Raw genomic sequence first — 138609 nt, forward strand, 5'->3', positions numbered from 1 at the left:
TCCAATGAAAAGCAGGGTTTCACCACCACATCTCCCAGCTAAAATCCCCGAAATCAAGGAACAAGTCCTTTTTTAAAACTATCACTACAGAGAATGAGAGAGAGCAAAGATCAGCTTAAATCCAACTCACCTGGAGGTGCAGGAGAAGTCAGAAGATGGTTTGAGGAGACTCCTGAGAGGTTCCTGCTTTTATACATCTTTGGAGGCAGCTCCTGGGGTATGAAACATCCCATAAAATCTCTCAGCCTTACCAAATTCTGATTTTTTTCCTCCGTGTGACTCCTCTAACGCCTGTAATTATTTTCATAGTTCCCAATTAGCAAATCAACCCTCGACATATACAATCTGACTCTCATATCATAAATTTGGCTTTTTCATTGTGTGAGAATTTTACAGCCCCGGTTCCTGTGCAACATCCCAGGGATGACTGGATTTACAATGGAACCTGACCCCTGCCTGTTATTTTTCGTTAATGATTTAAGTGAGGCCTGGACAAGATCAACCCTGCAAGTCTGCACTAAGGAGCGGCTTGGGTTGATGATGAGATAATTTTGAAGGTCAAACCCATTTGGGAAGAGCTTCAGGAGGAATTTCCTCATGGAAAGGGCTTTGGAAGGGGCTGACCAGGGGGGTTTGGAGTCCCCATTCCTGGAGGTGTCCGAGGAACCAACTGGACATTGGTGTGGGTGACCAGGTGGTGATGGCTCAAATGTTGGACTCGACGACCTTGGAGGGCTTTTCCAACCAAGGTTCCAAGTTTGGGATCCACCTTGGAGCACAAAGGCTCGGTGACCTTGGGCCGTGCCCTTACAGTGGCACTGGTGACATCCTGGTGACAGCACTGAGCTCAGCATCCCCAAAAATGAGTTTTGATTAAAATTACTCAGAGGTTTCAGGGCTTAGAGGACCTTGCACGTCACTTCAATGCCTTTGAAGTGAGTTTTGGTGTCTCATCCCCTCAATCTGTGGGCGCGCGAAGGGTTGCAAAGAGCCCTGACCCCCATCCGAGGTCGGATGATTCCATTTGGGAGGGATTTCACCCAAATCTGAGGATTACACCCCAGTTGTGTGAGTGACATGAGGGGAGCCACCTTCCTGCGAGTCACTGGGGGAAAATAAACACAGAGATCAGCTCCTGTTTCTTTTGGAACGAGAATGATGCCGAAAGGATTTTCCTCCATGGAGTCTGAGACAAAAGGAGACTTTTGGGTGTTGGGTTTGTGTCACTCAAAGCAGGGCTGGAAATGATCAGCAATTATGAGATGAAGTGAAAACAATGGCGAGGCTTAAGAGGATCTTTTTCTTTGTAAGTGATAAGAATTTAGTAAATCATGGGTGACATCACGTCCTCCTCATTGTCTGAAAATGGAATAAAAGGGGAGAGACTTGAGGCATCTCCCATCCTCGCAGCTCCACTGATTTATTCCCTCCAAGACAACGAGGTGAGTCGGACTTCATTGCCCTCCTCAATACTTTGAATTTTCTCCTTTTTTTATCTTGCAAAATTACGGGAGTTTTAGAAAAGCTGAGGGAGAGAAGAGCGGATTTAGAATAGCTGGGGGAAAGGGAAGGACAGAGCAAGGAACATTTTCCTTGGGGACTTTCTGAAGGCAAATCTTCCCGTGGATCTGCTTGAAAAGGGAACTAATGGGACGATTTTCTTTGGGGACTTTCTGAAGGCAAATCTTCCCCTAGATCTGCTTGAAAAGGGAATTAATGGGACGATTTTCCTTGGGGACTTTCTGAAGGCAAATCTTCCTGTAGATCTGCTTGAAAAGGGAATTATTCTGGGCAAGGAATTTTTTAAGGATCAACAGTTCAGCCCCAGAGAAAAGGGGAAGATTTTTTTTTTCATTTGAGAGATTCAGAAGGAAAAGAGTTGTGGTGGTAGGAAAGGAAGAACTGAGAAGCCTCAAACAGGTCAGGAAGGAAGGAAATAGCAGGAAAAATGGGAATCTGTGAGGGAGGATTGAACTGGGAGCAGCTGGAGAAGGACAAAGTACAGCTGGTTCATACTGGGAACCCGTGGCCTGGCTGTGCTGCTTCCTTGACCTCACACTTCCTCTCCCAGCGTGATCCCAAATCCCAAGAGATGATGTCCAACGTCAGCTCCGAGTGCCTGCCGGGCTGCGAGGTGGCCTGCACCCAGCCCTGTGCCTACAGCAGGAGCCTGGAGCCCTGCATCGCCTCCTGTGGGGACTCCAAAGCCGTGGTGTTCCCTCCTCCCGTGGTCCTCACCTTCCCGGGCCCCACCATGAGCACCTGCTCCCAGGAGAGCGTGGTGGGAGCGTCCCAACCCATGGTTTTGGGCGCTCCCATCGCGAGCATCTCCGATGAGCCCTACGGGGTGGGCAGCTCCTTTGGGGCCGGGGGCATGGCGGGGGCGGGACCCTCCTTCGGATCCGGGGGCTCCTTTGGCTACGGGGGCTCCTCGGGGATGGGGGGTCCCGTGGGATATGGGGGTTCCTTTGGTTATGGAATGCAGAGCTCCCGTGGGTCCTGTGGCTACGGGGGTGTGCTGGGGGCCAGGGGTTCCTTTGGGTCTGGGGGTGCCTGCGGCTACGGAGGCTCCCTGGGAATGGGGGGCTCCTCGTACAGCCGGAGGTTCCGCAGCGTCCGCGGCGGGTCCTGCCTGGGGAGCTGGGGCTCATCCTAAGGCCGAACAACCCAGAGGATGAAAACCCAGGATCCAGATCCACTTCCAGGCCTGGAATTCCGAGGCTGATCCCTGAAAACCAGGCCCACATCCCCTCCTGCTGCGCCTCATCTCCAATCAAGCCCCGCTCCGTGGGACGGCGTCTCTCCCGGAACTCTTTAATTAATCTTGTTCCTGTGTCCTTTCTGGTGGGGTGGGAATGCTTCAGAATTCCATGTGGGGCTTGCTGTAAAGGCCCCAGCTTCACCTTGTGGAGTGGCTGTTGTCACCCACAGGGGTGGCCTGGCTGCCCTGGCACCAGCCATGAATTGCTCTGTTTTGTTCTATTTCATTTACTTCACCCTAATAAAAACCCTTCCGAATTGCATTGGCAGCTTCCCGGTTTTCCTTTCCGCAGAATCCCAGGATCATTTAGGCTGGAAAAGACCTCCAAGGTCATCAAGTCCAACCTTTGATGCTCTCAAAATGAGGCCACCCCTAAGCATCCCAATCCCCCATTACCCTGGCTCCAAGGGTAAACTGGTTTTAACTGGCAGCTGCACCAGTCCACCCCAGAGGTTTTTCCAACCTATTGGAAATTATTCTATTCCAATTATTTATTGGATAGTGTGGAATAGATCAGAAAGGGAAAATAGTTTATTGAGGAATTTCAGACTAATTATATTTGCATTAAAGCAGAATTAATTCCCCTCTGATGAGAGTTAATTGCTGCACAAGGATTCCCTTCTTTCAGGCCAGTTTGTAACTGAAACTGTGGTGAAATAAAAGGCAGAACCCGGGGTTGTGATGCAACAGGGCTTTAATACAAACAAAAAGTGGGATGAGGCAGTGCAGAGACAAAGAACGGAATCTCCGTGTCAGCATTCCCATTTCAGCATTCCCATGTCAGCATTCCCATTTCAGCATTCCCATTTCAGCATTCCCATGGCAGCCTGGACTCCAGTCCAGCAGTCATTCCAAGACATTCTTTTTCCAGCCGGACACTTTCACAGACAAGTCCCGTGACTGGTTTGACTCTTTGGGTTCAGGGAGTACAAAACACAACAGGTGCGAGGGACAAAGGGAGAGAACATCGGGATCCTAAGCCTTGGATAAAGCACAAACAAGATCCAAACAACCCCGGCTCCGACTGGACCAGCTGGAGCAGAGACTGCTTGGAATTCCTAGCTCTCAACTAACTACCCTGCATCCTATTTTTCCTTTGGACATTCCTCAGCTTTAAAGGGTTAAAAAGGCCCGTAATTCCCGTAGTTCCCGTAGCGATACCTGTAGTACCCTCGGGAATAATAGGGATAATAATTCCTACCATAGCCTGAGAAATAGGAGCCGCGGTAGAGGCTCCCCAGCCGTGACATCCCACCCCCGCAGGAGGAGCCCCCTCCCATTCCCCCTCCGCAGGTGGAGCCCCCTCCCATTCCCCCTCCGCAGGTGGAGCCCATTCCTCCCCCTCCGGATCCCATTCCTCCCCCTCCAGAGCCCCATCCCGATCCCATCCCACCTCCTCCAGACCCCATCCCTCCTCCAGACCCCATCCCACCACCTCCAGATCCCATCCCTCCTCCAGACCCCATCCCTCCACCTCCAGACCCCATCCCACCACCTCCAGACCCCATCCCACCCCCTCCAGACCCCATTCCCCCGCCGATTTCAGGGATGGACGAGCCAACGATGCTCTCGGTGGGGCAGGAGCTGATGATGGGCCCCGGGAATGTCACGACCACGGGCGGGGCGTAGACGATGGCTCGGGAGTCTCCGCAGGCGGCCACGCAAGGCTCGCTGCAGGCGTCGACGTAGGGCTGGGCGCACGTGACCTCGCAGGGCGAAGCACAGCGGGCGCTGAGCAGTTGGCCATAGGAAGACATCGTTCCAGATGCAACCTGGAAGGATGAGAAGGTCCCGGCGCAATGAAGGCACAGCCTGGGAAGGATGGATTGGAAGGATGGGGAAGAATTCCTCAGTTCTGGGGTTATTTGTGTGTTTAATTATTTAAGCGCTGCCTTTTGGAGGTAAAAAAATGTCCCCGGGCTTCTCGATGAGAAAGGGAATCCAGGTGAAGAAAATGTGTCTTGTGTCTTGTCCCTAAATTCTGAGGGATGAGGCTGAGATATCCAGCAGGAAACAGGAGGCGAATGGGGGATTATTGCCTTTGGAATTTGCTGGCTTCCAAAGGGAGCTGGGAATGGGGATTTGCTGGATGGTGTTTGGATGGAGAGGTGCAGATGTGTGGGATTAAATCATCTGAATAAATGAGTTCGGTGTTAAAAAAATTAAAATGATAATTAAAAAAAAAAAAGAATCATCATTTCTAAGGCGCAATCTGCTTTTCCATAAATTGCACCAATTAAAGGAAATGAATTGTGGGGAAACGTTTCTGATTCTGCTCCCATCCCTCTCTAGTGCTCCATGGAATCACGGAATGGACCTTGAAAATCCAGTTCCAAGCTCTGGCATGGGCAGAGACACTTTCCATAGACCCCAAACCCTATCCAACCTGGCCTTGGGCAGTTCCAGGGATGGGGCTGCCATGGCTTTCCTGGGAATTCCATTCCAGAGCCTCCCCATGCTCACAGGAGAGGATTTATCCCTAAAATCCCATCCAAACCTCCGGTCCATCAGTGTGAACCCATTGCCCCTTTTCCTGGCACCCCATCCCTTGGAAATTGTCTCTCCCCATGTTCCTTTTGGCTCCTTCAGGTCCTGGAAGGCCACAATTGGGTCACCCCGAAGCTTTTCTGTATTTTTGTCCTGTCTCTATTCCCAAAATGAATTCTGGGAGGAACCTCCCTGTCCTTTTCCCACTTCATTCCCTTTCCTTCTCCCACTTCATTCCCTTTCCTGCTCCTTTTGGGAATCAATCCCACCCTGATCACAAGTTTGGAGTGACCCTACTCCATAAATAAATGCTCAAATCCTAAAAATTCCTCCCATCAACATTTTTAAAACTCCCATTCCTCTCCCCGCTTTTATCCACCTTAATCCCAAGCCCCACTTCCCACGCAAGAACGGGCTTGGAGAATAAACTCTACCCTTGATTTAGGATAGGATATAAAACCTCAGTTCAAAGCTCCCCATAAACCAAATTACCTCTAATTAGGAGCTGATTCAGTTAAATCTGACTTACCCAGTCAGCAAGGAGAACGAGTCAGCAGAGGCAGCTCCAGGGCCACCAGTCAGGAGCACTTTTATATCCTGTCATGGAGAAGGGAAACTGGGAGCCACCTTGACGCAACCCCTTGTGAAATGGAATGTTTTCCCTGCTCCTGCCTCCCCTTGTCGCAACTGTTTTGATAACGCCTTAGGATTAGGAGATAATTCCCAGTCCCACACAGGTGCTTCACCCTTCCTGGGCCTTTGCTGGAAATCTCTCCATCCTGGGCGATGGAGGGGGAAATTCTCCCTAAAAACTGAGGGGGATTGTCCCCAGAATACTAATTTTGTGTGTGATTGGTCACTTCGTGTTCATGCCATGGGGTTTTTTATGGAATTTCTGGCTTCTAAATTCCCAGGCCCATACAGGGATGTGGGATAATCCCCAGGCCTACAAGTGCTTCACCCTTCCAGGGCCTTTGTTGGGAATCCCACCATCCTCTGAGGGGGATTTTCCCTAAAATATTCACTTTGTGTTCACCCCATGTGTTTTTATGGAATTTCTGTCCTGGGACATAAATTCCCAGCCCCACAAGGGGATGTGGGGTGATCCCCAGGCCTACACAGGGCGCTGCAGGTGCTTCACCCTTCTGGGGCCTTTGTTGGGAATCCCACCGACCTCTGAGGGGGATTCTCCCTAAAATATTAATTTTGTGTGTCCGTGGTCACTTTGTGTTCACCCCATGGGTTTTTATGGAATTTCTGACTTGGAACATGAATTCCCAGGCCCACACAGGCCCAGTCCTACAGGTGCTTCACCCTTCCAGGACCTTTGTTGGGAATCCCTCCATCCACTGAGGGGGATTTGCCCTAAAACAGGGGAATTTTCCCTAAAATATTCACTCTGTGTGTGTGTGGTCACTTTGTGTTCACCCCATGGGTTTTTATGGAATTTCTGTCCCTGGAGCTGTCCTTTGAACAGAGAATTTCCTTTTCACATTCCAAGTAGGAAATTTGAGGTGCCAAAGCAATTCCTGGACAAGAATTCCATCAGAAATTCAGCTAAAAAAGGGCACCTGCCCCGGATTTTATATTTTATATGCAATTCCTCATCTCAGGGGTTATCCCCTTCAGAATTAACACCTAAAAATACTAAAAACCAGGAAAAAAATGAATTTTCCTTTGGGGATCTGTTTTTTAGAGGCCAAGATGAGAGGAGGAATTTAGTTCAGTATTAGAGGACTCAGAGCAAACATTACCTGAAGTCCAGGCCCACAAACTCAGCTCAAAAAAAATCCCCAGGACCTGGAAAATGCTGATAATGTGATTTCCGTGGTCATATTTACATTAAAAAAAAAACCAAACCCTCTTCCTTTTCAGTTGTGGTGAATTATTAAAACGAAAGGAAAACACAAAAACAAAGCCCCAAATAAATTATTTTATTTACATTTCATGGCTCTGGAATCAATCTAATGAGCAGAGGAGACACATGAGCAGCACAGAACAGTCTGACTCACTTAATTTGTGGCAATTAAAAGCACCTATTAATTACAGTGATTGAAAGCTGAGGCAATTCCAGGAGTTACCAAACCCAATATTTGAAAAAAGTCCATAAGAACCTCATTCCATTGTCTTGGAGGAGAGAAAATTGGTTTAAAACACAAAACTGCCAAAAAAAAAAATCCCTGGGGTTTGGTTTATGGAACTGGGGATTTTCCCAGGAAGCTTTAATGGGATCCTTTCCTTGGTGGAATTTCACAGCTCTGATATTCCACGGGAGATCCTTCCAAAAAAATTCAGCTCCCAAATGCAAACCCCTGGCACAGGCCCAAAGCTCCTTTCACAAGCCCTGAACCTGCCTCAGATCAAAGAGCTCCTTAAGAGATAAGAGAAGGAGATAAACTCCCTTCCCAGCTGGAAGAGAAATCCTTCTGGAAATATAAATTAAATTTTTTAAAAATCTGGAATTTTGGCCTTTATTTGCAAAGGATTTTCAGGGAAAAAAAAAAGCACCCAACAAAACAACATATTTCATACATTAAAAAAACAAACTTTAAAGAGCAGCACTTTGTGCCGAGGAGCTCCAGACTCACCTCAAACAAACCAGCTCCAGAGATTTTACCTGGGAGATTCCTCATCCTGTTATTTCCTGGCACGCTGATGTTGTTGTTGTTGTTGTTGTTGTTGTTGTTGTTGATGTTGTTGTTGTTGTTGTCGTGGCCCGTAAATTGATTTTCTGGCTTCAGGAATTCCAGGGCTCCGCTCTGATCCTTCCCGGCTGCTTTGCATACGGAGATGAAATCAGAGGAAGCTGCTGCAGCTGCTTTGCTCTTCCCTATAATTTTCCAAATTGGGCTCCGAGGCCGCTTGGCAGAGAGGAAATCATCGGTGTCATCATCCCAGATGGGGGCAGAACACCATCCTCAACCCTCATTTTCCCTCAGATTTTATCGGGGCAGTTCCAGGCTTGGAAGGGAGCAGTCGACAACACCCAGCAGGAAAATAAACAGGCTGAAATTTGGGAATCATTGCCTGAAGCTGAGGCTGGTTCGGATCCTGGAACCTCAGTTTTGGGGCAGTTTCTGGGCTCCCACCTGGAATCCAATTTCCCATTAAAAGGATGATATTTTGGGGTGGTTTTTTCATTGGATAATTGTGAGATTGAAGGGGAAATATGGGATTAAATGAAATCACCACCAACTGCTCATTAATTATTTGTTTTATTGCTCAGACCAGAGCAGGATCTCAGTTCTGTTCATTTCTGTCCATTTATGGTAATTTATGTCCATTTATGTCCATTTATGTCAAATTTCTGTCCATTTCCGCCCATTTCTGATGTGATTCCCCCTGATGTGATTATTGATCCTATTAAAAAAAAATCAATTTTTGGCAGCCTCCCATTTCCTTCTGGACATCTCAACCTCATCCCTAAGAATTAAAGGACAAAACGCATTTCCACTTGGATTTCCTCTCTCATGGAGAGGTTTGGGAACATTTTTTACCTCCAGCACCACCAAAGGTGGTGATTAAAGAATTAAACACACAAAATAACGCCGGAACTGCGGAATTCTTCCCCACCGCCCGACGAGATTTTGCTGGGAGCTCGGCAACAATGACAGCACCCCAATTTCCCGGGAATCTTTCATCTTGGAAACAAAACCCAGCTAATGCTCAGTAATTCCCCGGATAAAACTCGAGGCAAGGTGGAATTGCAGCCCCGGAGGGGGAAGCCTGGAGTGCCTGGGTGTGATTCGGGTCTGCCTGAAAGCTGGGCCGGGTGTCCCTCTGGGGCCACCACCCAAACGCCTTCTCCAGGTTCAGGGTCACCTCCAGGACTTCCCAGGATCTTGGAATATCCCAAGGTGGAAGGGAACCCCGAGGATCAGGCAAAGAACCACCCCCAAAAGTCCCCAGAGTCTCACCTGGGTTTTTTTTGAGTCCTGGAGCCCCCAGGATTGGGTGGAGGAGCCCTGATATGGCTCAGCCCAACCCCAAACCCCCAGAAGATTGAGGAGAAGGAGATTTTGACCTTCACTGAGGAACTGGAGCACGGCCAGGGATGGGAACGGGGCTGGGGCAGCTGGAAAAGGGAATGGAAAATCCTGAGGGAACTTGGGCAGCTCAGCCTGGAGTAAAGGGGGATCCAGGGGGGATTTGGGATCTGCCAGGGGGGATCTGGGATCTGATCCCAGGGAACGGGGACAGGACAAGAGGGAACGGCCTCGAGCTGTGCCAGGGAAGGCTCAGGGTGGGAAATTTGGGAAAATCCCTCCTGGAAAAGGGAAAAGGCCTTGGAAGGGGCTGCCCAGGGAGGTTTGGAGTTCTAAAGGTGTCCGAGGAATTCCTGGAATTCTGGGTGTCCAGGTGGGATCAGACACAGCTTGGACTCAACAATTTTGGAATTCTTTCCCAGCCTCTGGGGTCCTGGGATTCTAAAGAGCTGCAGGATCTGCTCCTCGGGAGGGTGGGAGCTCATGGGAGAAGTTTGGGGTTATTTGGGGCATCTTAGAAGTCCCGCCCTTGCAAATAATTAATTTTACTATTTCATTAGTGCCTGTGGAATGAGCCAACGCCAGGGAGTGAATTCCCATTCCTGTATCGCCCCATGGCTCACCCAGGCGTGGCGCTAAGATCCAATTTAATCATCCATTAACGAGAAAGATATTAATTAAATCTTCATTTGCCTTCATTGCCTCATTAAAGCTGCTCGTCTCAGCAAGAAAATCTGGCAGCTTCCTCTGAGCTCCTTCAAGGATTAAACCCGGAGCTGGTGGCACAAAATGCTGTAAAATGAATTTATAGTTGGATTTAAGGAAGGAAAAGGAAATTTTCCCAGGGAAAAAAAGTGCAGAGTTTTGTTATCTAGAGGAAATACTGGAATTTTTTCCGGCTGCAATCATTTGTACAGCACCGATTAGTCCAGCTCAACAAGGCCAAAGGTTCAGCTGGAATAAAAATCCGTCAGAAATTCCAGGGCTCTCCATGCTGCTGGAATTCACCAGGAATTGTGGTTATGGGAAAAGGGGGATAGGTTCAAGCTGAAAAAGTGGAAATTCAGGTTGGGTTTAGGGAAGAAATGGTTCCCTGTGAGGGTTCTCTGGAATGGATTTCCCAGAGAAGCTGTGGCCACCCCATCCCTGGAATTACCCAAGGCCAGGTTGGAGCATCCTGGGAAAACAGAAAGTTGGAATAAGATGATTTTTAAGGACATTGCCAACCCAAACCACTCCGGGTTGTTTGATTCTTGGGCCTGAAAAGGGATTTAAGGAGGAAAAGCAGCCCTAAGGACCGTCCCAACCCAAACCATTCCAGGTTTTTACGATTCTTGGTCCTGAAAAGGGATTTAAGGAGGAAAAGCAGCCCTAAGGACCCTCCCAACCCCAACCATTCCAGGTTTTTATGATTCTTGGTCCTGAAAAGGGATTTAAGGAGGAAAAGCAGCCCTAAGGACCCTCCCAACCCCAACCATTCCAGGTTTTTACGATTCTTGGTCCTGAAAAGGGATTTAAGGAGGAAAAGCAGCCCTAAGGACCCTCCCAACCCAAACCATTCCAGGTTTTTACGATTCTTGGTCCTGAAAAGGGATTTAAGGAGGAAAAGCAGCCCCGTCCCTTCCCCTGGGCCAAGCCTTGATCTCCCTGACCTCATCCCAGATTTTGCTGCCATGCAATATTGGGAATATAATGAGAGGTTATCAGGAATAACCCCATTAATAGCGGGGTGTGCCCCAGCCTCAGATCCACCCTCGGCACGGAGAATCCTTGGGCAGGTTGGGTCACTTTTGGGCATCAGATTGCCCCCAATAAATGAGTATTTTACTGGGCCAGGAGAGGGGAAAGGGAAAGGCCTGGAGGAAGGAGGAGTTGTGGGATGGGATATGGGAAAGGGAATGAGGGATCTGGATCATCCTGGAGGTCCTTTCCATGCCAAACCACCTGGGATTCTGTGAAGATCAGAGGAGGAGGAGGAGGAACAGCCGAGCTCCCCGTGCAAGGCCGTGAAAACGATGGGAGCACTGGGAGAGAAACAGGTGGGATGGGTTTGTGGGAGGTGGGAAAAGGGGGGAAAAGCAGGGGGAAAAAGCCAAATTGGCGGAAAAATCCAGGGTTTCCTGATGCACCCTTGTTTTTCCAGGCTGCAAATAACAATAATAATAATAATAATAATAATAATAATAATAATAATAATAATAATAATAATAATAATAATAATAATAATAATAATAGGCAGATGAGTGGAAAATGCTGAGGGCTGTTTGAAATACTGATGGGGAAAAAAACCCCATGGAATGGACTCAAACAAAAAATTTGGATCAATTGGATCCAAAAGGGATCAGCTTGATCCAAAAGGGGATCAGATTTATCCAAAGGGGAACAGATTGATCCAAAGGGATCCAGATCTGAGTTCTTGTTGGAAAAGCTGGTGGTTTTCCCCCAAAAATCCTCAGTGAGGAGACTCCAGGGGGGAATTCCAGGCTCTTCCAGGGGGGATTTGGGATCTGATCCCAGGGAACAGGGACAGGACAAGGGGGAACAGCCTTGAGCTGTGCCAGGGGAGGCTCAGGGTGGGAAATTTGGGAAAACCCCTCCTGGAAGGGGCTGCCCAGGGAGGTTTGGAGTGGCCACCCCTGGAGGTGTCCGAGGAATTGCTGGACATTGGTCTGGGATCGGGCACAGCCTGGACTCAACCTTGGAGATCTTTTCCAACCTCAACAACTCTGGGATGTTCCTTTAAGGAAAAAAAAAAAAAAAACAAAAACAAAAAAACCTAAAAAAGGAATAATTCCCATTCCTCCTCCTCCTCCTCCTCCCCCCGAGCCCCGCGTGGAACTGGAGATTGTCCAACCCCTGGAGCTGGATGGGGTGGAGCCGCTGGGGCCGATGAGACAACGCCAAGGTCTTGGGGTCCGCCCTGCCCGTGACCTCATTGCCGGAGTTTTCCCAACCTTTTCCCCAAGAGCCAAACACGAAATGTGGGATCTGTGGGCTGCCCAGGGGCCGATCCTCCCAGATATTGGGATCGTTACATCAGCGTCGGGATCAGGAACGGCAGCGGGACGGGGAAAGCGGGGCACACACAAATGGGGTAAACGCGGGGATTTATGGCAGCTCCTGAAGTGGGGATTCCTGAAAATAAAGGGAAAATAAAGGGGAAAATTCATATTTTAAATGTGGATGGGCGGGGAATATTTGAGGGGATTGTTTCAGCAGGTTCGGGGGGGATTTGGGAGCACGGAAAAAATTCCTGTTTTCCACCTGGACGCCCAGCTGAGGAGGGTGGGCACAGAGAAAGTGAAATCCAGCGAAAACGTGGAAAAAGCCTCCTCAGAGGTTGGGATTCTTCCTTCTGCCTGTTTAGGAGCTGTTTTAATGTCCCTGATAAATTTTCCACAATCCCTTTTCCCTCTGAAGGGAATCCCTGGATTGGGACTGGTCCCAGAAGGAGGAGCCCACCCTGAAGCTGGCGAGGAATTCCAAAATTCCAGTTGTTCAAGGGCAGCTCTCAAACCTCCCCAGTCCCAAAAAAAAACCTCGGCGGTTTGGAATTTATCCAGATTTCCCAATTAGGAGAATTTCCCTGGAAAAGAAAACCAGGAAACCACTGAGATAATGCAGAATAATTTTAATGGGAAGGGAAAGAACAATAATAAAATAAAAAATAACATAAAATATAAAATAAAATAAAATAAAATAAAATAAAATAAAATAAAATAAAATAAAATAAAATAAAATAAAATAAAATAAAATAAAATAAAATAAAATAATAAAATAAAATATGGGGTAAAGGACACAGGTCCAGGTGAAGATTCTTTACTTTTATCCTGGAATTTTGGAATGGTTTGGGTGGGATCATCCAGATCCATGGGCAAGGGACACTCCCACTATCCCAGGTTATTCCAAGCCAATCCAACCTGGCTTTGGACACTTCCATGGTGAAAAATCCACATTTTTGTGGCCAAACTTTCCTGATGAGTTAATTTTTATATCAAAAAATTAATTTACACAAATATTTTTTTCCTTTTTATTAAAACTAAATATAAGGAGATTGGTTTATTCCCTTTCCCGACTTTCCTGCAGTGAAAGTGAAACCTGGGAAGTGGTGATGGGATCGTGTTCGTATTTATCCCAATAAAAAGGGAATTTCCTGATGAGTCATTCCCATAAAAGCTAAGCCAGGCTCAATTAGGCCTGGCAGGCAAAGGCTTTGTCAGATCTGACCACATTTGGGGTGTTCCCCAATCTTGATTGTTCTGGAAAACCACAGAAGAACAACGAATCGCTCCCCCGGACCAGATTCCGAGTGTCAGGTTATCCCAAAATTTGAAATTGTTATTTAATGGCTTTATTCTACTGCTTGGGAATGCCTGAGGGGGGAAAAATAAAACCCAACCTCAAAAAAAATCCCAACCTCAAAAAAAAAACCCCAACTTAAGCTGAACTCAAATTCCCAAATCTGCTTTGGAGGAGCCTCCAGAGCCTTTGGATCAGGCTCGGATCCGCCTCACACTTCCAAGACCTCTTCCTCCTCCTTTGCTGCCTCCACGTTTTCCATTCCCGGCTTTTCCGGATCTGGAATTTGCTCCTGGCTCCTGTTCCCAGCTGGCTCCCGGTTCCCAAAGCTGCTCCTCCGGCAGGGATGGATCCAGCGGGAAGTGAAAATGTAGGAGCAGCGCGAGCCTCGCCGGGAGCCCGGCTTTGGGACAAAACCCCCGGAACGCGGGACTGGCGCTCCGTGGGAGCTCAGGGAGTTTCGGGACGTTCCTGCTCCCACTTCCAGCACTCCCGAGGATCCCAGCAGGGTCTCATCCATGACGATGATGGGCCTGGAGGTGGATTTCGGGATGAGAGCTCCGGAACGCGGGACTGGCGCTCCGTGGGAGCTCAGGGAGGTTCCTGAGGATCCCAGCGCCATTCCCGCGGATCCCTCCGGCATTCCCGAGGATCCCAGCACGGTCTCCTGCGGGCAGGTGCTGAGGATGGGCCCCGGGAATGTCACGAGCACAGGAGGAGGGAAGATGATGACGCGGGAAGCGCCGCAGGAAACCACGCAGGGCTGGCTGGAGCCGGAGGCCGCCGGGCCCGGACACGGCCCCTGGAATTCCGAGCGCATCTGGGAGGAACCAGGGAGAACCTGCAGCCGGAACAGCGAAAATATCCAGGAATTAGAACGCTGATTCCTGTTTGTTTGTAAATCCCGGTGGGGAAAAAAAACCTTGCTCCACTTAATGTTTTAGTTTTATTTTATTCAGTTTAATACAATTTTTAATCATATTTTTAATTAAGTATTTCTCTTTTTAAAATTATTTAATTCTTTAATTTTATTTTTCAAATTCTGAAAATATTCAGGAATTAGAACATTGATTCCTCTTTATCTGAAAATCCCGGTGGGAAAAACCTTGCTCTACTTAATGTTTATTTTAGTTTTATTTTATTCAATTTAATCCAATTTTTAATTGTATTTTAATTAAATATTTCTTTTCTTAATTATTATTTCATTCTTTAATTTTATTTTTCAAGTTCTATTTCATTTCCATTGTATTTTTTAAATCTAGTTTCCATTGTTTAAAATTGTACTTAATTTTCGTGGTAATTTTAAAATTTCACTCAGTTTTTAAATCTCAGTTTTTAAATTTATTTTTAATTTTTGCCGTATTTTTTAAATCCGGGTTTTTAATCGTAGTTTTCAAAAAAATCACTGAACTTTGTAAATGTTACTTTGAAACTGAACTCCCAGCTCAGTTTCCCCTTTTCCCCACCCACCTCAACCTTCCCAAAAAAACCCCACCCTGGCTTTTTCCAGGCCGGGATTCCAGGATTTTCCATCCTTCCCAGGTGATTTGTTTATCTCAGCCTGCCCATCCCTCCCTGGGATAATTACCCAGAGCAGATTCCAGAGCCTGGGATCGTTCCCGGATCCGCGTCCGGAGCCCTGACAGCTCCAAAATCCCTGGGATTCTGGAGAAATCCTTCCTCCGCACCAATTCCAGAGGGCCCAGAACTCCGCGGGGAATTTTGGTGCCCAAGTTTTTTTTTTTTTTTTTTTTCCGCCCCTGGAGCCTGAATCCACATTCTCGTGGAATTAATTCCAGAATTTCTCCCGGGATTTACATGTCAGGGTTCAAAGCTCTGGGATGTGGAGAATCCTTGGAATTTTTGTCCCTGGAGGAATCCGGGCTCTTCCAGAGGCTCCTTCAGAGGTAGGTGATGGCTTAAACTCCACAAATTCATCAAATTCCTGGTTTTCCTACAAAGATTCTTCTGGAAAAGTCCAGGGGATTCCCATTATTTATCTGACGGGGATTTCCATGGAGATCAAATGTTTTTGGTTTTTTTTTCAGAAAATTCCCAAAGTTTTTGGGTGGGAAAACAGAATTGGAGTTTCTTCTTCCCCAGAGTGCTACAAAAATGGGGGTTTTGCACCAAAGAAATTCCATGGCTGGTTGGAAACCGGGAGAAACAACTTTTTAGGGAAAATGGGCTCAGTTTGGATCATTCTGGTGGGAAAATAAGGAGGAAAAAAGATTTTCCCCCCTTTTTATCCCATAGAAAACAAATTAGATTTATGAATGATAAAATTTTGGGGGATAAAAAAAGAGAAAATCCCAGGTTTTCTCTGGTTTTTAATGGAAAAATAGGGATAACATATTGCTGAGCATCCTGAGCTTTAAAATCCCTTTCCATCCCAAAACACTCCATGATTTTATGACAAATCCCACCAGAATTAAAATTAAAATCCCAGAATTAAAATTAAAGTGACTTTTATTGTTATTGACAGTTAATTGATAATAACAACATTCCAGCAGAATTTTATATTTCATTTTTTATTTTAACAAGAATTTCTAAGCATTGACTCGCCCCAAATACCCAACAAAATAATTCCCAGCAGGGAATCTCCCTTTGGGATTGTCTGAGCCACAAAATCCACATGGAAACCCCCGATTATTTATTTCGTTTTCCAATTATTTATTTTGATTTCCCAATTACTAATTTCAATTCCCATTTTCCCCAAATTATGGGATGGAAGGGAGAGAGGGAGAGACTTACCAATATTCCAGGAAGGAATTGCTGGGAGTGTCCGGGGGAGCCCCAAATCCCGGGAGTTTTATAAGAACTCCCGAACTTCCAGGAAGCTGAGGCAGCCTTTGGGCGCGAGGCTTTAATTGCCCTCCCCTCATGTGTAATAATCTTAATTACTGGTAATTATTTTGGGGCTGTTTACCCGCATGATTCCCTTTTCCATGGGGATTTTTGGAGTGGAACGGGAATGGGAATTTTTGTTGCATCCCCCATATTCCCACTGGGGTTTTTTTTTGCAAAAAGAAGTGAATTTTGGAGGGGATTTTAACATTTCTGCCTGGATTTTCAACCCTGGGATGGTTTGGGTGGGAAGGGGATTCAATCTCATCCTGTTCCAACACTTTTCCAGGGACAGGGATGCTCCCTCACTCGAAGCCCCATCCCAATTTTTCCTTGGGTTAAAAATGCCTCAAGGCATTAAATATTAAACCTTAAAAAACATTTTTAAATTTAAAAAAAATAATTTAAAAGTTTAATTTAAAAATTTAATTTAAAAGTTTAAAAAGTTTATGATAAATAAAAAAGTTCAATTAAAAAATTAAACGTTAAAGACTTAAATATGAGGGGAAAAAATTTAATCCTGCGGGAGCTGGAAAAATTTGATGAATTTGATGGAGTTTTGCTGATTTTCTGAGGATTTGGGTGAATCCCTGGAGCTGAGAGAATCCCAGAATTCCAGAATTGGTGTTTCATGGAACTAATTGGGAATTTTATGGAATTCCTTGGGTAATTTGGGAATTCTTCAGGCGGGAAGGGATCCTGCTCAAACCTGGCCCGGGATTTTCAGGTTATCTCTGGAATATCCCCACTGAGGGAGATCCCAAAATCCCCTGGACAATTCGTTCCAGTAGAAATTCCTGGGGATCCATTCCTGCCCCTGGAAATTCCCCCAGCCTGAGCCGGAGCCAATTTTGAGGTGATTTTTTTTTTTTTTTTTGAGGAGAAATCGATTGTTTTCCTTCATGAATATGCAAAACACCCGGAGTTAGGCTGGAGAGCAACATCCTGTTTGTTTGTGGGATTTATTCCATGCAGGGGGGAATATCCCAGAGCTGCTCCGAGCCCCCAGGGGTTTTCCTGGGATCATTTGTTATTTATATCACCGGGAGAAAACACTTTGCATGCATAAATCACTCGCTAACAATCCCGAGGTGTTTTGTTGTGTGGGAACCTCGCTGTCGGGATTATTTCCCTCATCCCGTCTCAAAGGACAATCCCACAGAGTCTCTCCTCTCTCTTCTCACAGAGTTTTCAAAAAAAAAAAAAAAAAATTCAGGGTTTGAATCCCTCCTTCCAAATAGAGGCCGATCCCAGGGAGATTTCTTATCGGGATTATGATTTCAGATTGGAATAGGATTATTTATGATTATAATTTGCAGATTTTGGGGAATATATGATGCCAGTTTGCCTCCTGCAAACCGACATCAGGAACCTGGGGTGGGAGTTTGGATTCCCTTTGATTTCTGGAAGTGAGAACTCCTTTGGGAATCAGGAATGGGATTTTCTGGAATTAGAGAATGGGATTTTTTGGGATGAGGATGGGATTTTTCGGGATTTAGGAATTGGAGTTTTTGGGACTCGGGATGGAGTTTCCGGCGCAGTTCGCCCCTGTGGCCACCAGGTGGCAGCACCGCCCCGCGGCGCTGTTGGGTCCCCGTCGCCTTTTCCCGGTCTCGTGACTTTTCCAAGGGCAAATCCCGCCCGGAAAACCTCGGGACGAGGGCGGGACAGGGGAGCGAGAGAGCCCGAGCATCATCCTCGTGTGGAGACTTCGGAATTACGGCAAAATTTCGCTGCTTTGAGACACCGGGTTTTATTTTGTCACCTCAACACAGCGCCGTTATCAGCAGCAAATCCACGGAATCAGGAGCTCAGATTTTTACAATTTAATTTTCCTGCTGATCCATCCCCTCTTCCCCATTTGTTTTCCCTCCTGCTGGGAGGAAAGGCTGAGGGGATTGGGAATATTCAGCCTGGAGAAGCTTTGGGGCGACACCACTGCGGCCTTAAAGAGGCTGCAGGGAAATTGGGGAGAGATTTTATTTTTATTTTTTTTTCCAAGGGTCTGGAGTGCCAGGAAAAGGGGAATGGGTTCAGCTCGATGGGAGGAAGTTGAGGTTGGATACTGGGAAGGAATTCCTGAGGAACATCATCCCTCCACCCAGTAAATCCATGGTAGCAAACCCAGCCCTAAAATCGTGATTATTTCCCTTATTTTACACAAAGGGAGCAGGGTAACAACAGGGAAATGGGTTTTTTTCCCAGCATTAAGAATTAGAAGCTGTTAAAAAAAAAGATGGAAAATAATTCAGGCAGAGAGCAGGAATCAGCTGTAACCTGAGTTTATTGTGAGTGGAATTGATCCCACAACATAAAAACAGGGTGCAGACGTTGTCACGAAGGTGTTGGGGTGAGGCTCCAAGTGGCTCAGAGCCCCTCAGCCTCTCCCCAGCACCTTCCTGGTGCTGGAAAATCCAAATCTGGGGTCGAATAAAATGGGGGATTCGCTCTGTGAGCTGAACACGGGAACAATATGGGGGACAACCAGGCTTGGGGGGCAGGACTGGGAAAGGAGGGGGGATCACCCCAAACCAAACTCGGGCTCCAAGGAGGGGAAATCACCCCAAACCTGGGCTCCATGGAGAGGGGGGATCACCCCAAACCAAACCTGGGCTCCAGCAAGTGGGGATCACCCCAACCTAGGCCCAAGGGGGGAATCACCCCATGGGAATCACCCCAAACCTGGGCTCCACGGAGGGAGGATCACCCCAAAACAAACCTGGGCTCCAAGGAGGGGAATCACCCCAACCCTGGGCCCAAGGGGGGGATCACCCCATGGGCATCACCCCAAACCCTGGTCTCCAAAAAGTGGGGGGATCACCTCAGCCCTGGGCTCCAACGAGAGGGGATCACCCCAAACCAAACCGGGGCTCCATGGAGGGGGTTACCCCAAACCTGGGTTCCAAGGGCAGGGAGGAATCACCCCAAACCTGGGCTCCAAGGAGGGGAAATCACCCCATGGGTATCACTCCAAATTTGGTCTCCCAGGAGGGGAAATCACCCCAAATTTGGGCTCCAAGGAGGGGAAATCACCCCATGGGGAATCACCCAACCTTGCACCCCAAGGGGGGTATCACCCCATGGGCATCACCCCAAATTTGGGCTCCAAGGAGGGGGAATCACCCCATGGGCATCACCCCAAATTTGGGCTCCAGGGAGGGGAAATCACCCCAAATTTGGGCTCCAAGGAGGGGGCATCACCCCATGTCGATCCCCCCACCCCTGGGCTCCATTCCCGGCTTTTCCGCACCCCTCCCTCACCAGAGCCACTTGGAAGCGCTGCGGCTTTTCTTGGAGTGCCCGGAGCGCTTGGCCCCGGCCGGGACCAGCCGGGAGGGTCTCGGGGTGCCCCGGGCGTGGTGGTGGTGGTGGTGGTGACCGCAGCGGGACTTGCTCAGGTGCTGCGCCGAGCAGCTCCTGCCCTTGCTCCCCTCAAGCTGCGGCGAGCCCTTGGCCACCGCCCGCAGCGGGGGACACTCCTCGGTGACCTTGGTGACCCTCAGCTGCTGCTCCGCATAGCAGCCCGTGCCGAATTCCTGCGTGGGGTACCCCTTGGAGCAGCGGTGCGGGGCCACCCCGGCCAGCTGCTCCCGCAGGAAGGAGCGGGGCACGCTCTGCTGCGGGGGACACTCGGTGCCACCTCGGAGGGGCAGCGAGTAGCAGCCGCTGAGCTCGGCGCAGCGCGGGGCACACGCGGCCGCCTTGCGCGGGCGGCACTCGGCGCGGCAGGAGGCGGAGGAGCCGCGGATGCCGCACGGGGGGAAGCGCAGCCGGCGGGGCTCGGGGCAGCGCGGCGCGCACGGGGGGAGGCTCCGGGCCGCGCGTTTCTGGTCGCTCCGCGGCGCCGCGGGGGTCTGGGGGACAGCGCAGCCCCTGGGGCTGGGCAGCAGCCGGGTGGTCTCGCAGGGCTCGGGGTAGAGCAGGAGGCATTTCTGCACCAGCGGCTGGCACGGCAGCAGCGACACGGCGGCGGCGGCCGCGGCTTGGGGACAGCTCTGCCCCCAGCGCGGCGCGGGGCCCTTGGTGATGCTCAGGGGGTGGCAGGTGTTGGCGAAGGGCTCGGGGTGAGCCTGGCACGGAGGGAGGAATTCGGGGAGGAATTTGGGGCCCGGCAGGCAGCGCTCGCCGGGGTAGTGCATGGTGGAGCGGGGCTCAGAGCTGCGGGAGAGAGAAAAAACGGAGGTTTTGGGTTAAATCTTTGGGCCATGAGACAGAGCTGAAATTCTCCAGAGTATAAATTCTCCAGAGCAGAAATTCTCCAGAGCAGAAATCCACTTCGATTTAGGTGAAATGCACATCTTTGAGTTGAGTCCGTGGTTAGAAAACAGAGCTATTTAGCCGGGCTGCAAAAGCCGGGGCTCAGAGAAGCTGCTTCAATGAAAGACAGAGATAAGGGGCAGGGGGACACAGAGGGACACAGAGAGAGACAGAGGCTGCTGCGAGAGCAGCTCAGCCTGACCTAGGAACTCTTTCTGACAAAGAAGAACCAGCGGCAAACGTCACGCGAAATTCGTTAACAATGAATATGTGCGAACCTATTGTGAAATTGTGTGCATGTGTGTCTGAGAGGGGCATAAAAAAGGGACCCGAAGTTCCCAAAAGTGCGCACGTCATTTCAGGGGAACGATTCTCACACGCTGTCACAAACACACCGGCTTTACAACTTTCACAGAGCTGCGGAGCGCTTGGTTATCTCCCCAAAACAGCGATTCAGCACCAAAACTCGCCCCGCTCTCCCCGCTCGCGGCCCGTGACTCAAAGCGGGGCGTGTTTGGGAGGGGAGAGAAAAAAGAAAAAACAATCCCGTCCTTGGTTCTGCTCTCTCAAAAGCCTGAAAAAAAAATCCGGATTTTCAGCCAGGCCGGTTCGTGCCGCCCTCCAAACCGCGGCGCTTCCCCTCCCGAGCTTCTTGGGCGACTCCCGAGCACCTCGGGGCCCTCCCTGGGTCGCCCTTTCAGGTTGAGCTGCCTTGAGATGAAAGAGGAGCCAAAATTCCGGGTGTGGCCGCTCGGTAAGAGCCGGGTGCGGCCACAAAGCCACGCCGAGGCTCGGGAGAGGTTTGGGGCTCTCTGGAGCTCCGATCCCACGGGGATTTGGGGTCTGGGACGGGGCAGGGGCAGCCCTGGCTCCATCTCAGGGCAAATCCTATTTCTTTAGGGAATACGGCAAAATATTGGGTGGAGGAAAGGGAAAAATCAAGGTAAAACCCCCAGGTGGATAAAAGGGTTAAATACCCCAGATTTGGGGTTGGAGGGGACACGGAGAAGGTGATGCAGGGCTGGGAATGGCTGGGAATTCTCCCATGATTTTTGGGAGAATTACACCCAATAAATCAGCCCCCGCTGCTGCGCCAGTTTTCTCCTCTGAAAAGTTTCCCTTTTTCCTTGGAAATCGCAGGAAAAAAAAAAAACAAACCAAAAAAAAACCAACATCCCGCTCCAGAAAAACTCCGGTTTTAGGGAGCTTTCCCGGGTTTAAACAGGATTATTTTGACCAAAAATGGTTTCATTCCAATATTTTTTGGAGAGTAAAGCATTAAAAAAAATCAACATTGTAAATAATAAAAAAAAAAAAAAAATTTTAAAAAAATTAAATTCTACATTTTCTTGGCACCCCAAATTCCCGTCATTCCAGGATTTAAGGTTTCACCTTCCCGAATCCTAAACCAGGACGGAGTCACGTGCCCGGCTCATTCGGAAATCTCGTTATCATCACAATCAAAACCAATCATTGTCCAATAAAAACAACGCCGGGAAAACAAAGGCAGCAATTACCACAACACCAGAACAAAAGGCCTCTTAATTAGGGGGATTGTTCGCACCTCCCACTCGTTTTTAGGGGGTTTAGCCGGGAATTTTTAGGAACTGGGGGTTTTTCCCGTCTGGAATTCCGTCAGTTCCTTGCTCTGGTCGGGGAAAAAAAAAAAAATAAAAATTCGTTTGTTTAAAATTCCATAAAAGCATCAGGGAATTCCTCTGGTTCTTTTGGAGGAGCTGCCTCGGCTCTTCCCATCCCACACCCGATTCCTGCTGGGATCCAGATTTACGGAGCCAAATCCTACGGGGGAAAAAAAAGCAGGAAAACCCCTCCCCAAAAAAATCCCATTCCCTCTGGAATTTCTTCCCCATTTTTCCTCAGCGCAGCTCCCGCCTGAAAAGCCACACATCCCCAAAAAGGTGGAGAAGGATTCGGGGATGAAAAGGAGAATTTTGGGAATTCCAGGACTTACCCAGCTCATGAGGGGCAAGAAGAGCCGGAGAGCAGCGCCCGGGAAAGGCCGGGGCCGGCCGGGTTTTTATGGAGCCCGGGAATGCCCCAGGGAATTTTTGGGAGGTTGGGTTTGGCTTTAATTGCACCCCAAACCCGGCCACGTGCGGCTCCGGCTCCCAGGGATGTCCTGGATCCCCGGGAGCGGAGAGGCTGGGCCAGGAAAAACAGGGAAAAAAAAAAAAAAAAGGAAAATCAGAGATCCTCACGGGTGCCAGATTTTCCCAAAATCACAGCCAAAACAGCCCTTTTCACCCCCCCCAAAAAAAAAACCTAAACCCCCCCCCCAAAAAAAAACAAACAACAAACAAAAAATCTGAAGAATCAAGGATTCTCAGGGGTGCCAAGTTTTCCTGGAATTCCAGCCAAAACAGCCCTTCCCATCCCCAAAAAAACCACGGAAAACCAAGGATTCTCAAGGATGTCAAATCTTCCCAAAATTCCAGCTGAAACAGCCCTTTCCATCCCCCCCCCCAAAAAAACCCCAAAAAAACCCCACAGTAAACCAAGGATTCTCAGGGGTGCCAAATTTTCCCCAAATTGCAGCCAAAACAGCCCTTTCTATTCCCCCCCAAAAAACCCCCAAAAACCTCGGAAAACCTCGGATTCTCAGGGATGTCAAATCTTCCCAAAATTCCAGCCAAAACTGCCCATTCTATTCCCCCCCCCCCCAAAAAAAAAAAAAAATTACAAAAGTCCCAGTGGAGCCCAGCCAAGGGAAAAGAAGGAATTCCTCATTCCCAGGGGAGCTGCGGGCAGGAATCCCTTTGAAAATCCATCCAGGAAGGACTCGGGGCATCCCATAATTAGTGGGGCACTCGGATTCCTTCCCAGGGATCCAGGAGGGATCATCGGGACGGCTCCCAAAAATTCCCGGTCACAAAGGGGGGAAGGGAGAGGCCTCATCCCAAAAAAACCCCAAAAATTCCCATTTCCTGCTCTTTTGTTCCCTGTTTGTCCCACAAAAAAAAAACCCAAAAAAACAAACAGGGAAAATGAGCAGGATTGGGAATGCCAACTTTGGGAGTCACTTCTGCACCAGGGGAGGGCCTGGAATTTGGGGTTTTGGGGGTTTTTTGGGGCTTTTTTTGGTCCCTTTTATATGAATCCGACACTTTTGAATTGATTCAGGTGGAGTGCCTGGAAAAAAAAGGGAATTATCATGGAAAGTCCTCCTTGGAAGGGATCAAATCCAGCTCTGGGCCCTGCTCAGAATTCCTAAAGTTCCCAAAACTGGGAAAACGCTCCTGGAGCCCTGGGAATGTGACCATGACTGGAATACTGGAATATTTAAATATTGGAATATTTGGAGTATTTGAATATTGGAATACATGGATATTGCAATATTGGGATATTGGAATATTTGGATATTGGAATATTGACATTTTGGAATATTGGAATTTTTGAATATTGACATTTTAGAATATTGGGATACTTGGATATTGTAATAATTGAATACTGGAGTTTTGGAATATTGGGACATTTGGATATTGGAATATCGGATTATTTGAATATTGGAATAATTGAATACTGGAGTTTTGGAATGTTGGAGTATTGGAATATTCGAATATTTAAACATTTGAATATTGGAGTATTTGAATATTGGAGTATTTGAATATTAGATTGTTTGAATATTAGATTATTTGAATATTGGAGTATTTGAACAGCGGAATTTCAGAATTTCGGAATATTTGGAACATCAGGCTCCAAATGATGACCCACGACCTAAATCTCCCGTTTTAGTTCTTGCTTTCCCAGGAGCCTGGAGGCAGCCCCGCGATTTCCCTTTAATTTCCCGGCCGCACAGGAAATCCCAGGGGCGCTGGCGCCGCTTTTCCAGGCGGATCCCAACATTCCGAGGGCTCAAGGGAGGAACCCGAAGGCAAATCCCGGCCCCAGCCCGGATTCCTCTCACTTTTATGGATTCTCCCTGCCCTGAACAACAACAACAACAACAGCACTGAACTTTTTAGTGCTGGATTCCCTGACCTGGAATTTTGGGAATAAACAGGCGTCGGGGCATGGCTTAGGCCGGGTTTTATGGGAATTCCTCGGGAAGCTCGGGATCAAGGAGAGCTCCTAATTCCTGGTTGTGTGTGTGCCCAGCGCAGGGAGCGGGGCATTAACGTGGCGACCTGGCATTAAAAATGTCCTTAATTAACACCCCAATGTCCTTAATTAACATTTGCGAGGCCCTTTCATCTCCCAGAGGCTCCTGGGAATTTGGGAATGGGGGGGGGGGGGGGGTCATTATTCCCAATTAAACGCTGGGGAAACTGAGGCACGGCTGAGTCAGGGCCAACCCCGTCCAAAACATCCCCAAATCCCGGCGGCCCCAAAAATCCGGGATCCACTCACCAGAGGAGGATTTTCTGGAAGGTTCCGTGGGAAAAGCCACAAGGCCAGCCCGAGATGGGACAGCCCTTCCTTCCAAAGGTCATGGAGGAGCTGGGAATATGGGAATGTTGGGAATGTTGGGAATGTTGAGACCCCAGAGCCCCTCCAGGATCTGCAGGGACAGGACACGGGGAATGGGGTCAGGGGGACAGAGGGGGAATTTGGGGGGGATTTTGGGAAGGAATTTTTTTTTTCCTGTGAGGGGTCCAGGTTTTTCCATGGATTTCCCACCCCTGGAAGCACTTGGGATAGGGGAAGGTCCCTGCCCATGGAACTGGGGTGGGATTTTTTGGGATTTAAGGTTCTTTTCCATGCCAAACGGTTCCAGGATTCCCTGGGCCAGTTTGGATGGGATTTTATGGATAAATCCTTCCCTGGCTCAGGTGATTCCATGGATTCTCCATCCCTCAGAATGTCCAGGGCTGGATTAGAGCCATCTGGGATAGGGGGATGTCCCTGCCCATGGAATGGGATGATTTTGATGTCCCTGCAACTCAAACCATTCCAGGATTTTGTCCCGATTTTAATCAGATCCAACAGGTCCCTGAAACCCAAACCATTCCAGGATTTTATCCCGATTTTAATCAGATCCAACAGGTCCCTGAAACCCAAACCATTCCAGGATTTTATCCCGATTTTAATCAGATCCAACAGGTCCCTGAAACCCAAACCATTCCAGGATTTTATCCCGATTTTAATCAGACCCAACAGGTCCCTGAAACCCAAACCATTCCAGGATTTTATCCCGATTTTAATCAGATCCAACAGGTCCCTGAAACCCAAAACATTCCAGGATTTTATCCCGATTTTAATCAGATCCAACAGGTCCCTGAAACCCAAACCATTCCAGGATTTTATCCCGATTTTAATCAGACCCAACAGGTCCCTGAAACCCAAACCATTCCAGGATTTTATCCCGATTTTAATCAGACCCAACAGGTCCCTGAAACCCAAACCATTCCAGGATTTTATCCCGATTTTAATCAGACCCAACAGGTCCCTGAAACCCAAAACATTCCAGGATTTTATCCCGATTTTAATCAGACCCAACAGGTCCCTGAAACCCAAACCATTCCAGGATTTTATCCCGATTTTAATCAGATCCAACAGGTCCCTGAAACCCAAAACATTCCAGGATTTTATCCCGATTTTAATCAGACCCAACAGGTCCCTGAAACCCAAACCATTCCAGGATTTTATCCCGATTTTAATCAGACCCAACAGGTCCCTGAAACCCAAACCATTCCAGGATTTTATCCCGATTTTAATCAGACCCAACAGGTCCCTGAAACCCAAACCACTCCAGGATTTTGTCCCGATTTTAATCAGACCCAACAGGTCCCTGAAACCCAAACCATTCCAGGATTTTATCCCGATTTTAATCAGACCCAACAGGTCCCTGAAACCCAAACCACTCCAGGATTTTGTCCCGATTTTAATCAGACCCAACAGGTCCCTGAAACCCAAACCATTCCAGGATTTTATCCCGATTTTAATCAGATCCAACAGGTCCCTGAAACCCAAACCATTCCAGGATTTTATCCCGATTTTAATCAGATCCAACAGGTCCCTGAAACCCAAACCATTCCAGGATTTTATCCCGATTTTAATCAGACCCAACAGGTCCCTGAAACCCAAACCATTCCAGGATTTTATCCCGATTTTAATCAGATCCAACAGGTCCCTGAAACCCAAAACATTCCAGGATTTTATCCCGATTTTAATCAGATCCAACAGGTCCCTGAAACCCAAACCATTCCAGGATTTTATCCCGATTTTAATCAGACCCAACAGGTCCCTGAAACCCAAACCATTCCAGGATTTTATCCCGATTTTAATCAGACCCAACAGGTCCCTGAAACCCAAACCATTCCAGGATTTTATCCCGATTTTAATCAGACCCAACAGGTCCCTGAAACCCAAAACATTCCAGGATTTTATCCCGATTTTAATCAGACCCAACAGGTCCCTGAAACCCAAACCATTCCAGGATTTTATCCCGATTTTAATCAGATCCAACAGGTCCCTGAAACCCAAAACATTCCAGGATTTTATCCCGATTTTAATCAGACCCAACAGGTCCCTGAAACCCAAACCATTCCAGGATTTTATCCCGATTTTAATCAGACCCAACAGGTCCCTGAAACCCAAACCATTCCAGGATTTTATCCCGATTTTAATCAGACCCAACAGGTCCCTGAAACCCAAACCATTCCAGGATTTTATCCCGATTTTAATCAGACCCAACAGGTCCCTGAAACCCAAACCATTCCAGGATTTTATCCCGATTTTAATCAGACCCAACAGGTCCCTGAAACCCAAACCACTCCAGGATTTTGTCCCGATTTTAATCAGACCCAACAGGTCCCTGAAACCCAAACCATTCCAGGATTTTATCCCGATTTTAATCAGACCCAACAGGTCCCTGAAACCCAAACCACTCCAGGATTTTGTCCCGATTTTAATCAGACCCAACAGGTCCCTGAAACCCAAACCATTCCAGGATTTTGCCCCTCAGTGTTTGGGGCATCCGGAGGGTTGGATTGTGGGACCGACCAGATTTCCCACATTCCCTGCTGGAAAAAAAAAAAAAAGCCCCAAACTCCAAGGAAAAGGCGGCAGCGGGAGCTCCCAACACTCCCAGGAGCTCTTGGACAACTCCAGGTGGCACCGGGAGGTCACCAAGGCAGGGAGGGGCAGGACAAGATGCGGGACAGCGTCCCCAGCCCGGCCACACCCTCCTGTCCCCTCCGGCCACCGCGTGAGCTCCTGCTCATTTTCCTGATGACGGGGCTCAGCCAGGGCTTTACCCAGCCTGGATTTTTAATAAATAAATAGCTTGTATTTAATAAATACTTAATATTTAATTATTATTTGATATTGAACAAATATTTGTTATTAAATAAATATTTAATATTGAACAAATATTTAGTATTAAATGTTTCCATTAAATATTTTTTCTATTAAATAAATGTCTGTGAAATATATATTTCACATTAAATAAAGATGTCATGTTAAATAAATATAATAATATTAAATATTTATAATGTTAATTTAAAATAATCGTAATAATATTAAATAAATATTTCTTTAATTAAATAAAAAAACACCAAGAGGCAGAAACCCAAGATTTTAATCCGAGGTCAGGCAACAACGTTTATTTAAGTTTATATATACATGTATATGTAAAATATTCATATATTTCTGTAAATAAACTTTGTTTTCAGTGCACATCTTCAGCATAAAGAATTTAATTACCTTTTTAATGAAGCATTTATAAAATAACCTTGCAATAAATTTCATTATTTCGAAGAGGTTTTATTTCAAGTTGTGGTTTTTATCTTAACCAAAGAATAAAAACTTCACGAGGGACATTTTGGGGAATTGCTGTTTGGGGGACTCAGCGGGAGTCAGGGGGTTAAAAAAAAAATGGGAATCGTGGGCACATTCCCAGGGATTGTCCTCGTCACACGCCCTGGGGGTCACCAGGGCCACTTGGGGGCCGAGCAGTATTTCTTGGAGTGGCTGGAGATCTTCACTCCACCGGACTGCTGGGGGACACACTGGGTGACACTCTGCTGGGGGACACAAACTGTCCCATGTCGCTGGGGGACACATTTGGTGGCACTTTGCTGAGGGACACACTTGGTGGCACTTTGCTGGGGGACACAAACTGTCCCATATTGCTGGGGGACACATTTGGTGGCACTTTGCTGAGGGACACATTTGGTCACACACTGCTGGGGGACACCAATTGTCCCGTATTGTTGAGGGACACATTTGGTGGCACTCTGCTGGGGGACACACTTGGTGACACTCTGCTGGGGGACACAAACTGTCCCATATTGCTGGGGGACACATTTGGTGGCACTTTGCTGGGGGATACACTTGGTGGCACTTTGTTGAGGGACACATTTGGTGGCACTTTGCTGGGGGACACATTTGGTCACACACTGCTGGGGGGCAAGAATTGTCCCATATTGCTGGGGGACACATTTGGTGGCACTTTGCTGGGGGACACAAACTGTCCCATATTGCTGGGGGACACACTTGGTGGCACTCTGTTGAGTGACACTCTTGGTCACACACTGCTGGGGGACACATTTGGTGGCCCTTTGCTGGGGGACACAGATTGTCCCGTATTGCTGGGGGACACACTTGGTGGCACTTTGCTGAGGGACACACTTGGTTACGCTCTGCTGAGGGACACAAACTGTGCCACACTGCTGAGGGACACACTTGACACCTTGCTGGGGGACACACTTGGTGGCACTTTGCTGGGGGACACAAACTGTGCCATACTTCTGGGTGACACCTTTGGTGGCGCTTTGCTGGGGGACGCACTTGGCCATGCCTTGCTGGGGGACACATTTGGTCACACTCTGCTGGGGGACACACTTGGTGGCGCTCTGTTGAGTGACACTCTTGGTCACACTTTGCTGGGGGACACCGATTGTCCCGTATTGCTGGGGGACACACTTGGTGGCACTTTGCTGGGGGACACATTTGGTGGCACTTTGCTGTGGGACACAGATTGTCCCATAGTGCTGGGGGACACATTTGGTGGCACTTTGCTGTGGGACACATTTGGTGGCACTTTGCTGTGGGACACATTTGGTGGCGCTTTGCAGGGGGACACCCTTGGTGGCACTTTGCTGTGGGACACAAGTTGTCCCACTCTGCTGCTGCTGCTGCTGCTGCTGCGGGACACAAATGCTGGCCCCGCCGGTGTCACACTGCTGCGGGACACACTTGGTGACACACCGGCCGTGCCACTGCTGGGGGACACCGGCGGTGACACTCTGCCACTGCTGGGGGACGGGCGCCGTCACCCACCGGTAGGAGACGCCCCGGGCCGCGCGCTGCTGGGGGACACAGGTGGTGACACACGTGGGGACGCCCTGCTGGGGACAGACGCTGGTCACACACTGCTGGGGGACGCACCTGGTGGCACTCTGCTGCGGCAGGACGCCCTTGGCGGCAAACAGCGGCCGCGGCACGCAGGTGGTGACGCACCTGGGGACAATCTGCTGCTGCTGGGGGACGCACGGGGGCGGTGGCACCCGCAGCTGCTGCGGCACGCACTGGGTGACGCCGGTGACGCCCGCGCCGCCCGCCAGGCGCTGCTGCGGCACGCAGGTGGTGACACACCTGGGGACAATCTGCTGCTGCTGGGGGACGGGCGGGCAGTGCTGCGGCACCCGCAGCTGCTGCGGCACGCACTGGGTCACCCCCGCCTGGTGTGGCACGCACTGGGTCACCCCCGCCTGGTGTGGCACGCAGCGGGTGACACCCAGGCCGCCGGTCGCGCTCTGCTGAGGTGGCGCGCACGCTGTCACCCGCCTGGGGACAATCTGCTGCTGCAGGAGGCGCTGGGGCACGCAGGGGGATCCGTGGAGCTGGAGGGGTGGCACGGCCTGGGTGACGCTCTGCTGGTGGCACACGCTGGAGGACGCGGCCCGCTGCAGGGGCACAGCCTGGCCCGGCACAGCCTGGGGGATGCAGGTGGTGGAGTGCCACCGCTGAGGCGGGAAGGGGACGCCAGGGGACAGCGCCACGGGGTCCTGGTGGAGCGGAGGGAGGTGCTGGTGCAGGTGGCAGGACATCCTGGGGACACGTGGCAGGACTGGAAGGACACGGATGGGGTTGGAGTCAGGTGAGGTTTGAGGTCCCTCCCACCCCAACCCACCTGTGGGAGCCTCTGGTCCCCAAACCTCGGGGACATGTCCCAGCTGTGTCACAGTCCCAGCTGCTGGAGGCCTCAGGGACATCTTGGGGACACGTGAGGGACACGGTGGCGTTGGAATGAGGTGAATTTTAGGGTCCCTCCCCACCCGTTTGGTGACACCCAAGGACACCTGGACAGGTGAGGTGCCCACACCTTGGGGACACGTCCCAGCTGTGCCACTGTCCCATCGTGGCCCCAGCAGCACCTGAGGGACCCAACCCCTCGTTTTTAACTCTGCACCACGACCTGAAACCAAGTTGGGGACATTTGTGGACACTCAGCACTGAATGTCATGCAAAAAAAACCCAATTAATTCATTTAATTAATTCATTAATTAAAACTTCCCTTACTCCCAAACTCCCCTTTTTCAGGGGCAAATCTGGGATTCAGGCACTCAGCAGTGAACCCCAAGAATCGTCTCCCACTCCAGCACAGAAATTCCAACCAATCCGTTTTAAAGTCCTCTCCCAGATTGCATTTTTCATATGGGAAAATCAGGAATAATTCTGAATTTCGTAATCCCAGAATTGCAGAGTGCTTTGGGTTGGAAAGGACAACAAAGATCAACTCAACCCCTGCCATGGGACACCTTCCACTATCCCAGGTCACTCCAGCCTGGCCTGGGACATTTCCAGGGATGGGAAATCCATGGAACATCCCGTGCCGGGCTCTCCTCACTCTCACAGGGAACAATTCCTTCCCAAACACAACCTAAATTCCTTCCCTTTCACTTTTACCCCATTCCCCCTTTTCCTGTCGCTCCAGCTCCTGATGGAAAGTCCCTCCCACCACCTTTTCATGCAGGGGATGCTCTCCCTGGAATCCCACCCCAAAACGAGCTGGTATTTTTCCTAAAACCACCCCAGATCTGTCCCTGGAATCCACCAATCCCACCCCAAACTGAGGTGTTATTTTTTTCTAAAACCACTCTGGATCTCTGCTTGGAATCGACTAATCCCACCCCAAAACAAGCTGGTATTTTTCCTAAAAAACACCCCAGATCTCTCCCTGGAAAACACCAATCCCACCCCAAAACCACCTGGTATTTTTCCAAACCCACTCTGGATCTCTCCCTGGAAAACACCAAACCCACCCCAAACTGAGGTGTTATTTTTCCTAAAACCACCCCAGATCCCTCCCAGGAATCTGGAAATCCCACCCCAAAATGAGCTGGTATTTTTTCCAAAGCCACCCTAGATCTCTGCTTGGAATCCACCAAGCCCACCCCAAAATGAGATGGTATTTTTCCTAAAACCACCCCAGATCTTTCCCTGGAATCCACCAATCCCGCCCCAAACTGAGGTGTTATTTTTCCTAAAACCACCCCAGATCCCTCCCTGGAAATCTGGAAATCCCACCCCAAAACGAGCTGGCGTTTCCCAAACCCACCCCAGACCTCCCCAAACCCAATCCCCAACCCCAAACCCCGCCCAGCCCGGCTTTGGAAACCTCTTGTGATGGGGAATCCTCTCCGAGCCGCCCCACCCGGCCCACCCCCGCTCTGGCAATCACCAAAATTCCCCCCTGGGATTCCTCCAGAGGCTCGGGAACCGGACTCACCCAACAGCTCCCGGGGACGGGAAGAGCTTCCAGAGGCGACCGGAGCGTCCCGGCTCCGCCGGAGCTTTTATGGGGCCGCCGGAGGAGCCGCCGGGTCCCGCCGGCCCCGTGGCCCTCGCGGAGTGAGTCGGAGCCGCCGACTCATCCCGGACAATGAGTGGTTCCATGTCAGCTTCCCAGAGCAATTACCTGGGGATAATTAATCCTCCCGTGGCATGCGGAGCAGCAGCCCCAGCCCCGGGGCTGTTTGTGGGGATGGAAGCGCTGGATGTGTAGGAATGGGTTTTCCAGGGGGCGGTTTCCCATCCCTGGGGGGCTCACGGGGGCGGTCATTAAAAACCTGGATTTGGGACAGGTTTTCCACGGGATTTGGGACAGGGTTTCCACGGGATTTGGGACAGGTTTTCCATGGCATTTGGGACAGGTTTTCCACGGGATTTGGGACAGGTTTTCCATGGCATTTGGGACAGGTTTTCCATGGCATTTGGGACAGGGTTTCCATGGCATTTGGGACAGGTTTTCCATGGCATTTGGGACAGGTTTTCCATGGGATTTGGGACAGGTTTTCCACGGCATTTGGGACAGGTTTTCCATGGCATTTGGGACAGGTTTTCCATGGGATTTGGGACAGGTTTTCCATGGGATTCTCCAGCTCTGGGGTTTCATCTCATCCACCCCGCAGCGCCCGGATTTTTGGGGTTGTTTGGCCAAGGTTTGGGTGTGGATTTCGATCCGCTGAGAGAAAACAGGAAAACAAATTCCCCCTTGTGGTGGGTGCAGCTCATTATCCATCAGAACATTCATTTTTTTTAATTAAAAACTCCCAGTTCTCACCCCGCCCTGTGGTCCTGGCTCAGTGTTGGTGTCACCAGGGCTGGGCATGGCTTTGTCCTGGTCCCTCTCAGCTCTCCTCGGGATCACCAGGGAGAAATTGTCCCTCAGCTCCGAGCAGGAAGGGCCTGGACTCGTTCCTGGATTCATTCCCGATGGAGAATTCCATAATTAAAGGAGGATTTCGCCCTCTCTTCTTCCTCCCCCATGTGGGGCACAATTACCCAAGAGCTCCCAAACTTCCTGATTCATTTTCGTGTCCAAAACATTCGGGGCCCTTTCTCCCGACCACAAAAACCACCTGGGTGGGGCCGTTTCTCCGAGTTCACAAGAAACCCCAATTTTTAATAAAAAAAAATTAAAATATTCAGGCCCTGACCCCTCCCTGTGGGTTTGAGCTCCGTGTTGGTGTCACCAAGGCTGGGCTTTATTGTGTCCTGATCCCTGTGAGCTCTGCTGGAGCCAGCAGGGCCAAATTGGCCTTTTTGGGTTTTTTTTTGTGTCACAATGAACCCATAAAAACACTGAGCAGATCTTTAATCACTTAAAAAATATTCTTCTGGGTTTTGGGGTTTTTTGTGTCACTATGAACCCCTAAAAGCACTGAGCTGATTTTTAATGACTTAAGAAAATCCACCTTCTGTTTTTGGCGGTATTTTGTGTCACAATGAACCCCTAAAAGCGCTGAGCAGATCTTTAATCACTTAAAAAATATTCTTCTGGGTTTTGGGGTTTTTTTGTGTCACTATGAACCCCTAAAAGCGCTGAGCCGATTTTTAATGACTTTAAAAAATCCACCTTCTGTTTTTTGGGGTTGTGTCACAATGAACCCCTAAAAGCGCTGAGCAGATCTTTAATGACTTAAAAAAATCCACCTTCTGTTTTTGGGGGTTTTTTGTGTCACTATGAACCCCTAAAAGCGCTGAGCAGATCTTCATTGACCTAAAAAAAAAAGGGAATTCCTGGTTTTAGGAGTTTTTTAACCTCTGGGAGAGACAAGGAGGTGAATGCCTGGGGAGGGCGCACGGGGCTGCAGGAAGTTTGTCAGCTCCTGGAGCTTTTGGTCACCCCTGGCTCCGGGTGTCCCCGCGCGGGTCCCGGGGCTGTCACCTGTCCCCAGAGCAGCGGGAATGTGGCCCTGGTGACTCTCAGGTGACCGGGGCAGGTGAGGCACAGCCCTTGCACAACCGGCCGGGCTGCCACCCAAAAAGAAAACTTCCTCCAAAAATCACGTGCGACTTTCTCACTGGTTCGGCTCCTTACCTCACACAGACCGAAAAAAAAAAAAAAAAATCCTCGTAAAACCGGGAGATTAATTTTTTTTAAAGTCATTAAAAATCTGCTCAGCACTTTCACGGATTCATAGAGACACATACACAAAAAAAAAAAAAAAAAAAAAAAAAAAAAAAAAAAAGAAAAAGAGAGAGAAGATGGATTTTTTTAATCATTAAAAATCTGAAAAATCTGCTCAGTGCTTTTAGAGGTTCGTTGTGACACAAAAAAAAAAAAAACCAAAAAAAACCAGAAGATGGATTTTTAAAGTCATTATAAATCTGCTTATCGCTTTTAGAGGTTTATAGTGACACAAAATAACCCCAAAAAATGGAAGATGGATTTTTTAAGTCATTAAAAATCTGCTCAGTGTTTTTATGGGTTCATTGTGACACAAAAAAACCCCCAAAAAGGCCAATTTGGCCCTGCTGGCTCCAGCAGAGCTCAGAGGGAACAGGACACAATAAAGCCCAGCCCTGGTGACACCAACACGGAGCTCAAACCCACAGGGAGGGGTCAGGGCCTGAATATTTTAATTTTTTTTATTAAAAATTGGGGTTTCTTGTGAACTCGGAGAAACGGCCCCACCCAGGTGGTTTTTGTGGTCGGGAGAAAGGGCCCCGAATGTTTTGGACACGAAAACGAATCAGGAAGTTTGGGAGCTCTTGGGTAATTGTGCCCCACATGGGGGAGGAAGCAGAGAGGGCGAAATCCTCCCTTTTTTTCCGGGAATTCTCCATCAGGAACGCATCCAGATTTTCCTGGTCAGCTCTGGGCGTCCGGCTCCACCTGGACCACGAGGACGTGGCTTTGTTGTGGTTTCTCTCCGGCAGGAATCCTTCCTTTGATCTGGAGCCACAATTCCTCTGCGGTTTTCAGCTCCCATTTTCGGAGTTTGGAACCTCCCTTTGACCAAAGCGAGCAGTTCACATCCACAGAAATATAAACCATAAACAGATCCCATTGATTTAAATTTCTATCGATTTCTCCAGGTCTGGATGGCGGCAGGTGGGGCACCAGCAGGAATTTCCACCTGGAAAAGAAAGGTGGCCGGGCATTGGAAGGCGCTTCCCAGGTGGGAATTCCTGGAGCGGGGCTGATTTTCCATCTCCTGAGGTTTCAACCCAACGCATCGAAAATTCACCTTTTTTTTTTTTTTTTTTTTTTTCTTTTTTTTTTTTTCCCTCTCCCTTCTCTCTCCTTTTGTTCTTCTGCCAGAGTTTCTATTTCTGGAGCAGGGAGGGAGCTCTGCATTCCTGGAGCCTCACCCTCCAAACCCGCGTTCCTGACTTATTAAAGGTGGGGTGGAGAATCCCCGAGGTCCCACCGGGCTCCTCCTCCCTCCTCCAACCCCTCCCTGCTTTAACTCCTTTCCTCCACCTTCACCTGGTGGGCTGAAAAGGCCGGAATTCCAAAATCCCTGAAAAGAACTCCAAGATTGTCAAGTCCAAGCTCGGTCCCCACCTGGACATCCAGAAAAACGTCCAGGAATTCCTCGGACACCTTCAGGGACGGCCACTCCAACCCTCCCCGAGCCCCTTCCAAAGCCTTTTCCATTTTCCAGGAGGAGTTTTCCCAAATTTCCCACCCTGGCACGGCTCGAGGCCGTTCCCTCTTGTCCTGCCCCATTCCCTGGGATCAGATCCCAAATCCCCCCTGGCAGATCCCAAATTCCCCCCGGTTCCCCCTTTTCTCCAGGCTGAGCCCACCCCGATCCCTCAGGATTTTCCAGAACCTTCTCCAGCTGCTCCAGCCCCGTTCCCACGTCCCTTTTCCACCAGGGGACAGAGGTCCGAGCGTCACCCGAGTGTCACCCGAGTGTCCCCAGCCACCAGAGCGCAGCATTGGCCCGCGCAGGCGGCTCCTGGAAAATCCCTTGGGATCCTCCCTCCCTCCCTCTGTGTCTCCAGGAAAAGTTTTAATTTCGGGTTTGGCTCAGCCCAGCCCCTCCTCGCCACTGGATCTGGGAGGCCGCGAAGTGGATCCAGGCTGGGAATGCTGGGAATGTTGGGAATGCTGGGACCCCAGAGCCCCTCCAGGATCTGCAGGGGAGCTGGAGAGGGATTTCTCCTCAGGAACTGCAGGGACAGGACACAGGGAATGGGGTCAGGGGGAATTTGGGGGGGATTTTGGGGAGGAATTGTTGCCTGTGAGGGTCCCAGGTAATTCCATGGATTTCCCATCCCTGGGAGTGTCCAAGGCCAGGCTGGACAGGGCTTGGAGCAGCTTGGGTCCCTGCCCCTGGGTTGGAACTGGATGAGATTTAAGGTCCCTTCCCACCCAAACCATTCCACCACTCCAAGCCATTCCATCATTCCAAAACCATTCCATGATTCCAAACCATTCCAAACCATTCCAAAAGCATTTCATGATTTCAAACCATTCTACCATTCCAAAACCATTCCAAAACCATTCCATGATTCCAAAGCATTCCAAACCATTCCACAATTTCAAAACCATTCTACCATTCCAAACCATTCCAAACCATTCCACAATTCCAAAACCATTCCATGTTTCCAAACCATTCCAAACCATTCCAAACCATTCCATCATTCCAAACCATTCCAAACCATTCCATGATTCCAAACCATTCCAAACCATTCCAGGCACGGGGCAGAGAGGGAAGGGCAGGGAGCAAAGGAAACGTGAGGGGACGGGCAGCGATTGTGCTCAGAGTAATTTTGTTAATTTAATTAATTTGTAATTAAAGAGCTGCACAGGAGCTGCAGACAAGAAAACTTCTCTCATGATGAGTAAATTCCCAATTTGGGCGATTTAACAGCACTCAGGGCAAAATGAGAATGAAACTCCTCACCTGAGTCCCTCTTGCTTCACCCTAAAAGGGTTTTATTACTTAATTAACTCTTGGTTTCTCTAATTAGGAGTTCTTTGTTCTGGGACAGGCTCGGGGGAGGTTAAGCCTGGCTTTAGGGTCAGAATAACCCCGGTGACTTCTGAAAGCTCAGCTTTTTTGGGGTTTCAGCACCAATTTTTCTCTTCCCTCAGCGACTCCATCCATCGGCTCCATCCCCGTGCTGGGATTCCACGGGGAATAAAACCCTGGGATTTGGGATTTGCCTCGTGCTGCGATGGAGCAAATGGCGAGCCCAGGGTTGAAATTTTAATTATTTTAGTGATTAACTCAGCCCAGCTCATGGAACCCATGGAAAGGACAAAATCCAAGATAAATCCTTTTGGTTTTTTTGGCTCAAAAGCCAATAATTGCCTTTCCCAGTGGCACCAGGAGCACCACAGAGCTGATATTCCAGGGGGAAAAAAAAAAAAAAAGGGATTTTATTTTTTCCAAGAGGTCAGGGAGGCTGAAACCAGGCTCTGTATCCCAATTCCTCCTTGGCTGACGCCAAGGCTGCTCCACTTTCCAGCAGGTCCTGGAAAAAGCTGGGAAAGGCTGAACTCCAGCGAGTTCATCCCCAGCGAGCTCCGGAGGGGGAATGAAGCAATCGGGATTTGGGTTCTTTGATGGGACGGCTGCTGGAAGAGTTGTGGGGTTTCAGTGAGGCAATCAGAGCCCTGCGGGGGAAATCAGGGACAAATTTAGGCTGGGAATTAGCAGCAGGGTTTCAAGCAGAGAAGAAATTAGGGATTAATTTAGGCTGCGAATTAAGAGGAGGTTTTCAAGCAGAGAAGAAATTAGGGATTAATTTAGGCTGGGAATTAAGAGGAGGTTTTCAAGAAGAGAAGAAAATTAGGGATGAATTTATTAGGCCGGGAATTAGCCGGAGGTTTTCAGGGAGCAGCCCAGGAGGACTTAGGAACAGGCTGGGAAGTCCAAAAATGGGACTCAAAAGCTTTGGGCTGGGGCTTAGGGGATTTATGGGGAGGTTTTACAGGAGACTTGAGTCCCTGAGTCAGCTGGGAAACTCGGTTTTATGGGAATTGTCTGGGTCCTGGGAAGTTCAGGAATCATGGAATTGTGGAATGGTTTGTGTTGGAAGGGATCTTAAAAATCATCTCATTCCAGCCTCTGCCATGGGACACCTTCTGCTGTCCCTGGTGGCTCCAGGCTGGAATTGGGCACTTCCAGGGATGGGAAATCCATGGGATAACCTGGGACCCTCACAGGGAACAATTCCAACCCAAAATCCCACCCCAATCCCCCCTCTGTCCCCCTGACCCATTCCCTGTGTCCTGTCCCCGCAGTTCCTGAGGAAAAATCCCTCTCCAGCTTCCCTGGAGCCCCTGCAGATCCTGGAGGTCTCCACAGGCTCAACATTCCCAACATTCCCAACCTGTCAGAAAAAAAACGTCCAGGAAAGGACCACGGACACCCCAGATCCAGTCCTTGGATCCTGCAGCACTTGGGGGTGTCCCGGTTTTTTGGGACCTTAAATCCCAGGGCAATTCCCACCCTCCCAGGTGGCTCCGAGCCCATCCAGCCTGGCCTTGGACACTTCCAGGGGAACCACAAAAGTCCCGGGAGTTTGGGACAGGAGCTGCTCCAGGCTCCAGACCGATACCGGGAGATGTTGCAGGTGTTAATTAAGCCATCCAGCAGGTGCTAATTAAGCCTTTGTTTGATGAGTTCACCGCCATGTCCAGCCCGGAGCTGGACACAACAACGAGATGGGAGGAGCCGAACCCTGCGGGAGCCCCGGGCCAGGCCGGGCCGGTTCGGCAGCTCCTGACTCACGGCTGAAATCCGGCGGGGCAAAAGTTCCCGAGGATCCTCCCCTCTGTGCACAAAGGTCCTGAATCCTCGGGAGAAAATCAGGGGCAATCCACGAAACCACGGGGGAAGGATCCTCGCTTCCCCAAAAAAAAAATCTGATCCCTGGACGAAAACCCCCAAATCCTGCAGGGGAAAAATCAGGGGGTGTCTGTGGAGTCTTGAGGGAGAGCTCCTCACTTCCCCCCAAAAAAATATGATCCTTTCCCCAAATCCTGGGTGGAAAAAAGGTGAGGGAGCCTCCACAGAGTCCCGAGGGAGGGGTCCTCCCTTCCCAAAAAAAATCTGATCCCTGCATAAAAACCCCAAAATCCTGGGTGGCAAAAAGGTCGGGGAGCATCTATGAGGAGCCCAAGCCCAGATTCTCTGCAGGGCTCCCCACTTCCAAAAAATCTGATCCCAGCACAAAAATCCCAAAATCCTGGGTGGCAAAAAGGTCAGGGGGCCTCCAAAGAGTCCTGAGGGAAGGGTCCTCACTTCCCAAATAAACCTGATCCTTTCCCCAAATCCTGGATGGAAAAAAAGGTCAAGGAGCACCTGCAGAGTCCTGACTGAGGGGTTCTCACTTCCCAAAAACATCTGGGAATTGCATGAAAATCCCCAAATCTGAGGTAGCGAAAAAGGTCAAGGGAGCATCCATGGGATCTTGGGTGAGGGGTCCTCGCTCCCCAAAATTCAGATCCATTTTTTTGGCCGAGTGAAGCGAAGGAGCTCCAGGACCCTTGGGGACACTGAGACGCCTCCGGGACATCCCAGACAGAGCCACCAGCTCCCGTTTGGATCTCCTGGAAAAACTCCTGGGAATTCCCTGCTCAGCGCCTGGGAGGTCCCTGGCAAATTCTGGATTTGTGGGATCTGGAGCAGCAAATCCTGGAAAAACTCCTGGGAAAACTCCTGGGAATTCCCTGCTCAGCGCCTGGGAGGTCCCTGGCAAATTCTGGATTTGTGGGATCTGGAGGAGCAAATCCCACCCGGGAATGCCGGGGCTGGGAATTCCCAACCCCGCGGTGTCGCGATCCCTGGAATTCGTGGAATATTTGGGACGGACAGGGAGCTCCACGTTCCCTCCATTCCCTCACGTTTCTCCCGTCATTTTCCCAAAGGTTTGGCTAAAAATAGATTTTTGTGCAATTCCCGGGGCTGGGAAAAGCAATTCCACCTCTCCTCCAGGAAAAAAACGTTCCCTCCCTTTCCAGGGAGCCTCTTTGGGCAATATCCACAATTTTTGTGCTGAGGTTGCTGCCCAGTGACCTCCGGAGCATTTCCAGACTGGATCCAAACCAGTTTAAGGTCAGGCCACATCTCCTGATCTCCAGACAGGGTTTAGGATTAGGTTTAGGATTAGGTTTGGGTTCAGGTCTCTCCCTCCCAAGCCATGGGAAGTGTTTGACTTTAATCCCTGGGCGTTGCACGTTCCGAGTTTAAATTTGGCACCGAAATATTCCAGAAATTCTTTATTTATTGCTTAAATAAAAATGTCCCGAGCAGGTGGAGGTGCCCTGTCCCTCTCTGGGGCTCTGAGGGACGGACAGCACCGACCTGAGGAGGAGAATTCCCTCGGGAATATTGCACAAAAATTCGGGTGGAAGGTTGGAGGTGGTGAAATTCCCCGTCCGCTCTCAAACTCGGCTGCTCCGGCCTCGGCGGGGCAAAAACCAGGATCGGGGAATGATGAAATCGTGGAATAACAGAATCAGGGAATCATGGAGTATCAGAGGGTCACGAAACCATGGAGTTAGGGAATAATGGAATCAGAGAATAATGGAATTATAGAATCAGAGAATCATGGAATCATGAAACCATAAAATCATGGAATCAGAGGATCGTGGAATCATAAAATCACAAAATGGTGGAATTAGAGGATCACAGAATCACAAAATCATGGAATAATAGAGTCAGAGGATCAGAAAATCATGGAGTAAGAGAATCAGAGAATCACGGAATAACAGAAGCGTGAAATAATGGAAAAATAAAATCAGAGAATCCGAGAAAATCAGAGGATCATGGAATGGTTTGGGTTGGGAAGGAACCTTCAGGATCATCCCGTTCCAAGCCCCTGCCATGGCCAGGGACAATTCCAACTGTCCCAGGTCTCTCCAAGCCCCATCCAACCTTTCCTCGGACACCTCCAGGAACGGGGCAGTGCCGAACCCCAAGGTTCTGAGGACTCTGATCTCCTTCCCTGCATCTCCCCATGGGAAGGGCACAATTCCAGGAGCTTATCTCGGTCCCGAGCCCTGCCAGCCGCCAGGCTGCCTCGAAAGCAGCCGGGCAGGTCTGGGAAGTGCCCTAATTCCAGCCTGGAATCGGCACCAGCACCAGCAAGGCCTGAGTCAGGCTTTGGGCTTGGGCTGGGGTATTCCCAAAGCTGGAGACTAAAACCGAGCCTATCCCAGAGGGAACAGCAAGGCAGGACCCAGGGGGAAAGCGGGAATTTTATGGATGGGAGAAAATTCCAGAATTTTCTGGCCTTGAGCTGCCGAAGGGTTGTTGAGGGAGAAAGGTGCAGCCGCTTCCAGGTGTTGCCCAGGAATTCCGGGAGGTGAGGTGGGACCAGCTCAGCCTGTTGGAAGTGATCGTGTCGGGATCTCGATCCGATAAAAGCCCCAGAAAAGCCGCGGAGATGAGCCCGGAATGACCAAAGGTGACGAAATTCCCGTCTGGGTGGGACACGGCGTCTCCAGGAGCCGTGTCCCGATGGATCCCGGAGATTTGGGGGATTGGGATTGCATTTCAGAGGCTTTTCCCACTCCATAAATGTCTGTTTTTCGTTCCACCTGGACTAATCCTCAGGGAATGCAGAATTCCCTTTATTTCACGCCTAGGCTGAAACACCTTTTTAAATTCCCATCTGGAATTCCGTGGGGCCTCTTCCTCATATTCCATTCGGGTAGGGAAAATCTTGGATATTGTTAAAAATCCGCGGAGGTGAACTCAGCTCCCTGCTCCATCACGTTTGGATGGATGAGAGCTGCATCTCCGTGGAAAATGAGATTTATCCAGAGAATTCTGGGATTACTGAGGTTGGAAAAGCCCTCCAAGGCTATTGAGTCCATCTTTAGATGCATCAACTCCTTTCCAGGAATTCCCTGGACACTTCCAGGAGTGACAACTCCAAACCTCACTGGGCAGGCTCTGACCACCCCTTCCAGGAGGAAATTCCTGGAATTTCCAGGAAATCCCTCCTGGTGATGCCAGACTGAAATGAAAGTTGAGGGAAATCCGTGAAGTTCTTCCCAAGGAAAATTCAGGGGAGGTTTAGCTGTGGAATGGCCCCTGGATGGGTTGAGGTGGGAATTCCCAATAAAATCCCAGGAATTTCAGATATTGGGGGTCTTTTAGCTGTGGAATGGCCCCTGGATGGGTTGAGGTGGGAATTCCCAATAAAATCCCAGGAATTTCAGATATTGGGGGTCTTTTAGCTGTGGAATGGCCCCTGGATGGGTTGAGGTGGGAATTCCCAGTAAATCCCAGGAATTTCAGACATCAGAGGGTGTTTTAGCTGTGGAATGGCCCCTGGATGGGTTGAGGTGGGAATTCCCAGTAAATCCCAGGAATTTCAGACATCAGGGGGTGTTTTAGCTGTGGAATGGCCCCTGGATGGGTTGAGGTGGCACCAAACCCCACCAAGCCCCCAAACCTCAACGGGGTCTCCCACAACTCCACCATCCCAAGGCTCTGACCTTTACCCAGGGAGAAATCCCACAGCTGAGCGGGATTAGTCAGGGGAACGAACTCAGAATCCTCTCTGGAAAGTGCCTACGTGTAAAACCCGGCCGGGCAAGGTTCTTGTGAAAGAATGAGCTCATCAGCCAGGAGGACTCATTCCCAGAAGGCAGGGCTTCCAAACCCTATAAAAGATCCCAAATCTCCCCTCTCCAGCATCCACTCCGCTCCCGCTGCTCCCTCGGCACCGGCTGGGTGAGTCCCGGAATCCCGAGGGGTCCTCGGGGAATTTTGGGATTGGGGATCCCGAGGTTCCTCCTTGGGGAGGTTTGGGATTGGGGATCCCAAGGTTCCTCAGGGAGGTTTGGGATTCAGAATTCTGAGATTTTTTAGGGAGGTTTGGGATTGAGAATATCGAGGTTTTGGGGGGGGAATATTTGGGATTGAGAATCCTGGGATTTTTGGGGAGGTTTGGGTTTTTAGAATTCTGAGGTTTTGGAGGGGATGTTTGGGATTCAGAATCCCAATATTTTAGGGCGATGTTTGGGATTGAGAATCTGAATGTTTTGGGGTGATGTTTGGGATGGAGAATCTCGATTTTTGGGGGGATATCTGGGTTTCCGACTTTCAGAAAAGGTTGGATTTTGTGCCTTGGGATATGCAGAGGGTTCCTGGAAAGGAGGGAATTTGTGGGCGTTGGGGCAGCCTGGAAATGGCACTGGAAGGCAAATTAAGACCGAGCCTAAATCTGAGGGTAATTAAGCCCTAAATTAGACCCTTCCTGAGGCAGGGATCAGATGGAATTCCGTTGGTTCAAGGGCGAATCTCCTCCCTCCAAGGAAGGACACCAAACCCTCTCCGGCCAAACTGATTTTCCCATTTGATTTTATAACCAAAACGCTTTTAAAACTTCCATTTCACCCAGGAATTCCTTGGAAAGAGGCAAATTTGGGAGCACGAGGGCGCTGCAGGGCAAGGAGTGAAAATATTCCCCAAGCGCCGCCTCATCCATGTCACGAACAAGATCTTAATTAATTAATCAATTAATTAATCAAGGTCTTATCAGATGTTTAAAAAAAAAAAAAAAAAAGAAAGAGAGAAGAGAGGAGGGAATCGGCTGTGAGAGGAGCTGGGAACACCCCGGGGAAGGGAGGAGGAATTTCCCCTCTCTCTGCCTTGGGGAGTTCAAATCCCTTTTGGAATTCTCACCTTCCTCTCCCTGGATCTTACAAAGCGGCAGCACAGGAATTCCCGAGGTCCGGGCGAGCCCTTCAGCGGCCACAAAATTGTCCCCAAATTGTCCCCGAATTGTCGGGGAGGAGAAATCCGCGCTGCGCGCTCTGACTCAGGAGGGGGCAGCGGTGACAGTCCCGGACCTCGGGGACGCTTTATCCCAGAGAATTCCCTTCCCAGGGCCCTTCCAGGGTCACCCAAACCCTCGGCACTGTCACCGGAGCTGGGTGAGACCGGAACGGGAGGAGGAGCTGCCTCCTGGGAATTTAACCCTCAGCTCGCCGGAGCCTCGAGAAACCTCCAAATTCCAAGGAAAAGCTGAAAATCGAGGGGGGGGGGGGAAAGCAGGAATTATTTCGGGTTTACCAGTCCAAAACACCCCTTGGCCCCACATTTATATTCTTCTTTTTTTTTTTTTTTTTTTCTTTCTGGCACGACAAACGTCCTGAAATGTTTGGGAGGACAAGGGCGGAGGAGGAAAATTCGGCTTTTTAAAATTCTAACACATTTTTCAGAACTGTGTCACCCTCGTCCCGGTAACGCAAGAAATTCCCGCTTTTTTTTTTTTCTCCAGGTGATCCCGTTTTCCCGCAGAGATGTCTCTGAACCAGATGCAAATCAAGCAGGAGCTGCAGCTCCCCCCCGGTTTGGGTAAAACCACCCCAAAACAGAGCCCGGAGCATCCCCAAATCCCGGTGCCCGAGCCGCTCCCGGCAGCGGCGCAATTCCCGGAAAAGGCGATCCCAGAACCGGGAAAAGGGGAAACTGCCCTGCCCCAGGAGCAGCAAACCCAGATCCCGGAGGGATTCCCGAATCCCGGACCTGCTCCGCGCCTGGAAGAGAAATCCTGCCCGGAACCGACCCTGGAGAAGCAGGAGGTCAAGGAGATCCCGATTCCCGTTGCCGTTCCCTGCGCCCAGGAGAAGCAGCAGTGCCAGGAAATCCCGGTGTCCATCCCAGAAAAACAGGAGTGCAAGGAAATCCCAGTGTCCATCCCAGAAAAGCAGGAGTGCAAAGAAATCCCGGTGTCCATCCCTGACCCTGTCCCGTGTTCCCAGGAGAAGCAGCAGTGCCAGGAAATCCCAGTGTCCATCCCCGACCCTGTCCCGTGTGCCCAGGAAAAGCAGGAATGCAAGGAAATCCCGGTGTCCATCCCGGAAAAACAGGAAAAGCAGGAATGCAAAGAAATCCCGGTGTCGATCCCAGAAAAACAGGAATGCAAGGACACCCCTGTCCCCACCCCAGTTTCAATCCCTGAACCCACCCCGTGTGCCCAGGAAAAGCAGGAATGCAAGGAAATCCCGGTGTCTATCCCAGAAAAACAGGAATGCAAGGAGATCCCGGTGTCCATCCCGGAAAAACAGGAAAAGCAGGAATGCAAGGAAATCCCGGTGTCCATCCCAGAAAAGCAGGAATGCAAGGAGATCCCGGTGTCCATCCCAGAAAAGCAGGAATGCAAGGAGATCCCGGTGTCCATCCCGGAAAAGCAGGAATGCAAGGACACCCCTGTCCCCATCCCAGTCCCAGACCCCGCCCCGTCTTCCCAAGAAAAGCAGGAATTCCAGGAGATCTCAGACCCCACCCCCTCTTCCCAGGAAAAGCAGGAATTGCAGGAGATCCCGGTGCCCGTCCCGGAGCAGCGCTCCCTTCCCGAGAAATTCCCTCCCCTGGAGCAGCAGCTGGAGCAGCCCGGCCCGTGGCAGAAATAGAGGGAAAACCTCGATCCCGGGGGTTTTCTCCCCGAATCCAGAGGTTTTTCCAAGCCTTTTTTTGGTTTATTTTTTTTTGTTTGGTTGGTTTTTTTTTTTAACCCCTGCAGAGCTTTTGTCAGGAATTCCTTCCAGCCGCCCCTCCCGCTAACGCCTTGTCCTTTACTAACAGCAGGGAATTCCCGTCGGGAATGCTTTTCCAAGCAGGGTTGTAGCTCCGCTTCCCAAATTCCTGCCCTTTTCTTCCCCCAATCCCGCGGCTTTGGAATGCCCAAAAAGCCCCCCCCCCCCAAAAAAAAATTATCATGGAGCAAGGGGGGGTTTGTGAAGTTAAAAGCCCCAAATCCAGGGAAGAGCTCATCCCCTTTTTTCCTGCCTTTCCCCCCTGGGTTCCAGCTCCCACCTGGAATTTGGGAAGTTTTTCCCTAAAAATAATCAGATTTTGTGCGGGATCTGCCGCCAAAACGCTCGAAACTTCCCAAACCGGGAATTAGTGCTGAATAAAAAAAATAATCCTTTGGGACTGAGGGAAGAAAAAGAAGATTTTTAGGATAGATCCGACTTTGGTGGAATTGAAAACAATCCTTTGGAATTGAGGGGTGGGGGGGAAAGGAAGAATTTCAGGATAAATCCGAGCTCGCTCTCCCCTCGAATTTCCTCGGAGGTGTCAAAGAACAGGTCAGGCCGTGAATATTCCCTAATTACCCAAATTTATGGATAATTAACTCCACTCCAGACATGTTTGGGAAGGGATTAACCCCGGGCGTGGCGCGGACCGGGATAAAGGAGGAATTCCAGCCGGGAATGTTTCGCCACCCGTCGGTGTTTGGGACTTGGTCTCGCGATTGTTTTCGGCTGCTGTTGGATCCAGGATTTATTTCACTGTGAAAATTCCGCAATAAAAGCGACTTTCAGTACCGAGTTTTGGGAATTTTTGTTCCTGGTCGTAGGGGGGGGTTATACCAGGTTGTGTTAGTGTTTTTTGGGTTTGTTTTTTTTTTTTTATGAAATTGTGGGGATTTTCGTACCAAATTTTGGGGATTTTTGTGCCAAATTTTGGGGGTTTTTATACCAAGTTTTGGGGATTTTTTAATCAAGCTTTGGGAAGTTTTATACTGAGTTTTGGGGGGGGGTTCATATCAAGTTTTGGGGATTTTTTATTCAAATTTTGGGAAGCTTTCTACCAAGTTTTGGGGGGGCTTTATATCAAGTTCTGGGGATTTTTTTTTATCAAATTGTGGGAATTCTTATACCAAGTTTTGGGAATTTTTGTACCAAATTGCTGGAATTTTTTTAAATCAAGTTTTGGGGATTTTTATTCCAGGTTTTGGGGATTTTCAATGGCTTCTCCTGAAAAAGATGGAGAGGAGGCTCAGCTTGCAAAAGCCGGGTTTTGTGTGTGCTTAAAGTTGATATTTCAGGGGAAAATAAAAGAGAAGGAGAAGGGAAAACGGGAGAAAAGCACCAACAAAAACACCAGGAAGCAACCGCGAGGTCATTCCATCATTTTATTGCACCACATCCCAAATTAAACTCGGAATTAAAACCATCCCCCGCCGTTCATCTATCATCTTTTCTAAACCTAATTAAGCGCATCTCGTTGTGAGGTAATTTCTGGCAAGCGGAGCGGGTGGCTGCAGGTCTGGAGGCGTTCCCGGGAGCCAGGAGAGGTGGGAAACGCAGGATTTGGGATTTGGGATGGCTCCTACTTCTGCTTGGAGCACTGCTGCTGCTGCTGCTGCTGGGGCAGGCTCTTCACGGCCGCCTGGGCCTGGCCTTTGGAGGCCTGGCTTTGCTGGACCCCCTTGGGAAGGGCCCCGCATTTCTGCTGGCACTGGGCCGGGATCTGCTGCGGCTGCTTCTGCTGCTGCTGGGACATCCTGGCCGGGCCTGCAATTCAAAACCAGGGAGAGAGCCGAGCAAATTTTAGGCTTAAATTCGCCTTTTTGGGTAATTTTAAAGGTGAATTTTTGGGTAATTTTAGAGGTGAATAAATTCGCCTTTTTGGGGTGTTGGGGTTCCGGGCGCTGCCTCAGCTTTGAGGTCGACCCCGCGGATTTCAACTCAATCCCAGTCCCGAACCAGGATTAGATCCCTGAACTCTGAATTTTGGGGAGTTGCTTCCCGCCCTTTGTTGGGGTTTTTTTTTGGATCCCATCCCGTTCCCTGCGGGATCGGTCGCCCCGCTGAGGGATCGGGGGGTAGCTGTGCCTAAAACGAGGATCAGAGGCAAAGCCCAGCCTAACAAAGCCAGGGAAAGGCTGCAGAGCTGGAGAGGAGACAAACGGCACCGGGGGTTTTCCTTCCTTCCCCCTGCTCATTTTTTTTCTGGGAATCTCGACTTTCAGGGGAAAAAAAGTGGATTTGGAGGAAAGCTGAACTCAAGGAGAAGCTCCAAGAAAAGCAGCAAAAGAGGAGCTGAAAACTGGGGAAATCTCAGGATTGGGAGTTTTGGCAGGGAAAAAATCCTTTGGTAACAATCCCAGTATTGGATACCAATCCCAGTATTAGATAATATTCCCAGTATTTGATAATATTCCAATTATTTGTTAATATTCCAATTATTTGTTAATATTCCCAGTATTTCATAATATTCCCAGTATTTGATACCAATCCCAATATTTGATACCAATTTTTGGAACCACCATGTCTCTTCCCAGCTCCTTGAGACCCCCCAGAGCAGGAGCCACACCCAAGGGCCATGAAATTCAGGTGGATTGAGGATTTTATCCAAGAAAACGGAACCAGGATCCCCGGGAATCCGGGAAGCTGTTCCACCATCATGCCCATGGATGCCGGCCTTTGGTTATCCACGGGATTCTTATCAATCCCAGAAAAATCATCACAGAGTTCCGACCCAAAGAGTCCCAAACCACTGGATGGAGACTCAAAACACCCAAAATTCTATGACACAGTTTTCCACCCGTTGCAGGCGGAATTTTTGGGGGGAGGCACGACCCCAGCTTGGGGCAGAAAACAGCGAAAAATCCCAATTTTTGTGGAAGACACAACCCCAGTTTGGGGCAGAAAACAGCGAAAAAAATCCCAATTTTTGGGGGAGACACAACCCCAGTTTGGGGCAGAAAACAGCGAAAAAAATCCCAATTTTTGGGGGAGACGACCCCAGTTTGGGGCAGAAAACAGCGAAAAATCCCAATTTTTGGGGGAGACAACCCCAGATGGGGCAGAAAACAGCGAAAAATCCCATTTTTCCCACCCTGGGGCACCAAACCCCCCGTCTGGGCAGCGAGAGGGGCAGGGAGGGACTCACCTGGCGCGTCCTGCTGGAGGAGGGAGCTCAGGAGGAGCCGCTGCGGGTGCGGAGCCTCCCCCGAGGAGCAGCTTTTATATCCCTCAGGATGGCTCCGGATTAAACTCGGTGACCAGAATCTTTCACAACCGGAACCGGCTCCGCTCCCACCTCCTGGACCTCGGTCAAAGCCCGGCAGGGATTCCCTCCTCTCCCAGCTGCTGCGGGGGACTGGGTGTTCTTCAGCCAGGGCACGCCCAGGGCTGCTCATCGCGGGGTGATTTGTTAATAATTCGTTAATGATTTCTTAATAATTCACAGCACCCCCGTCCCGAGCAAAGAACCGGCAGCCGGGACAACCCACGTCCACTCGGGAATGAGTTTTAGGGATAATTTTGGCTGGGGAGCACCTGGAGACGTCTGAGTGGGGTTGGGAGTCTGTGCTGTCTCCTAGGGAAGGCTCCAGATCCCAGTTTGGAACCTGGAAAAGCACCAGATCCCAGTTTGGGACCTGGAAAAGCACCAGATCCCAATTTAGTTCTGGATTTTGCTGTTTCCCTCCTCTATTTCCCATCCCAAAAACAAGAATGAAACTTTATTTTTATTTTATTTCCCCCCCCCCCCCGCAATAAATCAGGAAGGTTTTCCAGGCTCCTGCACCTGATGAAATATCCCTAATTTATTGCAAATATCCCAGGAATTCCAGCAATTCCCAACACTGACCACAGCCGGTGCGTCAGGGCTTGGCCACAGGAAATGTGGGGAGCACAGCAGGTCCCTCCAGGATTTTCCAGGTGCTCCCTGTTCCCAGATAAAATGGAAAAAAAAAAAAATCCATTTTCAGGCAGAGGTGATGGATTGGGATGGAGATGGTCCAAAATCGGGTGATTCACAGGGTTGGAACTCCACGTGATTCCTGATTTAAACCTTTTCCATGATTCATGGTTTAAACCTTTTCCAGGCCTCCAAGAGCTTGGATCCCCAAAAGTCTGGAGGAATTTGAGGCGCAAATTCCTCACTTCCCCATCAGTTTTCCTGGGAATGCCCAGTCCAGGTGTGTTCAGGTGCAGGGGTTGGTTTTTTTTTTTTTTTCCATGATTCCTGACTTTTCCTTTTCCACGCCCCAAAGATGCCACAGAAGTGGCACCTCCAGGGGCAGAGCTTGGATCCTCAAAGATTTGGGTTCCTCGGGCGGAGTTTGAGGTGCAGAGCCCTCATTCCCCCACCCATTTTCCTGGGAGTTTCTGGCCCAGGTGTGGGGTTGTTCGCCCCCATCCCTAAAACCTTTTCCATGTCCCCAGGGTGCCACAAAAGTGTCACCTCCAAGTTGCTCCTGAGGGCAGATCCTCAAATTCCACGGAGGAATTCCAGGTGCTGATTCCTCACTTCCCCATCCATTTTTTTTTTTTTGGGGGGGGGAATTTCTGCTCCTGCTTTGCCCCTCGGGTGTGCTCAGGTGTTTGCCCTCCCCAGCTGTGGGGTTTTTTTTGCCTGCCACCATCCCCACCTGCGGGTGTCACCTCCTGGTGTCACCTCCTGGTGTCGGCAGCGAGGGACACAAAGAGGAACCTGCTCCTCGCCTCCCCACCCGCACATTAAAGAGGAGATTTGGAAACAGCGTCGGCACGCCCCCGGAATATTAATATCTCTCTTTTCTTCTCCAGATTAGATGTTCCCCACCCTTCCCGTAATGAGGGGGTAGGTGGGGAGCGATTTCAGCATTCCCAGACGGGGCCGGAGGTGAAGAAAGCCAAAGGCACAACCCAGGACACAGTGGGAGCTTTATCTCCAAAATTTGGGGGTTTTTTAATGGGTTTAACTCCCTCCAGTTAACAACTTTTATGGGTTTAACACCCTCCAGATGGCCACGGGGTCAAATTCAGCTTCTAACTTATCCGGAATAAAGGTGGAGGAGCCTTAATTATTAAAATTATTTAGAATTTATTTATTTATTAAAATATTTATTTGTTCAATTGTTAAAGTGCAATCATTTAAATTTACTTAAAACTGTGCCTTCCAGGTGCCCAATTCCTTTATTAATTTAAGGCTTTCTTCCACTTAAATTCGCCTTTTAACGGTTTCTAGGATTTACTTCCAAAATCCCAAGCTGTGAAGACCGAAACTCTGTCTGAAAGTCAAATTTCTATCAATAATTTCAGGCATCTCTCAGAAAAGAATTGACCAGACGACGATTTCTTTGTCGAATTAGAAGGAATTTCTCTGTATTAAACGGTTTTTTACTTCAGGCATAAAACCCTCCCCAACCACTTCTGAAAACTGAAATTAAAGATATTTTGGGGCCTGAAGTCATGGAAATGGGGAGAAAAAAGACAAAAGACAGATGGTGCCATCGATGGTCATTTTTTATTGCTGCACAGAGAATGCACAAGACTGAGAAGAGGCAAGAGGAGAAGGGAAGGGGAAAAGCATCGACATCTTCCACCACCAGCTGCTGACAGCGTTTCCCGGGAATCCCAGCGCTAAAATATTGGGAATATCCACGGAAAAACGCTAGCACGGCAGGAGCAGAAGTGAAAACACAGGGAACGCTCAGGGAGGAAACGTTTTCCAAGACAAAGACAGCGTGGGACGATCAGAGCAGGACGTTGCGTTGCTGACGGGTCTGCGCCGTGTTTTCCATCCAGAGCCCGCGATTTTGGCTCCTCACCGGTGACCGGAGCCTCCCCGCAGGGCCAGGCCCGCGTCAGGGTCAGCAGGGGCGGGAGCAGGGCTCCAGGCACACGGCCTCGCACGACTCCACGCACTTGGTGCTGCAAACCTCGGCCTGGCACTGCTCCACGCACTTGGTGACACAGGGCTCGGGGCACTGGGCGGGGCACGGGGTGGCACAGACGTCCACGCACTGCGGGGCACAGCTGGTGGCGCACTGGGTGGCACAGACATCCACACACTGCGGGGCACAGCTGGTGGCACAGACATCCACGCACTGCGGGGCACAGCTGGTGGCGCACTGGGTGGCACAAACATCCACACACTGCGGGGCACAGCTGGTGGCGCACTGGGTGGCGCAGGGCTCCACGCACTGGGTGACACAGCTGGTGGCACAGGGGGCCTGGCAGACCTCGACGCACTGGGTGGCGCAGGGCTCCACGCACTGGGTGACACAGCTGGTGGCACAGGGGGCCTGGCAGACCTCGACGCACTGGGTGGCGCAGGGCTCCGGGCACTTGGCGCACTTCTGCAGGCAGGGAGGGGGCAGGCAGGGCTGCTTGCACTGCTCGTAGTAGTAGGACATCCTGGGGAGGTGCTGGGAGAGCAGGAAAGAGCTGGGAAAGAGCTGGGAAAGAGACAAAAAGAAAAAAGGTCAGGATATCGGTGCGTGCTGATCGAGGCGCGATTGGCGGTGAGCGGTCGCGGTGGGTTCGTGTTCGGCTGAGGAAAGAATGTTGGGAAAAGATCCTGCGTCCAGGATTCCTGGGTTCTGGAGTTGGAAGAGACCCCTCAAGGATCTCATCAAGTCCGGCTTTTCAGGGAATGGCCCCTGCAGGGATCAAATCCGTGAGCTTGGCGCTGTGGGCCAATCCCAGGGTTTTTATGGAATTAACGCTGCCAGAGAACCCCTTCCTTCACTGGGAACCTGCTAGGAAGCCTAGAGCCATGAATCCTGAATTTTATGGGATTGCAAACTCTGTAGAAGCCATAACACAAAAATACTCCAGTTCCTCCTATTCCCAGTTCCATCAGCAGACGTTCCAGGCCTCGTCTCCTCCTTATCAGATCCTCACGCCCACCTGGGCTGGGAATTCCCAACCACAAAGCCCAGAGGCCACAAATCCCCACCATTATCCCATGGAATCGCGGGATGGTTTGGGTTGGGAGGGATCTCAAAGATCATCTCGTTCCAGCCCAGACCAAGTTGCTGCAAGACCTGTCCAACCTGGCCTTGGACACTTCCAGGGATGAGGAATCCATGGGATAACCTGGGCCAGGGCCTCACGGTTTCTCCCCAATATCCAACCTAAATTTCTTCCCAATATCCAACCTAAATTTCAGTGTAAACCCATTGCCTGTGTCCTGTCCCCGCAGCTCCTGAGGAAAAGTCCCTCTCCAGCTCCCCTGGAGCCCCTGCAGATCCCGGACCTGAGCTCTCCAGAGGCTGAACATTCCCAGCTCTCCCATCCTGATGATCCTCCAGATCCTGAGACATCACTGGAGTTTTTTTGGTGGATTAATGGGGCTCGCAAGGGAAGGGTTGGCCCAGAGGCTGCAGCTCCAATTTCCAGCTCATTTCCTCCTCTTGGCTTCTCCCAGAGGTCTCCCCCGGCTTTGCCTGCAGGAATTCTGCAGCTCCCTCCTTCCAGATAGAGCGTCTTCCCACCCATCCCGTTTGAAGTCCCAGGAGCTGCTCCACAGCATCCATTAATTTATTTAATTCCCAGCCTTAACGAGGCAGGAACAAATTAACCAGGATGGAACAGGAGGGAGGAGGAGGAGAAGCAGCCGCAGTTCTGCACGAGGCGACTTCTCCAAGCTCCTCCAGGCAGAGCAAACCCTCAATAAAATCCCCAATCCCAGGACAAATCCCAGAAGAGAAGCACAGGAGCGAAGCTCTGCCGGAACCAGGAGTGAACTCTCTTTTTCCACGAGACATCCTGATAGAAATTCCCTGATAAAGCCAAGGAGGACTTACCGGGTCACCGGTCCTGGCGAGCGACGGAGAAGCCAAAGGAACTGGCGGGAGCCTCGGAACCCAAACCTTTTATACGGCCGGAGTGGCGTCAGCTCCGGAAACGCGGGAGCCCAGGGGGATGGACAGCTGACCACAAACTGCCCCGGCAGGCTCCTCCTCCACATGCTTTGCATGTTTGTTTGCATCCTAATTTTTGGTGGAAGGCCTCTTCCAGGAAAGCAGGTGATGCTGAGGCAGCCGCGCTCCCATCCCGGTCATGCGGTTCCCAATGGGAATGGCGGAGTCATTAAAAAAAAAAAACCAAAACAGCAGCGGGTGATGAATTAATTGGTTTTCAGAAAGGATTTAATGGATTTAATGCGCTGGGACATTTCCGTGGCCTTATTTCCATAAATGTTGGGTTTTGATACCTGGAGTTTTTCCAACATGGGATGGCTGTTATTAGGGAAGATGGGTAATTAATTGGATTTACTATGAGAAATAGCCTGTCGTAATTCTCATGGAAAGGCACAGCCAGTCCTCCAGCGCTCCCACATAACCTTGAGGACCCCATTTTCCTGATAAATTAAATTATTTCATTCATCCGACCCATTCTTTTCCATGGATTAACACCATGTGTGCTTGGAAATTCCAGTGGGGACACAACTCCAGGTTTTTTGAGGAACACTTCAAGACATTCAAGGCAGGATAATCCTCATTTTAAAAATGTTTTTCCCTCACAGAAAAGTACAAAATGCTCCAGTTTAAATGGGATTTAAGCCCAGGGTGATACTAATAATAATAATAATTTTTATTAAAGTTTTGCCCGTAATGGAAAATCAACATTTCTCTCAGATATTCCAATCACAGAGATGGGAAGGCGACCATCACAAAAATGCTGAATAGGGGAGAAAAAACCACCCTGAAACAAACCAACCCAGCATGAGCAGCACGTCCTGTTTACGCCCCAAACCCGGAGTCCCCGGGAGAATTCCAGGCGTCAGCGCCGGTTCCTTCCCAGTGCTTGTACTGGAATTCCACCCGGAGCTGACGGATCTCCACGGGGTTTTTTGTCACCTCAGCTTTTCCACAGACTCAGCTCCCCACGTGCAGCTTCTCCCCTTCCCCGGAGGCTCCGGTGCCCCCAGGGCTTTTCCGGGGATAAACTGGGACTGGCAGAGTGTGGTTTGCTCATCTTAAACACCTCCTTTGCCACGGGAGGAGAAACTGCACCCAGCAGAGCTCGGATCTGGGAGCTGAATTTTTAGGCAGATGAATCCCTCCTCATTTTCTCCTCCTCGAGCTGCTGGGTGTGGAAATTTTCCCCCAGAGCAGCTTCCAAGTCTTATCTTCCCAAGGAATATAACATATTCCGGTTGGAACGGCTCCTCATTATCTCCTCAGGCTCCAGGCTCACCTCAAAACCATCTCTGAGGACCGGTCCTGCGCCTCCCTTTCTACCCCGAGTTGTTTCACACCCTGTAGTTAACCTTGATTAGCAAGAAATTGGGGCCTTCCAAAAGTGGATTGTTTCGGGAGACGTAAAGGGACCCGCGTCCCGACACGTGGGAACGTCACGGGGCCGGGTTGTTATCCCTAATTGGCACTCATTTGGGAATCTCCATTACGTTCATGGACAGCTGGAGTCATTGGAGTTGTCACGTTGGTGTCGTGAGTCAGGACCCCACAGCGACGTCCTTCGGTGGCTCCGGTGACTCCTCCGCGGCAGGCCGGGCGTTCCGGAGGGAATTCCACGAGGGAATTCCATGAGGGCAGCAGCCCCAGCTCCAAGGGTCTTGTGCTGGAGGGCCAAAGATTTTCCAGGGTCCCAAAATCCCTGAGATTGGGGAAGATCTCCCAGAACATCAAGTCCAAGATGTGTCCGAGCCCGCCTTGGTCACCCCGAGGAATCTCCAGGAATTCCTCAGACACCTCCAGGGGTGGCCAATCCAAACCCCCCTGAGCCCCTTCCAAGGCCTCCCCACCCTTTCCAGGAGGGATTTGCACAAATTTCCCACCCTGGGCCTCCCCTGGCACAGCTCGAGGTTGTTCCCTCTTGTCCGGTTCCCTTCCCTGAGATCAGATCCCAAATTCCCCCTGGATCCTCCTTTTCTCCCGGCTGAGGCCCCCCCCCCATCTCCCTCAGGATTTTCCAGACCCTTCCCCAGCCCCATTCCCACCCCTGGACAGGCTCCAGCCCCTCCATGTCCCTCTTTCCATGATTTTCCAGACCTGGACACAGAATCGAGGTCCAACCCCTCCACCCCAAAATTCCCATTTTCCCGAGCAAGAAAAGGAATTTTTTCTGCGTGTTTCGGTCAATTTTCACGGAAATCAGGGATTCTCCCCATTTTCCTGCCCAAACCCTCCACAACCGGTTGCAATTAACCCTCCTGGGCCTTCATCAGACCCAACTTTCCCCTCTCCTCATTCCCACACGGGCCGGGGCGAGGTGGGAGGGTCTGACCCAGCTCCAGGGCAGTGTCCAGGCGGCTCTGGGAACCCTGGAATTTTTGGGATGCCAGGAGGATGAGAGGAGAGGACGCTCAGCCTCACACGGGCGCGAGCGGCTCCTCCAGTCCATGCCCGAGGGACACTTTGGATCCAGCCATGACAGGAACCCAAATCCCACCATTCCGGCCTCTTTTCCTGTTTACTGCGGAAGGTGAGCGCGCAGGGAAGAATGACAATTAGCACCTGAGTAATTAAACCTGGGAAGGAGGAACCGGCTGTGGTTACGAAAAAAAAAAAAAAAGAAAAACATTCCTCACCTCTTTTATCTCTTTGCCTTCTCTGCTTTGATTTGCTCCGTTTTTTAAGGAAAAATCTCTGGATTTCCCTCCAGACTTTTTTTTTTTTACTTTGGTGGATAAAATTGCTTTGATCTCCATGGAAATTTTAGAGCTCACCTGGTGGAGGAACCAGGGGGATTCCTACAACATTTCCTTGCAATGAGCAGCAATTTTCTGCCTATTTTAATTTCACAGGTATGGAATAAACATCCAGGTGTTCATGCAGGAAGAATTCCCGTTTGTTTGGTTGGTTGGTTTTCTGGAAATGGGGGCTCCGAGATGATTTAAATCTGAATTTTATGGACACGTGATTAGATACCCTACCGGCACCACACCAGAAGGGAAAAATTAATCCAAAAGCCCATTTTTTTTTCCCTCACCTACATTTTATTTCCCAGGAAACCGAAGGATTTGGGAGCAGGAGCAAAGGACATCATTGCCTGCGCAGAATTTTAAGGAATTTTAGAGGCGTTTTGGGGTCCGGTGAAACCCCACGGGGAGGATTTGTGCCCCGGCCCGCCGGGATCGGAGGAGCTCCGGGGGAGGAGCTCGCAGGTTGTCACCAACCCCGGGCCTTGGGGCATCTTTGGAGGAGCCGGTGGCGGCTCCCAGACGGTCGCGCCCCGTCTGCCGCCGCCCCCGCTCCTCCCGCCCGCATTCCGAGCGGGATTTGCTGCGCCAAACCCTCCCCAAACCCTCCCCGGGCCCGGCTCCCAGCCGAGCTCAGCCTGGGGAACCTCCCGGGATGGTCCCGGATCCCCGTTTGGGGGGTTTGGGATCGAGTGATGGAGGAGTGCTTGGAAAATTTCACCTTTTTTTGGTGGGTTTTCAGGTGTTTTTCCAGGCTGGAAATCCCATCTGAGCTGGGATTTCAGATGTTGGTCTGGGTTATCAGATGTTGATCTGGGTTATCAGATATTGATCTGGGATATCAGGCATTGATCTGGGATTTCAGACCTTGATCTGGGATTTCAGGCATTGATCTGGGATTTCAGACATTAATCTGGGATTTCAGACATTAATCTGGGATTTCACACATTGATTTGGGATTTCAGACATTGATCTGGGATATCAGGCATTGATCTGGGATTTCAGACATTGATTTGGGATTTCAGACATTAATCTGGGGTTTCAGACATTGATTTGGGATTTCACACGTTGATCTGGGATATCAGGCTTTGATCTGGGATTTCAGACATTGATTTGGGATATCACAGATGTCAGGACTGAGGGAAGGGCTGGAGATGTGCTTTTGAGATGACCTGGGCCGGGCCAGCAGTTGGATTTGATGATCCCTGCGCGCCCCTTCCATCTCAGGGCATTCCGCAATCCCAGGGAGACCTTCCCAAGCATTTTTTATTGCAAAAATTTGGGATTTTAGGAAAGGAATTAAAAGGAGGCAAAGGAAACGCGCGAGGCCGATGCCAAGATCGTTTCTTTTATTGCTTCAAGGAAAAAGATCAGGAGGAAGGACAGAACAAAGAGGGGAATTCCTCCATCACACTCCTGGTGCGAGGGGGAACTGCGGATTCTTTCTCCCAGGGAACCATCCCGGGGGCACAAAATCACTTGGTGACGTCCTGTGAGGAACGGCGCTTTCTTGGGGTGAAAAACAGCAGGAACGGGGCAGAACGTGAGGAAAATGAGGATTTACTCTTCCTCTGGAGATCCCGTGGGGATCGCACCCCGGAGCCCCTCAGCGAGCCCGGAATTTCGGGCAGCCCGAGACGGAGCAGCGCTGGCCGCACACGGGGCAGGTCTGGGTGACGCAGGTGGTGGGGCAGGAGTCGGCGCACCTGGTGACAACCTGGACACCTCCACGGCACTGAGAGGTGGCACGGCTGGGGACACAGCACGGGGCTGGGCACGGGGTGGGCACTCCCTGGCAGCAGGGGTCCTGGCAGGTGGTGGTGCAGGTGGTCACTCCCTGGCTGCAAGAACTTCGGCAGGTGGTCACTCCCTGGCTGCAGGGGTCCTGGCAGGTGGTCACTCCCTGGCAACAGGAACTTCGGCAAGTGGTCACTCCCTGGCAGCAGGGGTCCTGGCAGGTCGTGGTGCATGTGGTCACTCCCTGGCTGCAGGAACCTTGGCAGGTGGTCACTCCCTGGCTGCAGGGGTCCTGGCAGCTGGTGGCACATGTGGTCACTCCCTGGCAGCAGGAACCTTGGCAGGTGGTCATTCCCTGGCTACAGGGGTCCTGGCAGGTGGTGGTGCATGTGGTCACTCCCTGGCTGCAAGAACTTCGGCAGGTGGTCACTCCCTGGCTGCAGGGATTTTGGCATGAGGTCACTCCCTGGCAGCAGGGGTCCACACACCTGGTGGCACATCTGGTGACACAACAAGGATCTTGGCACCTGGCCACCCCCTGGCAGCACGGGTCCACGCACCTGGTGGCACATGTGGTCACTCCCTGGCAGCAGGGGTCCTGACAGGTGGTGGTGCAGGTGGTCACTCCCTGGCAGCACGGGTCCACGCACCTGGTGGCACATGTGGTGACACAGCAGGGATCCTGGCACGTGGTGACGCACTTGGTGACCTCCTGGCAGCACGGGTCAACGCATCTGGTGGTTGTGCACTTGGTGACCTCCTTACAACACGGATCTTGGCACGTGATGACACATTTGGTGACCTCCTGGCAGCAGGGATCGGCACACCTGGTGGCACATCTGGTCACACAACAGGGATCTTGGCACGTGGTGACACACTTGGTGACCTCCTGACAACATGGATCAACACATCTGGTTCTGCACTTGGTGACCTCCTGGCAGCAGGGATCCACACATCTGGTGACACACTTGGCGACCTCCTTGCCGCAGGGGTCTTGGCACGTGGTGACGCACTTGGTGACCTCCTGGCAGCAGGGATCCACACACCTGGTTCTGCACTTGGTGACCTCCTGGCAGCAGGGATCCACACACCTGGGCTCACACCTGGTCACACAGCAGGGATCTTGGCACGGGGTGGAGCACTTGGACACCTTCTTGTAGCACGGATCCACACATCTGGAGCTGGACTTGCTCCCCTTCTTGGAGCAGGGATCTCCACATCTGGTGCTGGACTTGGCGCCTTTCTTGCACCACGGAATCACCCACGGGCTGCTCCACTTGGTCACCTTCTTGCAGCAGGGCTCGTAACACGGCGTGAGGCCCCTGGGGGCTTTCTTGCCACACGGGTCCACATACGTGGTGACACACTTGGTGACCTCCTGGCAGCAGGGATCCACACGTGTGGTGACACACTTGGTGACCTCCTGACGGCATGGGTCCACACACCTGGTGACACACTTGGAGACCTCCTGGCAGCACGGATCCACACACGTGGTCACTTCCTTGCAACACGGATCTTGGCACGTGGTGACACACTTGGTGACCTCCTGACAACGGGGATCCACACATGTGGTGGTGCATGTGGTCACCTCCTTGCAGCAGGGATCCTGGCACGTGGTGACACACTTGGTGACCTCCTGGCAGCAGGGGTCCACACACGTGGTGACACGCTTGGTGACCTCCTTATAACACGGATCCTGACATGTTGTGACACACTTGGTGACCTCCTGACAGCACGGGTCCACACACCTGGTGACACGCTTGGAGATCTGACAACACGGGTCCACACATGTGGTCACTTCCTTGCAACAGGGATCTTGGCACGTGGTGACACATTTGGTGACCTCCTTACAACAAGGATCCTGGCACGTGGTGACACATTTGGTGACCTCCTGGCAGCAGGGGTCCACACACGTGGTGGTGCACTTGGTGACCTCCTTACATGTGGTGGTGCATGTGGTCACCTCCTTGCAGCAAGGATCCTGGCACGCGGTGACACACTTGGTGACCTCCTTACAACAGGGATCCACACACCTGGTGACACACTTGGTGACCTCCTTACAACACGGATCCTGGCACGTTGTTGTGCATGTGGTGACCTCCTTACAACACGGATCTTGACACGTGGTGACACACTTGGTGACCTCCTTACAACAGGGATCCTGGCACGTTGTTGTGCATGTGGTGACCTCCTTATAACACGGATCTTGACACGTGGTGACACACTTGGTGACCTCCTTACAACAGGGATCCACACACCTGGTGACACACTTGGTGACCTCCTTACAACACGGATCCTGGCACGTTGTGGTGACACACTTGGTGACCTCCTGACAGCACGGATCTTGACATGTGGTGGTGCACGTGGTGACCGCCTTATAACACGGATCTTGGCACGTTGTGACACACTTGGTGACCTCCTGACGACACGGATCTTGACACGTGGTGACACACTTGGTGACCTCCTTACAACACGGATCCTGGCACGTTGTTGTGCACTTGGTGACCTCCCTATAACACGGATCTTGACACGTTGTGACACACTTGGTGACCTCCTGACAGCACGGATCCTGGCACGTTGTGACACACTTGGTGACCTCCCTATAACACGGATCCTGACACGTGGTGACACACTTGGTGACCTCCTGACGACACGGATCTTGACACGTGGTTGCACACTTGGTGACCTCCTGACGACACGGATCTTGACAAGTGGTGACACACTTGGTGACCTCCTGACGACACGGATCTTGACACGTGGTGGTGCACGTGGTGACCTCCTTATAACACGGATCCTGGCACGTGGTTTCACACTTGTTGACCTCCTTATAACACGGATCCTGGCACGTGGTTTCACACTTGGTGACCTCCTGGCAGCAGTCCTGGCTCCTGCTGCAGCTCTCGGTCACCCGGCAGCAGCAGCAGCAGCAGGGGTTCCTGCACCTCGTGGAGCTCCTGGCCACGTCCTGGTAGCTCGGGGGCACGCACGTGGTGGCCACGAGGCTGCAGGGCTTGGTGGCCTGGGCCAGGCTGCCCAGGCTGCCCAGGCTGATGTAGGTGGTGGTGCCGGGGTAGCAGCAGGGGCTCCGGCAGGGAGGGAGGCACCGGGAGCCGCCGGTGGTGCCGCAGGGATCCAGGCTGGGTCTCACCGGGAAGCTCCGCACCAGCACGGCGGGAGGGGGGATGCAGATCTGGCTCAGCGGGCAGCCGGTGGCGCGACGCATTCTTGGGGGGAACGGGGGGAGGCTGGAAGCGGGAGAGGGATAAAATTTAAAATTTAAAAGGTGTGAAAACGTTCCAGGCTGTTCCATACACTGGATTAATTCTTCCTTTTCCCATTGAATCCCGAACTGGGAAAACAGCCGTGAGGCGAGGAAGTGACTCCACATGAAAGTGTTTTAGACAAATTTGTAGCTGTTTTCAGGCAGCTTCCTCTCAAAACAGGAAGCAAAAATTGTTTGGGCCCCTTTAGGTTTTCTGCAAGGTCTGAAGCCTCCACCTGCTCACGCCTCCCCTTGCTTCAGGACGAATTTTTCCCATTTCCTCCCTGATTTCACCCAAAAAGGCTTCAGAACACCCTGCCCTCATCCAGAGGCCGCCAGTGGCAGCTCCGTGCTGGGAAACCTCCCCAAGGAAAGGCTCTGCCACGGCTGCGTTTCCCACAAAATCTGCCTGGATCTTCCCACCCCGAGTTTTCCTCCCAGGCACCGCGGCCTCCCCTGGCAGCCTGAGAGTCTCCACTCCTTATCACCCCTCCCACTCCTCCCCTTTGAAGTCCCAGCCTGGCCTTTTGATCTCTCCCAGCACCAACAATTCCCTGGGTGAAACACGGCACAAGGTCGGTGAGGGCAGAGAGAGAATTTCGTCCTCCTCGTGGAAAAAGAGCGAAACCCACAGCAAATAAACCCCAGAGAAGACAGAATTAAAATCTGGGGGAATCCCAACCCCAATATCCCCACGCAGAAACACTTTTAAGTCTTTTAATTTGTTTCTGCACGGCTCCAAAATGAAAACAAAAAAAAACCCAACCACGAGGTGACTTCCCAGGAAACCGAGCCGGACTCACCCAATTCTCCACCAGCGAGCACCAAATGAAACCAAAAATGGCTTGAGGAACAGGACAATAGGAATCCTTTTATAGGATTTTGGTGTCCGTGGCTCCGGAAGTGAGACACCTCAGGGGTATGGAAATCAAATATTTAATAATCCAGACCTGCTCTGCTCCAATCCTTCAATTACTTCGCTCGACGTTATAATTTTTAATGTCGCCGGGGTGGGATGTGAGACTCTTGTGACTGCCAGGAATTCCCCATCCAAGAATTTCCTACGGACTGGGAAATGCAGATGAGACAGCCTGGAAACAATCCCCCTCGGGATTAAACTCTGGAAAAAAAAGCTGTTTTGGAGCACTTGGGGAATGGAGGTGGGATGGGACTCTGGATGGGACCTGGTTCTCTCACAATATTCCTTCTGCTGGGAATTTTATCCCTGATAACCTGCTCAGCTTTCCCTCGATCCCTCAGTTGGAAGAGCCTCTCCATGAATATTTTGGGTGGCTCAAAGAGGCCCCAGGATCGTCCCCAAATCTTCAGTGTCTCCCAGCCTACCTTTTCCTCAAGGTCCCTGGAACATCTGGGTGGCCTTGGCTGGTCTCGGGCCGTGGGACCCAAATCGGACACAGCTCCAGATGTGGTCCAGGAATTCCTCAGACACCTCCAGGGGTGGCCACTCCAACACCCCCCTGAGCCCCTTCCAAAGCCTTTTCCCTTTTCCAGGAGGAATTTCCCCAAATTTCCCACCCTGAGCCTCCCCTGGCACAGCTCGAGGCCGTTCCCTCTTGTCCTGCCCCATTCCCTGGGATCAGATCCCAGATTCCCCCTGGAAGAGCCCGAAATTCCCCCTGGATCCCCCTTTTCTCCAGGCTGAGCCCCCTCAGCTCCCTCAGGATTTTCCAGCTCCATTCCCGTCCCTGTCCCTCTTTCCATGGTTTTCCAGAACTGGACACAACACTGGACATTCCCCTCCCCAGCGGACAATCCCTGCCCCGGTCATTTTTGCCACAATCCTTTGATTTTCTTTTTAACACAAATTCGATTTCTTTGATTTGCCGGGATTTTGGCCGTCGGCCTCCAGGGAAATCTTCACATTTCCAGGATCTCCGGGACCTTCCAGGACCTCTCCCGCGTGTCCCAGCTCCACCAGGTGATGCCCAGGGCCACGAGGGGTGAACTCCCTGATCTCAGTGGCCTTTGGGCTGATTTTTGTGCCCGTTTTTGGTGCCAGGAGGTCACACCCAGCCCGGGAAGGTGACAAACTTCACGCGGCAGTCGCAGCTCGGAGCCGCCGCTTTCTCCCCGCGGAAAAGCCGTCCCTGCCTGGAAAAGAAGGAAGAGAGACCCAACCAGTTCCCCTGAGACATCAAAGGCTCTGGGATTCTCCTCTGCTCGCTGCCACCCAGCCCGAAGTCACCCGGTGACACAGCCAGGGACAGGAGTGACTCGCACCAGAGGCGAGGCCGTTTTCCACCAGGACACCAAAGGGGGTTCTGCCTCTTCTCCCTCCAAATTTGGGTGTCCAGTGTGGTGGGTTTTGGTTATTTCCTAGAAAAAAAAAAAAATTTGGGATTCGTGACCCCTTGGGTTGGGAGTTGGCTGCTGACTGCAGGAAAAATTTCCTCTTTTTTTTTTTTTGTTTTTTTTTTTTTTGTTCAAACTCTCCCTTTGAGATTTTCTTGCTCAAATCTGTTCTCAGCTGAACAATTCTGATGATTTCCCAATGTTCTTTTGGGAGGGAAGGGAACACATTTGATTCACACTTTTGGGTTTATGGATTTCCACCTGGGTGGAATTTAGCAGGTTTGGGGTAAAATGAAGGGAAAAGGGTGGTGGTCACTCCTCCGGTCACCTGCCTGCTCATGCCACGCAAGGACAACGCCACCATCACGACAACGGGGACGGGATTTGAGTCAGAACTTCGGGAGCCGACGGAAAACATCACGGGACGAGCGGTGAGCGAAGAGTTTCCAGCAGCTCCGTGGAAAAACAGGACAGAAAAAGGTCAGAAGACGTGGCTAAAAATAAAAGAATCCCCCGAATCCCACATCCCATCCTGTCCCTAATGGTCCTCACGAGGTGTTGGGCTGGAGGCTGTTGGAGCGTCCGAAAACCTGCCCCGTCACCGGGTGATTATTGGCCAGCCGGCCGGGAATCCACTCATTTCCCAAATTCCTCCCTGGCGTCTGCGGGGCCACGTGAATTCCCGAGCTCCAGGTCCGGCTCCAGCCACGGAAATAGGTGTTTTCCATTAAAAATAATTAGGCAAATCATCCCTGGCAGGGCAGAGGCGGAGCGAGGCCGTGGGGAGCTCCGGGTGCCTGGGGCTCCGTGGCTCCGGAGGCCGGGAACACAAAAGGAACATCCCGGGATAACGTGGCCGTGTCTGCCCTGCCGATCCCGACCCAAGGTGAGTCTCCTTGGGATCCTGCAGATCCCAGGGGTCGTTCTCCAGGATAGATTCCCTGGAAAGCTGAGAAAATGGGGATTTGTGGCGTTCAGTTTCCTGGGGGGGTAAAGGTTTAGGAGGGTAAAATCCTTCCCTTGCGCTGGCTTGGCTGTAATTCTGGAATTCCTCAGGGATGTTCTGGAAAATTCCTGTTGTTCCAGCACTGGATTTAATGGGATTAAAACCCCATCCTGCCAGGACGTCCAGGATCCATTCCAAACTACTGGAAAAGGGAAAAACCACTGGAGGAAGGAAAAACAACTGGAGAAGGAAAAAAAAAACTGAGGAAGGGAAGGGAGTCACTTAAAAATTATAAATCTGAAAATGTGAATCAAATCCATTGTTATCCCCCCCAAAAAAAAAGCTGGCAAATTGTTGGAATTGTTTGGCTGAGAGCAGATTTTAATGAGAAAAGCTGATTTGGGGAGCTTGAAGAGAAAAAGCAAAAAATTGAGGGCTTTTGTCCCACATTTTTCGTGGAATTGGGTGTGAAATTGTTCCTTTTTCTTGCAGCTCTCAGTCACAGGGAGATGAGTTCCTATTCCTGCCTGGAAGAGGCTGCCCAGAGCCATCCCTGTGCCATGGTGGCCCCGGAGCAGAATTCCCCGGCGGATCCCTGCCCGTGCCAGGACGTTTGTCCCTCCTGTCCCCGTGACCCCCCTCAGGTCCCCCTCGGGGTCACCTCCCCGTCCCTCCCCGCGGATTCCGAGCCCTGCGCGGATCCCGTGAAAATCCCGAGCTCTGGAGAGGAGCCCTTCACCTTCGAGACCCCCGGGATGTGCGTGATGACGTTCCCGCTGCAGAAATCCATCCTGACCGTGGAGCTCTGTCCCCCTGACTCGGCCGAGATCTTCCCGCTGCCCCAGGAGGAGCTCGGGGTCTCCAAAGCCACCGGGACCTGCCTGGACAACCTGGAGAAGCTCCGGCAGGAGCTCCCGGCCGCGGATCCCTGCACCCTCGAGGTGGTGGAGCTGGGCACGGATGAGCCCTGCCAGGCCGAGGGCACGATCCTGGGGGATCCCTGTGCGTCCCAAACCGGGATTTCCACGGATGCCTGCGTGTCCCAAACCGGGATTTCCACGGATCCCTGCGCGTCCCAATCCCAGGCACTTGGGGACGCTGGAGATGCCAAGGACAGCAAATCCCCAACGTCCCCACGGAGCCCGTTCCGCCTCAACTCCTGCACTTCCAGCATCGTGGAGCGCTGCCTTTCCCGCTGCCAGAGCTGGTTCCAGGGCAAGAAATAGGATTGGGATCAGTGGGATGAAGGAAAGGGGTCCCTGCCCGGCTCGGGTGAGTCTGAGCTTCCCACGAGTTACAAAAAGAGAGGAAAGACAGGAAATTGCTTCACGTGAGATTAAAAAAAAAAAAAAAAAAAAAAAAAAAAAAAGCTGCTTTTCAATCATCTCTTAATTACCGCGTCAGTTTGATTGCCCAATGAAAAGCGCAATAAATAATGGGAAAATGATCCCAGTGGGAATTGCAGCCGGGGTCCTGTTTCGTCACCCGCCGCCTTTTCGCTTCCCACGGATGAACGAGGAGGTTCAGAGTCCGCCTCAATTCATCCATGGTTTTGCCTTTGCATTTTTAATCCTCCTCCTTAATGGTTTTCCCCATTAAAATTGTGGGAATATTGAGGAAAGCAAATTTTCCTCGGCAATAAAACTCGAGGAGCTCCTTCCCCCACGGATGAGAATTATTTTTAGGGAATTCTGGGCTGGATCTGAGTTTGGGGACCACCAGCAGCCCCCCAGGGCTGGGGCTGCTCCCAGATTTATTTTGAGGAGCTGGAATCCAGCCTGGAATCCACATTTTCCTGGGATGAGTCCCCCCACCCCCAGAGGCTCTTCCAGGCACGGAGAATTCCAGTTAAACCAGCAGCTCCCAGTTTGCCGGAGGCTCGGAACCCCTCAGGACCCCCAGGGGAGGTGGATTTTTGCCTGGAGGCTTCGTTTGGGAGCTCCAAAATCCAGACGGGACGGAGAAGGAACTCCTGGGAATGCCTGGGAAGCGCCAGAGCCTGTCCCAGCTCCCACCCCGGTGTCGCCAGCCAGAAATGGCCCTGGGAACCCCGGGCAGGCCACTGGGAGAACTGGTTGGGCTGGGATTCCAGCGGCCCCGGTGTCCAGCAGGGGGGAAGCGCTCCCTCCTCCCTGCCCCGGCAGCTTCGTCCAGGCCCATCCCGATTTGCACGGAACTCGGAGAGGTTCCAGCTTTTTCCGAACCGCTGTGACACACCCGCTTCCAAGTTAAAAAATAATCATCAGGATTTAATAGCGAGAGAGCGGGGCCCTTAATATTTGGCAGATTCGGGCTAAAGATGGAAGGAATTCCAGCTGGGGAATTGGGTGAAAACATCTTGAAAAATAGATTGAAACATCCCAAGGAATGGGATGAAAATATCCTGAAAAATGAGATTAGGCATGCCAAGGAATTTTGGGTGTAAACATCCCAAAAATGGAATTTAAATATCCCAAGGAATGAGATGAAAATATCCTGAAAAATGAGATTAAGACATGCCAAGGAATTGGGTGTAAACATCCCAAAAATGGAATTTAAACATCCCAAGGAATGGGATGAAAATATCCTGAAGAATGAGATTAAAACGTCCTGAGGAGCTGGGTGAAAACATCCCAAAAATGGGATTAAAACATTCCAAGGAATGGGATGAAAATAACCCGAGGAATTGGGTGAAAACACCCCAAGGAACTGGATTAAAACATTCCAAGGAATTGGATGAAAACATCCCAAAAAAAATGGGATTAAAACATCCCGAGGAATGGGAAAATGAGCAAAAGGGGGCATGGAAAAATCCCTCCCTCCCCAGGAGGATCAGGAAAGGGAACAGGAAAATCCGAAATGTTTGTGAGTTTGGGGCTCGGAAGGCACAGAAAGGGTTTAATTAATTCCTCCTTAATTATCATTAATGATGGTTGGATTTATTAAAAGCGTCTCAAAGCAAGGGGAGGATCCGGGATGTGAATCCCTGATTTGAATTGTGGGATTATTCAAATCCGGAGAATTCGGGGGGAGCCCTGGAATCCAATTATTGAAATAGCCTCATTAACATGGAAAAAAAAAATGGGATTAGGGAAATTTCTGACACCTCTGAACGTCAGAGGGGATTAGGGACAGCGGGAAGAGCTCGGGAAAAAAAGGACGGATTTGATTCCAATTATTTAATCACAGGATTTGATTCCAATTATTTAATCACGGAGATGTGGGGGTGGAAAGCCCTGTGGAATGGGGAGGTTTAGGAATCTGCTCGGGGACGAGGCAAAAATGGGAAAAAAGGCCGAAATTTGGGGCGAATTCCCGCAGCTCTCAGCAGGGGAGGAGGGAAGGAAACGAGGAGAAACGGCAAAGGAATGATGGGAAGGGGATAACGTGGAAAAAAGCTGGAAAAAGATGGATAAAGCCAGTAATAATATGGATAAAACCTTCAAAAAGGGGGGTAAAAGCTGCAGTAATAAATGAAATACAAAATAAAATAGAATAAAATAAAATAAAACAAAACAAAACATATTTTAATATAAAATACATAAAATATAAAAATATATATAATATATCAATATATTATATATTTGTATTATATAAAAATATTCTATATAAAAACATATATATTATATATATATATATAAAAATATATATATAATATAAATATATTAATTTTATATATATATAAAATATATAAATATATAAAGTCGACCTTCCTGAGCCATTTAAGGGGCTCCCAGTCCTCCCAGTGGCTCCCAGTCCGGCACTGGGAGCAGCGCGAGCAGTTCCAGCCCCTTTCCCTCCGCGTGCCTCAGTTTCCCCGCGTGTCCCCGTCCCATTCCCGGGGATCCCAGCCCCGCTCCCGGAGCCACTTGGGGGCACTGTGGGAGAAGAATTCGCCGCTCGCTGCCGGCTCCAGGAGAATTCCAGGATCATCCAGGAACGTCCAGGGAAAGAGCTCCAGGATCACCGAGTCCAAGCTGGGATCGATCCCCCCTTGGTCATCCCCAGGAATATCCAGGAATTCCTTGGAGACTTTCAGGGGTGGCCACTCCAACCCTCCCTGGGCCCCTTCCAAGGAAAGTAAAAATAAAAATAAAAATAAATAAAATAAAAAATAATAAAATAAAATAATTAAAATAAAATAAAATATATAAAAGAAAAAAGAAAAGAAAAAAGAAATGAAAAGAAAAGAAAAGAAAAGAAAAGAAAAGAAAAGAAAAGAAAAGAAAAGAAAAGAAAAGAAAAGAAAAGAAAAGAAAAAAGAAAAGAGGAAAATAAAAAATAAAACAAAATAAAATAAAATAAAATAAAATAAAATAAAATAAAATAAAATAAAATAAAATAAAATAAAATAAAATAAAATAAAATAAAATAAAACAAAACAAATAAAATAAATAATTTTCCAAGAATTTTCCCAAATTTCCCACCCTGAGCCTCCCCTGGCATAGATCGAGGCTGTTCCCTCTCGTCCTGGCCCCATTCCCTGGGATCAGATCCCAAATCCCCCCTGGCAGATCCCAAATCCCCCTGGATCTCCCTTTTCTCTGGGATCAGATCCCATATTCCCCCCTGGATCCCCCTTTTCTCCGGGATCGCCCCCTCAGCTCCCTCAGGATTCTCCGTTCCCGTTTCCAGCCCCGTTCCCAGCCCTGGCCCCGCTCCAGCCCCCGGCCCAGCCCCGGTTCCCATCCCAACATCCTCATTCCTCTCCCTTTGTTTCCCCTCCCTCCCCACCCCTCTCACCAAACCCGTTCTGAGCCCCGGGCGCGGCTCTGGCACCACCTGAACCCCAACCCTGGCGGGGTAAAAATAACCAAAATCCCCAAATTAACCAAAATAACCTTTCCTGCCCAGTTCCTGCCCAATTCCTGCCCAATTCCTGCCCAATTCCTGCCCAATTCCTGCACAATTCCTGCCCAGTTCCTTCCCAATTCCTGTCCAGTTCCTGCCCAATTCCTGCCCAATTCCTGCCCAATTCCTGCCCAGTTTCTGCCCAGTTCCTGCCCAATTCCTGCCCAGTTCCTGCCCAGTTCCTCCCCAATTCCTGCCCAATTCCTTCCCAATTCCTGCCCAATTCCTGCCCAGTTCCTGCCCAATTCCTTCCCAATTCCTTCCCAATTCCTGCCCAGTTCCTGCCCAATTCCTGCCGAGTTCCTTCCCAATTCCTTCCCAATTCCTTCCCAGTTCCTTCCCAACTCCTTCCCAATTCCTGCCCAATTCCTTCCCAGTTCCTTCCCAGTTCCTGCCCAGTTCCTGCCCAGTTCCTGCCGGGGGTGCCCATGGGAGGGGCCAGCAATTAATTTTGGAGAAAATCCTCATTAATGAGAAAAAAGCGAATGAAGGTGGGGGAATTGGGCGAGGGGCGTTTCAGGGGTGTCTCCCCTGGCATTCCCAGGCTGGAATCCCAATCCTATAAAAGCTGGATTTGGGTGGGATATCCAGAATTCCCAACCCTGCCCCGTGCTGCTCTGGGTGGGATAGTTGGAATTCCCAACCCTCCCTCGGAGTGTGCACAGCTCAACCCCCCCCCCCCACCCCGCCAAGGACTCATCCCAAAATTCCACAAATCCGTGCCCGATCCGGGGAATTCCGGGGGAATCTTGGGCAGATTCCCAGGAATCTGGCAGGGGGGCGGTTTCTGGTCTGGGATTTCTGATTCAGAGCTGAGGCCGCTGTGGGATTCGGGGCCGTCTCGGGGGTGACGTCGGAGGTGGCACCCGGGGCTCCGTGTCCTGCGTGTCACCGACCTCAGACGAGGCGTGGGGACCTCGGCCGGGCCCCGATGGCGCAGATTGGGGGCAGGTGACAGCCGGGGACAAACAGGATGAGTGGGGCGAGGAGTCCTGGTGCCCCAGCCCGGAATGAGCCCCGCTGACCTCATCCCACTGCTCGTCCACATCCCGGCTGGAAAAGCGTCCCAGCACCCGGGCGGGACAAATTCCACCATCCCAGGTGGGTCCGGCCTGGCCTTGGGCACTTCCAGGGATGGGGAATCCATGGAATCACCTGGGCCAGGGAAGGACTGATCCCTAAAATCCCATCTAAACAAGCCCAGGGAATCCTGGAAGGGTTTGGGATGGAAAGGAACCTGAAATCCCAAAAACTCCCACCCCAGTTCTATGGGCAGGGACCTTCCCCTATCCCAGGTGGGTCCAGCCTGGCCTTGGGCACTTCCAGGGATGGGGAATCCATGGAATAACCTGGGGCAGGAAAGGATTGATCCCTAAAATCCCATCTAAACCGGCCAAGGGAATTCTGGAATGGTTTGAGATGGAAAGGAACCTGAAATCCCAAAAAATCCCACCCCAGTTCCATAAGCACTGCCAGGACACGCCTGGAGCCTCGGGAAAAGCATTTTTGGGGCAAGCCCAGCAGGAAAAGGGGTTCAGCACCACCAGGACGTGCCTGGAGCCTCAGGAGAAGCATTTTTGGGGCAAATCCAGCAGGAAAAGGGGTTCAGCACCACCAGGACGTGCCTGGAGCCTCGTTGCCTCATCCTGGGAATGTCACCAAATCCCAGGAAAGCGCTCCTGAGGCCAGGAACCTTTTCCAAGGCGGATTTCTGAGGCCCCAGCCCCTGGGGTGGGGATTCCAGACAGTTACAGGCCACCAAACCCCCCCTCATTTGCATAATCACCCAAAAAATCCACCCCAAAATTACAGCGTCCCAAGGGTGTCATTATGGCCCAGGCGGGGCCTAATTTGCACCAGGGTAATTTAATCCAGGTTCAAAAAAAAAAAAAAAAAAAACCAAAAATGAACGTTGGGGACAAATCCCTGGGCTGAGTGTCCCCGAGGTTATTAATTAGCCAGCGTTAATTAATTGGGCTCCTACACCCAGGGTGAGCCGCGGGCGAGGCTGCGGGACGAGTTCCTGCTCTGAGGTGGCCCCCGTGATGTCCCCGTCACCCTGTCCCCCCTCCAAACCCCAAATCCAGGCTCTGGAATTTTCCAGATTTCCTCTACGAGTTCCTGGGGAATAAAGGAAGAGTTAATTAATTTGCCGTTCGAAGATTAAATTAAAAAATAGGGAGATTGCGAGGTAATTACGGCCCGAGGGCAGCCGGAGGAAATTCAGCATTAATCGGCCTCTCAGCAGAGGTTTCTGCTTTTATTTTTAATTAAAACCCAGCCAAGTTGAAATTAAGATGGTCCAATTAATATTAGAAGTTTCATCGTGATTTTTCTCAATGAAAAGTCATCAATTGATTACAATTTCCTTGTTCAAAAATCCATTTAAAAATCCATTTAATAGTTTAAAAATGGTTGGGGTTGGTTTATTTTTTATATTGGATAATGTGGCCAAATACTCATTAATGAGAAGTAAAAATAAGAATAAAACTCTATAGGGGTGTCCCACGAACCAAAAGCAGGAGGATTTGGGGAATCTCACCCAGATTTTAGGGCTGAAATCTTCTTCCCTTTGCCTGATCCAAAGCTCAGTGACCTCGGGCTTGAAGTTCCAAAGGAAATGCACAAAAAAGAGACAAAAATCCCCTTTGGAATTGTGGGACGAATTACGTGGGTCATAAAGATCTTGATTGTCCCTGATCTGCTCATCCTGAGCCCTGCTGCCATCAGCACTTAAATTTTCTTTTTAATTAATTTAATTAATTTAATTAATTTAATTAATTTAATTTAAATATTAATCCCTATTTTCATGTGGTTTTGCAGATGTTAAAGACATAAACCCCCACCCATAACACAAATATTTACACTGAAATCCACCCTCCTCCATTTACGCTCTGGAGTCCTTCCAGATTCCCCCCAAAAAAATCCGAAACTCGACCATAAAAGGATTTTACAGCCAGGATTTTCCAGGATTAGGCGGAACCGGCCTGGAGAGCCGCTGCTATTTCGGGGCGAAAATGATAGGGAAGGGTTGATAAAGCCAAATAACCCGTTTGGGACTGGGCTTGGCCCAGGATGAATCAGGACAACGTCCACGAAGGGTGGCTCCTCTCCAACCCCAACGGGGACCCTATAAAAGCAGCCCCGTCCTCGCCTGGCTCCGCACGGCTTCCCAGGAATCCCACTCGCTCCCGACGGTGACTTGGGTGAGTGGCTCCCTTGGGAATGTTCCCTCTGCCGGGAATTTTCCCCTTGGTTGGGAATTTTGGTGTTTCCCCGGGATTCACGGTGGACGGGAGAGTCGTTCCCGGCGTTTTTTGGGAATATCCAAGGGTTTCTCCCTGTTGGGGTTGTTGGGTTGGGTTGTCGCTGAGGGAAGGGAATAGGGGAGAAGTCTGGGGGCTTCCTTGGGTGTGGGGTCAGCTCCCGGCCGGAGCAGTGGCCCCTTCTCTGTGGAAATTCCGGCGTTCCCATGGGGCAGGGAGTGCTCGTGTGCCCGGGCACGTTCCGGAGGCGGGAATCGGGCACGGCGCAGCTCCCCGGGATCAGATCGGGCACGGAGGTTCCCCATGGGCGGCTTGGGGATGCCACAAGGGAGGAAGGAGGGAAGGAGGAGGCTTTGGAGGTTTCCAGACGCAGCTCTTGAGGTCTCTGCCCCAGATCTTGTCTTGGGTTGGGTTAAAGCTGCTCTCACCAGGATCACAGGGACGGATCTTGGAAACACCAGGAAGTCCTGGAATGAGGCCATGGAGATGCTCCAAGGGCTGGGGGAAGGTTGGGAGAGCTGGAGGTGTTCACCTGGAGAGGAGAAGCTCTGTGGAGACCTCCCTGGACAGCAGAGGGTTGGACTGGTTCCATTTAGTGCCCATTCCAAGGAAATATTCCATGGGATAACCCCACGGGGCAGGATCTGGGGGCACCTCCCGAGTCAGCACCGCCGGGTCCCTCCCCGTCACCGCATCCCCGTCACCATGCCCGCTCCGACGTCACCCAAACGCGTCCGTGGCGAGGCCAGAGGCCACTCCCCATCCCACTGAAACCCCGGAATGTGTTCCCAGGGGGGAACACGGAGCCGGGAATTCTCCTCCCTCCTCCCAAGGGGATCCCCCAGCCCCTGATCTGCTCCTGTCCCTCGCAGGCTCGCTCGGATCTGCAGGATGTCCCCGTTCTTGGACAGCATCGCCACCATCGTCGGCGTCTTCCAGCAGCACGCCCGGGGAGATGGGGACGGCTCCGGGCTCAGCCGGAGGAGGATGAGGGAGCTGATCCAGAGGGAGTTCGCAGATTCCCTGGTGGTGAGCGCTGCGGGAAGGGCCGGGATGTGGGAATGGCAAAATCCTCCCTGGAAAGGGAACGGGGAGGGTTCCACCAAAGGCTGGGTTCCCCCAAAGGTTGGGTTCCACCAAAGGCTGGGTTCCTTTGTGCCGGGAAGGGAATGGAGAATTCCTGAGGGAGCTGGGGGGCTCAGCCTGGAGAAAAGGGGGATCCAGGGGGGATTTTGGGGAATGAATTCCCACAGCTGGTGCTGAGCCCTAAAAGTGAAATTATGAGAGATGGAAGGACAATTCCTGTGACTCTTCCCATTGTTGCAATCGATGTCCCCCAAGGAGGAGGAAGACAAAAATTCCCCTTTTTCCCCTCCCATTGTTGCATTTCTCCCCCAAGGAGCAGGAAGACAAAAATTCCCCTTTTTCCCCCCACCCCGTGTTTTTTCCCTGCAGAAGCCTCACGACCCTCAGACCATCGAGAAGATCCTGCAGTTCCTGGAGTGGGATGGGGACGGGGACATCGATTTCAACGAGTTCCTCCTCCTGGTGTTCCGGGTGGCCAAGTGCTGCTTCTGGTTCCAGCCGAGGGCCCCGTTCCTGGTGCAGAGGACAAAGCTCCCAACCGGAGGAAAATCCCTGCGGGAGCCGGAATTCAGGAGCAGAGGGAGCCGCCGGCAGCCCCAGGAGGAGGAGGAGGAGGAGGAGGAGGAACAACAAACCTGGGAGAGGATTCGTGAGGCTGAGCTGCAAGGAGACCTCAGGGTCAGGGAGGTGGAAATCTCAGAGGAAACAAGGAGGGATCAGCAGGAACGTCGCACGCGGAGTGGGAAGGAACCGCGTGGGGAGCTGATCCCTCAGGAATACCAGGAACGGAGCCAGGAGCCGAGCGAGCAGCGGGAGAGCCGGAGAAGGCGGCAGCCCCCGGAGCAGGACAGACGAGAAGGAGACAGGAGAGACCAGGAGGAAGAAGTGGCAGACGTGAGGACGGGCAAGCAACGCCGAGAACCCCAACCACGGCCAGACCAGTGGAGCCGCCAGGAGCCAGGGCGTGATGAAAGAGCCCAGCGGCCACGAGGAGCAGATGGAGAAGGTGACAATCGGCCACAGGAACCCGAATTGCTCCAGGAAGAGAGGAGCCGCCACCGCCGGCGTGAGCTGGGACAAAGAGAGCTGGAAGGGAGAAGCGGCCGGGCGGCTGAGCTGGAATGTGCGGAGTCCAGGCGGCCACACCAGTCGTACCTGGAGGAACCATTAGAGATCGACCTCGGGGAATGTGGGAGAGCAGAGCCAGAGGAACGGGGCTACAGACAGAGAACAAAGCGGGAACGGGAGCTGGAATCTGCAGAAAGGGAGAGGGAGATCCGGGAGAAGCAGGAGAGGGAAGAAAGAGATGATCCCAGAAGAAAAGGGAGAAGGAGAGAGAGAAGGGTGGATGAGGAACAGGAGATGGAGGTGGAGGTGTCTGAGCGCAGAACACGGGAAAGGGAGGAAGAAGTGGCTGCCATTGGCCAGAGAGAGACACGGGACAGACGAGAGCGAGACATCCGTGAGACTGAAGCTGATGGGAGGAGACAGAGAGAAACCCTGAGGTACGAGAGGGACAGAGAGATCTCAGTGGCAGCAGCTGAAGCCGATGTCAAAGTGCGCCGTGAGATCCGGGAACGGGAACCACGAGAGGAGCTGAGGAGGAGAGAGCGTCCCTGTGAGCGTGAGCAGGAAGCAGAGCCAGAGAGGAGAATCTCCCGGGTCAGAGAGAGGGAAGCAGACCTGAGAGAGAGGAGAATTGACCAGGAGCTGGATGTGGAGGTGTCTGAGCGCCGGACACGGGAAAGGGAGGAAGAAGTGACCAGAGTTGGCCAGAGAGAGACACGGGACAGACGTGAGCGAGACATCCGTGAGATTGAAGCTGATGGGAGGAGGCAAAGAGAAACCCTGAGGTACGAGAGGGACAGAGAGATCTCAGTGGCAGCAGCTGAAGCCGATGTCAAAGTGCGCCGTGAGATCCGGGAACGAGGTGAGGAGCTGAGGAGGAGAGAGCGTCCCTGTGAGCGTGAGGAGGAAGCAGAGCCAGAGAGGAGAATCTCCCGGGTCAGAGAGAGGGAAGAGGCCCTGAGGGAGAGGAGAATTGACCAGGAGCTGGATGTGGAGGTGGAGGTGTCTGAGCGCCGGACACGGGAAAGGAGTGAAGAAGTGGCCAGAGGCAGCCGGAGAGAGACACGGGACAGACGTGAAATTCGTGAGATCCGTGAACTTGAGGCTGATGCAAGAAGACAGAGAGAATCACTGAGGTATGAGAGGGACAGAGAGATCTCAGTGGCAGCAGCTGAAGCCGATGTCAAAGTGCGCCGTGAGATCCGGGAACCACGAGAGGAGCTGAGAAGGAGAGAGCGTCCCTGTGAGCGTGGAGAAGACAGAAGAATTTGCCCCAGAAGAGAAAGAGAGGAGACCCTGAGGGAGAGGAGAATCGACCAGGAACGGGAGCTGGAGCTGGAGGGCTCTGAGCGCCGGGCAAGGGAAAGGAGGGAAGAAGTGGCCAGAGGCAGCCGGAGAGAGACACGGGACAGACAAGAGCGAGACATCCGTGAGATTGAAGATGATGGAAGGAGGCAAAGAGAAACCCTGAGGTATGAGAGGGACAGAGAGATCTCAGTGGCAGCAGCTGAAGCCGATGTCAAAGTGCGCCGTGAGATCCGGGAACGGGAACCACGAGAGGAGCTGAGGAGGAGAGAGCGTCCCTGTGAGCGTGAGGAGGAAGCAGAACCAGAGAGGAGAATCTCCCGGGTCAGAGAGAGTGAAGCAGACCTGAGAGAGAGGAGAATTGACCAGGAACGGGAGCTGGAGGTGTCTGAGTGCAGAACACGGGAAAGGGTGGATGAAGAGGCCACAATTGGCCAGAGAGACACACGGGACAGACGTGAAATTCGTGAGATCCGTGAACTTGAAGCTGATGGGAGGAGACAGAGAGAATCAGTGAGGTACGAGAGGGACAGAGAGATCTCAGTGGCAGCAGCTGAAGCCGATGTCAAAGTGCGCTGTGAGATCCGGGAACCACGAGAGGAGCTGAGGAGGAGAGAGCGTCCCTGTGAGCGTGAGCAGGAAGCAGAACCAGAGAGGAGAATCTCCCGGGTCAGAGAGAGCAAAGCAGACCTGAGAGAGAGGAGAATCGACCAGGAACGGGAGCTGGAGGTGTCTGAGCGCCGGACACGGGAAAGGGAAGAAGTGGCTGCCATTGGCCAGAGAGAGACACGGGACAGACGTGAAATTCGTGACATTTGTGAGATTGAAGGTGATGGGAGGAGACAGAGAGAAACCCTGAGGTACGAGAGGGACAGAGAGATCTCAGTGGCAGCAGCTGAAGCCGATGTCAAAGTGCGCCGTGAGATCCGGGAACGAGGTGAGGAGCTGAGAAGGAGAGAGCGTCCCTGTGAGCGTGAGCAGGAAGCAGAGCCAGAGAGGAGAATCTCCCGGGTCAGAGAGAGGGAAGAGGCCCTGAGGGAGAGGAGAATCGACCAGGAACGGGAGCTGGAGGTGAAGGGCTCTGAGCGCTGGACACAGGAAAGGAGTGAAGAAGTGACCAGAGTTGGCCGGAGAGAGACACGGGACAGACGAGAGCGAGACATCCGTGAGATTGAAGCTGATGGAAGGAGACAGAGAGAAACCCTGAGGTACGAAAGGGACAGAGAGATCTCAGTGGCAGCAGCTGAAGCCGATGTCAAAGTGCGCCGTGAGATCCGGGAACGGGAACCACGAGAGGAGCTGAGAAGGAGAGAGCGTCCCTGTGAGCGTGAGGAGGAAGCAGAACCAGAGAGGAGAATCGCCTGGGTCAGAGAGAGGGAAGCAGACCTGAGAGAGAGGAGAATTGACCAGGAACGGGAGCTGGAGCTGGAGGGCTCTGAGCGCTGGGCAAGGGAAAGGGAGGAAGAAGTGACCAGAGTTGGCCGGAGAGAGACACGGGACAGACGAGAGCGAGACATCCGTGAGATTCAAGATGATGGAAGGAGACAGAGAGAAACCCTGAGGTACGAGAGGGACAGAGAGATCTCAGTGGCAGCAGCTGAAGCCGATGTCAAAGTGCGCCGTGAGATCCGGGAACCACGAGAGGAGCTGAGGAGGAGAGAGCGTCCCTGTGAGCGTGAGGAGGAAGCAGAGCCAGAGAGGAGAATCTCCCGGGTCAGAGAGAGGGAAGAGGCCCTGAGAGAGAGGAGAATTGACCAGGAGCTGGATGTGGAGGTGGAGGTGTCTGAGCGCCGGACACGGGAAAGGAGTGAAGAAGTGGCCAGAGGCAGCCGGAGAGAGACACAGGACAGACGTGAAATTCGTGAGATCCGTGAACTTGAGGCTGATGCAAGAAGACAGAGAGAATCAGTGAGGTACGAGAGGGACAGAGAGATCTCAGTGGCAGCAGCTGAAGCCGACATTAAAGTGCGCCGTGAGATCCGGGAACGAGGTGAGGAGCTGAGAAGGAGAGAGCGTCCCTGTGAGCGTGGAGAAGACAGAAGAATTTGCCCCAGAAGAGAAAGAGAGGAGACCCTGAGGGAGAGGAGAATCGACCAGGAACGGGAGCTGGAGCTGGAGGGCTCTGAGCGCCGGGCAAGGGAAAGGAGGGAAGAAGTGGCCAGAGGCAGCCGGAGAGAGACACGGGACAGACAAGAGCGAGACATCCGTGAGATTGAAGATGATGGAAGGAGGCAAAGAGAAACCCTGAGGTACGAGAGGGACAGAGAGATCTCAGTGGCAGCAGCTGAAGCCGATGTCAAAGTGCGCCGTGAGATCCGGGAACGGGAACCACGAGAGGAGCTGAGAAGGAGAGAGCGTCCCTGTGAGCGTGAGGAGGAAGCAGAACCAGAGAGGAGAATCTCCCGGGTCAGAGAGAGTGAAGCAGACCTGAGAGAGAGGAGAATCGACCAGGAACGGGAGCTGGAGGTGGAGGTGTCTGAGTGCAGAACACGGGAAAGGGTGGATGAAGAGGCCACAATTGGCCAGAGAGACACACGGGACAGACGTGAAATTCGTGAGATCCGTGAACTTGAAGCTGATGGGAGGAGACAGAGAGAATCAGTGAGGTACGAGAGGGACAGAGAGATCTCAGTGGCAGCAGCTGAAGCCGATGTCAAAGTGCGCTGTGAGATCCGGGAACCACGAGAGGAGCTGAGGAGGAGAGAGCGTCCCTGTGAGCGTGAGCAGGAAGCAGAACCAGAGAGGAGAATCTCCCGGGTCAGAGAGAGGGAAGCAGACCTGAGAGAGAGGAGAATCGACCAGGAACGGGAGCTGGAGGTGTCTGAGCGCCGGACAGGGGAAAGGGAAGAAGTGGCTGCCATTGGCCAGAGAGAGACACGGGACAGACGTGAAATTCGTGACATTTGTGAGATTGAAGGTGATGGGAGGAGACAGAGAGAAACCCTGAGGTACGAGAGGGACAGAGAGATCTCAGTGGCAGCAGCTGAAGCCGACGTCAAAGTGCGCCGTGAGATCCGGGAACGAGGTGAGGAGCTGAGGAGGAGAGATGGTCCCCGTGAGCGTGGAGAAGACAGAAGAATTTGCCCCAGAAGAGAAAGAGAGGAGATCCTGAGGGAGAGGAGAATCGACCAGGAACGGGAGCTGGAGCTGGAGGGCTCTGAGCGCTGGGCAAGGGAAAGGGAGGAAGAAGTGACCAGAGTTGGCCGGAGAGAGACACGGGACAGACGTGAGCGAGACATCCGTGAGATTGAAGATGATGGAAGGAGACAGAGAGAAACCCTGAGGTACGAGTGGGACAGAGAGATCTCAGTGGCAGCAGCTGAAGCCGATGTCAAAGTGCGCCGTGAGATCCGGGAACGAGGTGAGGAGCTGAGGAGGAGAGAGCGTCCCTGTGAGCGTGGAGAAGACAGAAGAATTTGCCCCAGAAGAGAAAGAGAGGAGACCCTGAGGGAGAGGAGAATCGACCAGGAACGGGAGCTGGAGGTGTCTGAGCGCCGCAGCCGCCGAGCACAGGACAGGGAGGCAGAAGTGACCATCGCTGACCAGAGGGAGGAGATCAGGCTGGAGGTCGTGGAGGAAGAAGATGAGGAGGAGGAGCTGGAGCCGGGCCGGTGCCGGTACCAGACCCTGGACGTGGACACCGTTGATCTCTGCCCCCCGGGACAGGAGGCGCCCGTCAGTGACCTCAGGGTCCGGTACCGCCCCGCTGACCCCGATGTCCGGCCCGAGGTGCAGCTGCTCCCCGAGCCCCTGGAGCCCCAGACCGTGGCCTACTTGGTGCACGTCATCCAGAACCTGCAGGACCCCGAGGCCGCCACCTACGAGATCGTGTGCCGCCAGCCCGGCCAGCGGGGCCGGCCCGTGCGCGTCCGGACCTGCCCCGCGTCCCCGCGGCCACCGAGTGACCCCCTCAGGGGCCACCCCGAGGTGCCACCATCCCAATGCCCCCAGGAAAAGCCCGACGAGGGTCTGGATGAGCCCCGGGAAAGATCCGGAAAAGAGGCGAAGGACGGAGCCCCGCGGGATTCCGGCGCCCCGCGGGATTCCGGCGCCCCGCGGGATTCCGGCGCCCCGCGGGATTCCGGCGAGCCGGAGGCCGTGAAGGGCGAGCGGGTGAAATCCAAGGAGCTCCGGAGGCGCCCCGAGGTCCCTGAGGTGGAGCAGGGTCAGCCCCAGGGCGAGGGGCCCCAGAAGGCCCCGCGGGAGCCCGGATCCGGCTGCCCCCGGAGAGAGCGCGAGGACGGCGAGGCCAAGGGCTGCATCCCCCCGGAACGCCGGGATGCGGAGAGGAGAGAGCCCGGAGAGACCCTCAGGGAGGGAACCCAGGAGGGCAAGGAGGCTCCTGAGGAGGAACCCAGCAAGAGGAGCCCCCGGGAACCCGAAAATTCCCGGGTTTCTCGGGAAGGTGGCACCAAGCAGGGCCAGGAGCCCCCACAGGAGGCCCCGAGCCGCCCCAGGGATGAATCCAAGACGTCCTGAGGGGGATCTGCCTCTCCCCGGAGCCTCTCCAGGTCCTTTTGAGGATCACTTCTGCCCCTCAGGATGTGGTGGCCCAGCAGTGATGGACTCAAAAGGATCCTGGGGTGTCCAGTGGGGTCTGGGGGCTTTTCCCTGGAATGAATTCTCAGCAGGAAGTGAGATCCGCCTGGATCCGGAGTTTCTGCTTCCCTGCTGGGTGTGTCCCGCGATATTTAATCACTTTTTCTGCTCTAATTGGAGTCCTTGGGTGCCTCTGTCCTCTTTTGCACCCTGGGGTGTCACTTCAGGTTCCCCTCAGCCCTGGGGCTGGGGCTGCTCTTGGCTTCTGCCGTTAAACTCCAAAAAAATTCCTGATTTTGGGGCCTGGATATCCTCAAGGCTGGGGGAAAAAAAAAATCACCTTTTTAGCCTTGATTCCAGCAGAATTCCAGCTCCAGGCCCAGGGGTTTGGAGCCACAGGGTGCTGGTGGTGGGTGGGGGATTCTCCTTCTTCTCCTTTTCCTTTTCCTTCCTTTTTATCGCATGGAAAATGGGAATAAACGGCTGATTCCTGCAGAGGCTCCGAGCGTCACCTTCCAGAGGGCTGGGAGGGCTGGGAGGGCTGGGATCCGGCATTCCCAGTTTGGATCAGGCATTCCCAGTTTGGGTCAGGCAGACATTCCCAGTTCAGTCCCCAAACTCCTCCTGACCCCAAATCCCACCCAATCCCCAATCCCCAATTCCCATTCCCATGTCCCACTCCAGGCTGGAGCCAGGGGCTCTCCCAAGGCTCCGTCCCTGCACTGACCCTGAGTGATGGGGACAGGGACAGGAACAGTCACAGGAACAGGAACGGTGACACTGGCAGGGCTCGGCGACAATGCCAGGGGCAGGGACAGTGACAGGAACAGGAACAGTGACATTGGCAGGGCTCGGCGACAATGCCAGGGGCGGTGACACAGCTGCCAGCACTTGGTGACAATGCCAGGGGCAGGGACAGGAACAGTGACACTGGCAGGGCTCAGTGACAATGCCACGGGCAGGGACACAGCTGCCAGCCCTTGGTGGCAGTGCCAGGGACAGGAACAGTGACACTGGCAGAGCTCAGTGATGGGGACAGGGACAGGGACACAGCTGGGTGACAATGCCAGGGACAGTGCCAGGGACAGTGACAGTGGCAGGACTGGGTGACAGTGCCAGGGACAGTGCCAGGGACAGTGGCAGGACTGGGTGACAGTGCCAGGGACAGTGCCAGGGACAGTGACAGGGACAGTGGCAGGACTGGGTGACAGTGCCAGGGACAGTGACACAACTCGGTGACAGTGCCAGGGACAGTGACACAGCTGTCAGCCCTTGGTGGCAGTGCCAGGGACAGTGACACAGCTCGGTGACAGTGCCAGGGGCAGTGCCAGGGACAGGGACAGTGACATGGCTTGGTGACAATGCCGGGGCAGTGGCACAGCTGTCAGCCCTTGGTGACAATGCCAGGGACAGTGACACAGCTTGATGGCAGTGCCAGGGACAGTGACACAGCTCGGTGACAGTGCCAGGGACAGTGACAGTGGCAGGGCTCGGTGACAGTGCCAGGGACAGTGACACAGCTCGGTGGCAATGGCAGGGACAGTGACACAGCTCGGTGGCAGTGCCAGGGACAGTGACACAGCTCGGTGGCAATGCCAGGGACAGTGACAGTGGCAGGGCTCGGTGGCAATGCCAGGGACAGTGTCACAGCTGTCAGCCCTTGGTGACAGTGCCAGGGACAGTGACACAGCTGTCAGCCCTTGGTGGCAATGCCAGGGACAGTGCCACAGCTTGGTGACAGTGCCAGAGATAGTGACAGTGGCAGGGCTGGGTGACAGTGCCAGGGACAGTGACACAGCTCAGTGGCAGTGCCAGGGACAGTGTCACGGCCATGTGGCCGCACAGATGGCGGCGTCTCCCTCCCGCAGCCTCCGGGACCGGAATGTCCCAGATGCCCGGGATTGGCCCTGGCACAGGGAAATGTCACCTCCCCTTCCCCCCGCGATGTCACCGGGGGGTTCTGAGCGGGAGGGAAAACCCAAAGGGAGATCCCAGCTCGGGAAAATTCCCTTTGGGAGAGGCGGGTTGGGGGAAAACCCCAAAATTCGGGAAAAAATGGGAGTTCGGGGGCAGGAAATTGAGGGGAAAGGGAAAATCTCCCGAGTCCCAGATCAGAATTCCCGGGATCCCAAAACTCATCCTGATCCCTGGTTTTTAACGCCTCTCTGCTCCAGGCTCCCCCCAGAAGATTTTTGGGAATTTTTCCCTTTTTCTTTTTCCAGCCTCCCCCTGAATATTTTGGGATTTTCCCTTTTCCTGCTCCAGGCTCACCCAGAAGATTTTAGGGAGTTTTTCCCTTTTTCCTTCTCCAGCCTCCCCCTGAATATTTTGGGATTTTCCCTTTTCCAGTCTCTCCCGGAAGATTTTTAAGGAAATTTCCCCCCTTTTCCCCCAACCTCCCCGTTAAGATCTTTAGGATTTTCCCCCCGCTCCCATGCCCGAGGACGACTCCAGGGATATCCCAAGGAGCAAACGGGGATGGAGCCGGATTCGGGAATGCCCGCAAAGCCCCGGACCGGGCCGGGCACATTCCAGGGGCGCGGGAGGAGCCGCGGTTGCGCTGGAAACGGGAATTGCCCAACGCGTCCGGGGCTGACTCAGCCCGGGCGGGGCTCCCGAACTTTCCCCGAGCTTTTTCTCCCCATCCTGCGACTCCAAACCGGAGCGGAGCCGCCGCCTGTCCCAGCCATGGTGAGGGATTCCCGGGAATTTGGGGGGCAGATGGATCCCGAGCGGCGGAAAATGGAGATTTTCCGGCAAAACGCCCCAAAATCGGAGTGGGAGGGGATAGGGCGTGGTCCCAAGGGGAGGAAGGAATAGGGGGAAGAAACGGAAAAATGGGGGGAAAACAGGGGGAGAACAGGGGGGTGAAACAGGTAAAAAACGGGTGGAAAATGGGGGAAAAACGGGGGAAAAGGGGAAAATCAGGGTGGGAGAAACAGGTAAAAAACGGGTGGAAAATGGGGGGAAAACCAGGGCAGAAACCGGAAGGAAAATGAGAAAAAGTAGAGAAAAACAGGAAAAAACTGGGGGAAAACAGGGGGAAAACAGAGAAAAACAGAAAAAGGGATAAAACCCGGGGGAAATGGGTAAAACCCGGGGGAATTGGGTGAAAAACAAGGAAAACTCGGGGTGGGGTGGGGAGAAATGGGGGGGAAACGGGGAAAGAGCGGATCCAGCCCGGCCCTTCGCACGGATCCGCCGCCTCCCCAGGGCATTTTCCAGGAGCCGCTCCCGGCCCGTCCCGCTGCGCCAGGGAGCGAAATCCAGGGAAAAATGCGGCGGGACGGGTCCGGCTGAGCCCTTCCCGCAGCCCGAAACAGCCGGGATTGCTCTTGGAAAAGCTGGAGCGGGCACAGGAGGGGCTTCCCTGCTCCCTAAAAAACTCGGGATTGCTCCTTGGCACGCCTGGAGTGGGCGCAGGAGGCTCCTCATCCCCAAAAAACTGGGATTGCCCCTGGCACACCTGGAATGGGCACGGGAGGCTCCTCCAGCCCTTCCCTCATCCCCAAAAAACCGCGACTGCTCCTGGAATGGGCAGAGGGGGCCTCTCCCTGCTCCCAAAAATCCCAGGATTGCCCCCGGCACACCTGGGACGGGCAGAGGGGGCTCCCCCGCCCTGCCCTGACCCCAAATCCCGGGATTTTGGCCGCCCAGCCCACGGAGACGGAGCGCTGCATCGAGTCGCTGCTGGCCGTGTTCCAGCGCTACGCCGGCCGCGAGGGCGACTCCTGCACCCTCTCCAAGCGGGAATTCCGCGCCTTCATGGACACCGAGCTGGCCGCCTTCACCAAGGTGCGGGAATGGGGGGGCCTGGGATCCACGGGATGGGGTCCATGGGGTGGGATCCATGGGATTGGGATGGGATCAGCGTGAACCATGGGATTGGGATGGGATTGATGGGGTGGGATCCATGGGATCAATGTGATCCATGGGATCCATGGGGTGGGAGGGGATTGATGGGATGGGATCCATGGGATTGGGATGGGGATGGGATCCATGGGATTGATGGGATGGGCTCAATGCAATCCATGGGATTGGGATGGGATGGGATCCATGGGATCCATGGAGTGGGGTGGGGATGGGATCAATGGAATGGGATGGGATCGATGGGAGAGGATGGGATCCATGGGGTTGGGATGGGATCAGCGGGTTGGGATGGGACCAATGGGATGGGATCCATGGGAAGAATGGGATCAATGGAATGGGATGGGATCGATGGGATGGGATCAATGGGATGATCCAGGGGGTCCCAGCCCTGGGGCTGTGCCAGGATGGGATTGGAAGCAGGATGGGATTGTGGGAATGTCCCTGAACGTGGCTGTTCAAGGTGGATTCTCCATCCCAAACCACTCCAGGATTCCCTGAGCTCCCCTCCCTTCCTGGGCAGGGAATTCCCCCCCCTCATTCCAGGCACAAATTCCCGTTTTTTTGGGGTTTTTTTCCCCAGAACCAGAAGGACCCGGGCGTGGTGGACAGGATGATGAAGAAGCTGGACATGAACAGCGACGGGCAGTTGGACTTCCAGGAGTTCCTGAACCTCATCGGGGGCATCGCCGTGGCCTGCCACGACTCCCTGATCCTCAAATCCCCCAAACCCTGAACCCAGAGGCTCCGGCTCCACCCCAGATCCCCCCCGGTATTCCCCATGGAATGCTGGAAGTGAGGGAATGCGAGCATTCCCTTTTTTACCCCCCTCCCCCCCCTGCTTTTTTATGGATAAATAAAAGGTTGAAAACGTTGAAGACCCCGAGGGATTCTGGCATCTGTGAAGTGGGGGGGGGGAGGAATCCCAAAGTGATCCTCACCTGCTCAAAATTCCAGGGATTCCCTGCAGGGATGGGGATCCAGCCCTCCCTGAGCCCCTTCCGGTGCTTCCCAACCCTTTTTCCATGGAAAAACCATCCCAAATTTCCAGCCCTGGCACAGCTCGAGGCCGTTCCCTCTTGTCCTGCCCCCGTTCCCTGGGATCAGATCCCAAATCCCCCCTGGCTCCCCCTTTTCTCCAGGCTGAGCCGCCTCAGGATCCCCCATTCCCTTTTCCAGCCCCATTCCCTGGACACTTCCAGCCCCTCCTTCCACACCCTGGACATTCCCAGCAGGACAATCCCTGGAATCGCATCCCTGGAATCGTCATTCCCATCCCTCTCTCCCCTGCAGGGATCGGAATCCACCCTAATTTGGGAATCCCGGAGCCTTTTCCGTGCCCTGGGGCCAAACCCGGGAGTGCCAAAGGACAAAACTCCACCTGGAAATGCCGGACGGGCCCTCAGGGTTAATTGGGGCGTTAATTGCACCCCACTAATTAACACACACAGCTCCGAATCATCCCAGGAGAGCCGATCCCATCCTCGGGAAAATTCCCAGCTCTCCAAGCAGAGCTGGGAAAAGGGATTAAATTCCAATTTTTTTTTTTTTTTTTTTGGTGTGTCCTGAGCTGCAAATCAGGAAAATCCAGGTCATTAACGAACTTTATTAACAACGGGAGCTCACTGAGTTGCCATGGCGACAACAGGAGGAATCAACAAACACAGAGACACTTCCAGAGGGAGCAGGATTTCCCTGGATTCGGATTTACAGAGCCAATCCCAGGGTTTTTTAGCAATTTTTTTAGGATTTTAAGGGGAGCAGAGGTGGTTGTGTCACAACCAGGATTTGGGAAGAGGCCCCCCCTTCCCCCTCTGGAAAAAAAACTGGGATAAAAGCACAGGAAAATTGCTCTGGGAACAAGGAAAAAAAATTCCTGCTAAATGTGGGGAAAAAACCCCCAATCTGGCATTCCAGAGTGGGGAAAAACCGGGAAGAGAGGATGGGAATGGCCAAGGGGAGGGAGTGGGGGGAAAGCTGGGGTGGGGGACTGGGAATTTCCTTCTCCAGGAGAATTCCTAGCGGAACTGGAGGGGGCTGATGCGCAGCCCCAGCACGTCCTTCCCGATCTCCGTCACCTGCAGGGACAAAGAGAGGATTCAGGGGTGAAAATTCGGGATTTAGGGGTGAAAATTCAGGATTTAGGGGTGAAAACTCAGGATTTAGGGGTGAAAACTCAGGATTTAGGGGTTGGTTTTGTGGCTGTCAGTCCTGAGCCTCTGCTGGGAGCTCTGGGAAGGGTTTGGGTTCCCCCTCAGGAATTTCCACATTTTCTCCCTCAGGAATTCTCTCATTTCCCCCTCAGGAATTCCCACATTTTGCCCCTCAGGAATCCTGCACTTCCCCTCTCAGGAATTCCATGTTTTCCCCTCGGGAATTCCTTGTTTTTCCCCTCAGGTCTGTCATATTCCAGCCTCCCCCTCCTCGTTGCCCGGTTTGTGTGCGGACGAATCGTGACACAAAGTAGTCCCACTCGGTGCTAGGGGTGCGGAAGGCGAAAACGCGGCGGGATATCAGGTGCCGGTTGTGCAGGGTCGCGCGCGCGCTGGGGAGGGATCTCTCGGTGATGCGACCGAGAGAGGTCCGGCAGAGCGAGAGACGCGGAAGGATACACGCACGGCGCAGCAGTTTTCGCCTGCTGTGGTGCCGTGTACGGACCCGGTGGCGGCGGAAGCGCCGTGCCAGCGCACAGGGATGCCGGCTGTGGCCGGACAGCGGCACGCAGCGGCTCGGAACCGGGACCGGGCTGTACCAAAGCGGCGGCCAAAGCAGTGGGGGGGTGGCGGCGGAGCCGTGGAGATAGAACTGCGCATGCGTGCGGCTGATCCCGGAAGCGGCGCTGTGGTTGGATGAGGCGGCGCGGAGTGATATCGCTGGTGCGGGGGTTGTAGCAACTGCGCATGCGTGGGTTCCATCACTACGGCGGCGCGGGCAGTCATCATGGCGGCGGGCAGGCCGGGGGGTGCGGGAGGCGGCGGCGCTGCAGAAACGGGAGCCGGGGCTGCGGCTGTGGAAGGGAACGCCGGGACGTCCGTGGTTGCAGGAGGCGGCGGAGCCGCGCCATCCAGCAGCTCTGAAGCGGGGGGCCGCGCTGGGGAAGGCGCGGCTCGGCCCGCCATGGAGCGGCGGCGGCAGGAGCGAGAAAGCGGCCACGGGCGGCGGCGGGGCGGCCTCGTCAGCGGGGGATGATCCCGGGTGGCGGGAGGTGCTGCGGGGAGGCGGCGGGGGGGCCGCGGCGTGCAGCCGCTGGGGGCTGGGGTGGCTGCCGGCCCGGCGGGCAGGGGCGGCGCGGACGGGAGGCAGCGCTGGAGCGGCGGCAGGCACGGCAGAGGCTGCAGCCACCGGTGCGGACGCCGCGGCGCCGGCACGGGCGGGCTGGGCGGACTGGGGCGCTCCGGTCCCAGCGCAAGCGGTGCCGTGCCGGGACCGGGGGATTGCGCCGGAACGCCGGCAGGGACGGGGTCAGCCGGGGGCGTTTGCCCTGCCGCGGGGCCCGTGGGCGGCTCGGGGTGTGCGGCGTGCACTGGAACGCGAGGGTGGGGGGGGGCAGAGCTTCCCGCGGCAACGCGCACAGGGGGCGCTGAAGACGCAGCGCGGCCGCGCCAGGAGCGCTCAGCACCGCAGATCCGAGAGCCGCAGGGAACTGCAGAGACGCAGCAGCAGCGACGGGACTTGGGCCAGCACCGGCCCCGCTGGGTCGGCAAAGGGGGCGAGGGGGACGTGGGGGGGGGCGGGAGCGGCCGCACTCGCGGGTAACGGGGGGGGGGGAGCGGCGGCGGCGGCAGGAGGGGGCGGGGCCGCGGGACGCCGGTGGGCGGGATTGAGGGGCGGGGCCCGCGGCAGCCGGGACAGCCGGGACCGACGGGATGGCAAAGGCGGGGATGGCGGGAGCGGTGGGAGGGGCCGGGGCCGGGGGGACGGGTGTCGGGACCGCGAGGGCGGGGGCGGGGCGGCAGGGGCGAGCAGGACCGCGGGTACCGGAGCGGCGGGGTCCGACGGGGAAATGGGGGGCGTGTCCGGCTGGAGACTCGCGGCGGCGAGGGGCGGAGTCGCAGGAGGAGCGGAGCTCGGCGTGGCAGCTGCGGGGGGCATCCCCCGTGCTGCAAACAGAGCTCAAGCAGCGCCCTGCAAGCTGGGAGCAGCTCCCCGGCAGCCAAATCCCCGCGGGAGATACTATTAAAGTGCTTTATACAAACTGTGTCCAAAAGTCTCTGGTAAACACAGCTGAACGGTCAGCATTGGAAAAATTCAATAAAGTTCATTCTAAGAGGATTTTTGGCTCCTGTTTCGGTAACTGACTTGGCATGGAACTTTAGAAAGGCTTTAGTTGCTTATAGAGGTCTCTGTCGTGGGCAGAGTGAGTTTGTCCCGTTATTAGACTGGTGTGTCACCAGCCTCGATGCTGCAGAAGCAGCGTCCTCGGCCAGAGCCTTACAGCACTGCCGTTTACCACAGTCGGGCTTCATGGCCCCTTTTGCGACAGTCGCGCTTTACGGCACCTTTTGCGACAGTCGCGCTTTACGACCCCTTTTGCGACAGTGGAGCTTTACGGCAGCTTTTACGACAGTCGCGCTTTACGGCACCTTTTACAACAGTCGCGCTTTACGACCCCTTTTGCGACAGTGGAGCTTTACGACACCATTTACGACAGTCGCGCTTTACGGCACCTTTTACGACAGTCGCGCTTTACGACACCTTTTACGACAGTCGCGCTTTGCGGCACCTTTTACGACAGTCGCGATTTGCGGCACCTTTTACGACAGTCGCGCTTTACGACACCTTTTGCGACAGTCGCGCTTTACGGCAGTTTTACGACAGTCGCGCTTTACGGCACCTTTTGCGACAGTCGCGCTTTACGGCACCTTTTGCGACAGTCGCACTTTACGGCAGTTTTGCGACAGTCGCGCTTTACGGCAGTTTTGCGACAGTCGCGCTTTACGGCCCCTTTTGCGACAGTCGCGCTTTACGGCACCTTTTGTGACAGTCGCGCTTTACGGCCCCTTTTTGCGACAGTCGCGCTTTACGGCCCCTTTTACGACAGTGGCGCGTTACGGCACCTTTTACGACAGTTTTGCTTTACGGCAGTTTTACGACAGTCCCGCGTTTCGGCCCGACCTTTTATGGAACTTTTCCAGTACTTCACAGCACTTTACGGTGTTTAATTTGTTTTTCATTAATTTTTAACTAATTTTTTTTAATTTTATTTTTTATTTTTATTTTTTATTTTTCTATTTTTACAGCCTTTTTTTAAATTTTTTTCAATTTAATTTTTTAATTTTTTTTAAAGCTTTTATTTAATTTTTTTATTTTTTAATTAATTTTCATTTTTAATTTTTCGATTTTTAAAGCTTTTAATTTCATTTTTTAATTTTATTTTTTAATTTTATTTTTTAACTTTATTTTTTCTATTTTTAACGCTTTTAGTTTTTTTAATTTTATTTTTTAATTAATTTTATTTTTAATTTTTCTATTTTTAAAGCATTTATTTAATTTTTTTAATTTTATTTTTTATTTTTATTTTTAATTTTTCTATTTTTAAGCTTTTAATTTTTTTTAATTTAATTTTTATTTTTAAATTTTTCTATTTTTAAAGCTTTTTTTTTAATTTTTTTTTAATTTAATTTTTATTTTTAATTTTTCTATTTTAAAGCTTTTGGGTTTTTTTAATGTTATTTTTTAATTAATTTTTTTTATTTTTCTATTTTTAAAGCATTTATTTAATTTTTTAATTTTTTTATTTAATTTTTTTTAAATTTTTCTAGTTTTAAAGCTTTTTTTTATTTTTCAAATTAATTTTTATTTTTTAGTTTTCTTTTTTTAAAGCATTTATTTTTTTAATTTTTTTTGTGTAATTTTTAATTTTTCTAGTTTTAAAGCATTGATTTTATTTTTTTATTTTTTTTAATTTTTCTAGTTTTAAAACTTTTTATTTTATTTTTTAATTATTTTTTAATTTACTTTTTATTTTTAATTTTTCTATTTTTAGAGCATTTATTTTATTTTTTAATTTTATTTTTTAATTTTTTTTTTTTTCTAAATTTAACGCTTTTAGTTTTTTTAATTTTATTTTTAATTTTTCTATTTTTAAAGCATTTATTTTATTTTTTTAATTTTCTTTTTTATTTTTATTTTTTATTTTTCTATTTTTTAATCTTTTTATTTTTTTTAATTTAATTTTTATTTTAAAATTTTTCTATTTTTAAAGCATTTTTTTTTTTTTATTTTTTTTAATTTAATTTTTATTTTTAATTTTTCTATTTTAAAGCTTTTGGGTTTTTTTAATGTTATTTTTTAATCAATTTTTTTATTTTTCTATTTTTAAAGCATTTATTTAATTTTTTAATTTTTTTTTATTTAATTTTTTTAAATTTTTCTAGTTTTAAAGCTTTTTTTTATTTTTCAAATTAATTTTTATTTTTTAGTTTTCTTTTTTTAAAGCATTTATTTTTTTAATTTTTTTTGTGTAATTTTTATTTTTAATTTTTCTAGTTTTAAAGCATTTTTTTTATTTTTTTATTTTTTTAAATTTTTCTAGTTTTAAAACTTTTTATTTTATTTTTTAATTTTTTTTATTTACTTTTAATTTTTAATTTTTCTATTTTTAAAGCTTTTAATTTTTAATTTTATTTTTTATTTATTTTTATTTTTAATTTTTCTATTTTTAGAGCATTTATTTTATTTTTTTAATTTTATTTCTTAATTTTATTTTTTTATTTTATTTTTATTTTTTTCTATTTTTAACGCATTTAGTTTTTTTAATTTTATTTTTTAATTAATTTTTATTTTTAATTTTTCTATTTTTAAAGCATTTATTTAATTTTTTTAATTTTATTTTTTATTTAATTTTATTTTTCTATTTTTAGAGCATTTATTTTATTTTTTTAATTTTCTTTTTTATTTTTATTTTTAATTTTTCTATTTTTAATCTTTTTATTTTTTTAATTTAATTTTTATTTTAAAATTTTTCTATTTTTAAAGCATTTATTTTATTTTTTAATTTTTTTTTTAATTTAATTTTTATTTTTAATTTTTCTATTTTAAAGCTTTTGGGTTTTTTTAATGTTATTTTTTAATTAATTTTTTTTTATTTTTCTATTTTAAAGCATTTATTTAATTTTTTTTTATTTAATTTTTTTTAAATTTTTCTAGTTTTAAAGCTTTTTTTTATTTTTCAAATTAATTTTTATTTTTTAGTTTTCTTTTTTTAAAGCATTTATTTTTTTAATTTTTTTTGTGTAAGTTTTAATTTTTCTAGTTTTAAAGCATTTATTTTATTTTTTTATTTTTTTTAAATTTTTCTAGTTTTAAAGCTTTTTATTTTATTTTTTAATTTTTTTAATTTACTTTTTATTTTTAATTTTTCTATTTTTAAACCAACTCAAGCTGGTGCTTGTGGTGGTGTTTGAGGGTCTTGCATTACAGCTCTACCTTTAATGGAACTTTTACGGCATTTTACACTTTTTATTTTCTCTTTCATTTAATTTAGATTAATTTTGTTATTTTATTTTTTTATTTTTAAATTTTTCTATTTTTAATTTTTATTTTTAATTTTTCTATTTTTAAAGCTTTTTATTTTATTTTTTAATTTTATTTTTAATTTTTCTATTCTTAAAGCTTTTGGGTTTTTTTAATTTTATTTCTTCATTAATTTTTTTATTTTTCTATTTTTAAAGCTTTTTATTTTATTTTTTTTTATTTTTTTAATTTAATTTTTAGTTTTAGTTTTTCTATTTTTAAAGCATTTATTTTATTTCTTAAATTTTATTTTTTATTTAATTTTTGGCTTTAATTTTTCTATTTTTAAAGCTTTTAATTTTATTTCATTTGGTGCTGCCCAGACCAACTCAAGCTGGTGATTGTGGTGGTGTTTGAGGGTCTTGCATTACAGCACTACCTTTAATGGAACTTTTACGGCATTTTACACTTTTTATTTTCTCTTTCATTTAATTTAGATTAATTTTGTTATTTTATTTTTTTTATTTTTAAATTTTTCTATTTTTATTTTTAATTTTTCTATTTTTAAAGCTTTTTATTTTATTTTTTAATTTTATTTTTTAATTTTTCTATTCTTAAAGCTTTTGGGTTTTTTTTAATTTTATTTCTTCATTAATTTTCTTTTTTAATTTTTCTATTTTTAAAGCTTTTTATTTTATTTATTTTTATTTTTTTAATTTAATTTTTAGTTTTAATTTTTCTATTTTTAAAGCATTTATTTTATTTCTTAAATTTTACTTTTTATTTAATTTTTGGCTTTAATTTTTCTATTTTTAAAGCTTTTTACTTTATTTTTTAATTTTATTTTTTAATTTTTCTATTCTTAAAGCTTTTGGGTTTTTTTAATTTTATTTCTTCATTAATTTTTTTATTTTTCTATTTTTAAAGCTTTTTATTTTTTTTTTATTTTTCTAATTTAATTTTTAGTTTTTCTATATTTAAAGCATTTATTTTATTTCTTAAATTTTATTTTGTATTTAATTTTTGGCTTTAATTTTTCTATTTTTAAAGCTTTTTACTTTATTTTTTAATTTTATTTTTTAATTTTTCTATTCTTAAAGCTTTTGGGTTTTTTTAATTTTATTTCTTCATTAATTTTTTTATTTTTCTATTTTTAAAGCTTTTTATTTTCTTTCATTTGCTGCTGCCCAGACCCGCTCGGCCGCTGATTGTGGTGGTGTTTGAGGGTCCTCCAGGACAAGGGAGGAGATGAGAATCTTGACTCCACCTTTCAGAAGGCTGAAATATTATTTTATGATCTCTATTATATTAAAAGAAAATGAGATATTAGAACTACACTAAAAGAGCAAGGAGACATCAGAAAGCTGGAAAGGAATGAATAATAAAAACCTGGGACTGCTCACAGCCCCGACACCGCTGGACCATGATTGGTCATCAAGTAGAAACAATGCACAGGAGACCAATCCAAGATGCCCCTGTTGCTAAACCATCTCCAGCCCACACTCCACAGCCAGCAGATCGTTATTGGTTCCATTTCTGTTCTGAGGCTTCTCAGGAGAAAAAACCCAGCAAAAGGATTTTCATCAAACACGTCAGTGCCAGGTGATGGCACAGGCAGCATGGGCTGGCCGAGGTCACTGTGTCATCCCTGCCAGCCCAGGTGTCACAGCAAGGAGGAGAGAGTTCACCCTTAATGTGTGTGTGGTGTTGTATTGCTCTGTACTGCTCTGTATCGCTCTGTATCGCTCTGTGTCGCTCTGTGTCGCTCTGTGTCGCTCTGTATTGCTCTGTATCGCTCTGTGTCGCTCTGTACTGCTCTGTATCGCTCTGTATCGCTCTGTATCGCTCTGTGTCGCTCTGTGTCGCTCTGTATTGCTCTGTGTCGCTCTGTACTGCTCTGTATCGCTCTGTATCGCTCTGTGTCGCTCTGTACTGCTCTGTATCGCTCTGTATCGCTCTGTATCGCTCTGTGTCGCTCTGTGTCGCTCTGTACTGCTCTGTGTCGCTCTGTATCGCTCTGTGTCGCTCTGTATCGCTCTGTACTGCTCTGTATTGCTCTGTACTGCTCTGTATTGCTCTGTATTGCTCTGTATTGCTCTGTACTGCTCTGTATTGCTCTGTATTGCTCTGTATCGCTCTGTACTGCTCTGTATCGCTCTGTACTGCTCTGTATCGCTCTGTACTGCTCTGTATCGCTCTGTACTGCTCTGTATCGCTCTGTATCGCTCTGTGTCGCTCTGTGTCGCTCTGTGTCGCTCTGTACTGCTCTGTGTCGCTCTGTATCGCTCTGTGTCGCTCTGTATCGCTCTGTACTGCTCTGTATTGCTCTGTACTGCTCTGTATTGCTCTGTATTGCTCTGTATTGCTCTGTACTGCTCTGTATTGCTCTGTATTGCTCTGTATCGCTCTGTACTGCTCTGTATCGCTCTGTACTGCTCTGTATCGCTCTGTGTCGCTCTGTATCGCTCTGTATCGCTCTGTATTGCTCTGTATCACTCTGTGTCGCTCTGTATCGCTCTGTACTGCTCTGTGTCGCTCTGTACTGCTCTGTACTGCTCTGTATCGCTCTGTATCGCTCTGTGTCGCTCTGTATCGCTCTGTATTGCTCTGTACTGCTCTGTATCACTCTGTGTCGCTCTGTATCGCTCTGTATTGCTCTGTATCGCTCTGTATCGCTCTGTATCGCTCTGTACTGCTCTGTATCGCTCTGTATCGCTCTGTACTGCTCTGTATCGCTCTGTATTGCTCTGTATCGCTCTGTATTGCTCTGTATCGCTCTGTATCGCTCTGTACTGCTCTGTATCGCTCTGTATCGCTCTGTATTGCTCTGTATTGCTCTGTATCGCTCTGTATCGCTCTGTGTCGCTCTGTGTCGCTCTGTGTCGCTCTGTGTCGCTCTGTATCGCTCTGTATCGCTCTGTATCGTTCTGTACTGCTCTGTATTGCTCTGTACTGCTCTGTATTGCTCTGTATTGCTCTGTATCGCTCTGTATCGCTCTGTGTCGCTCTGTATCGCTCTGTGTCGCTCTGTATCGCTCTGTGTCGCTCTGTATCGCTCTGTGTCGCTCTCTATCGCTCTCTATCGCTCTCTATCGCTCTGTATTGCTCTGTATTGCTCTGTATCGCTCACCCTGTGCTCACCCTGCAATACAGAGCAGTACAACACCACACACACATTAACACAAGGCGATAACCTTGTTCTATTTTCATTACAGGTTGATTTATTGTTACAGGACACCCAAAACAAAAAAAGCACGCAGAAAACAACACTCATCTAACCATTAACACCGGAATCCACCCAAATTTGGCAATCCCGGAGCCTTTTCCGTGCCCTGGGGCCAAACCCGGGAGTGCCAAAGGACAAAACTCCACCTGGAAACACAGGACGGGCCCTCAGGGTTAATTGGGGCGTTAATTGCACCCCACTAATTAACACACACAGCTCCGAATCATCCCAGGAGAGCCGATCCCATCCTCGGGAAAATTCCCAGCTCTCCAAGCAGAGCTGGGAAAAGGGATTAAATTCCAGGGTTTTTTTGGTGTGTCCTGAGCTGCAAACCAGGAAAATCCAGGTCATTAACGAACTTTATTAACAACGGGAGCTCACTGAGTTGCCATGGCGACAACAGGAGGAATCAACAAACACAGAGACACTTCCAGAGGGAGCAGGATTTCCCTGGATTCGGATTTACAGAGCCAATCCCAGGGTTTTTTAGCAATTTTTTTAGGACTTTAAGGGGAGCAGAGGTGGTTGTGTCACAACCAGGATTTGGGAAGAGGCCCCCCCTTCCCCCTCTGGAAAAAAAACTGGGATAAAAGCACAGGAAAATTGCTCTGGGAACAAGGAAAAAAAATTCCTGCTAAATGTGGGGAAAAAAACCCCAATCTGGCATTCCAGAGTGGGGAAAAACCGGGAAGAGAGGATGGGAATGGCCAAGGGGAGCGAGTGGGGGGAAAGCTGGGGTGGGGGACTGGGAATTTCTTTCTCCAGGAGAATTCCTAGCGGAACTGGAGGGGGCTGATGCGCAGCCCCAGCACGTCCTTCCCGATCTCCGTCACCTGCAGGGACAAAGAGAGGATTTAGGGGTGAAAATTCGGGATTTAGGGGTGAAAATTCGGGATTTAGGGGTGAAAATTCAGGATTTAGGGGTGAAAACTCGGGATTTAGGGGTTGGTTTTGTGGCTGTCACTCCTGAGCCTGTGCTGGGAGCTCTGGGAGGGGTTTGGGAGCATCCTGAGATCTCTTGGGGGATTTGTGTGGAAATTTGAGGAGTTATTTAAGATATTTCCATGGATATTGAATTTTTTTTTATGGATGGATGAGATTCCCCCTCAGCCTCCTCCAGACCAACCAGGCCCAACTCTCACAGGCCTCCCTTGTGAGAAAAACTTCAGAGCCCAAATCCCCTCTCAGATGAGAGATTTTTTTGGCATTTTGGAGATGTTTCCATGGATATTGAAGATATTTCCACGGATATTGGAGTTATTTCCACAGCTGGATAAATTTCCCCCTCAGTCTCCAACCGACCAACCAGGCCCAACTCCCACAGGCCTCCCTTGTGGGAAAAAGGCTCCAGAGCCTAAATCCCCTCTCAGAGGAGAGATTTTTGGAGTTATAGGAGATATTTCCATGGATATTGAAGATATTTCCACAGACATTTAAGATATTTCCATGGATGGATGAGATTCCCCCTCAGCTTCCTCCAGACCAACCAGGCCCAACTCCCACAGGCCTCCCTTGTGGGAAAAACACTCCAGAGCCCAAATCCCCCCTCAGAGGAGAGATTTTTGGGGATATTTAAGGTATTTCCACAAGTATTTGAGGTATTTCCATGGATATTTGAGATATTTCCACGGATGGAGAAGTTTCCCCCTCAGCCTCCTCCAGCCCAACCAGGCCCAACTCCCACAGGCCTCCCTTGCGGGAGAGACCCCAAACCCCCTCCAGAACCACAAAATTTCCCCCATGAGGGCAGCGCTGACCCCTCAAACCACCTCTAAACCCCGATTTCTCCCAGCCCACAGCTCAGCGGGATGCAATTCCCACAGAACCAGCGGTGTCCCCTCACCGTGGTGACGCGGCAGATCTGTCCCCGGAACTCGGGGCTGTAGCAGGCCCCGCTGAGGGGACACTTCTCCACGGCTTTGCCGCGGTAGATGGGGCGGTAGGAGGCGGCGCAGATGTCGAAGGGGTTGTGCTGGTCGTAGTTGAGCTGGTGGCTGTCAATGGGGTTCTTCTCGCACGCCGCCAGGATCTTCCGCGTCTGGGAAGGGCAGCGCCGTGAGCACGGGGAAGGGGGACACCCCAAAATGGGTCACGGCAAAGGTTGGGGGACAGGGATACCCTAAAAAGGGTCACAGTGGGAGTTTGGGGACAGGGACATCCCAAAAAGAGTCACAGTGGGAGTTTGGGGACAGGGACATCCCAAAAAGGGTCACAGTGGGAGTTTAGGGACAGGGACATCCCAAAAAGGGTCACAGTGGGAGTCTGGGGACAGGGACACCATAAAAAGGGTCATAGTGGGAGTTTAGGGACAAGGATAACCCCAAAAAGGGTCATGGCGGGGGTTTGGGGACAGGGATACCCCAAAATGGGTCACAGTGGGAGTCTGGGGACAAGGATACCCCAAAAAGGGTCACAGTGGAGGTTTGGGGACAGGGACACCCCAAAAATGGTATCACAGGAAGGGTTCCACACCTGAGGGCCTCAGCTCAGGTTTGGGGACAAGGACACCCCAAAAATGGTGTTTCCCAACTTGAGGGCCTCATCTGAGGATCTCACCCTTGAGTTTGGGGACAGGGCCATTTGGGGTCAGGGCCATTTGGGGTCTCACCTGCTGGGCCACCTCGGGCTTGGGGCCGAGCTCGAGCAGGCGCCGGGCGAAGGTGGCGGCGCTTTTGAAGTTCTTGAGCTTGAAGAAGAGGTTGAGGGCGGTGCGGAGCACCAGGATCATGTGCACGGGCTGCAGGTTGGAGTGTGTGAAGTAGGCGGCCATCTGCCAGGGAAAGCAAGGGTTAAAATCCTTAGGAATAACGGGAATTATGACAGGGAATCCCTTTTTTCCCTGTTGTGTTTGCGTTGAAGGCAGAATTCCAAACTTCCAGTGAGGTTTTTACCACCTCAGGAATCTCACATTTCCCCTTCATGAATTCTGTGTTTTCCTTTCAGTAATTCCCGCATCTCCTCCCTCAGGAATTCCACATTTCCCTCCTCAGGAATTCCCACATTTTCCCCCTCAGAAATTCCCACATTTTCCCCCTCAGAAATTCCCACATTTCCCCCTCAAGAATTCTGTGGTTTCCCCCTCAAGAATTCTCTCATTTACCCCCTCAGGAATTCCACATTTCCCTCCTCAGGAATTCCATGTTTTCCCCTCAGTAATTCCATGTTTTCCCCTCAGGAATTCCTTGTTTTTCCCCTCAGGCCTCCCTCACCTCACAGATCCTCTTCTGCTGCTCCAGAGTCTCTTTGGGCAGTTTCTTCCTCTCGATCTCCATGGACAACCCCACGATGTATTCCCGGCATATGGCGACCAGTTGCTGTGCCTTTGGGACAAAACCGGGGATCAAAGCCTTCCCTGGGGACACCCCAGGATCGGGATGGGAAATCCCACATTTCCCCCCTCAGGAATCCCACAACTTCCCCCTCAGAAATCCCGTATTTCCCCCCTCAGGAATTCTCACATTTCTCCCCTCAGGAATTCCTACATTTCCCCCTCAGGAATTCCGTGTTTCCCCCCTTCAGGAATTTCCACATTTTCCCCTCAGGAATTCCATATTTTTTCAGGGCAGAATCCCCACATTTCCCCCTCAGGAATTCCACATTTCCCCCTCGGGAATTTCCATATTTCCCCCTGGGAAATCCCATGTTTTTCATGGAATTCCATGTTTTCCATGTTCCCACATTTTCCTCTCACTAATCCCACATTTTTCCCTCAGGAATTCCCACATTTCCCCCTCATGAATCCCACATTTCCCTTTCAGAAATTCCATGTTTTTCAGGGCAGGATCCTCACATTTCCCCCTCAGGATTTCCCACATTTCCCTCCCTCAGAAATCCCCGTATTTTCCCCCCTCAGGAATTACATGTTTACTCCCTTCAGGAATTTCCACATTTCCCCCTCAGGAATTCCATGTTTTTCAGGGCAGGAATTCCCACATTTCCCCCTCACAAATCCCACATTTCCCCCTCACGAATTCCATGTTTACTCCCTTCAGGAATTTCCACATTTCCCCCTCAGGAATTCCATGTTTTTCAGGGCAGTATTCCCACATTTCCCCCTCAGGAATTCCCACATTTCCCTCCCTCAGAAATCCCCGTATTTCCCCCATCACGAATTCCACGTTTGCCCCTCACGAAGCCCACATTTCCCCCTCAGGAATTCCATGGTTTTCAGGGCAGGATTCCAACACCTCTCCCTCAGAAATTCTGTGTTTTCCAAGGCAGGAATTCACACATTCCCCCCCTCACGAATTCCCACATTTTCAGGGTAGGATCCCCACATTTCCCCCTCGGGAATCCCACCGGGACGCCGCCCCACCCCTGACCTCGGCGATCTCCTGCTTGTTGTCCACCACCAGCAGGGGCACGCTGAGCAGGATCAGCCGGAATTTCTCCACGGCCTCCTCGAACTTGCCGGCCGTGGTCAGCTGGTAGCAGAGCTGCAGCCGCTGGATCAGGTCGTTCAGCTTCAGCCCCACGGCCGGCAGCGCGTTCTTCAGCCCGGCCTCCTTCCTGCCGCCCCGAGAAAATTCCGGAATTCCGGGTTTAGGGACGAGGGTGGTGGTGAGGGTTGTGTGGGCCCAGTGAGGGTGGGGTGGAATTCCCGGAGCGGCCCAAGGAATTCCCGGGAATTCCCTCTAGGGATGGGAATGCACCTCCCTGAGTCCCTTCCAATGGCTCCCGATGCTTTCCCATGGAAAAAAAGTCCATTGGAAAAATGGTGCTTTTTCCATCCTAAACCAGGCCTGGTGCTTTTCCATGGAAAAATTCCCCCAAATATCCAACCTAAACCTGGCCTGGTGCTTTTCCATGGAAAAAGCACATGGAAAATGTAATTTTGGGAAAATGGTTCCCAATGCTTTTCCATTGAAAAATTCCATGGAAAAATGGAATTTTCCAATGCTTTTCCATGGAAAAATTCCCCTGAATGTCCAGCCTAAACCTGCCCTGGTGCACCTTGAGGAGTTCCCTCTCATCCCATCTCCATTCCCTGGGATCTGATCCCAAATCCCCGCTGGCAGATCCCAAATTCCCCCTGGATCCCCCTTTTCTCCAGGCTGAGCCCACCCTCAGCTCCCTCAGGATTCTCCATTCCCTTTTTCAGCTCCATTCCCTGGATTCTGCCCCGAGTTCAGCTCCAAACCCATCTCTTCCCCCCACACAATTCCCAGTTCTCTCCACAAACGGGGAATTCCGGCTCCTCCTCATCCCTGGAGCTGCCCAGGGAATTCCTGGAATTCTGAGCGTCCAGCTCGGACCGGCTGGGCTCATTCCCAGCCTCATAAATCCGGGATTTCTCCCCTGGAAAAACCCCTGGAAGGCGGGAAAGGCGCGTCCCAGTGCTCACCAGTTGCGGTGCGGGAATCCGTACATGGCGGGGAGGCTGGGAAGAGCCTGGAATGTCGTCCTGCCCCGGGAGAAGGTCTGCAGGAAGAGCTGCTTGTAGGGCCCGAAGTTGGTCACTCCCACCTGGTCATGGAGCAGCTAAGGGGGAAAAAAAAAATAAAAATAAAAAAAATCATGGATTGCAGGAAAACCTGGATCAGGCAGCACTGAGGCCTCGCTCTGGGTCGTGTCCACAGGAGAACGGGGATGGAATATTCCCAGGTGGATGCAAAGTGAGGATTCAGGGGAAAGGAGGCGTTCTTCCATTAAAAATTCCATGGAGAACTCACCCTCATGGCTGTCTCGAAGGATCCTGCCAGGATGTGATCCACGGGGAGCTGGGAATTGTTGCACCACACCTGGGAAAGAGGGAAGGGAATCCAGGTGGGATTGGGATGGGCAGAGTTCCCACAATGGGCTCACAAATCCCAAATAAAAACCAAAAAGAGAAAGGGAAAAGGAGGGAAGCCCCGGGTTTCCAAGGAAATCCAGGATTTTACCTGGGCTGGGCTGGTGCCTTTGGTGGGAGGCACAAAGAATCCATCCTCAGCCGTTCCTGCAGGGCCGGCAGGGACATCCTGAGGGAAAATCCCAGAATTCCAGCTGAAACCCCAGCTGGATGATCCCACAGAACATTCCCTGCCTCCCGAATTCCCCAGGAATCGGCGCTGGGACTCCCCAGGATTCTCCTACCAGCTCGGGGGGAAGATCCAAATCTTCTTCCACCTCCCATCCTCCTCCTTCCTCCTGCCCTTTTCCCGTTCCTTCCTCTCCGAATCCTTCCCCGGCATCCACGAATCCGTCTGCAGGGAGCAGGGAATGTCACAGGGGTCCCACGGGCGGGGGAATGGAGCTTTCCCAAGGGAAATTCCAGGGTTTTCCCACCTTCATCCAGCTGCAGCTCGGCGTCCTCGCCCCAGCCCTCGGTGCCCACGGTGTCGATGTCGATGTCGGCAGCCAGGGCTCCTCCTTTCCCTGAAAAAAAAAAACAGGGAAAGACCCTTGGAAAATAATTCCATGAGGGGAAAACCCCACCCTGCCTCTGTGCTGTGGCATCTCGGGGTGGGATTTTGCGGAATTTCGGGATTTATGAGGGTGGGGAGAGCTCCAGGATCATGGGGCTCATCCCCAGCTGGACGCCCACTCTGAATTCCAGGAATTCCAATCCCAGCCCTGATCCCATTCCCAGAGGTCAATCCAATTCCCAGGGATCAATCCCAGCCCTGATCCCATTCCCAGGGGTCAATCCCATTCCCAGGGGTCAATCCCAGCCCTGATCCCATTCCCAGTCCCTCCCACCCCCATGGCCTCACACCCCACACCCTTCCCCAGGTTTCCCAGCCCCTTTTTCCCCAATTCCCAGAACATTCCATGGGTTTGCCAGGACCACAGCAACCTCCCAGCGCCCATCCCAAACGCCGGGAATGCCGGGAATGCGGGGAACGCCGACCTTTCCCGGCGATGGAGCCCTCGAAGAAGCCCTTGGACACGGTCAGCAGGGGCCAGTTGGTGTCCAGGGGCAGCACCGGGGCCGGCGGCTGCAGCAGCCGCGCCTCGGGATCCACGGCCGGGATCTGGGACACGCCGGGAAAACATCGGGATGCGCCGGGAAAATCCCGGGACGGAGCTGCCTCGCCGTTAACAGCTCCTTCCCACATCCCTGGAGTTTTCCAGGAGTTCTCCCCGCTGGAACCCACAGTTCCCTTTCTAAATTCCTGGAGTTTTTCCAGGAGCCCCCTATCCCCTCCTTCCTGAATTCCAGGAGTTTTCCAGGATTTCCTCCATCCCCACCATTCCCTCCTTCCCAAATTCCAGGTGTTTTCCTCACCGGACCCCACTGTTCCCTTCCCGAATTCCAGGAGTTTTCCAGGAGCCACCACCCCTTCCCTCCTTCCCGAATTCTAGGAGTTTCCCAGGATTTCTCCCAGGCCCATCCCCATCCCCTCCCTCCCAAACTCCCAAAGTTTTTCCCGGAGCTTTTCCCAGCGTTCCCACCGTCTCCTTCTCGGGATCGAAGGATTCCCGCAGGCTCTCGGCCTCCTCGTCCAGCCCGTGCGTGGCGGCCGTCAGGAACGCCAGGGACTCTGGAAAAATAACGGGAATGGCCACAGGAATAACGGGAAACACTGGGAATGGCCGTTGGAATAATGGGAATAACCACTGGAATAACAGAAATGCTTGGGGATCCAAGAGCCTTTCCTGAGCTTCCAGGGCAGCATTCCTGGCGGGAATGACTTCCTCTGCCCAGAATTCCTGTCAGGAAGGACTCCCCATGCCTGGAAGCCCTGGAATTCCCATTGGGAAGGACTCCCCGTGCCCGGAATTCCCGGAATTCCATCGGGAATGACTCACTCTGGCCGCAGTTCCGCAGGATCCGCACCCTCTCGGCCACGTCCCCCAGGTACAGCGCGTTCTGGTAGTGCCCGCTCATGTCCTTCCGGATCTCCGCTGGAAAAACGGGAAAACCGGGAATCAGCCGCCGTTCCCGAGACCGGGAAAACCGGGAATCAGCTGCCATTCCTAGCCCAGGAAAACCGGGAATCAGCCGCCGTTCCCGAGACCGGGAAAACCGGGAATCAGCCGCTGTTCCCAGCCCTGGGAAAACCGGGAATCAGCTGCCATTCCTAGCCCAGGAAAACCGGGAATCGGCCGCCGTTCCCAACCCAATAAAACTGGGAATCGGCCACTCTTCCAGCCCCAGGAAAACCTGGAATCAGTCGGATTCCCAGCCCCAGGAAAACTGGGAATCAGCTGCCGTTCCCAGCCCCAGGAAAACTGGGAATCAGCCGCCGTTCCCAACCCAATAAAACCAGGAATCAGCTGCCATTCCCAACCCAATAAAACCAGGAATCAGCCGCCGTTCCCAACCCAGGAAAACTGGGAATCAGCCGCCGTTCCCAACCCAATAAAACCAGGAATCAGCTGCCATTCCCAACCCAATAAAACCGGGAATCAGCTGCCGTTCCCAGCCCCAGGAAAACTGGGAATCAGCCGGGATTCCCGGCCCCAATAAAACCGGGAATCAGCTGCCATTCCCAGCCCTGGGAAAACCGGGGATCAGCCGCTGTTCCCAGCCCCAGGAAAACTGGGAATCAGCCGCCGTTCCTGGTCCCAGTAAAACCAGGAATCAGCTGCCATTCCCAACCCAGGAAAAGCGGGAATCAGGCGGGATTCCCGGCGGGAATGCCGGGGCTCTCACCAATCTTCATCATCTTGCGGAGCTTCTCCAGGTTGCCGGTGATGAGGTAGAGGAAGGAGAGGCGGTCGAAGTTCTTGGTGCGCTGGTAGCACATCTCCACCACCTGGTGGTTGCCCTGCAGCAGGGCCACCTCGCCCAGCTTCTCCCAGCAGCCCTTGTCGTCCAGCGCCTTGGCTGCCTCCAGGGCGATCTGTGACAGGGAATTCCGGGGTTAGAGGGATCGGGAATGGGGTCAGAGGGATCAGGAATGGGGTCAGAGGGACTGGGAATGGGGTTAGAACTGGGGAATGGGAGCAGGGATAGCAGCAGGGCCACCTCCCCTGGCAGCCCTTGTCATCCAGGGCCTTGGCTGCCTCCAGGGCGATCTGTGACAGGGAATTTTGGTATTAAAGGGATCGGGAATGGGGTCAGAGGGATCGGGAATGGGGTCAGAGGGACTGGGAATGGGATTGGGAATGGGGAATGGGAGCAGGGATAGCAGCAGGGCCACCTCGCCCAGCCCTTGTCATCCAGAGCCTTGGCTGCTGCCTCCAGGGCGATCTGTGACAGGGAATTTTGGGATTAGAGGGATCGGGAATGGGGTCAGAGGGACTGGGAATGGGACTGGGAATGGGGTCGGGAATGGGGAATGGGAGCAGGGATGGCGGCAGGGCCACCTCGCCCAGCCTCTCCCAGCAGCCCTTGCTGTCCGAGCCTTGGCTGCCTCCAGGGCGATCTGTTCCCAGGGAACGTCCCAAAAACGTCCCAAAATACCCAAAACCAAACTTCCCAGAATGTCCCAAAACACCTCAAAGCGGCTGAGAACGCCCCCAAACTTCCCACAGTGTCCCAAAATGCCCTGGAACATCCCAGAAGCTGGCGTCACCTCCGTGCTGCCGCACTCCAGGGCCAGGCTGAGGCGCGTTTTTCCCAAAACATCCCCACGTGCCCCAGAACGTCCCAAAAAGCCCCGGAATGTCCCAGAAAGCCCCGGAATGTCCCCAGAGCCGGCGTCACCTCGATGTTGCCGCACTCCAGGGCCAGGCTGAAGCGCGTTTTCTCGTCCTTGACGAAGTGCAGGGCCACCTCGGGGTAGCCCTTGCGCTGCAGGTAGGCGATGATCGACTGCCCCACCAGCTTGGCGTTCCGCACCATGTGCAGCACCTGCGGGCAGGCCCAGATCCTGGGGAAAGGCTCTTCCCAAAATCCCTGGGGAAAGGCTCTTCCCAAAATCCCTTGGGAAAAGCTCTTCCTAAAAATCCTGGGCAAAGGCTCTTCCTAAAAATCCCTTGGGAAATGCTCTTCCCAAAATCCCTTGGGAAAGGCTCTTCCCAAAAGCCTTGAGAAAGGATATTCCATCCCTGGGAAAGGCTCTTCCCAAAATCCCTTAGGAAAGGCTCTTCCTGAAAATCCTGGGGAAAGGCTCTTCCCAAAATCCCTTGGGAAAAGCTCTTCCTGAAAATCCCGGGCAAAGGCTCTTCCCAAAATCCCTCGGGAAAGGCTCTTCCCAAAATTCCTGGGAAAAGCTCTTCCTAAAAATCCCTTGGGAAAAGCTCTTCCTAAAAATCCTGGGGAAAGGCTCTTCCCAAAATTCCTGGGAAAAGCTCTTCCTAAAAATCCTGGGGAAAGGCTCTTCCCAAAAATCCCTTGGGAAAGGCTCTTCCCAAAATCCCTTGGGAAAGGCTCTTCCATCCCTGGGAAAGGCTTTTCCTCTCCTTGGGAGAGGCCCTTCCAAGCACCCTCAGGAAAGGCTTTTCCCATCTTCAGGAAAGGCTTTGCCAGCCCCTATTCCCGAAGGCTGCAGCCCCTACTCCCAAATCCAGAATCCTCAGGGAATCCTACACTTTTCCCCATTCCCAGATTTGTTTCCTGACCTCATCAAACTTCCCTGTGGATGAGGGCGAGTTTGAGGCGGAACTCGGCGGGGTCGATGCTGAGCACGTGGGGCCGGCACTCCCGATTTTCACCCGCCATTCCCAACCCCGCTTTTCCCTCGTTCCCAACCCCATTTCCCCTATTCCCAATCCCATTTTTTCCCACTTTTCCCCATTCCCAGGCTTATTCCTGACCCCATCCTATTTCCTCTTGATGAGGGCGAGTTTGAAGCGGCTTGGTGGGGTCGATGCTGAGCACTTCCGATTTTGATCCACCATTCCCAACCCCACTCTTCCCTCATTCCCAAACCCGCTTTTCCCCTATTTTTTCCCATTTCCAATCCCATTCCCAGGTTCATCCCTGACCTCATCGTATTTCCTGCTGACGAGGGCGACTTTGAAGCGGAACTCGGCGGGGTCGATGCTGAGCACGCGGGGCTCACCTGCCTTTGTCCACCATTCCCAACCCCACTTTTCCCTCATTCCCAATCCCAGATTTTCCCCCGTTCCCGGGTCCATCCCTGACCTCGTCGTATTTCCTGTTGATGAGGGCGAGCTTGAAGCGGAACTCGGTGGGGTCGATGGTGAGCACGCGGGGCCGGCACTCCCGGTCCAGGCAGTAAACGTTGTTGCCCTTCACGCGCGTCACGTAGATGGGCAGGTCCAGCGTGCGGATGATCCCGTGGTCCCTGCGCCGGGGAGGGGGCGACATTCCCGGTGGGAATTCCCGGGGAGAATTCCCGGACATGCCAGGGAATTATGGGGGGACGTTCCCCGGTGAGAATTCCCGGGGAGAGAGAATTCCCGGACATGCCAGGGAATTCCTGGTGAGCTCACAGAGAACTCCACACCATCCTGGGGAGAATTCCTGGCCATCCCGGTGAGAATTCCTGACCATCCCAGGGAGAATTCCTGACCCTCCCAGGGAACTCCCAACCATCCCAAGGAACTCCTGGCCATCCCAGTGAGAATTCCTGTCGCCATCCCAGTGAGAATTCCAGCCATCCCAGTGAGCTCCTGACCATCCAAGGAACTCCTGCCCATCCCGGTGACAATTCCCACCCATTCCCGGTGACGATTCCCTCCATTCCCAGTGACAATTCCTGCCCCTCCCGGTGACAATTCCCGCCCCTCCCAGTGACAATTCCCACCCATCCTGGTGACGATTCTCTCCATTCCCAGTGACGATTCCCTCCATTCCCAGTGACAATTCCTGTCACCATCCCAGTGACAATTCCCACCCATCCTGGTGACGATTCCCTCCATTCCTGGTGACGATTCCCGCCCATTCCCGGTGACGATTCCCGCCCATTCCCGGCGGGAATTCCCGCCCTTCCCGCTCCCGGAGCAGGGCTGACCCCGAGGTGACGGCGTATTTGATGTGGTTGCTGGTGGTGTAGATGAAGACGCCGCTCTCGTCCCAGGCGCCGCTCTTGACCCGGATGTTCTCGTGGATCTGGCACAGCGACTCCAGCTTCCGGTTACAGATCAGGATGGCTGGGAACGGAGGGAAACCGGGAATTGCGGGGAACGACCGGAATAACGGGAATGAGGGAATTACGGGAACGGTGGGAACGGAGGGAACCCAGGGATTGAGGGCATTGCAAGGGTTGCAGGGAACAACGGGAATGATGGAATTATGGGAACAGAGGGAACCCGGGAATTACGGGAATGATGGGAATTGCAGGGAATGAGGGAATGATGGGAATGATGGGAATGAGGGAATTATGGGAATGATGGGAATGAGGGAATTACAGGAATGATGGGAATTGCAGGGAATGAGGGAATTATGGGAACAGAGGGAACCCGGGAATTACGGGAATTGCAGGGAATGAGGGGAATGAGGGAATTACAGGAATGATGGGAATTGCAGGGAATGAGGGAACTGGAATTACACGATGGGAATTGCAGGGTATGACGGGAACGCGGGAACGAGGGAATTACGGGAATGATGGCAATGACAGGAACAATGAGAATGAGGGAATTACGGGAATAACTTGGGTAACAGGAGTAATGGGAATTACAGGAATGGGATTGGGAACGGGGATCGGGATGGGGATGGGAATAATGGGAACGAGAATGGGAATTACAGGAATGGGAATGAGAACAGGGACCAGGATGGGGATGGGGATGGGAATAATGGGAATTTTCCCCCGGAGCTCACCGTGCTTGGCCAGCAGCGCCACGTGGGACATGTCGGCCGACCAGATCACGTACTTCACCTTGGAGATCTTCACCGAGGCCAAGGTCCTGGAAAAATCCCAGATCCCGGATCAGGGAATGGCCCAAAATCCAGCCCTGGGATCCCAAAAAACCCCAGTGGATCTCAAAAATCCCCAGCAGATCCCAAAAAAAACCCAGATCCCAAAAACTCCCAGCAGATCCCAAAAAAAACCCCCAGCAGATCCCTTCTCCAGCCTTTCCCAGCTTTCCACAGGAACAAGCAGGATTTGGGGTGGGAAAAGTGGGATTTAGGGGGGAAAAACAAAAGGGATTTAGGAAGGAAAAAACCCAGGATTTAGGGGGGAAAAAAAGGGGATTTAGGGGAAAGAAAAACAGGACTTGGGGTGAAAAAAGAGGAGGATTTACGGTGAAAAAAACCAGGATTTGGCGCACAAAAAGCAGGTTTTAGGTGCAGAATTCCCGGAAAATTCCCAGAAAATTCCCGGAAAATCCCCACCTTTTCTGCTGGACGTCGAAGAGGGTGATGGAGTCGGAGTCCCTCAGGAGCAGGTTCCCGGTGCCCGCGTAGAAAATCTCGTCACAGTTGGGAACCGGAACCTTCTTGGTGATCTCGTTCTTCAGGTTCTTGATCAGGATCTGCCCCCCGGAAGAGAATTCCCGGATTTTAGTGGGAATTGCCAGATTTTGGGGGGAATTCCCAGATTTTGGTGGGGTTTTTAGGGAAGGCAGGGAGGGTTTTGTGCCCCTTGGGCTGGAGCAGAGTTGGGTTTTTCCAGGATTTTTCCCACTGTTTTTGAGGGAGCACAAAGAGCTGGGTTGGGAATCAGGGTTTTCCCGGAATTCCGGGATTTTGGAGGTTGGAAAAGCATCAAACCCAACCCAAATCCCGGGAATCCCTCGGACACCTCCAGGGATGGGGATCCAACCCCCCCTGAGCCCCTTCTGACACTTCCCAACCCTTTTTCCATGGAAAAATCATCCCAAATTTCCAGCCCTGGCACAGCCCGAGGCCGTTCCCTCTTGTCCTGTCCCATTCCCTGGGATCAGATCCCAAATCCCCCCTGGATCCCCCTTTTCTCTGGGATCAGCCCCCCCAGCTCCCTCAGGATCCTCCATTCCCTTCTCCAGCTGCTCCAGCCCCGTTCCTGCTTTTCCCACCCCTTTTTCTTTTTGGGATCAGGTTCCTCTGGATCCAATCCCTGTTATCCCAATCCCAGGTTTTTTGGTATCAGGTCCCCTTGGATCTGATCCCCATTATCCCAATCCCCAGTATCCCAATCCCAACCCTTTTTCTGGGGATCAGGCACCCCTGGATCTGATCCCCATTATCCCAACCTCCCACTTTTCCAACCATTCTTAATTGGGATCAGGCCCCTCTGGATCCAATCCCCGTTATCCCAATTTCCCAACCCTTCTCCCATTGGGATCAGGCCCCCCTGGATCCAATCCCTGTTATCCCAATCCCTGTTATCCCAATCCCAGCCCCTTTTTTTGGGACCAGGGCCCCCCTGGATCTGATCCCATCATCCCGATTTCCCGTTTTTTTCCCGGTTTTTCCCGTTTTTTTCCCGGTTTTTCCCGGGATCTCACCGAGTGCATCCTGTCCAGGACGGCGAATCGGTTCCGCGCCACCCACACAGCCGTGAGCCCCGAGGAGCGCTTCCCCTCCGGAGCTGCGATCCCAAAAAAAACCGGGATCAAGCTGGGAATCCGGCCGGGATCAACCCGGGATTAACCCCGGATAAACCCGGGATCAAACTGGGAATCCGGCCGGGATCAACCCGGGATTAACCCCGGATAAACCCGGGATCAACCCCAGGAATCCGGCCGGGATCAACCCAGGATAAACCCGGGATCAAACTGGGAATCCGGCCGGGATCAACCCAGGATTAACCCCAGATAAACCCAGGATCAAACTGGGAATCCGGCCAGGATCAACCCAGGATAAAGCCTGGAATTCGGCTGGGATCAACCCCAGATAAACCCGGGATAAACCCAGGATAAACCCTGGGAATCTGGCCGGGATCAACCCAGGATTAACCCCAGATAAACCCGGGATCAACCCCAGGAATCCGGCCGGGATCAACCCCAGATAAACCCAGGATCAACCCCGGATAAACCCAGGATAAACCCGGGATCAATCCATTAGGATGGGGTTTATGGGACGGGATTGATAGGACAGGATTGGGATGGGATCAATGTGATTTATAGGGTGGGATGAGATTTATACAATGGGATCTACAGGATGGGATTTATGGGATGGGATTTATGGGATGGGATTTATGGGATGGGATTTATGGGACGGGATTTATGGGACTGGGATTTATGGGACTGGGATTTATGGGATGGGACTGGAATGAGATTCAGGGGATGGGATTTAAAGAATAGGATTGGGATGGGGTTTATGGGATGAGACTGAAAGAATGGGATTGGGATGGGATCGATGGGAATGACGGGATGAGATTTATAAAAGGGGATTTACAGGGTAGGATTTGTGGGATTCACGGGATAGGACAGGATGGGGTTGGGATGGCAATAAGGAATCAATGGAATTTGTGGGATCAGTGGGATGAGACCAATGGGATTTATGGGATGAGTGGGATTTGTGGGATGGGGTTCAGAAGCCGGCATGGGATCCGGATTCCTCCTGGATTCGCATCCCAGAATCCCGGAATTTTTGGGATCAGAAGGGACCCAAAACCCCCTCCCATTCCATGGGGCAATGCCCCCGTCCCACGCTGCTCCAGCCTCAGATATTCCATAAAAATCCCGAATTTTCAGCCAGAAAAGGCCCTGAAAATCCCCGAAATGTGGAACTCGAGGGGTTTTCCTCCCAAAAAATGCGGAATTTGAGGGATTTGTCCCAAAACTGCGGGATTTGAGGAATCTTTCCCAAAACTGTGGGGATTTGATGAATAAAAAAAAAAAAAATAAAGAAGTGGAATTTGAGGGATTTTCCCCCTCAAAAATGTGGAGGTTGAGGGATTTTTCCCCAAAAAGCTCAGGGATTTAAAGGATTTTTCCCAAAAACTCAAGGATTTGAGGGTTTTGTCCCCAAACCCTCCCCGAGGCCGGGCCCTTCTCCCTCCTCTGGCTGCGGAATTTTCCCTTTTCCCTCCTTTTTTTTTGGGACCCAGCTGCTCCTCCATCAAATCCAGGGATTTGATTGATCTTCCCAATATCCCAGCTGGAAAAACTTCCCAAAAAAAAAAGAAAAACCAATTTTTTTTTTTTTTTTTTTGTCCCCGTTCTTTGCCTCCAAATCCACCCCAGCAGGGAAATATTCCCCGCTCCAAAAACCCTCCGGAATCCATAAATCCCTGGAAAAGGCCCCAAATCCATCACTGCTCCCTGGCGGGGGGCGCAGCTGGGATTTAAAACCGGGACAAAAATCCAATAATTTGGGAGTTTTCATCCCATTAAATCAAGGCTTGGGATCGTAAATTCCTCCCCCCACAACCCCATAAAAACTAAAAAACAAAAAATCACGTGGAATTTGCCAGGAAAGGGAAAAAAACCAAAATCATTCCTGGGATTGTCACTTTTAAAGGGTTTTTTTTTGTGGATGAAACATCCCAAAAATCGGCCTGAGATCCATCAAGTCTGGACAGAGCCAGGAAATCTCCAGCTGGGAGGAAAAATTTGGGAAGGGAAAGGAGAAATTCCTGCTAAAATATGGATGGGGGGCTGGAAAAGTTTGAATTTTTCAAAGGGAGAAGGGGGGAAAGCTGCCAAAAAAAAAAACGGGGAAAAAAACAAAAAATTTGGGGGAAAAAAAGGAGATTTTTGGGGGGGGGTGGGGATGGGAATTCCTGGGGTTTTTGGGAGCTCGGGCCGCACCCACCGTCGGGATTTTGGGAATCTGCGTCCTTGGGAATGGTGTACAGGTCGTAGGTGCTGTTCTCCAGGTTGCTGGCTCGCTGTGGGAGGAAAAATGGGGCATTTTAGGGCATTTTTACCCCCCCAAAAAATCAGGGGTTTGAGGGATTTTTACCCCCCAAAAAATCAGGGATTTGAGGCATTTTTACCCCAAAAAAATCAGGGGTTTGAGGGATTTTTCCCCCCAAAAAATCAGGGATTTGAGGGACTTTTTCCTCTCCCCCAAAAAAAAAAAAGTGCAATTTGAGGGATTTCCTCCCTAAAAAACCAAAAAATTCAAGGGATTTTCTGCCCCAAAAAAACAGGAATTTGAGGGATTTTCTGCCCCAAAAAACCAAGAATTTGAAGGATTTTCTGCCCCAAAAAAGTGGAATTTGAGGGATTTCCTCCCTAAAAAAACCAAAAATTCAAGGGATTTTCTGCCCCAAAAAAACAGGAATTTGAGGGATTTTCTGCCCCCAAAAAACCAAAAATTCAAGGGATTTTCTGCCACCCAAAAACCAGGAATTTGAGAGATTTTCTGCCCCAAAAAAAACAGGAATTTGAGGGATTTTCTGCCCCAAAAAAGTGGAATTTGAGGGATTTCTCGGAGGAATAAAGTGGGATTGGAGGGGTTTTCCCCCAGGGTCGGGGATTTGGGGGATTTTCCCCCAAAAACCCCGGGATTTTGGGACTCACGGTGCAGAGCAGCACGGAGTTCTCAGCTGGGTTGTAGCTCATGCTGAACACCGGGAACTTGGAGCCGCTGGGAAGGAAAAAACGGGAATTCGGGAATTCTGGGGGGGGCTGGGGCGGATTTGGGGGAATTTGGGAATTCTGGGGGGGTTTGGGGCGGATTTGGGGGAATTTGGGAATTCTGGGGGGGGTTGGGGCGGATTTGGGGGAATTTGGGAACTCTGGGGGGATTTGGGATGGATTTGGGGGAATTTGGGAACCTTGGGGTGGTTTGGGATGGATTTGGGGGAATTTGGGAATTCTGGGGTGGTTTGGGATGGATTTGGGGGAATTTGGGAATTCTGGGGTGGTTTGGGATGGATTTGGGGGAATTTGGGAAGGATTTGGGGGAATTTGGGAATTCTGGGGTGGTTTGGGATGGATTTGGGGGAATTCGGGAACCCTGGGGTGGTTTGGGATGGAATTGGGGGAATTTGGGACGGATTTGGGGGAATTTGGGAACTCTGGGGGGGTTTGGGATCGATTTGGGGATGGGTTTCAGGGACTTTGGGGTGGATTTGGGGATGGGTTCAGGATGGATTTCAGGGACTTTGGGGTGGATTTGGGATGGATTTGGGGATGGGTTTCGGGGATTTTGGGATGGATTTGGGGATGGATTTTGGGATGGATTTGGGGATGGGTTTCGGGGATTTTGGGGTGGATTTGGGGATGGGTTTTGGGGTGGATTTGGGGATGGGTTTCCGGGTGGATTTGGGGATGGGTTTCGGGGATTTTGGGATGGGTTTCGGGGTGGATTTGGGGATGGGTTTTGGGGATTTTGGGGTGGATTTGGGGATGGATTTCAGGGATTTTAGGATGGATTTTAGGATGGATTTGGGGATGGGTTTCGGGGTGGATTTGGGGATGGGTTTCGGGGATTTTGGGGTGGATTTTGGGACGGATTCGGGGATTTTGGGGTGGATTTGGGATGGGTTTGGGGCCCTGGGCCCGCCGTGCCTGCGGAGCTGCATGACGGCCACGTCGCGGGAGCTGCCGAAGTCGAGCTGCCGCAGGAAGCGATCCTTGACGTAGAACAGGGAATTCCCGTGCACGGCCAGCGCCGGCCGCTCCCGCTCCAGCTTGAACACCAGCATGCCCCCGTCGTGGCCTGGGCGGGGAAACGCACCCGGAGTTACAGCGGGAAAAACACTGGGAATTCCAGGGAAAAACACCCGGAGTTACAGCGGGAAAAACACCGGAGTTACAGGGGAAAACACCCGGAGATACAGCGGGAAAAACACCGGAGTTACAGGGAAAAACACCCGGAATTCCAGGGAAAACACCCGGAGTTACAGCTGGAATTACACCAGGAATTCCAGGGGAAAACACCTGGAATTACAGCTGGAATTACACCGGGAATTCCAGGGAAAAACACTGGGAATTCCAGGGAAAAACAACCGGAATAGCAGCGGGAATTACACTGGGAATCCCAGGGAAAAACACCGAGAATTCCAGGGGAAAATACCTGGAATTACACCTGGAATTACACCGGGAATTCCAGGGAAAAATACCCGGAGTTACAGCTGGAATTACACCCGGAGTTACAGCTGGAATTTGGGGATCCCCAGCTGGAATTTGGGAATTCCCAGCCGGAATTCGGGGGTTCCCAGCTGTAACTTTGGGGTTCCTAAGGGTATTTTGGGGTTCCCAGACGGAATTTTGGGGATTCCCAGCTGGAATTTGGGGATCCCCAGCTGGAATTTGGGGACCCCCAGCTGTAGCCTTGGGGTTCCTAAGGGTATTTGGGATTCCCAGCTGGAGTTCGGGGGTTCCCAGATGGAATTTTGGGGATTCCCAGACGGAATTTGGGGATTCCCAGCCGGAATTTGGGGGATCCCCAGACGGAATCTGGGAATTCCCAGCTGGAATTCGGGGGTTCCCAGCCAGAATTTGGAGGTTCCCAGATGGAATTTTGGGGATCCCCAGACGGAATCTGGGAATTCCCAGCCGGAATTCGGGGGTTCCCAGCTGTAACTTTGGGGTTCCTAAGGGTATTTTGGGGTTCCCAGATGGAATTTTGGGAATTCCCAGCTGGAATTTGGGGATTCCCAGCTGGAATTTGGGGGTTCCCAGCTGGAATTCGGGGGTTCCCAGCCGGAATTTGGAGGTTCCCAGACAGAATTTAGGGATCACCAGATGGAGTTTGGGGATCCCCAGCCGGAATTTGGGGGCTCCCAGCCGGAATTTGGGGATTCCCAGCCGGAATTTGGGGACCCCCAGCTGTAGCCTTGGGGTTCCTAAGGGTGTTTCGGGATTCCCAGCCGGAATCCGGGAATCCCCAGCCGGAATTCCGGGGCTCACCGGCCGCGAACAGGTTGAGGTTGGGATGCGCCGCCAGCACCCAGAACCGGTCGTGGTCGCGCCGGAACGTTTGGACTCCGGTCCTGGAAGTGGAGGGGAGGGGGAAAATCCTGGAATTGCCCCAATCCCAGGAATTCCCGGCGCTGCCGAGGGCCCCTCCCGGCCCCGGGGCAGCACTGACCGCTTGGACATGTCCCACACCCGGATGCTCTTGTCCTCGGAGTTGCTGAGGATCAGCTCCTGGCGCGGGTGGAAAACGGCGCAGGAAACGTTGTTGTAGTGGCCCCGGCACGTGTCCACCTCCCAGGCCTTGGATTCTGGGAAAAACCAGGGGGAAATCCAGGGAAAACGGGGAAAAAATCCCAGAGAAATGGGAAAAAACCCCAGAGAAATGGGAAAAAATCCCAGAGAAATGGGAAAAAACCCCAGAGAAATGGGAAAAAATCCCGGAGAAATGGGAAAAAATCCCAGAGAAATGGGAAAAAATATTCATGGAATGAGGAGAAATAGCAGGGAAATGGGAAAAAAACTGCAGAGAAAAGGAGAAACCAGCCCAGCACGTGGCCACCACCCAGGCCTTGGATTCTGGAAAAATCAGGGAAAAATCTGGGGAAAACGGGAAAAAAATCCCAGAGAAATGGGAAAAATATCCATTTTTTCCCCGTTTTTTTCCCCATTTTTCCTTTTTTTTTTTCCCCGTTTTTTTTTCCCAATTTTCCCCATTTTTTTCCCGTTTTTTCCCCATTTTTTTCCCGTTTTTCCCCGTTTTTTCCCCATTTTTTCCCTCACCGTTCATCCTCCAGATCTTGACCTGGCGGTCGTCGGCCCCGGACACGATGAGGGGCATGGAGGGGTGGAAGGCAGCCCAGTTCACGCCCCGGTCATGGCCCTGGAAAAGCAGGAATGAGGGAAAATCCAGGGAAAAAATCCAGGGAAAAAATCCAGGGAATGGGGGAAATCCAGGGGCAATGAGAGGAATGGGGAGAAACCCCCAGGAATGGGGGGAAAAGCAGAAAAATCCTTCTGGAATCCGCCCCAGGACAGGGATTGAAGCGTGAGGGGATTTCCGTGGATCCTCCAGGGATTTCCCACAGAATTCCAATGGATCCCCCATGGATTTCCCAGGCATTTCCAATGGATTTCCCACGAACTTCCCATGGATTTCCCACAAATTTCCAATGGATTTCCCACAGGTTTCTCATGGATCCTCCCATGGATTCCCCACGGATTTCCTGCCATTTTCCACAGAATTCCAATGGATCCCCCATGGATTTCCCACAGAATTCCAATGGATCCCCCATGGATTTCCCAGGCATTTCCAATGGATTTCCCACAAATTTCCAATGGATTTCCCACAGGTTTCTCATGGATCCTCCATGGATTCCTCATGAATTTCCTGCCATTTCCCACAGAATTCCAATGGATTTCCAATAGATTTCCAATGCATTTCCCACAGATTTCCCATGGATCGCCCATGGATTCCCCACGGATTTCCTGCCATTTCCAATTATTTCCCATGGATTTCCAATGGATTTCCCACAGGTTTCCCATGGATCCCCCATGGATTTCCTGCCATTTTCCATGGATTTCCCATGGATCCCCCATGGATCCCCCGCCATTCCCCCATGGATTCCCCGTGGATTCCCCTTGGATTCCTCATGGATTCCCCATGGATCCCCCATGGATCCCCCTTGGATTCCCCATGGATCCCCCGCCATTCCCCCATGGATTCCCCATGGATTCCCCTTGGATTCCCCTTGGATCCCCCATGGATCCCTCACCATTCCCCCTTGGATTCCCCTTGGATCCCCCATGGATCCCCCTTGGATTCCCTGTGGATTCCCCCTTGGATCCCCCTTGGATCCCCCATGGATTCCCCATGGATCCCCCGCCATTCCCCCTTGGATCCCCCATGGATCCCCCTTGGATCCCCCCTGGATTCCCCCTGGATCCCCCCTGGATCCCCCGGCACCTCCAGCACGTGTTTGACCACGGCGTCGGTGGTGCCGAACAGATCCACGCCGGTGATGCCGCGCACGTCCGACTCCACGGCGCCCGGGGACAGGTTCTTCTTCCGGAGCCCTGCAGCGCGGAAAAGCCCGGAAAAACCCGGGATAAATCCGGGATAAACCCAGGGAAAACCCAGGGGAAAAACCAGGGGAAAAACCAGGGGAAAAACCAGGGAAAACCCAGGGGAAAACCCAGGGGAAAACCCAGGGGAATCAGCTGCACCCGGACCCAGCGATCCCAAGGGGTTTTTCTGCCTCCGTTTTTCCCTCTCCAGGGATTCCCAGCAGGGATGGGGATCCAGCCCTCCCTGAGCCCCTTCTGGTGCTTCCCAACCCTTTTTCCATGGAAAAATCATCCCAGATTTCCGGCCCTGGCACAGCTCGAGGCCGTTCCCTGGGATCAGATCCCAAATCCCCCAATCCCAGATCACCCCCCAGCCCCCTCAGGACTCTCCATTCCCTTTTCCAGCCCCTCATTCCCAGCTCTCCCAGGATTTTTTGGGATCCCTCACCAGAGGTATCCCACACCCATTCCTATTCCTATCTTATTGTATTTTCCCATGGATTTTCCCAGTTTTTCCCTGGAATCTCAGCAGATATATCCCACACCCATTTTTCCATGGATTTTCCCAGTTTTCCATGGATTTTCCCAGTTCTTCCCCTGGAATCTCACTGGATATATCCCACACCCTCACACTCTGGTCTATCCCACTCCCATTCCCAGTTTTCCCATGGATTTTCCCAGTTTTCCCCCGTTATCTCACCGGATATGTCCCACACCCTGACAGTTGGGTCCATCCCATTCCCACACCCATTTTCCCATGGATTTCCCATGAATTTTTCCCCGTTATCTCACCAGATATGTCCCACACCCATTTTTCCATGGATTTTCCCATTTTTCCCATGGATTTCCCATGGATTTTCCCCTGGAATCTCACCGGATATGTCCCACACCCATTTTTCCATGGATTTTCCCCCGGAATCTCACCAGATATGTCCCACACCCTCACGCTCTGGTCCATCCCACTCCCACACCCATTTTTCCATGGATTTTCCCATTTTTCCCATGGATTTCCCATGGATTTTCCCCGTTATCTCACCGGATATGTCCCACACCCTCACGCTCTGGTCCATCCCACTCCCATTCCCATTTTTCCATGGATTTTCCCAGTTTTTCCATGGAATCTCACCGGATATGTCCCACACCCATTTTTCCATGGATTTTCCCATTTTTCCCATGGATTTCCCATGGATTTTCCCCTGGAATCTCACCGGATATGTCCCACACCCATTTTTCCATGGATTTTCCCATTTTTCCCATGGATTTTCCCCCGGAATCTCACCGGATATGTCCCACACCCTGACGGTCTGGTCCAGGCTGGCCGACACCACCAGGTCCTCGCTGGGGTGGAACTGGGCGCACATCACGTAATGGTTGTGCCCTGTCAGGACGCTGATCCCGAAACCCGGGACAGAATTCCATGAAAACCCCGGCGGCCCCGCCCCTTCGGGAATTGCGGGGTGGGGATTGGGACCGGGCACTGCCGCCAGGGAATTCAGGGTTGGAGAAGATTCCGGAAGGTTCCCAGAGTTCCCAGGGCAGGGACGTTCCCAAAGGGCCGGGGGGGCCCAGCCTGGCCTGGGCCGTTCCCAGGGATGGGGAATCCACGGAATCACTCGGGCCTGGGAATTCTCTGCCCTCCCAGGGATGGATTTATCCCAAAATCCCAGGGAGGGAGTCCCAGGGAATTCCAGAATCCCAAAATCCCAGGGAATCCCAGAATCCCAGGGAAGGACTCATTCCACAATCCCAGGGAAAGTCTGATCCCAGGGAATCTCAGAATCCCAAGGAATCCCAGAATCCCCAGGAAATCCCCAGGAATCCCAGACATCCCACAAACCCCAGGAAATCCCAAGGAATCCCAGAAAACCCCAGGAATCCCAAGGAATCCCAGAATCCCAAGGAATCCCCAAGGAATCCCACAAACCCCAGGAAATCCCAGGAACCTCAGAATCCCAGGAATCCCCAGGAAATCCCAGGAATCCCAGGGAATCCCAGAATCCCCGGGAAATCCCAGGAACCTCAGAATCCCAGGAGATCCCAGGAAATCCCCAGGAAATCCCAGGAGTTCCCAAGGAATCCCAGGATCCCCGTAAATCCCAGGAATCCCCAAGGAATCCAAGGAATCCCGGACATCCCACAAACCCCTGGAATCCCAGGAAACCGAGGAAATCCCCAAGGAATCCCAGAAATCCCAGACATCCCACAAACCCCAGGGAATCCCAGGAATCCCAGGGAATCCCAGAATCCCAAGGAATCCCAGAATCCCCAAGGAATCCCAGAATCCCCAAGGAATCCCCGTAAATCCCAGGAATCCCAAGGAATCCCCGGAATGGCGGCGCTCACCAGACGCAGGTGCGGCTCTGCCAGTTCCACACGCGGATGGTTTGGTCGTCGGAGGCGCTCAGGATCCAGGGATATTCCTGGGAAAAATGGGAAAAAACCAAAAAAAAACCAAAAAAAACAAACCAAAAACAAAACCCTGGGATTGGGGGCCTGGAGAGAGCCCAGCCCCGGGAATTCCTCATTTCCCAGGGAAAGAACCTCGGGAAGGGATCCTGGGGAAATTCCCGGGAATTGGATCCCATTAAAGAAATCCCCGCTGGAGATTGCCGGGAAGGAATTCCCGGAAAAAAAACCACAACAGGATTCCCAGGAAAATGAGAATTTCATGGGAATGTTCCCACCAGAAGCTCCCAGACACCCTGGATTCCCTGGGAAACCCCAGAGTTCCCTGAAATCCTGGATTCCCGGGATAACCCTGCAATTCCCAGAACCCCAGAATTCCTGGAATAACTCAGATTTCCCAGAACTCCAGAATTCCCAGGATAAATCCCGGAATTCCCAGGAGAGCAGATTCCCACTGGGGATTGCCAGAAATCCTGGATTCCTGGGATAGCCCCGAATTCCCAGAAAACCCCAGAATTCCTGGAATAACTCAGAATTCCCGGAGCAAATCCCACAACTCCCAGGAAAACCCCCAAATTCCTGGAATGACCCCAGAATTCCCGGGAGAGCAGATTCCCATCGGAGAATCTTGGATTCCCGGGATAACCCTGGATTCCCAAAACCCCTCAGAATCCCCAGAAATTCCCGGGGTAATTCCCAGGAAAGCCCCAGAATTCCAAAGAAAACCCCCAAATTCCCAGGAGAGCGGATTCCCACTGGGGATTGCCAGAAATCCTGAAATCCTGGGATGACCCAGAATTCCCAGAAAACCCCAGAATTCCCAGAAAAGCCTCAGAATTTCCAGAAAAATTCCCAGGAATTCCCATAATTCCCAGCACAACTCCCAGAATTCCCAGGATAACGCTGCATTCCCAGAACTCCCAGGAAAGCCCCAGAAATTCCCGGGGTAATCCCCAGAAATTCCCAGGAAAGCCCCGGAATTCCCGGGACAATCCCGTATTCCCAGAACCCCAGAACTCCCAGCACCCCAGAACTCCCGGATAACCCCCAGAATTCCCAGGAATTCCCGGAATCCCGGGACCGGGGACTCACGTGGTGGAAGAAGGTGGTGCGGATGTAGTCCAGGTGTCCCAGCAGGGTGAAGAGGCAGCGCCGCAGTTTGTAATTCCACACCTGCAATCCCACAGGGAAAATCCAGGGAAAATTCCCGGAATTCCAGCCCCACCCCGGGGGAGCGGCAGCACCGAATTCCCACTTTTTTTTTTTTTTTTTTTTTTTTTTTTTCTGGGATTTTTTCTCCGTTTATTCCCAGATTTTCTCACTCGAATCCGGGTTTTAATCCCAGGTTTCTCGCTCCCGTCCCTCAGTCCCGATTCCCAAATTTTATTCCCAGATATTCTGAGCTGGGAAAGAGCCCAGGGATCATCCCAGCCCTTGCCAGGCTCTGGTTTTTTGGGGGGAAAAAAGGGGAAAAATAAGGAAAAAATGGGAAGAAAGTGGGAAGAAAAAGAGAGGAAAAACGGGGGGGGGAAAAAATGGGAAAAAATGGGCAAAATTTGGGGAAAAAATGGGGAAGAAAATGGGAAGAAAACAGGGAAGAAAACAGTGAAGAAAACAAGGAAGAAAGCAGGGAAGAATGGGGGAAAATAGGGAAAAAATGGGGGAAAAAATGGGGGAAAAAAATGGGGGAAAAAAATGGGGGAAAAAAATGGCAAGAAAATGGCAAGAAAATGGCAAAAAAATGGCAAGAAAACAGGGAAGAATGGGGAAAAAATGGGGGAAAAAAATGGGAAAAAAAGGGGAAAAAAAGGGGAAAAAAAGGGGAAAAAAAGGGGAAAAAATGGGAAAAATACGTAAAAATAATGGAAAAATAAAACAAGGAAAAATTTGGGGGGAAAATGGGAAAAAAAAAAAGGAAATTTGGGAATGCTCACCTTGATTTTGTAGTCATCCCCCCCGGACACGAAGAGCGGCTGCTGCTTGTGGAAATCGATGCCTCGGACCGGCCCTGGAATGGGAAATCCCTTGGAATCCCTCTGGAATTCTCTTCCTGATTTTTTGGGAATTTTCCCCCAAACTTCTGGGAATTTTTCCTAAATTTTTGGGGTTTTTTTTTTCCCAATTTTTGGGGAACTTTCCTCCAAAATCCTTGAGAATTTCCCTTGCTCCGGAGCCAAACCCAGAAGCGCCACGAGTTCAAGGGGATCCCAGAACCCCAAGAATTCTTGGATTTCTCCCATTTTTTCCCTGGGTTTTTCCCAGAGTTTCTTCAATTTTCCCATTTTTTCCCATTTTTTCCCCCCATTTTTGCCGTCGTGCCCGTCGAACTTGTCAATGAGGGAGCACATGGGACCCGGCCCAAACCTTTGGGAATTCTCCCCCAAACTTCAGGGAGCTCCCAGAACCCCCAGAATTCCTGGAGTTTTCCCAGAATTTTTCCATTTTTCCCCATTTTTTCCCATTTTTCCCCATTTTTCCCGTTTTCACCCTGTTTTCACTGTCGTGCTCATCAAACTTGTCAATGAGGGCGCACATGGGACCCACCCCACCACAGCCTCAGGGGCTCCCCAGAAAGCCCAGAATTCCCGGATTTTTCCCAGAATTTTTTCATTTTTCCCGTTTTTTTCCCGTTTTTGCCCTTTTTCCCCCCGTTTTTACCATCGTGCTCGTCGAACTTGTCGATGAGGGTGCACATGCGGTAGTCCCAGAGCTGGATGACGCCGTTGTGGAGGCTGCTCAGCACCCAGGGCCGCTTGGGGTGGAACGACAGCCCTGGGAAAAGGGGGGGGGAAAACCTGGAAATAAACCTGGGAAAAACCCTGGGAAATAAACCTGGGAAAGGGTGGGGAAAGGGGGGAAATAAACCTGGGGAAACCCTGGGAAATTAACCTGGGAAAAACCTGCGATCAGATCCCAAACCCACCCTGGATCAGACCCCAAACGCCCCTGGATCCCCCTCCATTCCCCTCTCCAGCCCCTCCGGGCCCTCCCTCCATGACGGGATCCCACCTTCCCCCCACAGTTCCGGCTCCCCATTCCCCGCACCCCGCTTTATCCCGCTTTATCCCGCTTTATCCCGCTTTATCCCGGTGTTTCACCTTTCACCCGCGCGGATTTGGTCTCGAATTTGGTCAACATGGTCCCAGCCCGGCCCGGCCGCAACCCGGAACCTCCACGTCGGCACCGCGGGAACGCCCCGGAAGCTGCACCGCTTTTCCGCTGCGTCACTTCCGCCGGATGGCGGAAGTGGAGTGGCCGCGGGCGGTGATGGCGGCCGGGCCGGGCCGGGATTCCCTGGGAATGGCCCCGGTAACGGCCCGGAATTCCATGGGAACGCTCCGGAATTCCCTGGGGGTGCTCCGCGCGCTGCTCGTGGCCGCGCTGGCGGCGGGTGAGGCCTGAGGGGGAGCGGGGAGGGGCGGCCTGGGGGCTCCTGAGAGGAGCGGAGGGGGCGAGGCCTCCCGAGGGCGCTTTTGGGGTCCCCAATTCCCCTTTTGGGGTCCCCAGTTCCCCCTTTTGGGGTCCCCAGTTTCCTCTTTGGGGTCCCTAGTGTCCCTTTTGTGGTCCCCAGTGCCCCTTTTGGGGTCCCTGTGTCCCTGGCTCCGTTCCCTTTTCCTTTTCCCAGCCCATTCCCAGGTTTTGGGGTTAAACCCCCAGGCAAGGGTCTCTTCCCCTGTTTCCCTGCCCCATTCCTGCTGTTTCCCCAGCCCATTCCCAGTTTATGATCCCGTTTTTCCCAGCCCGTTCCCAGTCTCTGATCCCGGTCTTTCCCAGCCCCATTCCCAGGTTTTGATCCTGGTTTTTCCTGTGACATTCCCAGTTTCTGATCCCAATTTTTCCCAGTCCCTCATCCCAGTCCTTAGTCCCATTTGCCCCAGCCCATTCCCAGGTTCTGATCCCGTTTATCCTGTGCCATTCCTGGCTTTTGATCCCGTTTTTCCCTGTTCCATTGCCAGGTTTTGATCTCGGTCATTCCCAGTCCCTGATCCCATTTGTCCCATGCCATTCCCAGGTTTTGATCCCAGTCATTCCCAGGTTTTGATCCCAGTCATTCCCAGGTTTTGATGCCAGTCATTCCCACGTTTTGATCTCGGTCATTCCCAGTGTCTGATCCCAGATTTTCCCGTGTCATTCCTGGGTTTTGATCCCGGTTTTTCCCAGTCTCTAATCCCAGTCCCTGATCCCATTTGTCCCATGCCATTCCCAGGTTTTGATCCCAGTCATTCCCAGTCCATGATCCCATTTTTCCCGTGCCATTCCCAGTCTCTGCTCCCGGTGTTTCCCTGCCCCGTTCCCAGCCCCTGATCCCGTTTTTCCCGGTTTTGATCCCGGTTTTGATCCCGTTTTTCCCGGTTTTGACCCCGTTTTTCCCATGCCATTCCCAGTCTCTGCTCCCGGTGTTTCCCTGCCCCGTTCCCAGCCCCTGCTCCCGTTTTTCCCGTTTTTGATCCCGTTTTTCCCGTTTTTGATCCCGGTTTTGATCCCGTTTTTCCCGTGCCACCCCCAGGTTCCTGCCAGGGCAATTCCGTGCACAGGAAGATTTACATCGCCCTGAACCACACAGCGCCCTGCGTGCGCCTGCTCAACGCCACCCACCAGATCGGCTGCCAGTGTGAGATATCCTGGGAATCCCGGGAATCCCGGGAATTCCAGGAGGATCTGGGAACGCTGGGGGTGTGAGGGAGCCTCCCTGCCTGTGTGAGAGATCCTGGGAATTCTGGGAACTTCTGGAAATTTAGGAATGCTGGGATTGCTGGGGGTGCTGCGTGCCATGTACCAAATCAGCTGCCAGTGTGAGCAGAATTCTGGGAATTTGGGAATTTAGAGAAATCTGGGGGTGCTACGTTGCCACGCACCAGATCGGCTGCCAGTGTGAGCAGAATTCTGGGAATTTTGGGAATTCTGGGAAATCTGGGAGTGCTGGGGGTGCTACGTGCCATGTACCAAATCGGCTGCCAGTGTGAGCAGAATTCTGGGAATTCTGGGAATTTGGGAATTTGGGAAATCTGGGAATGCTGGGGGTGCTGCGTGCCATGCACAGGATCAGCTGCCAGTGTGAGGAATTCTGGAATTCCTGGGAATTCCTGGGGCTTTGGGAATGCTGGGGGTGTCTGAGGGAGCCTCCCGGTGATGCTGGCAGGGTCAGAGCCCCTCAGCTCCCTGCCCTGCTCTTCCAGGGAATTTTGGGAATCCTGAGGGGTCAAATCCCACATTTCCACCCCACAGCTCTTTCCTAAATCGCTCATCCCCCTGCCCTGCTTTTCCTGGGAATTCTGAGGGGATGATTCCCAAATTTCCACCCCACAGCTCTCGCCCTCAGCCCCTCACCCCGCTCCCATGCTATTCCATGGGAATCCATGGATTTTTCGTGGGAATTTTGGGAATTCTGAGGGGACAAATCCCACATTTCCACCCCACAGCTCTCCCTCACCCCGCTCCCCTGCTATTCCATGGGAATCCATGGGTTTTTCATGGGAATTTTGGGAATTCTGCGGGGACAAATCCCACATTTCCAATCCACAGCCCTTCCCTAAAACCCTCATCCTCCTGCTCATCTTTTCCAGGGAATTTTGGGAATTCTGAGGGGACAAATCCCACATTTCCACCCTGCGTCTCTTCCCTAAAACCCTCATCCCCTTCCCCTGCTTTTCCTGGGAATCCTGAGGGGACAAATCCCGAATTTCCACCCCACAGCTCTTCCCCTCAACCCCTCATCCTCCTGCCATGGTGTTCCATGGGAATCCTCGGATTTTTTGTGGCATTCCCTGGAATCCTGAGGGGACAAATCCCACATTTCCACTCCACAGCTCTCCCTCATCCGGCTCCCCTGCTATTCCATGGGAATCCATGGATTTTTTGTGGGAATTTTGGGAATTCTGAGGGGACAAATCCCACATTTCCACCCCACAGCTCTCCCTCACCCCGCTCCCCTGCTATTCCATGGGAATCCATGGATTTTTTTGTTGGAATTCCTGGAATCCTGAGGGGACAAATCCTGAATTTCCACCCCACAGCTCTCCCTCACCCCACTCCCCTGCTATTCCATGGGAATCCATGGATTTTTTGTGGGAATTTTGGGAATTCTGAGGGGACAAATCCCACATTTCCACCCCACAGCCCTTCCCTAAAACCCTCATCCTCCTGCTCATCTTTTCCAGGGAATTTTGGGAATTCTGAGGGGACAAATCCCACATTTCCACCCCACAGCTCTCCCTCACCCCACTCCCCTGCTATTCCATAGGAATCCATGGATTTTTTGTTGGAATTCCTGGAATCCTGAGGGTACAAATCCCACATTTCCACTCCACAGCTCTTCCCTGAATTCCTCAGCTCTCTGCCTTGGTTTTCCAGAGAATTTTGGGAATTCTGAGGGGACAAATCCCACATTTCCACCCCACAGCTCTCCCTCACCCCGCTCCCCTGCTATTCCATGGGAATCCATGGATTTTTTTGTGGGAATTTTGGGAATTCTGAGGGGACAAATCCCACATTTCCACTCCACAGCTCTTCCCTACATTCCTCAGCTCTCTGCCTTGGTTTTCCAGAGAATTTTGGGAATTCTGAGGGGACAAATCCCACATTTCTAATCCACAGCTCTCCCTCACCCTGCTCCCCTAGTATTCCACGGGAACCCACGGATTTTTCCTGGGAATCCCGGGAATCCCGGGGCTCTGATCCCGATTTTCCGTCCCCAGCCTCGCTGAGCGGGGACACGGGCGTGATCCACGTGGTGGAGCAGGAGCAGGACCTGGAGTGGGCCCTGTCCAAGGGCCCCCACCCGCCCTACATGATCCTGCTGGACGGGAAGCTCTTCTCCAGGTGGGAATTCCGGCATCGGGAGCGCCAAAATTCCGGATCAAATCCCCTTTTCCAGGCGCTCCGGGCGTTCCTGGGGTTCAGGGATGTTGTCCTTGCTGAACTTCGCCTTTCCTGCTCTTTTCCTTTAGTGGGATTGGATTCTCACATCCATGGAATACTGATCCATGGTTTTACAAAAACATGGAAAATAAACCTTGGGATGGACTTGGGGCTCCTTTTCCTGGGAAAAGCAGGAAAGATGTGGCTGGAAGTTTCTCCCTGTTGATTTTTCCCTCATTTTAGGCCATTTTCCAAGGGATTTTCCATTATTTTCTAGGTTTATCCCCAGATTTCAATTCCTTATGGATAAATCCCAAATTCCAGCCCTTTTTTCCTTTTTTCCAGGGAGGTCTTGCTGCACCTGAGGGAATTTCCAGGATTTCCGGCCTTGGTGGTTTTCCACCATTTCGGGCCCTCACAAAATAAAATTCCTGGGCTTTTTTCCTCATTGCCTTGATTTATCCCCAGATTTCAATTCCTTATGGATAAATCCCAAATTCCAGCCTTGTTTCCCCATTTCCAGGGAGGTTTTGCTGCACCTGAGGGGAATTTCCAACCTTGTCGGTTTTCCACCGTTTTGGGCCCTCCCAAGATAAAAATCTTGGCATTTTTTCCTTCATTTCCTTGATTTATCCCTGGATTTCACTTTTCTCTGGATAAATCCCAAATTCCAGCCCTTTTTCCCCATTTCCAGGGAGATTTTGATGCAGCTGAAAGGAACCTCCCGGATTTCAGGCCTGGCCGTGGCCGCTGCCTCTCCCGCCCCTTCCCAGGGATTTTCCCCGGGATTGAAGTGTCCCAACGATGGATTTGGTGAGCAAAATCCCAAACTTTTCCCCCTGGCTTTCCCCCTTTTTTCCCCCTTTTTTTCCCCTTTTTTTCCCCTTTTTTTCCCCCTTTTTTTTCCCTTTTTTTTCCTCCATTTCCCTGGTTTCTTCGCATTTTTCTTCCGTTTTTTCCTTGGGTTTTCCCCCTGTTTTTCCCCTGTTTTTCCCCATTTTCTCCCCGCATTTTCCCCCTGCTTTTCCTCATTTTATCCCATTTTTTTCACTGTTCAAATTTTTCACCTTTTTTCCCTTTTTTTTTCCATTTTCCCCCTGTTTTATCCCCATTTTTCAGGTGTTTACTCTGACACCTGCGGCCCACAGTTCTTGCCCAGTTTTTACCCATTTTTCTCTGTTTTTCCCCCATTTTTCAGCTGTTTATTCAGACACCTATGGCATGCAGTTCTTGCCCAATTTTTACCCATTTTCTCTGTTTTTCCCCCATTTTTCAGGCATTTACTCAGACACCTATGGCCCACAGTTCTTGCCCAATTTTTACCCATTTTTCACCATTTTCCCCCATTTTTCAGCTGTTTATTCAGACACTGGTGTCCCACAGTTCTTGCCCAGTTTTTGCCCATTTTTCTCTGTTTTATCCCCATTTTTCAGCTGTTTATTCAGACTCCTATGGCCTGCAGTTCTTGCCCAGTTTTTGCCCATTTTTCACCATTTTTCCCCCATTTTTCAGCTGTTTATTCAGACACTGGTGTCCCACAGTTCTTGCCCAGATTTTGCCCATTTTTCACCGTTTTTCCCCCATTTTTCAGGCGTTTATTCAGACACCTGCGGCTCTCAGTTCTTGCCCAGTTTTTGCCCATTTTTCACCGTTTTTCCCCCATTTTTCAGGCGTTTATTCAGACTCCTATGGCCCACAGTTCTTGCCCAGTTTTTGCCCATTTTTCACCATTTTCCCCCCATTTTTCAGCTGTTTATTCAGACACCTGTGGCCCACAGTTCTTGCCCAGTTTTTGCCCATTTTTCTCTGTTTTTCCCCATTTTTCAGCTGTTTATTCAGACACCTGCGGCCCACAGTTCTTGCCCAGATTTTGCCCATTTTTCACCGTTTTTCCCCCATTTTTCAGGCGTTTACTCAGACTCCTATGGCCCTCAGTTCGCTCACTGCAACGGCTCCGAGTGGAACCCGGGCGGCTCCGGGATCTCCTACGAGGATTTTCCCTTCCCCATTTTCCTGCTGCAGGACGCCAACGAGACCCAGCTCATCAAAGAGGTGAGGGAGGCACGGGGTGGGAAAAAAAATACCTTAAAAATCTGTTACAGTCCCTTGGAAATTCCTTAAAATCCAGTTAAAAGTCATTTGAATCCATAAAAACCCGTTGGAAGTTCATTAAATCCACAAAAGCCCATTGAAAATCCATTGGAAAGTCATTCAAATTCGGTAAAATCAAATTAAAAATCATTTAAAGCCGTTAAAAATCCTTTGAAAATTTATTAAAATGCCTTGAAACCTTAAAAGTCTATTGAAAATTCATTAGAATTCATTCAATCTGTAGAAGCCCATTGAAAATTTATTAAAATGCATTAAAACCTTAAAAATCCGTTGAAAATTCATTAAAATTCATTCAATCTGTAGAAGTCCATTGAAAATTTGTTGAAATGCATTAAAACCTTAAAAATCCATTGAAAATTCATTGAAATTCATTCAATCTGTGGAAGTCCATTGAAAATTTATTAAAATGCATTAAAACCTTAAAAGTCCATTGAAAATTCATTAAAATCCATTAAAACATTAAAAATCCATTGAAAATTCATTAAAATCCATTAAATCCATTGAAAATTCATCAAAATCCTTTAAATCCATTAAAATCCTTTGAAAATTCATTAAAATTCATAGAAGTCCATTGGAAACCCATTAAAATCTATTAAATCCATTAAATCCATTAAAATTCATTGAAAATTCATTAAAACCCATTAAATCCATAAAAGTCTACTGAAAATTCATTAAAATCCATAAAAATCCATTGGAAATTTGTTCTTAAAAAACTGAAGATTCATGAAAGACTCCCTAATAGTTTCCTAAAAATGCACAATATTCTCAAAAAGCCCATTAAAAAAACCATAAAACCAGTAAGAACTCACCTTAAAAAACAAAATAAGTGTCTTATGATTCTTTTAAAAATCCATTTCAAAGAATTGTAAGGAATCCACCAAAAATCCCTTTAAGAATCCACCAAAAATCTTTAAAATGGTGGGAAAAATCTGTAAAAAAAAAAAAAAACAATAAAAACTTTAAAGAAGCTGTAAAATACCACAAAGTACCCTTTAAAAATCCTTTAAAAAATTAAAAAAAAAAAAATCCTTAAAAAAAAAAATTAAAAATAAAACCAGATGGAAGCTATCAAAAATCCATTAATAAATCTTAAAAAAAAAATCCATCAAAAATCTTTAAAATTCCATTAAAATTCCATTAAAATCCATTAAAATTCCATTAAAAACCCATTAAAAAACCCAGAAAAAAATGCCAGAAGTTTTTAAAACCCCCATGGAAAGCCGCGCGCTGTGTTTGTGCTGCAGTGCTTCCGCGCCCACAACGTGCCCGGCGCGCCGGGCTCGGCGCCGCAGTTCCCGCTCTGCGCCATGCAGCTGCAGTCCCACATGCACGCTGCCGCCAGCACCGTCACCTGCATGCGCCGCAGCTCGCTGCAGAGCGCCTTCAGCATCAACCCAGGTCAGTGCTGCATGGGGCTGCTGCAATGGGGCTGCATTGGGGCTGCAATGGGGCTGCACTGGGGCTGCAGAGCGCCTTCAGCATCAACCCAGGTCAGTGCTGCAATGGGGCTGCAATGGGGCTGCTGCAATGGGGCTGCAATGGGGCTGCAGCCTCAGCCCAGGTCAGCGGCCCAAATCCTGGGGGAATCTGAGAAAAACATGGGAGAAACCTTGGGGAAATCCTGGGGAAAATACAGGGAAATCCCAGGGAAATTCTGGGAAAAACACAGGGAAATCCCAGGGAAATTCTGGGAAAATCATGGGAAATCCTGAGGGGAATCCAGGGAAAAACCCAAGAAAATCCTGGGCAAATCCTGGCAGAGTCCTGGGAAACCCTGGGGAAATTACAGGAGAATCCCAGGGAAATCCTGGGGGAAACAGTGGGGAAATCCCAGGAAAACGCTGAGGAAATCCTGGGAGAGTCCTGGGAAAATTCTGGGGAAATCCCCGGAAAATCCTGGGAAAACCTTGGGAAAATCGTGAGAAGATCCTGGGAGAGTCCCAGGAAATCCTGGGAGAACCCAGGGGAAATCCTGGAAATTCCAACATCTGAATCCCACCAATCCCTTTCATTTCTTCCATAAAAACTCCCACAGAAATCCCATTTTTAGCAGGATTTCCCGGGTTTTTTTCCCCCGGAGTTTTCCCAACCCCTGGAATGTTTTCCCGTTCCCAGAGATCGTCTGTGATCCCCTGCTGGATTTCAACGTCTGGAGCTCCCTGCAGCCCATCAACGCCTCGGGGCGGCTGCAGCCGGAGCAGCGCGTGGTGCTGGCGGCCACCAGGGTGAGGGGAGATCCTGGGGGAATCCTGGGGGAAATCCGGGAAAAATTGTGGGGAAATCTGGGGAAAAATCCGGGAAAAATTGTGGGGAAAATCTGGGAAAAATTGTGGGAAAATCTGGGGAAAATCGTGGGGAAATTGTGGGGAAAATCGTGGGGAAATTGGGGGGAAATTGTGGAAAAATCTGGGAAAAATCATGGGGAAATTGTGGGGAAAATCCGGGAAAAATTGTGGGGAAATCCTGGGGAAATTGTGGGAAAAATCCGGGAAAAATTGTGGGAAAATCCTGGGGAAATTGTGGGGAAAATCCGGGAAAAATTGTGGGAAAATCCTGGGGAAATTGTGGGGAAAATGCGGGAAAAATTGTGGGAAATCCTGGGGAAATCCTGGGGAAATTGTGGGGGAAATTGTGGGAAAATCTGGGGAAAATCATGGGGAAATTGTGGGGAAAATCCTGGGGAAATTGTGAGGAAATCTGGGGAAAATCATGGGGAAATTGTGGGGGAAATTGTGGGAAAATCCTGGGGAAATTGTGGGGAAAATCTGGGAAAAATTGTGAGGAGATCCTGGGGAAAATCCTGGGGAAATTGTGGGGAAAATTGTGGGGAAATTGTGGGGAAAATCCGGGAAAAATTGTGAGGAAATCTGGGGAAAATCCTGGGGAAAATCGTGAGGAAATCGTGGGGAAATTGTGGGGAAAATCCTCGGAACGTTTCTGGGGAAATCCTGGGAACATCTCTATGAAAACCCTGGGCACATGTCTGGGAAAATCCTCGGAAAAATCATGGAGAAATCCCGGGAAAAATCCATGGGAAAATCCTGGAAAAATCCTTTGAAAATCCCTGGGAAAATCTGGAGGAAAATCCCAGAAAAATCACATGAAAATCCCATGGGATCCCACTCGTTTTCCTGTCCCATTCCCGTTTTTCTGGAACATTCCCATCATTTTTCCCTGTTTCCCAGGTGGACAGCCGCTCGTTTTTCTGGAAAATTCCCATCATTTTTCCCATTTTCCAGGTGGACAGCCACTCGTGTTTCCTGTCCCATTCCCATCATTTTTCCCTGTTTTCCAGGTGGACAGCCACTCATTTTTCTGGAAAATTCCCATTATTTTTTCCCATTTTCCAGGTGGACAGCCGCTCCTTTCCCTGTCCTATTCCCATCATTTTTCCCATTTTTCAGGTGGACAGCCACTCGTTTTTCTGGAACATTCCCATCATTTTCCTGTCCCATTCCCGTCATTTTTCCCTGTTTTCCAGGTGGACAGCCACTCGTTTTTCTGGAACATTCCCATCATTTTCCTGTCCCATTCCCGTCATTTTTCCCTGTTTTCCAGGTGGACAGCCACTCGTTTTTCTGGAACGTGGCCCCGGGTGCCGAGGCCGCCGTCGGCTCCTTCGTGGCGCTGCTGGCGGCTGCCCAGGCCCTGCACGGGGCCCCCGGCGCCCAGAGCCTGCCCAGGAACGTCCTCTTCGTCTTCTTCCAGGGGGTGAGAGCCGGGATTCCAGGGATCCAGCCCAGGATTCCATGGATCCAGCCCAGGATTCCAGGGATCCAGCCCAGGATTCCATGGGATCCAGCCCAGGATTCCAGGGATCCAGCCCAGGATTCCATGGATCCAGCCCAGGATTCCATGGATCCAGCCCAGGATTCCATGGATCCAGCCCAGGGTTCCATGGATCCAGCCCAGGATTCCAGGGATCCAGCCCAGGGTTCCATGGGATCCAGCCCCAGATCCTCAGGATCCAGCCCAGGATTCCATGGATCCAGCCCAGGATTCCAGGGATCCAGCCCAGAATTCCAGGGATCCAGCCCACAATTCCATGGATCCAGCCCAGGATCCCATGGATCCAGCCCAGGATTCCATGGGATCCAGCCCAGGATTCCATGGATCCAGCCCAGGATCCCATGGGATCCAGCCCAGGGTTCCAGGGATCCAGCCCAGGATTCCATGGGATCCAGTCCAGAATTCCAGGGATCCAGCCCAGGGTTCCATGGATCCAGCCCAGGATTCCATGGGATCCAGTCCAGAATTCCAGGGATCCAGCCCACAATTCCATGGATCCAGCCCAGGATTCCATGGGATCCAGCCCAGGATTCAATGGATCCAGCCCAGGATTCCATGGAATCCAGCCCAGGATCCCATGGGATCCAGCCCAGGATTCCATGGATCCAGCCCAGGATTCCATGGGATCCAGCCCAGGATTCCATGGATCCAGCCCAGGATTCCATGGGATCCAGCCCAGGATTCCATGGGATCCAGCCCAGGGTTCCATGGATCCAGCCCAGGATTCCAGGGATCCAGTCCAGAATTCCATGGATCCAGCCCAGGATTCCATGGATCCAGCCCAGGATTCAATGGATCCAGCCCAGGGTTCCAGGGATCCAGCCCAGGATTCCGTGGATCCAGCCCAGGATTCCAGGGATCCAGCCCAGGATTCCAGGGATCCAGCCCAGAATTCCATGGATCCAGCCCAGGATTCCATGGATCCAGCCCAGGATTCCATGGGATCCAGCCCAGGATTCCATGGATCCAGCCCAGGGTTCCATGGGATCCAGCCCAGAATTCCAGGGATCCAGCCCAGGATTCCAGGGATCCAGCCCACAATTCCATGGATCCAGCCCAGGATTCCATGGGATCCAGCCCAGGGTTCCATGGATCCAGCCCAGGATTCCAGGGATCCAGCCCAGGATTCCAGGGATCCAGCCCAGGATTCCAGGGATCCAGCCCAGGGTTCCATGGGATCCAGCCCAGGATTCCATGGGATCCAGCCCAGGATTCCATGGATCCAGCCCAGGGTTCCATGGGATCCAGCCCAGGATTCCAGGGATCCAGCCCAGGATTCCAGGGATCCAGCCCAGGATTCCATGGATCCAGCCCAGGATTCCATGGAATCCAGCCCAGGATCCCATGGGATCCAGCCCAGGATTCCAGGGATCCAGCCCAGGATCCCATGGAATCCAGCCCAGGGTTCCATGGGATCCAGCCCAGGGTTCCATGGATCCAGCCCAGAATTCCAGGGATCCAGCCCACAATTCCATGGATCCAGCCCAGGATTCCATGGGATCCAGCCCAGGATTCCATGGGATCCAGCCCAGGATTCCATGGATCCAGCCCAGGATTCCAGGGGATCCAGCCCAGGATTCCATGGATCCAGCCCAGGATTCCATGGGATCCAGCCCAGGATTCCATGGATCCAGCCCAGGATTCCAGGGATCCAGCCCAGGGTTCCATGGATCCAGCCCAGGATTCCAGGGATCCAGCCCAGGATTCCATGGATCCAGCCCAGGATTCCAGGGATCCAGCCCAGGATTCCATGGATCCAGCCCAGGATTCCATGGGATCCATCCCCAAATCCTCGGGATCCCAGCCCTGAGTCCTTGAGAACAATCCCAGCCCTTGGGATTTTCCTGGGGTTTTGGGTGGCCTTGGCTCTGGTTTTGGGGTTTTTTCCCTTCTCTCCATTCTCTTTCTTTCTTTTCCATTTCTTTTCCTTTCATTTCTTGGAATTTCCTTCCTTTCCCCTTTTCCTTTTCCTTTTCCATTTCCCTTTTTCTATTTTCCTTTTCCTCTGTTTCCCTTTTCCCTCTTTCCCTTCTCCCTTTCCCTTCTCTCTTTCTCCTTTCCCTTTTCCCCTTTTCCCTTTTTCCCTTTTCCCTTTTCCCCATTCCCATTTTCCCTTTCCTTTTTCCCCTTTATCCTTTTCCTCTTTGTCCATTTCCCCCTTTCCCATTTTCCCTTTTCCCCCTCCCCTTTCCTTTTCCCTTTCCCCTTTTTCCCTTTTCCTTCTTTCCCTTCTCCTTTTCCCTTCTCTCTTTCTCCTTTCCTTTTTCCCCTTTTCCCCTTTTCCCCTTTTCCCTTTTCCCCATTCCCATTTCCCCTTTCCCTTTTCCCCTTTATCCTTTTCCCATTTTCCCTTTTCCCCCTTTCCTTTTCCTTTTCCCTTCTCTCTTTCCCCTTTTTCTTTTCCCCTTTTCCCTTTTCCCCATTCCCCTTTTCCCTTTCCCTTTTCCCCTTTATCCTTTTTGTCCTTTTCCCCCTTTCTCATTTTCCCTTTTCCCATTTTCCCTTTTCCCCTTCCCCCTTTCCTTTTCCCTTCTCTCTTTCCCTTTTCCCCTTTTTCCCATTTCCATTTTCCCTTTCCCCTTTTCTATTTCCCCTTTGTCCTTTCCCCTTTCCCCTTTTTCCCCTTCCCCCTTTCCCCGTTCCCCTCTCCGATTTCCCCCATTCCCCATTCCCACCCAGAATTCCAGGAATTTCCCTTTTCCAGGAGACCTTTGATTACATCGGCAGCTCGCGCCTGGTCTTTGACATGGAGCAGGAGAAATTCCCGGTGCGCCTGGAGAACATCGGGGCCTTCCTGGAGCTGGGCCAGGTCCGCAGGGGAGAACGCTCCAGGGATCCTCTCCTGGGAATTCCCTGAGTTTTCCCTGGAATTCCCCGAGTTTTCCCGGGAATTCCCTGAGTTTCTCTTGGGATTCCCCGAGTTTCCCCTGGGTTTCACCAAGTTTCCCCTGGAATTCCCTGAGTTTTCCCTTAGAATTCCCCAAGTTTCCCCTGGGATTCCCTGAATTTTCCCTGAATTTTCCATCCCATCCCTGATTTTTTTCCCAGAATTCCCACCCAGAGCCTGATTTTTTTTTCCCTGAACTTCCCATCCCACCCCAGCTCTAATTTTTCCCTGGAATTCCCCGCCAGGGCTGAGTTTTCCCCAGAATTCCCACCCCAGCCCTGATTTCTCCTGGATTTCCCCCTGGGGCTGATTTTTCCCTGGAATTCCCACCCCATCCCTGATTTTTCCCTGGAATTCCCACCCCATCCCTGTTTTTTCCCTGGAATTCCCACCCCATCCCTGATTTTTCCCTGGAATTCCCATCCCCATCCCTGATTTTTCCCCGGATTTCCCCCCTGGCCGTTTCCCAGGTGTCCCTGAGGAACAATTCCGTGCTCTGGATGCACACGGATCCCGTCTCCCGCCGGAACCAATCCGTGGAATCCCAGGTGAGCCTGGAATGCCGGGAATGTTCCCCATTCCCAGGGAATCCCTGGGAATTCCCTGCCTCCCTCGCCGGGACCCATCCCGGGCTCGGAGCCTTTCCCAGAAACCCAAACCCTGCCACAATTCCTGGGATATTCCCAGCAAAATCCAGGATCCTTCAGGGAGTCTCAGGTTCCCAGCGGGAATTTCCTCTGCTTCCAGTTCCCAGTGGGAATTCCTTCAGTTTCAGATTCCCAATGGGAATTCCATCCAATCCAAATTCCCAGTGGGAATCCCATCCAGTTCAAATTCCCAGTTCAGATTCCCAGTGGGAATTCCAACCAGTCCCAGTGGGAATTCCATCTGCTTCAAATTCCCAATGGGAATTCCATGCAATCCAAATTCCCAGTGAGAATTCCAACCAGTTCAACTTCCCAGTGAGAATTCCCAGTGGGAATTCCCTCTGCTTCGGATTCCCAGTGAGAATTCCGAGTGGGAATTCCCTCTGCTTCGGATTCCCAGTGAGAATTCCGAGTGGGAATTCCCTCTGCTTCGGATTCCCAGTGAGAATTCCGTCCAGTTCAGATTCCCGGTGGGAATTCCATCCCAAACGAGCTCCCTGGGCCGATCCCAAGCTCCCCATTTTCCGTGGATATTCCAGCCAAAACTCCGGGATTTCCAGCAGGATTCCAGCTGCCGCATCCCAGCACCCCTCGGGCTGATCCAGCATTCCCGCTGTTTTTCCCGCTGTTTTTCCCGCTGTTTTTCCCGCTGTTTTTCCAGGTGCAGGCTCTCCTGGCCGCGCTCCGCGGCTCCGGCTCCGGCTCCGGGGTTTCCCTGCAGGAGCCGGGGGTGTCCCAGCCCCTCCCCCCCTCGTCATTCCAGAGGTTCCTGAGGTCCCGGAGCATCCCGGGGGTGGTGCTGAGCGACCACCGGGCCCAGTTCCACAACAGGTACAGCCGGGAATGCCGGGAATGACGGGACGGGTAAAACCTGGGAATGCCGGGAACTCTGAGACGGGTAAAACCTGGGAATTCTGGGAATTCTGGGACAGGTAAAACCCAGGAATGCCAGGAATTCTGGGACAGGTAAAACTTGGGAATGCCGGGAATTCTGAGACAGGTAAAATCTGGGAATTCTGGGAATTCCAGGACAGGTAAATCTGGGAATTCTGAGGAAGGTGAATCTGGGAATTCTGGGAATTCCAGGACAGGTAAATCTGGGAATTCTGAGGAAGGTGAATCTGGGAATTCTGGGACAGGTAAATTCTGGGAATGCCGGGAATTCTGGGGCAGGTAAAACCCAGGAATGCTGGGAATTCTGGGACAGGTAAATCTGGGAATGCCGGGAATTCCAGGAATTCTGGGGCCGGTCAAATATCTGGGAATGCCAGGAATTCCGGAACAGGTAAATCTGGGAATTCAGGAACAGGTAAAATCTGGGAATCCTGAGAATTCCAGAACAGGTAAATCTGGGAATTCTAGGACGGGTAAAATCCAGGAATTCCAGGAATTCTGGGACAGGTAAAACTGGGAATTCCAGGAATTCCGGGACAGGTAGAATTCTGGAATGCTGTGGGACAGGTACAATCCAGGAGTGCCAGGAAATCCAGAACAGGTACAAAATCCTGGAATTCCGGGAATTCTGGGACAGGTACAACACAGGAATTCTGGGAATTCCAGAACAGATACAAAATCTGGGAATTCCAGGCATTCCAGAACAGGTAAAACCCAGGGAATCCAGGAATTCTGGAACAGGTAAAATATCCTGGAATTCTGGGAATTCCGGGACAGGTAAAATCCGTGAATTCCAGCAGGCCCCCACAGGAATCCCATCCCGAGCATCCGGGATTTCCAGCGGGATCTGGCCCTTCCCGTGGGAATGGCGGCCCGGCGGGAGCCCTGGGAATGCTCGGAAGAGCGGCAGGGAATTGCTCGGACAGGCGAGAGGAAATTCCGGCGTTTTCTGGGAGAAGGTTCCTGGCCCCGAGCCCGGCGGGCGCCGGGGCCGCAGCTGCGCTTCCGGAGGCTGCTCCCGGAATTTTCCATGGAATTATTGCCCGGCTGCTCCCCCTCCCCTTCCAGGGGTTTTGTTTTTTGGGATCACCCCCCGTGACCCCGGTCCGGTTTTTCCGAAGGAATTCTGGGAGTCCCAAAAACCCCAAATCCCAGCTCTGGGATCCCTTGGGACCGTCCCGGCTTTCCCGGGAATCTGGAATTCCCTTGGAATTCCGGCCGGGATCAGCCATTGATGGGCAGTGAACCGGTAAAACCCCTCGGAATTCCCATCTTTTCCTTGGATCCTTTGGGAATTTTCCCCTTCCCGGCTCGTGGAATGGGCTCTGAAATCCCAACCGCAGCCTGGAAAATTCCAGGCAGGAGGGGCAAATTCCGAGCCCTCCTCGTTGATCCCAGAAAATCCCTCGGGAGAAGCTTCGGAATCCCGACCTCTCCTCATCAAACTCCGGGAATGGGGAATCCCAGGTCCCTTTTCCAGCGGGGTTTTCCATCCAGGATGGGAATTCCGGCCCCATCCCGGGTTTTTCCCGGATTTTGTTCCCAGGTACTTCCAGAGCATCTACGACACGGCCGAGAGCATCGGGATGCGTTATCCCGAGGGAATGAGCCCCGAGGAGCAGCTGGACTTCGTCACCGACACCGCCAAGGTCCCGCGGCATTCCCGGGATTCTGGGGATTCTGGGGATTCCTGGGATCCGGGCATTCCTGGGGTTTGGGATCCGGGGGATTCCTGGGGTTTCAGATTCAGGGTCTGGGGGTTGGGATCCAAGGAATTCTTGGGGTTTGGGATCTGGGATCCAGGGGATTGCTGGGATCTGGGATCCAGGGGATTCCTGGGATTTGGGATCTGGGATCCAGGGGATTCCTGGGGTTTGGGATCTGGGATTTGGGATCCAGGGGATTGCTGGGATTCAGGATCCCGGCAGAGATGGGAATTGGGGAGGAGGGAAAAGTGGGAAGAAGGTGGGAAGGAGCTGGGAGGGATTTGGGAATGGGGAAAGGGAGAAAAGCTTGGAAAAGAGGTGGGAATAAATCCC

General features: G+C 51.2%; 9 protein-coding genes and 1 long non-coding RNA gene across 11 annotated transcripts in view; 5 read left to right on the plus strand and 5 right to left on the minus strand.

The window, feature by feature from the left end:
• The first annotated feature begins 2095 nt into the window (after positions 1–2095).
• On the plus strand, positions 2096–2656 carry LOC136568131 (scale keratin-like). Its single transcript, XM_066567980.1, has one exon. It carries the CDS (start codon positions 2096–2098, stop codon positions 2654–2656), a length of 561 nt encoding a protein of 186 aa, XP_066424077.1.
• A 1226-nt stretch (positions 2657–3882) lies between these two features.
• On the minus strand, positions 3883–4518 carry LOC136568132 (claw keratin-like). The gene is made up of 2 exons (XM_066567981.1): positions 4275–4518; positions 3883–3968 (listed from the first exon to the last, which is right to left on the minus strand). The coding sequence occupies exons 1-2, from the start codon at positions 4516–4518 to the stop codon at positions 3883–3885; spliced, it is 330 nt and encodes a 109-aa protein (XP_066424078.1).
• Positions 4519–28439: 23921 nt separating this feature from the next.
• On the minus strand, positions 28440–32499 carry LOC136568133 (polyhomeotic-proximal chromatin protein-like). The gene is made up of 4 exons (XM_066567983.1): positions 32333–32499; positions 29130–30651; positions 28833–29081; positions 28440–28784 (listed from the first exon to the last, which is right to left on the minus strand). The coding sequence occupies exons 1-4, from the start codon at positions 32497–32499 to the stop codon at positions 28527–28529; spliced, it is 2196 nt and encodes a 731-aa protein (XP_066424080.1). The 3' UTR covers positions 28440–28526.
• A 12118-nt stretch (positions 32500–44617) lies between these two features.
• On the plus strand, positions 44618–45730 carry LOC136568134 (E3 ubiquitin-protein ligase RNF12-B-like). The gene is made up of 2 exons (XM_066567984.1): positions 44618–45451; positions 45638–45730. The coding sequence occupies exons 1-2, from the start codon at positions 44618–44620 to the stop codon at positions 45728–45730; spliced, it is 927 nt and encodes a 308-aa protein (XP_066424081.1).
• Positions 45731–51690: 5960 nt separating this feature from the next.
• LOC136568088 (proline-rich protein 9-like) lies at positions 51691–52236 on the minus strand. Its single transcript, XM_066567944.1, has one exon. It carries the CDS (start codon positions 52234–52236, stop codon positions 51691–51693), a length of 546 nt encoding a protein of 181 aa, XP_066424041.1.
• Positions 52237–73737: 21501 nt separating this feature from the next.
• Positions 73738–80784, plus strand: TCHH (trichohyalin). The gene is made up of 2 exons (XM_066567985.1): positions 73738–73875; positions 74302–80784. The coding sequence occupies exons 1-2, from the start codon at positions 73738–73740 to the stop codon at positions 80782–80784; spliced, it is 6621 nt and encodes a 2206-aa protein (XP_066424082.1).
• Positions 80785–83307: 2523 nt separating this feature from the next.
• S100A11 (S100 calcium binding protein A11) lies at positions 83308–85589 on the plus strand. Its single transcript, XM_066568215.1, has 3 exons — positions 83308–83535; positions 84502–84639; positions 85295–85589. The coding sequence occupies exons 1-3, from the start codon at positions 83323–83325 to the stop codon at positions 85445–85447; spliced, it is 504 nt and encodes a 167-aa protein (XP_066424312.1). The 5' UTR covers positions 83308–83322; the 3' UTR covers positions 85448–85589.
• Positions 85590–86297: 708 nt separating this feature from the next.
• On the minus strand, positions 86298–87483 carry LOC136568289 (uncharacterized). The gene is made up of 2 exons (XR_010785195.1): positions 87370–87483; positions 86298–86789 (listed from the first exon to the last, which is right to left on the minus strand). It is a non-coding gene; the product is annotated as an uncharacterized lncRNA (long non-coding RNA).
• A 7878-nt stretch (positions 87484–95361) lies between these two features.
• Positions 95362–122580, minus strand: COPA (COPI coat complex subunit alpha). The gene is made up of 33 exons (XM_066568276.1): positions 122482–122580; positions 122042–122155; positions 121318–121391; positions 120476–120556; positions 119321–119397; positions 118257–118366; positions 116877–116986; positions 115694–115793; positions 115086–115221; positions 114905–114987; positions 113561–113711; positions 112568–112634; positions 111855–111930; positions 109601–109683; positions 108507–108646; positions 107991–108076; positions 107185–107323; positions 106353–106515; positions 104970–105116; positions 103974–104163; positions 103127–103222; positions 102770–102858; positions 102225–102348; positions 101660–101749; positions 101468–101577; positions 101275–101352; positions 101065–101133; positions 100737–100873; positions 99715–99901; positions 98602–98712; positions 98001–98162; positions 97236–97430; positions 95362–96225 (listed from the first exon to the last, which is right to left on the minus strand). Exons 1-33 carry the CDS (start codon positions 122519–122521, stop codon positions 96166–96168), a joined length of 3675 nt encoding a protein of 1224 aa, XP_066424373.1. The 5' UTR covers positions 122522–122580; the 3' UTR covers positions 95362–96165.
• A 49-nt stretch (positions 122581–122629) lies between these two features.
• The window catches only part of NCSTN (nicastrin), a 21896-nt gene continuing 5916 nt past the window's right edge, over positions 122630–138609 (plus strand). For both annotated transcript variants that reach the window (XM_066568278.1, XM_066568279.1), the window contains exons 1-12: positions 122630–122774; positions 123891–123995; positions 126079–126202; positions 126936–127054; positions 128148–128293; positions 129598–129751; positions 130469–130578; positions 131912–132064; positions 134847–134951; positions 135500–135577; positions 136338–136507; positions 138117–138219. In XM_066568278.1, coding sequence (XP_066424375.1) covers positions 122651–122774; positions 123891–123995; positions 126079–126202; positions 126936–127054; positions 128148–128293; positions 129598–129751; positions 130469–130578; positions 131912–132064; positions 134847–134951; positions 135500–135577; positions 136338–136507; positions 138117–138219 — 1491 coding nt within the window. In that variant the 5' untranslated portion in view covers positions 122630–122650. The remainder of the gene's footprint in view (positions 122775–123890; positions 123996–126078; positions 126203–126935; positions 127055–128147; positions 128294–129597; positions 129752–130468; positions 130579–131911; positions 132065–134846; positions 134952–135499; positions 135578–136337; positions 136508–138116; positions 138220–138609) is intronic.

This window comes from Molothrus aeneus, chromosome 31 (genome assembly GCF_037042795.1).
Source record: "Molothrus aeneus isolate 106 chromosome 31, BPBGC_Maene_1.0, whole genome shotgun sequence".
NCBI classification, from domain to species: Eukaryota; Metazoa; Chordata; class Aves; order Passeriformes; family Icteridae; genus Molothrus; species Molothrus aeneus.

What these genes read in the sequence shown, in the direction of transcription:
- COPA (XM_066568276.1), bottom strand. Translation starts at nt 122,521, where the DNA reads ATGTTGACCAAATTCGAGACCAAATCCGCGCGGGTGAAAG. An exon ending in TGGTCAAACACGTGCTGGAG is followed by an intron (nt 115,794 to 116,876) that starts GTGCCGGGGGAT and finishes CTGCTTTTCCAG; the next exon opens with GGCCATGACCGGGGCGTGAA. An exon ending in TGGATCTTCCCCCCGAGCTG is followed by an intron (nt 101,353 to 101,467) that starts GTAGGAGAATCC and finishes ATTTTCCCTCAG; the next exon opens with GATGTCCCTGCCGGCCCTGC.
- LOC136568088 (XM_066567944.1), bottom strand. Translation starts at nt 52,236, where the DNA reads ATGTCCTACTACTACGAGCAGTGCAAGCAGCCCTGCCTGCCCCCTCCC.
- LOC136568131 (XM_066567980.1), top strand. Translation starts at nt 2,096, where the DNA reads ATGTCCAACGTCAGCTCCGAGTGCCTGCCGGGCTGCGAGGTGGCCTGC.
- LOC136568132 (XM_066567981.1), bottom strand. Translation starts at nt 4,518, where the DNA reads ATGTCTTCCTATGGCCAACTGCTCAGCGCCCGCTGTGCTTCGCCCTGC. An exon ending in GGGAATGGGGTCTGGAGGGG is followed by an intron (nt 3,969 to 4,274) that starts GTGGGATGGGGT and finishes CCTATTTCTCAG; the next exon opens with GCTATGGTAGGAATTATTAT.
- S100A11 (XM_066568215.1), top strand. Translation starts at nt 83,323, where the DNA reads ATGGAGCCGGATTCGGGAATGCCCGCAAAGCCCCGGACCGGGCCGGGC. An exon ending in CGCCGCCTGTCCCAGCCATG is followed by an intron (nt 83,536 to 84,501) that starts GTGAGGGATTCC and finishes TTGGCCGCCCAG; the next exon opens with CCCACGGAGACGGAGCGCTG. An exon ending in AGCTGGCCGCCTTCACCAAG is followed by an intron (nt 84,640 to 85,294) that starts GTGCGGGAATGG and finishes TTTTTTCCCCAG; the next exon opens with AACCAGAAGGACCCGGGCGT.
- TCHH (XM_066567985.1), top strand. Translation starts at nt 73,738, where the DNA reads ATGTCCCCGTTCTTGGACAGCATCGCCACCATCGTCGGCGTCTTCCAG. An exon ending in AGTTCGCAGATTCCCTGGTG is followed by an intron (nt 73,876 to 74,301) that starts GTGAGCGCTGCG and finishes TTTTCCCTGCAG; the next exon opens with AAGCCTCACGACCCTCAGAC.
- LOC136568133 (XM_066567983.1), bottom strand. Translation starts at nt 32,499, where the DNA reads ATGGAACCACTCATTGTCCGGGATGAGTCGGCGGCTCCGACTCACTCC. An exon ending in CCGTCCCCGGGAGCTGTTGG is followed by an intron (nt 30,652 to 32,332) that starts GTGAGTCCGGTT and finishes ACGTGTCCCCAG; the next exon opens with GATGTCCTGCCACCTGCACC. An exon ending in AGTGTGTCCCCCAGCAGAGT is followed by an intron (nt 28,785 to 28,832) that starts GCCACCAAATGT and finishes GGTGTCCCCCAG; the next exon opens with CAGTGTGTGACCAAATGTGT.
- LOC136568134 (XM_066567984.1), top strand. Translation starts at nt 44,618, where the DNA reads ATGTCTCTGAACCAGATGCAAATCAAGCAGGAGCTGCAGCTCCCCCCC. An exon ending in AGGAATGCAAGGAGATCCCG is followed by an intron (nt 45,452 to 45,637) that starts GTGTCCATCCCA and finishes GAATTGCAGGAG; the next exon opens with ATCCCGGTGCCCGTCCCGGA.